This window comes from Tasmannia lanceolata, unplaced genomic scaffold, assembly GCF_043159265.1.
Source record: "Tasmannia lanceolata isolate RefF3 unplaced genomic scaffold, GAP_Taslan_0.1 ptg000018l, whole genome shotgun sequence".
Classification (NCBI taxonomy): Eukaryota; Viridiplantae; Streptophyta; class Magnoliopsida; order Canellales; family Winteraceae; genus Tasmannia; species Tasmannia lanceolata.
The window spans coordinates 61,955,040-62,099,218 of NW_027518695.1; the positions used below are offsets into that span (position 1 = coordinate 61,955,040).

At 38.1% G+C, this 144,179-nt stretch overlaps 2 protein-coding genes, 3 long non-coding RNA genes and 2 pseudogenes across 27 annotated transcripts in view; 5 read left to right on the forward strand and 2 right to left on the reverse strand.

Annotated features, from left to right (window-relative positions):
• The first annotated feature begins 2,148 nt into the window (after window positions 1–2,148).
• On the forward strand, window positions 2,149–82,087 carry LOC143849576 (uncharacterized). 2 transcript variants are annotated; one of them, XR_013235722.1, is made up of 7 exons: window positions 2,149–3,409; window positions 6,324–6,720; window positions 6,880–7,013; window positions 7,099–7,151; window positions 7,267–7,329; window positions 8,075–8,321; window positions 81,721–82,087. It is a non-coding gene; the product is annotated as an uncharacterized LOC143849576 (long non-coding RNA). The 2 variants fall into 2 exon arrangements; XR_013235721.1 differs by lacking the exon at window positions 81,721–82,087 and having other exon boundaries at window positions 8,075–9,164.
• Window positions 28,826–40,841, forward strand: LOC143849401 (uncharacterized). The gene is made up of 4 exons (XM_077358408.1): window positions 28,826–29,249; window positions 36,621–36,773; window positions 38,529–38,684; window positions 39,166–40,841. The coding sequence occupies exons 1-4, from the start codon at window positions 28,871–28,873 to the stop codon at window positions 40,839–40,841; spliced, it is 2,364 nt and encodes a 787-aa protein (XP_077214523.1). The 5' UTR covers window positions 28,826–28,870.
• LOC143849402 (putative LRR receptor-like serine/threonine-protein kinase At1g14390) lies at window positions 48,530–78,963 on the reverse strand (annotated as a pseudogene).
• Window positions 82,088–86,613: 4,526 nt separating the features above from the next.
• LOC143850580 (protein FAR1-RELATED SEQUENCE 5-like) lies at window positions 86,614–89,076 on the reverse strand. Its single transcript, XM_077359813.1, has one exon. It carries the CDS (start codon window positions 89,074–89,076, stop codon window positions 86,614–86,616), a length of 2,463 nt encoding a protein of 820 aa, XP_077215928.1.
• Window positions 89,077–95,211: 6,135 nt separating this feature from the next.
• Window positions 95,212–96,019, forward strand: LOC143850581 (thiohydroximate-O-sulfate sulfur/sulfate-lyase (nitrile-forming) NSP1 pseudogene; annotated as a pseudogene).
• Window positions 96,020–96,948: 929 nt separating this feature from the next.
• LOC143849656 (uncharacterized) lies at window positions 96,949–106,244 on the forward strand. 11 transcript variants are annotated; one of them, XR_013235749.1, is made up of 9 exons: window positions 96,949–97,127; window positions 101,254–101,299; window positions 101,476–101,636; window positions 101,867–101,896; window positions 102,056–102,189; window positions 102,277–102,329; window positions 102,445–102,507; window positions 103,238–103,482; window positions 104,187–104,765. It is a non-coding gene; the product is annotated as an uncharacterized LOC143849656 (long non-coding RNA). The 11 variants fall into 11 exon arrangements; XR_013235750.1 differs by having other exon boundaries at window positions 101,476–101,630; XR_013235746.1 differs by having other exon boundaries at window positions 101,220–101,299; window positions 101,476–101,896.
• A 34,008-nt stretch (window positions 106,245–140,252) lies between these two features.
• Window positions 140,253–144,179, forward strand: part of LOC143849746 (uncharacterized) — a 9,977-nt gene continuing 6,050 nt past the window's right edge. For 9 of the 12 annotated variants that reach the window (XR_013235794.1, XR_013235804.1, XR_013235803.1 and 6 more), the window contains exons 1-2: window positions 140,253–140,411; window positions 144,175–144,179. The exon at window positions 144,175–144,179 is cut by the window's right edge and continues 41 nt beyond it. This is a non-coding gene — a long non-coding RNA (uncharacterized LOC143849746). Of the gene's footprint in view, window positions 140,412–144,140 lie in introns of all 12 variants that reach the window. The other 3 variants (XR_013235797.1, XR_013235796.1, XR_013235795.1) reach the window with 3 other exon arrangements.

Sequence of the window (144,179 nt, forward strand, 5' to 3'; positions counted from 1 at the left end):
CACATGTTCAAATCAAGACTCCAAAAAACGAAACCCATATTGTAAAAAGTAAAACCTTTTTACATCCATCTGCTCTGGGTCACGACTAACCAAAAACGAGTCAGCACCTAGTTGCTCAATTGCTTAATTAGCTTTGCTAGGGGATGTGCTGTGGTAACCTTCATTCCAAAAGCCTTGGCAATCTTCAGGGCAACATGACCGAGTCCACCGAGTCCGACCACACCCAAATGCATACCCGACTCACTGAGTCCAAAACGTTTCATCGGGCTATAGACCGTGATCCCCGCACATAACAATGGTGCACCCGCGTCTAGGGGGAGGTTTTCGGGGAAATGAACCACATAGTGCTCATCTATAACAATAATATCAGAGTATTTCTTCCTCTTCTCTGTTTTAGGTTTTTTTCCCTTCTGGCTTTGATCTGGCTTATGTTTTGATGACTTTTTTTCTCTATTTTTGTTAGTTTAGGGGTTTTCCATCTTTTTTTGTCATGTGCCTTGCAGGTGCGTAAAGAGGTGATGGTGCATTTCATGAGTTTTTGACCATTCAGGTATTTGAAATGGAGACTTCCTTTTTTTCCGGCCTTTCTATTCCCTTTTTGTTTGAGATTATGACAATCGATGATGTGCAACGCATCATTTGATTCATTGTTTTTCTTTGTTTTTTGTTCCTGTGCAACGCTCAAGTCTGCAGCTAATTACTCATAAAGATATGAGGAATTATACGGTGCCCCACGGTGAAGGCAAGTGCAGGTGCTACGATAAAAGTACCACCCCTTCATATTTGATCCAACAGCAGACTTAATAAGTGGTCTGCTGTTGGATCAAATATCATTTAAACAGGTATCAAAATTGCTATTATGAAACATTGATAAGAAACATTGAGATATAATACTCTGAAAATACCCTTGTGAATAAACACAAATGAATGAAAATACGAAGGACAAAATAATTTTGGCTCTTAGGATATGGATCCAATTGACACAGTCATGTTCATTAACGTTCGGAACCTTCTGGTCCATCCAATCCCCCCTCCCCCCCCCCCCCCCCCCCCAAAAAAAAAAAAAAAAAAAAAAACATTTATCTCTGTGGAGATGATAAATGGAGAAATTATATGGTGTATGGCCGTGCATGCACCTGCAGCCCAAAAATAGTGGGGCCCACGTTATTTGGGTAGTCCAAACCATTCATTTGTGGTGCCCTGACATAGATAGGGCGTTCTCCATCGGATGATCCTAATCCTCTGATCCATGGGTGTCTTAGATTGTACTGTCGATTTTAAACCTCCGCAAATCAGAGGGTTAGGCTCATCTGATGGAGAAGATTTTCGGGGCACACCCTATCTATGTCAAAGCCCAACAAATGAATGCTTTGGACCACACAAATAATGTGGGGCCCACTGTATTTTTGGGCTGCACGTGCATGCACGACTCTCCACCGTGTAAATTCTGACATGTGAGATTTTATTTAGTATACAGTATGATATAGTGTTTTTGCGAAAAGCAATGTATGGCCCACTCCATAAGATGATCCAAAATGCCTATTTGTTGGGCTACAACGTAAATAGGTTGTGCCCCAAAAAAACATTTCCACAGGATGATCCTAACCCTCCTCTCTATAGAGGGACTGCACGTTATGGAACTTTTGTAGATCCAAGGGTACGTTAGGATCATCCTATGGAGATGATTTTTTGTGCACAACCTATTTAGGTTTGGCCCGACAAATGGACGGTTTGGATCATTCTATGTAGTGGGCCGTATAGTACCTTTTGTGAAAATACTAAAATATACGGCCACACCACCATATAAAAACTTAAAATAAAGGCCCCCGCCCCACGTCTGTGTGGTTTCGGATACATTCAACTTAACCCTAATGTTGAAACACTACCAATACTAATGAAGACCCCATACACCCCTCTAAACCTCATACCCGAATCCAAACACTATCAAAAACACAGTGGGCCCACATTGTTTGGATGATCTAACACAAATTGAAACCACAGGCGGGTGTACTTGTAACTTTTTAAACATTAGGGGTTAAGTTGAATGTGTCAGAAACCACAGGCGTTTAAGTGTAAAAAGGGGGTCGTATTCATCATCAATCAATAAACTTTAGGGTTAGGGTTGAGGATATTTATACGTGGAGACTCAAGCTTATCTCTTATACCTTCCGCTCTACCGTAAACACCAGAGTCTCGCTTCCTTTGGGGCTTTGATGATAAGCTCGAAATCCTGTCCAGCAGATCATCCACACTGAATCAATGTGAAAGATTGGACTCAAAGTCTGAAATCAAACCAGCAAGAAGAAGCGGGTAAACAATTTCTTCTTGTCTCCCTTTTTACTTCCAACCCAGTTTTGTTTTTACATGAAATTGCACATAGGATGAATACTATTTGGGGGAGTTTACAGATTGACTCCTTAATATATTATTCAAATGGTTATGGGTGGGAAGATGACAGAGAGGAGAAAAGAATAGACTTGTTGTTGTTATTGTATGAATCTGTAGTGTGGAGAGGTATTTGTGTGATTCTCATGGTTGGTATAAGGGTCTATGGAAAGATTCACTTGCTCAGCTTGTTTACAACGATAAGAGGGTGGAGGGGCGTAATTGATTAGAAAATTTTGTAGTCTCGATGGAGTAGATATACTTTGAGAAGCATGGACCCCAAAGAGAATTTTACTTGTTTTGGATGATGTTTGGAAGGTCTAATAAGGTTTTTTGAAGACTTGGATAATTTGACCATTGAACAGATAAATGAGAACATTTGAGGCACTGGTGCTGCCCAGCATGCCAAGCTGGGTTTTGCCTCTTACATAGATATGCAGTATGTGATGACACATGCAAAGACAAAAAAGCGCCCACAGGGCTAAGCACCAAGTATTTGCCGAACTTTTGGATGAGGAACTACAACAGAGGGGGGTTTCTGTAATCCCAGCCTTTGCCACTTATAGAGGTATGCAGTCTCTGATGACACATGCGAAGACAAAGAGCGCCCACAGGATTAAGCACCAATATTTTCCAAACTTTTGGATGAGGAACTACAACAGAGGGGGGGTTTCTGTAATCTCAGCCTTGACTATTTGGTATAAGAGCTCCCACTCAATGGATGCGGCTGCAGCAGGGGATCTTCACCCAAACGACTACACAAGACTTTACCTGATTCTTGGTAGGAGCCGAAACACAGTTTATCGGAGGAATTCTCCAATCGGAATACTTGGAGGCCTCTTATAAGAAGTGGGATTTACGGATCGTCGAATACGTTCCTGAAGACGTTCCCGAGGAAGAAGGGCCTTCACGGAAGAAGGCCAAGGCGAAGGCTGTGGCGGCTGAGGTTGTGTCCAACTCATTTTTCACTGGGATAAGGCCAAGAAACTTTGGGCCGACGTCGGCACTAGGGGCATCCTCACCGGTAGGTACATTGATCTCCATGTCCTTCAAAATTTTGATTTAAAGGCCAAATTTGATGCCCTTCATTGGACACCCATCCTTCACCTCAATGAACCTGTTTACCCTCGATTGGTGCGTCTCTTCTATGCCAATCTCACAATTTTCCCTTCCTTCTTCAAAATCAAATCTAAGATCAAGAAAACTGTCATCAAACTCAACTATCACACTTTTGGCACACTTCTTGGGATTAGCCATGAGGGCCTCTTACAGTATTTTTGGCCGGAAGATGAGACACATTCACTTGATGATCTTGATCATGACACTGTCTATGGTCAGATAACATGGCGCTACCACCCTAATATGCCCCTACAATCTGCCGACCTCATTCCGGTTGCGCGCATGCTCCATAACTTCATGTACCACATCTTCATACCTCGTGCTGGGATGCGTGAAGCCCTAAGACCCTTAGAGGCATATGTTATCTACAACATCCTAGAGGGCCGCCAGCTTTGTCTGCCTTATATCATGTTTCGCTACATGTCGTAAAATGATATTTTATCAATTATAAAATTCATTTATCATCACTTGCCTACAAATGTTTGTTGTGGAGGTCTTTCTTTCAACATTCTCAAGGCAAATCAAGTATATCAATTTTAAAATGAAGCTATCATTTGATTTTTTTGAATACGAGGTTCTTTCCCATTCATCCGTGGTAAACATCGACTTGAAGCCCACCTTCCGATCTCTTAAACTCTTTAGTATGAGGAAGCATGTCGCAAATCGTGTCTCTATGCTTACGCATAAGATGTAAAACATAATTGTATTGTTCATCCTTGCCTTTGCTATAATGGCTACAAATTTTATGTGGATGTATTTCTTTCAACAATCTCAAGGCAAATCAAGGTGTAAGATAATTTGGTGTGGAAGTATTTATTTCAACATTCTAAATAATTTGATGTATTTCTTTCAACATTTGCTAGCGAATCAATGTATAAGATAATTTGATGCGTATGTATTTCTTTCAACATTCTCCTCAAGGCAAATCAAGATATTAGATAATTTGATGTGGATATATTTCTTTCAACATTCTCAAGGCAAATCAAGGTATAAGATAATTCGAGATGGATGTATTTCTTTCGACATTCTTAAGGCAATTCAAGGTATAGGATTAATGACCCGATGTAGCTCAATCAATTCTAAGAATAAATATTTTAGAATTCCTTAGTTATTGTTGTGGACTTGTGGCCGCATAATAAGGCCTCATTTTTAAGGCCTTTTACATATCTAATTGATTACACACATTGTTATTGATAGTCGAAGGAAAACCCAAGTCTCTGTGATCTCTTTCTAAAATTGAGTTACCTATGGGTGTTGGATTTGAGTGATGTACCTGATTCCATTGGAAATAAAAAATATGAGTGGTAACTTGACTTCTCTTGGTCCCTATGGCAAAATCACTGACCAACCTTTATTGCTAGAAATTTGTTGAATCACAACAGATACTAGTAAACTATTCAATATGTGACCCATGAATGGATATTGGATATGCATGCCAAAAAAATTTGGGAGGTTATCCAAAGTTGGGGATGTGACAAATGCAAAGGAAAGCAAGCCAACCTGAAGAAAAAAAAACAGACCTTCATGAGTTAGACCTTTTTCTAGGAATTCCTTGACCATTAGATTCCCATTAAGTTACAATCTATGGCCCCTTTTAAAGTATTTAAACCAATCTATTCGCAATATGCCAATATTAATTAGATTGCAAGCCTGGACATTTTTCAAATTAAATATGGGAAAATATGGGAGAAAATCTTATTAATCCAATCTATATATATACAAAGATAAAGGGCTGTTTCACTGTTCACGGTAACGTGTCATCCCTTCCCTTCCTCCCTCAAGTCTACAAGGCACAAAAATTCCAACTTGGCGTTGCTATTTACATGAGTGGAATTTCATAATTCCCCGTAAATTACTACTGCCTATACGGCTTTTCATTTTCCACCTCTCCGTTACAGATTTTAGATTCTGTTAATATTAATGTTTCCATAAATCTCTCTCTCTCTCTCTCTCTCTCTCTATATATATATATATATATATATATATTTTTTTTTTTTTTTTTAATTTTTTTTATTTATTTATTTATATGTATATAGTTTCAATTTATTTGTGTCCGTTTACATAGACGTTCTGCCTTTTTCCGTTACACTTTGAAACTGACTTTTCCTATTCCATCTCGCCACTACATCTCAGTTGTATGTATTGGTTTCCATTTACAGAGACGTTCTGCCTTCTACAGTTATACTTTGAAACCGGCTTTTCCATACATTCTATATGTTTTCCTTCTTCTTCCATCCATTTGACGAAGGGATTTGCTAGCTTCCATCGCAGAAGGCACTTTGCAGATGGTCTGTTGCATCTGACAGCGGCCACATCATGAATGAAGACAAAACCTGCTGAAAAGTGAGCTGGCTGTCAGATGCAACAGGGGCTATATGCGACATGCCTTTTGCGATGGACACTAGCAAATCCCTTCGATTAAACAATATTTTTAGGTAAAACAATTTTCCCTCTATATATTCATTCCTCTGTGTACAGAGCATGCATGCTCTTCTGATTTCATTTTCGAGGATTATCCTTTATCATTCCATTTCTCTCATTAATCTAAAGGATTTAGATTTTTTTTGCGGAAAGCTATGGGTGTTTTGCAGGACTTTCATTGGATGTCAAGTTTTTCTTCCTTACGTGTCTTCTCAGGTTCGTTTATTCTTCATACGCTTTTTGCAACACTTTGTTTTTTTCATTCATCCTCTTTCCCAACCATCTTCTTGGCATTTCCCTTGAAAAAAGTAGAACAAATAACAATTTTTTATCCATGTTTTAATTTGCATGTGTCTGACAGTATATATATATATAAGGCCCTGCTGTTTGGATTGCAGGAATTTTCCAATGAGAAAAATAGCTCCAAACTGCTAAATTTACCTACCCCATTGTTAAAGGGTTCTACTTTCTGATCGAGGTAATATCGAAGGGATTTTTGAATCATCTGCGCAATGACCTCTCACATCTTCCTCAATAAACGCAGCCTGGCAAAGTAATGGTAACAGTGACAGAGATTTATGAAGTTCCTTTTATCTTTGTTCAAATTTTAGGACATTTGGTGTATAGATTTAGTTTCAAACTTAAAATGGGTATAGAAAGGGTTCATTTGCTTTCATGATACTGGTTTTTTTTTTTTTTGGTGTGTGTGTGTGTGTGTGTGCGCGTGCGTGCGTCTGGATTTTCTCCACAGAATTTCTGATACAGGAGGTACAGAATGGATGTTCTGCACAGGAGGTAAAGAAAGTGTTCTTTTGAATTTATTCTGATGATTACTCGATTGTTATGTTAAAGTTTCAAACTGGGTGTGGTTGCTGTTGTTTGTTTTTTTCTATTTTTATTGTGGGTTTTCTTAGCTAGTGATTTGATAATTTAGTATTGCTTCTTTATTAACAGATTCTGCATTGCTGATGGAGAAAGGAAATTTGAGGATCATGGTTGGGTACGCCTTGGGAGAGACAATGATGCAAGGCACAGATATTTGGCAATGGATTTTGAAAGATTTGGGGCTTAGTCCTGTGTAGTAGAAGGTTTTGGTCTTTTTGAGGTTTTTTTTTTTCTCTTTTTTTTGTTATGCAGTTGTTTTTTTCATAGAGGTTTAAAAATTTGATGCAGTTGTTGACCAGCATTTTTGGCTCTCTGCCTTTTGAGCCTTTGTTATAATCATGGTAATGTTTGGTTTTACACAGATTTCCTCAATCTTTATTTGATTTCTCATCAAGAAAGCCATATTCCAGGTAATAATTTTTTTCTCATCCTCAAATCTAATTTTTGTTCTTCAAGGTTATTCTCCACTTCAAGATCACCTGCATCTTGCTCCATCTCATCATGAACACCATACTCTTGGTAATATATAATTTCTTTTTATCTTCCTCTGCTGCGTAACACCATATTCCTAATAATATATAATGGGAAATGTTATCAGCACTACTGTATTTTGATGAGGGCACTCCTCACTTTATTAAAAGTACAGTATGGCCCGCACCATAGGATGATCCAAACCGTCCATTAGATGGGCCACAGCCTAAATAGGTTGTGCCCCAAAAATTATTTCCATAGGTTGATCCTAACCGTCCGATCTATAGAGGGTATAGAGGGTTTGAATCAACCCTCTAACATTCAGATCGGAGGGGTAGGATCAACCTATGGTAATGATTTTTGGGGCACAACCTATTTAGGCTGTGGCCCATCTAATGGACGGTTTGGATCATCTTATGGTGCGGGCCATACCATACTTTTAATAAAGTGAGGAGTGCCCTTGTCAAAATACAGTAGTGCTGATAACATTTCCCTATATAATTTCTTTTTTGGAGCTTGAAAAGCAGTCAAGCAGTGGTTTGTGAAGATTATTCGGAAGATTTTGGTGAGTGTGCGGAGGAAAAGAAATTTGTTCAAATATGATTCCCACCAAGTGGATAACTGAAGCTTGCATATTGAAGAATTTCCATACCAGCAATCATATTTATCACCAAGTGGATAACTTTTATTTTCTTTTGGCATGTTTCTTTACCTTTTTTAAAACATTGAAATATATTAGTTATTAATTATGTAATTTGCTTATTCCATGGTTTTATGATTTTATTCTATGCAGGTATCAAAACAATCAAGGATTGGTGCAGGGTTTTATGCTTTTTTTTTTTTTTTTTTTTTTTGACTTTCATTGATCATGAAAAATGTCCAAAACAAGGGGACAAGATTTCTCCGACGCGGGATATGTCATGAGTCCCGTCGATTACATCGCATAGAAAAAGAAAGGAAGCAAAGTACATAATCATCCCACTCCAACCACCGTGTTATCATGCAGAAGGTGCCCGTCCGCCATTCGTTCTCTGCAACAGGTATGGATTTTCTGTGAAACCCATCAGGGATTAGTATTTATTTGGTAATTAGATGGGTCATCTGCATTTTCTGTGGTCAGTTTAGGGATTTGGGAGTTTTCAGTTTTGGAGTACATATTGGTCTGGTAATACTAATAATGTTACACCTCTCTTCATAATAGATCATGTGAAAAAAACACAAAAAATACCATGTTTCCTGCTATTACGTATGAAAAGACGTTCTTAGTTTCTGTTGGATGCAATCTGATGCTAGAAATTTCAATGACCTCCAACGTGCATTTAAACTTCAATTATGAACACAGTTGCAAAACACTTAAAAGCACTAACAGATTTGTAGACCAAGTGAGAATATTCCACGGCTCAGCCTTACTGTTGCATTACAATCTTTGCTGTGGTTGCTGTGTTTTCTTTCTTCTTCTTTTAAATCTACAGAGTAGCCCTGTAAAGGATGGGTTATTGTAGCTTGAAAGGTATGGGGAAAAACCTTTGATATTCCACATAGAGTAGCCCCTGCAAAGGATGGGTTGTGGTAGCTTGAAAGGTATGGGGAAAAACATTTGATATTCCACATATGTTTCACTTGCACAGAAACTGCTCGATGAAATGTTTTTAAGAAAAGAAAGAATTTTTTACCTACCTTTTGTGCAATGTTAGTCTTTTACATCCGAGCAGAGATTTGCTCTTGCTGGCCTTTCCTTTTTTCATGACAATTCCTTTCAGGTTTATCCAAAAAACTTTCTCTTTTTCACATTTATATAGTATAGATAGTCATGGAATTCTATAGGGATATGTTATGTTTCATTTAATTGTAGGCATCATTTTCCTAAGCTTTGTAATAATCTACTATGGCAACATTGTTTATATTGGGTTTTTAAGGTTTTTGATTTGTTGAATCTAGGATTGCCTAAGATCGTTTGTTCGCATGGTACAACTTGATATATCTCACTTACCTGCTTCCATCAAAGACAATATCACCAGCCAGGTTGTTTCTATCTCTATCTAGAAGCTATTCATTTGACCTTATTTTTGTGCTTCCTTCTCATTTCCTGTTGTTGCATATAAATGGAAAAAAATTTCAATATTACTTCATTTTCTTTGTTTCAGTATGTGCAGGCAGTTCTTTGCCTTTTTATTTGTTTTGGAATTTTGATTGTTGATATGGAAATGAAGCTTTTCACTTTACTGAGATTTTATGTAGAACCCATGTCAGGAAAAGTGATGAAATGCGTTTGTAAACTATGGTCTCTAGGTTTTGAATGTGAATACTTGTTTTATCTCAATTTGTAGACCGTCAAATACACTTATTAAGACACACAATAGACTTCTAATCAAACCCAATCTTAACAAAAAATTGTTTCACATCCTTGGTTAAATCAAATCTATAACTATAATCCTGCAACCAGTCAAAGTTAAACACAGGACACTATCAGTTTAACTGATTTTGGAACTGTTTTAAAACAACACAAAATCAGCATATCACAATGATCCAATTGGGAGAAAACATTTAAACAACATGTAATCAGTTTCACATTTTCGGTCTTTGAACTGTTTTTTTATTTAATCTCGGTATATTAGGGCCGCTAAAAATGTCTCATTCAAGAAGGTGAGTTGAGGTGAGCTCAATTTGGGTGATTCATGGCAGTTTCTATAACGCATCCACCCTTGGAAGAAGATATGCCAAAGTCCTATAAAGCAACTACAACCAGAATAGATGACTTTAAAATGGTAATAGACACTGAGAAGTGAACAACAAAATGAAAAAAAAATAGGAATGGAAGAAAAGCAGAGGAAGTGAGAACCTATTACTGTAAGAAAGAGAGCTGAAAATGATAAACGTCAGGGTGGATCAAAGAGAAAATAGAGATTAGAAAGGAGATAAAAGCAAGAGGAAGCTCAAGAAATTGGAGCTCACCTTCTTCTGTATAAGCTTCTTCCGCCAGTAATAGTTTCCAAAACATGACAAAAAATGGAATTAATTGAGAATACTGCAAATAAAAGCATGCAAATGATTAATCAAAGAGAATCAAAATGTGTGGGTCCATAAAGTAGGAGGTAGGTCAAGAAATTGGAGCTCACCTTCAACACCACATTATTTTGAATGTGAATACTTTTTTTATCTCAATTTGTAGACCGTCAAATACACTTATTAAGACACACATTAGACTTCTAATCAAACCCAATCTTAACCATAAATTGTTTCACATCCTTGGTTAAATCAAATCTATAAATATAATCCTACAACCGGTCAAAGTTAAACATTGGACACTATCAGTTTAACTGATTTTGGAACTGTTTTAAAACAACACAAAGTCAGCATGTCACAATTATCCCAATTTGCGAGAAAACATTTAAAGAACATGTAATCAGTTTCACATTTTCGGTCTTTGAACTGTTTTTTTATTATTTAATCTCGGTATATTAGGGCCGCTAAATATGTCTCACTCAAGAAGGTGAGTTGAGGTGAGCTCTAATTTGTGGAGCTTCCGCTTATTTTATATCTTTTCTAATTTTTATTTTCTTTGATCCACCATTTGCATGCTTTTATTTGTATCATTCTCAATTAATTTCTTTTTTGGGCAGGTTTTGAAAACTGTTATAGGTGGAAGAAGCTTATACAGAAGGTTCGAAACTTTCATGATTCTTTGCACTTTTCTGCCTTTTGGAACTGTAGCTGAGAAGATCTGATGTTACATTTCAATGTCAAGAACTACTCGATGCTTCGCATTTGGTGGAAGTAGAAACATAGTATTGCTTGATCCCGAGATTGACCCACGGTTAGTTTTATCAACATGTTCTCAAGAATGTGGTAAGCTGTATTTTTTTTTGGAATGTTTTTTTCTTCTTTGTTAGTCTGTTTTTATCCTCTTGCTTCAGTTTTTGAATTTTGATTGCATATGTATACTGCCGAATTCTGGGAATGTTGTGCGCTTTTAATTTTTTATAGCAATTTTTTTCACATTCAACAGTTTCTTGCAAAAGGAGCTCTCTCTATTTGTCTGACTTTTGTCTTTATTTTCCTGTATTGGGAAAGGAATTGGTCTTTAGTTTGATTATAACAGTTGGACATGTTTCGTGTGTAGAATTTCTTGGTTGTCTCACTAGACAAATCCAAAACATTCTTCCTCGATTTAACATTTGTTATCCCATGAAATGAGGATGTTTTTATAGACAGCATCATAACATGAATTGTATAATCTTAGTTGATACCCATTTTTAAGATGGGGATTTTTATTAGGTTTCGCATTTCCACCCATGTAAAAACATTAAACAATCTTCTTTGAATTAGATTTTTTTACTCTTTTAGAGTCGAATTATAACGACTGAAAGAAAAATAAGGACCTGGAATCTCTCCCTGTTTTCACATCTCTTCATTGAAAAGTTACATCTTCCTTAATTTTGTATCTCTTGGTATCGTCAACACATGAAAAATTACAGCTTTCTTACATTCATATCTCTTTGTATGTCTCTTTGTACGCCTCACTACTGTCTACTAGAGTTCTAACCGTTCGAATTTCTGTAGCATCTACTAAATGTTTTACAGTGGTTACTCTGTCCACTTTTTATACAATGTTGTAGCCTCATGCCGAATTTGTTGAGATGCAGCTGGTATGGGTGGCCCCCCTCCTTCCTATACCAACTACTAAATGATTTCTTATATTTGAGATGTGCCCCCCTCCTTTTTCTGTAGCAACTACTAAATGATTTCTTATAATCTGATATTTAGCAACTACAAATTATTTCTTATAATTTGTTGAGATGTGTCAAACCAGTACATTCTCCACCGGCATCAACCACTCACTCCGTGCATCGCACGGGTTTCTTACTAGTATATATATATATATATATATATATATATATATATATATATATATATATATATATATATATATAGAGAGAGAGAGAGAGAGAGAGAGAGAGAGAGAGAGAGAGAGAGAGAGAGAGAATATATATATATATATATATATATATATATATATATATAGAGAGAGAGAGAGAGAGAGAGAGAGAGAGAGAGAGAGAGAGAGAGAGAGAGAGAGGAAAGTGTTGGTGAGCTTAAGCGCCCAATCACATTGGGGCCTACTTTGTTAGGATGATCCAAAGCATTCATTTGAAAGGCCCTTACATAGATGGGGTGTGTACCAAAAATCAGCTCCATAGGATCATCCTAACCCATCCATTTGTGGAGGTCAAAATGGACAAACATTATTTATCCACAAATCTGCCCATTTTTGTCCTCCACAAATGAATGGGTTAGGATGATCCTATCGAGCTGATTTTTGGTACACACCCTATCTATGATAGGGCCTTGCAAATGAATGGTTTGGATCACCACAGAAAATGTGGGACCCATGTGATTGGGGCGCTTAAGCTCAGCTCACCAACACTTTCCTCATATATATATATATATATATATATATATAAGAGAGAGAGAGAGAGAGAGAGAGAGAGAGAGAGAGAGAGAGAGAGAGAGAGAGAGGTGTTCCTGCGCAGCTGCTCATATAGCTTATTTGAGCAGCTGCTTCAGAAACTCATGTGGCCCCACATTTTTTGGGTGATCCAAAGCATTCATTTGGAAGGCACTTCCATGGATAGGGTGTGTACCAAAAATCAGCCCTTTAGGATCATCCTATCCCTGCCATTTGTGGAGGGAAAAAATTATCAGAAACAGTGTCTGTCCATTTTCCCCTCCACCTTTGATTGGGTTAGGATGATCCTATAGGGCTGATTTTTGCTAGACACCCTATCCATGGAAGGGCCTTTCAAATGAATGCTTTGGATCACCCCAAATATGTGGGCCACATGAGTTTTTAGAGCAGCTGTTCAGATAGCTTATCTGAGCATGGATTTTTAAAACAAGGGTGGGCCCACATTTTTGGGGTGATCATAAGCATTCATTTGGAAGGCCCCATCATGGATGGCGTGTGTACCAAAAATCAGCTCCATTGGGTCATCTCAACCCTTTCATTTGTGGAGGGAAAAATTGGGCAAATTTGTGGACGAACAGTATCTGTCCATTTTTCCCTCCTCAAATGGACATGTTAAGATGATCAAATTGAGCTGATTTTTGGTACACACACCATCTATGATGGGACCTTCCAAATGAATGCTTAAGATCACCCCCAAAATGTGGGCCCACCCTTGTTTTAAAAATCCATCCTCAGATAAGCTATCTGAGCAGCTTCTCACAAACCATTTCCTATATATATATATATATATATATATATATATATATACTAGTAAGAAACCCCGTGCGATGCACGGGTGAAAAAACAAAAGCCCTAAAAACTTACACTTAAATAGCTTGATTGCATGATAAAAAATACCGTAAGAGGTAAATAGAACCGAAAGAGAGATCCAAAGAAGCGGCAAGCCTGTTGGGAAATGAAATTAAAATGTAGCTGGCAATGTTTCATAACTAATATAAACAACCTAACAATAAGGTATTCACCTTTCTAATATGACTTCTCTCAACAGCCTATTGATATGACAGATGTGAGGAAAATAGAAAGACCAAGCATGAAAAGAACCTCAACCACAATATAGTACTATCAATTGAAGAGGTGGATATAAAGGAGGTGGATTTTGATATGGCCATTCCTAGCACAACCAAACTGATAAACAATTTGGATAGTTGAATACGTGGGCCCCACCTTGACAAACGAAAGACCCCCACTCAAAATAACAAAGGACAATTTACTATCCTTCTTTTCATTACAATGACGAATCCAAATCTAAACCCGTAAAGTGGTATTAGAACATCACAAAAACTTTGAATTCTACATGGACACAGTAATGAACCTCAATTCTACAGCCTGTGCGATGCACGGGCAAAAAAAGAAAGTTTGGCTTAAAATTGTTTTAAAGGCAGAAATATGCATTCGTTAAAAATATTAAGTTTGGAGATGCAGGTTTTGCCTCAAAACATATGAAAAAAGAGTAATAGCTCTTATAAATTATCTATTTAAAAATGGACATGAAAATGGAGGAGGAAAGAATAACAAATTCATTTTCTTGGAAAGAGGAAGGAATAACAAATTCAGTTTCGTAAACATAAACAGAATGAAAATCGAGCAAAATCCCAACTTCTAAGCCAACAAATCAAAGACAGACTATCAACAGAAAGTTCAAGTGGTGAACATTGTCTCCTGTACTTAAGTGATGAAATAAGATGAAACCTCAATTTCCCACTCTACTCCACCCAAGCAACTGTCATTCTTTGCAAGTAGACCTCTCCAACTGCAACTCAAACCTGCAAGCTCAACAACAAAATTATTCATGTGGGACCTATGAAAAAGCAACTACGGAAGGATTAGAAGATTTCGGTTCTTTATCAAAAAGCAGAAATGCAACTACGGAAGCATTAGAAGATTTTATTTCTTTATCAAAAAGCAGAAATTTTGAATAAGTAACTCCTATGATCCAAATTTCAAAATACATACCATTTAGGACAAGTGTGACAATGAGCAAAAGGAGATGCTGTTTTGCTGATAATGATCCATACAGTTGGTTATTCAAGCACAATAAAGAGATCATTAACCTTGGTATGGTGGGTTGAACAGATGAGACACCACAAACACCCCTTGTTCGGTCAAAGCTGTACCCACTTGGAGGGTAAAGCCAGCTCCTAAAGAATGGCCAGCAACACATACATTGGAGGTTCCTAATCTATCAACCGCCAAATTTAGTGCCTTGAAAGCTACATTATATCTGACAGATTTGTAAACCCTACTTGGTAAAATGCAACTACGGAAGGATTAGAAGATTCCGGTTCTTTATCAAAAAGCAGAAATGCAACTACGGAAGCATTAGAAGATTTTATTTCTTTATCAAAAAGCAGAAATTTTGAATAAGTGACTCCTATGATCCATGTTGGATATAGTTGGATATATGTAATAAGCCTGAGGGCATAGATGTAATTATGCTTCTCCATTATTAATAAATATATTAGTATGTGTATGCATATTTATATGTTTGTGTCTTGATGTATGCCCGTATGTTTGCTCATACATTTATGAGTGCATGTATGCAGAATTTTAGAAAGGGATTTTTACTTATTTATGAGTGCATGTATGCAGAATTTTAGAAAGGGATTTTTACCTATAAGTATTTCATTTATAAAATATACTCTGCTTAGCCATTCTAACATATTATTTAGCCAAAAAATAATTTTTAGAAAAAAAATATTTCTACTAAGTATTTATTTATGTTGCATGCATTAGACATTGAACTTGTTTTCTTCAACATGAACTTTTGAGTAACGCTAAAAAGACAATGTTTTAGTCTGAAGAGTTTGTTGTTATATTCCTCTGATGTTTTGAATAATTTTTATTCAAAAAAATTGTGTACATATGGGCCATGTGTCCAACAGAAAAATAATCGGAGACCAACATCGATCAAAGCCTTGACCCCTAATTATTATGGCTCAAAGCAGTCCGCCAGACGAAATTTGGTCGGCGGCTGGACTCCACCTAGCATTGAACACATCTAATGGACATACTACTAATTAACCTTAACATTTAGTTGAAAATGTAACCCTCTATCTTTTTCTACTTTACCATTTCAACTTTTATTGGTAAGAAACTAGTGAGGGCATTTCAAGTTATTTTTTTGGAAAATGACTGAAAACCCTCTACATAAAAACATATCTAAGAGTCTGCCCAAAATTTTCTTGATTACCAATAGCATAGTATTGTGTCCTAAATAGTTTTTAATTTTTTGTCTCTACCAATTTCAACCTTAATTATATTAGGGAAAACTACTAAAAACTGACTACATCACAACATATCTATAAGAATCTCCACGTAATTTTCTTAATTACCAATAGCTTAATCTGCCCATTTTATCCTTATATTACCTAATTAGATAATGTTTACTTTTCCTAAGAAGGGACAAATTCTTAAATATCTCTCCCTATCATTAATCATTTGGAATATATATATATATATATATATATATATATATATATATATATCTCCCTCTAAAAAAAAGATAAAAATGCAACGGGAAGGAAGAAACACCGCAAAGAGTCGTCTTTCTCCTCCTCAAAGAGTCATCTTTGTCCGTTGTTTCAGAACAAAGGCTCCTTTGAAAAAAGTGGCTCTCCAAAGGGGGGAATTGCTTTGTAAAAATAAAAGATAGGTAACCGGAAACATAAGTCCCTTTGACCTTTTGAGTTAAAGGATTGCTAAGGGGGGTGAATTTATTGTGAAGCGGGGTGAATTATTAGTGCCCTTTCACTTTCGTCTGTATTTTCCAAACAAAATCCTGTCTTGGAAGTGTTTTCAAGTCCTTTATGAGATGACCTAATTATTGCTAGTCCCACGCAACATGAAAATCAAATCCATAAGATAGATCAACTTTCGATCACTTATGATCGAAAAAATTTCTTTATGGAAGTTGGAGCAGGCAGTTGTTTATGGAGATTTTGGTTCTAGAAAAAATTCTTAAGAAGATGAGGACGAGGACGATGACCTATGATGAAGAGAGGGCTTCTTTCAATGACCCAACCGATAAAGAGATGTCGGGAGATCTTCTCCGGAAGCAATGGAAACTATTTAAGCTAAGGACCCAAGATTGCCCTTGGAAACTTTATAGCCTCTATGGGACAGACACGGTCAAAGACACCCACTTGCTGTTGCATAAACATCCTTTCTTCAAACTAATCTTGAACGAAGAAAGAGTGGTGAGGAGGCAGAACTGGGAAGCTAACAAGGTGGTGGGCATCCAGCTGGTGGGGGAAATGATTGCTAGCAGAAAAATTCCTGGATTCTTGGATCGGGTTCCGGAGGATCTCCTCATTGAAATGCCGGATTTCCAAATCCAGCACATCCTGGAGGAGTTGGAGAAGTGCTCGGCATAGGTGAGCGGTCTAAAGATGAGTTGCTGCTGGAATTTTCTGAAAGTAGGGTGGTTTCCATAGCGTTAGGGACATTGTCAGAATCTTAGGTCTTTTTGGTAACATAAGTACACTTGCGGAGGTTTAGAGGTAGTCTTTGGGTATTCGAGGTCATACTTTAGGATACCTTTTGTTCTGTATTTGGGACTCCTGGTCGCAACCCTTGTAAAGATGTTTGAAAGATTGAAATAAATTGTCATTTTTCAAACAAAAATAAACTTTCGGTCACCAGATAGATCAACAATATTGATCACGTGGGAGCAAAAAAATCTATAGTTAGGAAAGATTCATCTTTTAGCGAGATAATAAATGCACCTTGTCACGCCTCGACCCCACTTTGTAAATATTGTTCGATTCTGGGTCTTCTACCCTCGTCGGTTTTATTTTCCAATAGCACTAACCGAGTCCAACACACTCCGTGGGGCCCGCCCCTTGGAGATGCTGAAAACACATCTACACATGGAGAAGGAGAATCCACATATATAGCCTAGGAACATTCTCTCGCTTTTCGATGTGGGATCTTACACACCTCATTGTTATACGAGGGACATACCTCCTTAGATCTCTGTTTTGAAAAAAAAAGGCGATGGTGGACATTGATCGAATGGAAAACAGCGGAGCATGGGCCCACTGTTTTGCACTCATGCATAGCATGGGCCCCCGAATTTTAGTCTAATATATGTTAGAATATATCAGATCCATTAAGATCTAACCGTAGGATTATTGGGTACTGATTAATTAATTATTTAGATTAAGAAACATAGTTGATTAGGAGTGCCTCGCCATAGTTCTTATCCTTATTACTTACCATATTCAAGAGAATTCAATTTATATGAGAATTCCTTCATCCTTCCAGGACAGAAAGTGCCTGCGTTATTGTGGAACAGAGTTAAATAACACTCGATCTTTAGAAATGTTTCCCCATTTTTGGATTGTGAATTGTAGAAAAAAAAATCTTAGGAGTAGTCACTACAACAATAAGCACATATTTAGTTATATCTCTAAGTATATTTGCTACGTTTTCATCTTAAATTTCCATTATTACATTAGGAAACTGAGTTTCCTTCTAATTTCAATTCCTTGGGCAAGATCCATATACTAGTTTAGATTTTTTTTCCCTTACCTTGTTCCTCATCCTTTGAATTCTAGAGTTGGATATTGTTGACACCCCATTTTGACCGGACCCTAATTCCCCAAAATCGAATAAGTTCCCGAAACCCGAACCCCATAAATCGAGCCAAGTCGTACCCCAACCCAGGTCTTGGGTTCAAGTTGAGCGTAACAAAGGGGGGTGAATTATCTAGCCCTAGTGTACCTATATCAATCTCATGTGCCAAAAAAATCTAAATTCTACCCCTCCTTCCTACCTGAGCCACTCCTTCGTAGGGAAAAAAGTGGTTATAAATACACTAAAGTTGGGTTGTCTAGGGAGGAAAATGGGGGTGGAATTTATCACTTCCCTTAAAATGGATCGAATTAGGGCTTCGAAAGGGCGGTTCCATTTTCGTTGAAAATCGAGGAGAGAGGGGTTCTCTGATCTGCAGAGGGAGAAATTGAGGGAGAGGAGAAGACTGAGAGATTTGTAGAGAAAATCTCGAAGAGAGATCAAAGGAGAAAGAAGAGAGAAGAAGATAGAGAGATCTAAGACAAATTAGTGAGGGAAAGAGATACGGGTCTTTGATCTTTTTTTTTTTTTTTAAAAGAGTAGATCTGAAAAAAAGAAAAGCTGAAGGAGAGTTTCTAATAGCAGAGAGAGATATCTCTAATTCATTAGTGCAAGTGCTTTACAGGTATTTCTCTTACTTGTATTGTTTGGGAGTCATTGAACATTCAGATATATGGCATTTTCTTAAGGTTTTCTGAAACTTGACTTTTATGTTTGAGAGAAAGGAAACCATTGCATCTGTCATCAGTTTTTTTTTTTAATCTATATGATTGATGCATTTCATTTTAAAAAAAAAATTCGCTTTGGATTCTATTTTGCATGTTATAAATCATTTGTGAACTAGAGCAATTCCTTTCTGATCTTATGACATAATGGTGAATCCGGCTCAGTTTCAAATCTTTATATTGTGTCCAGTGGTGTGTTTAGTATATTTGTGATACATGGAAAAGACTCGATGAGTAGATCTGCTTTAGATTGCGTGATGTTTAGGTGTTCAGAATGCAGGACCATGTTGATGTCTCGGTTTTATTTCACATATATTCTTTTTTCTGTTAATAGGTTATAAATAGCTAATGATTTTTCTTTTGATAGAATTGGCGGATAGTGCCATTTTATTTTGTGATCATTTGAAGAGCCAAATGAGAATTTCATTTCATCATGATTTCTTGAGGTCTTTGCTGTAGATTTCCTTTATAGCTGATTATAGTGTTTTGACTTTTCGCTTGATTCTCCTTATGATTGTGGATGTTATGATAAGGGGTGTAGAATGAGAGTCATATTTAAGATTAGAGTTTAAGAACTCTAGTTTCAGCTATCTTATTAGAGATTAAACCAACAACATTTTTTTTTGTTATTTCATAAATGTGATAGAACCAGGTATTTTGACTTACAATTTTTCTTATTAAGTTCTTCCAGAATATACTAGAAGACAAAGCTTTGAACTTATGATTTTGTTTGAATTAAGGTACTGGAATGTATTGTTGTTTTTGTGATGTTTCAAATAAAAATTACCAAGATGGATATCTGAAAATGATAAGCTCTCTTTATTTCTATGGTAATTTTCCTAGTTTCAGTTGAATATTGTAATACAAAATCCTTTATTTCATAATCTTTCACACATCCTATGGATATAAGATAAATGTTGATTAGTTGAGAATTTTCATGATTACTTTATGTTACCTTGTTTTTTACATGAGTTACTTTGATATGAAGGTATTCAATGCACGTATTTCTTCCTAAAAAAAAGGGTAGCATTTTCATGATATGTGATGAGTGAATAATATTCTTAATTCAATAGGTTATACAGTTTTGTGTCTTATTAGTTCATCAAGGCTTGAAGTAAGGTTCAAATAAAACTAACTAAAAGTTCATGGTATACATATTGGGTCATATTCCTTTGTGATATATAGGCGAGTTCCAGGGTATTTGACGACTATTAAAGCATTGAGTTTTTTTATTTCATTCAAGCTGTTAATATGTTTTGGGAACTGGCTTTCAATTGAGAATTGGTTGAGACCTCTTCCTCTGCTTCCTTGAGTGAATGGGCTAAAATTGATCTGTTGTTTGTATTCCTTTTTGTTAATTCAATAGTTAACCACCGTAACCTTGGTCTTTGTAAAGCTGTCAAGATGAATAAAGAAGGTGTAAAATTTGTGTGCCTTGTTGATCCGTTTAACATACTACTTGTGGTGGCACAAAGTTTACAAGCTTCAATTGGTTGGAAACAGCTATAGTTTTGATAAATACATGAAGTTGGCTTGTTCTTAAATGGATATATACTTTATTACAGCAACTTTATCACAGAATTTGCATGCTAACTCACCGACTTTAAGTTTGCACTAGGTGAAATGCCTAAAACATTAGCCATAATTAAGAGAGACATTTATAGAAATATTGGCTTGTGTTCTTGACTCCATATGTGTAGAGGACTACTTTAATGGAATTTAGGTTGCTTGAATGACAAATTCTTCAATTGGATAGATGGATAGATGATTTGGGAGGGTATATCTGACCTAATATATTCAATTTGTTCCATGATTGTTGTGAATTAAAATTATATGTGATTTCCTTTCTATTAACTTGTTCCAATTTAATCATCCATGGCATGTCATGATAATATGTTCATATTGTCTGTGTAAAGTATTACCCTTCTTCATTCTATAGAAATGAATGGTTTAGACCATTGATTTTATTATTTCTTATCTGCATTCTCTTTTGCAAACAGATTCTGTTCAATTAGAGTTAGTTCCATTTCATTTTTTTTTAAACTAGTTATCATTTGTCATTTAAGGTAGATGATGTTTACATTTTTTTTGAAATCTGTATAAATATTTAAACTTTAGGGGTCTGAGGAAAATGTGTCTATTTGATGATTATTGGTCAGTTGTACATTTCATTGAAATCATGTGTTTACTTTTCTTTAGGAACTTGAGGTATGTTTTGGGTGTTCCATGTATTTCATTTTCAGGAGGTTTTTCAAAAGAATATAAAGGCATGTGTATACTCATTGGATTGGATAACAGGTGGTAGTTATCAAAATAGAGCAATATTTACTCTAACTTTCATAATGATGTTATTATATCTTAGGCAATCATATGTAATCTGTTCATCTTTTCCAAGGTAATTGTATCCTTTCTCGAATTCTTAGTTGTCCTATGAAGTCTACTTTGGTTTAGGATTTATCCAAGATATCTGTTAGTCTTTCCAATTGGTTTAGGGAAATGAAAGAGTCATCTAGAGCCCCCTATAGAAGACATGCTTTGTCTCTATAGTAAGTTACTCTTTAGGAGACAAGCCCTGTTTCATTAGAAAAGTACCCTCATTTAGGAGACTCTCCAAGTCTCATAACTTGCACCCCTAACTAAGTTAAAGACTAGCTTAGTCTTTTAGTTGCCATATCCTATTTATCATTGCAAGGGCAATGATAGGGATACTTGGAGCCCATCTCTGTGTCTAGGAGACTTGCTTAGTCTCACTAGCACCCTTCTTTGTCTCCTCTTCTCCTAGGAGACTTGCTTTAGTCTATTTAGCACTCCCTTTAGAGCTTATAGAGTAGGAGTCAGCCCCATAGAATAGGAGTCTACCCTCTAGTTAGGAGTTAGTTCTTCAGTAGGATTTAGTCCTACTATCGTACAGAGTTAGGATTTTGTCCTACTTTTATAGAGTCATAGGATTCTGTTCTATTGTCATAGAGTCGTAAGATTCTGTCATACCCTTGCAAAGTTTAGGAGCCCGTCCTACCCTTGCAGACTTTAGGAGTCTGTCCTACCTTGACAGACTTTAGGAGTCTGTCCTACCCTTATAAAGTATAGGAGTCTGTCCTAACCTTTTAAACATGATTCAAACATGAATTCCCAAGATCTAGAGCTTAGCCTCAATATCCAACTCTGGAATTCGAAGGATGAGGAACAATGTAAGCGAAAAAAAAATCTAATTTAGTATATGTATCTTGCCCAAGGAATTGAAATTAGAAGGAAACTCAGTTTCCTAATGTAATAATGGAAATTTACTATGAAAACACGGCAAATATACTTAGAGAACTAAATATGAGCTTATTGTTGTAGTGACAACTCCTAAGATTTTTTTTTCTACAATTCACAATCCAAAAATGGGGAAACATTTCTAAAGATCAAGTGTTATTTAACTCTGTTCCAGAAGAACGCAGGCACTTTCTATCCTGGAAGGATGAAGGAATGCTCTTATACATTGAATATGACTGTCTTCTGACCGAGGTGAGATTTAATGTTAGTCTAATTTATAACTCGTTTAATCTTCATAGTTTCTTTACATAATTATTTTGGGAAATTATATTTTCACCGCCTTTTTGTCCTTAGCCACTCTTTCTAGTGTATTTAGGACTACTTTTTTAAACACTAGAAGGGGGAGTGGCCCAACGACAAAAAGGGGGTGAAAATATCACTACCCTTAAAAAATATGGGATGGGGGTTGCTAGCAAGACGGGATCCGTGCTAAAAAAAGCACAAGATCCTCTATCGTTACACGTGCTCAAGAGACAAAAAGAGAGAGCGTGTATCCCCACAAATCCAAAAGAAAAAGGGTAAAAATATCCAAATCCTTTGGTTATTCTCATCCCTTATTTATTTTTGGCACAAGATCCCGTTTTGAAGTGTTTTCCAAGAGTGATTGAGATTGTCATGTGGAGTGTGTTGCATGCCATAGAGAGATTATCTTGACTGTCTTGGTTATCAGATCCCACACGGACAACCTTGAATTGTTTGTTGGATGGACAAGTAAAATACATTTCTAACATACATGCAACTTTATCTATTTCTTTAAATAATTCAAAAATGCTAATTAGTGGAACTATTTTCTATGAGGGTCTGTTTGGTTGCCTGGCATGGACTTGGAGAGTACTGGAATAAGTAGTCAACATGGAGGAGACAAGCGTTGGATTTGCCTGGAATTACCTCGAAGAATAGTCGTTGAAAGTTTTCGGTTGTGCAACATAGGCTCGGAGAGTAGGGGAATAAGGACGGGGTGTCATTACCAATGCATAGAGAGAGAGACAGAGAGAAAGCACGGCTCTCAAGAAATTTAAAGCGAAATTCCACCTTTTTTGGGTGTGTTTGATTGCACAAAGCCAGGATAGTTTAGGGGTTTTACTTTGCATTTGGGTGCCACATCAGCAAAATCTCTTGTTTGGTTGCCATTGTAGCATCGAAATCTCTAGATACTACAAGACAAGATTCATAGGTCATTATTGCATGTCTAGTGACATGACATCCATGTCCCACCCTTATACCTTCCGAGCCATGTCTGGTGACATGGCATCCATCTCCCCTCCTTATAACTTCCAAACCAAATTTCTCAAAAAGGTGGATTTTGGCTCGGAGAAGAACGCCTTTTCTCTTTCTCTCCTTCTCTCTTGCTCTCTCTTTCCTTTTTATACTAGTAATGACACCCCTCCCACTACTCTACAAGGTTGGCAACCAAGCACCACTTATCACTATTCTAGAAGGTAAATTCTAGGTAAATCAAAATTTTGTCTCCTCCCTATTGAGTAGTTATTGTTGGAGAAAATATGTCGGTGGTGATGGTGGGAAATAAAAAAGAAAGAGATGCTTCAAAGCGCGTTGTCGCTTTCCTGAAGATAATATTCGCTCCCACTAGTTAGTGTGCAAGGGGTATCACGAATTTGCCTCCAACATACAATGAAGCCTGGTGTTATCTGTATCTAATGTTTATTGACGCTTTGTACTAAGCGAAAACAAACTCTAAATCACCTTTGGATAAACAAGTATTTGAGACACCGGTTACTGTTTCTGCAGAAAACAGTACACTAGAATGGATTTGTGAAAAGAAAGCAAAGAACAAAGCTGATAAACTTTCAAGAGAGTAATTTTGGCTATGGATTTACTCGAACTCAAGTCCCACAAGTGTAATTTTTGTATTTTATTTCAAAGGTTGTTATCTACTCTTTTAATAGAGTATTTGGCAACCTTTATGTTTGATTTGCACCCCTACAAGGGCACCTTTTAAAAGCATGTTGAAATTTGGGCATTAGATTGCGCCAATCCACGATTCTACAGTCCAGAGCAATCTTGGAGTGATTATTGGTTTGTGTAAAACCTCCGTCCTCCCCTCTAACTGCTAGATCAATGATCCACGGTGCGGATTGCACCCTTTGGCTTTTGATCGTTGGGACGCGATGGGACATAATCCAACAGTCCTCATCACACCTTATCACCCACTAGCCGTTACACCATGATCTGAAGCTTTGGATAGCACCCGCTCAAGCACTAGCCGTTGGAGTGTGTTGGACCAAAAGATCGACCACCCATATGATTAAAACCATGGCCCAACCCGACCGAGTGGGACCTTGATCGATCCAACGGTTCATTCGGCCACCTACGCGACCGATCCATGGTCAATCCAACCGATCAAATGGTCTTTATTAGACGGCTCATATCAAATCTGGTAAATTTTAAACTCTTCAGTCACTCCTTGCGATGATGCGAAGTGCGCCAAAAGAGCGCCACTAGTAGCCTACAGACCACGCCGCGCGTGCGGATGGTGCGTTGCACCGTGTCGTGGGTCCACCTGTTGTTCAACAAAACAATAGAGAGAAGTGGATAACACTATATACACCCTTTTCCAACTCTTTAAACATCCAATGTGGGCCTATCCCCCCAAAGTGGTTTTAACCTCTTTTCCAAAGCACCCCCACTTGTACAAACCAAATGCACTTTTATATATAAAACCTTTTCAAAACACTTTTACTTTGAAAATACACTTACAGTTATACCACTAACCTGAAGCCAAGAGCCACATCTACAAGCAAAATTCTTGTATGTTACAATGCACAAGACTGTCATATCAACATACATGCAATAATTACCCAGGCGACATGTTAGGGAGTCTCCAAGGAGTTCAATGCTATATTGCAACCAAGAATGAAGAATTTTGCTGACATGACACCCAGATGCCAAGCAAAATCCCTAAGCCTCCCCTGCTTTTGTGCAACCAAACTCACTCTGAATGTAAGGATGTGGAGATCGAGGGGTGCCATTCTTCCCTCGAGGGTCCCACAGACTGGAGTGATTGAGACCTAGTAATGAGTGATTGAGATGGTCATATGGAGTATATGGCACGGCATAGACATTTGGTGGGGTGTTCTTTTCATGAGAGAAATATAATGGAAGAGAAATTATATGGTGCCCGACCGTCAAGTAGCGTCAAGGTGGTACTTGAAAAGTACCACCCTTGATCTTTGATCCAACAGCAGCCTCTTAAAAAGTGGGCTGCTGTTGGATCAAAGAGCAAGGGCGGTACATTTTTTATGTTGCTTGACGGTCGGGCAACATATAAAAACTCATAATGGAAAATGAGAAAAAGAAAGTAGATGAGAGAGAGAGAGAGCAACCCATGCTCATTGAAATTGAGAAAAGTAATAAGAATAAAAAGTCGAACCGACCCCACTCCTCCCTAACTCCAATCGCTAAATGGCCTAAAAAATTAAATTGAAACCGACCCCACTCCTCCCTAACTCTAATTGCTAAACTGCCTAAAAAATCAAATTGGAAGGTAAACAAAATAATTATACTCTCTTGATCATACCCAAAATATCTCTTGGATTTTAGATACCGTGGAGACTACTTTGAGTCATGTGGGCCTGTTTTCAATGAATGTGATGAGAGACTTCCTAACGAGTGATTGAGATGGTCATGTAGCGTATATAACACGACATCGACTATTAAATTTTAATTGTTTAAATCTCTATCAACAAGACTGCTTTTTCACTAGAAGACCCTATTAAATTTTAATTTGTTTAAATCTCTATCAACAAGACTGCTTTTTCACTAGAAGACCCTATTAAATTTTAATTATTTAAATATGATGTCTGTGCTTAGATATGAGTATTTTTCAAAAAAAGTCGGTCCCGCTTTGTTCAAAGATCCAAACCCTTCATATGGATTACCATAACATAAATATGTTGTACCTCAATAATCCTAACCCCGGATCAACAGAACGACGACATTAGAGAAAATGATACAGATCAGAGGGTTAGGATCAACCTAAGGGGATGAATTTTCGGGCACAGCCTACTTACATTAAGGTGACCCAAACGAATTATTTAAATCTGGAGGAATGATAGATGCAAGGACGCCCTTGCATGAAGAGCTGGAAAGGTCCCTTGATTTGACCCAAATCATTAAGTAGAACATAATTTACTTTTTTCAACCGATTTGGACGGTAATAAAAAATGATGTGATGCAATCAAGGGCCCTTTTTCCAGCTCTTTATGCAAGGCCGCCCTTGCATCTATCATTCCTCATAAATCTGTAGACAAACTTCGGCTCAACTATTTGTTTTTAAAAAATAAATAAAAGATAAATAAGGCATAACTACTCCGAAGCATTATATAAAAAGTCATTCCAATCTGACAATGTTAGGTCATGTGATATGAGTGTTGCCATCTTTTCCTTACATGTGTGCATAATCCACACATAAATATTGTCCATGAGTTATCAACCTAGCATTCTGCATTAAGATATTGAACAATCCAATGGACGGCCTGAGTTTGAATGATCCGAGGGAAAACCCAATTAATTTGGATCCGCTTTGAAACAGATTGCCAGTTTTGAGCCAAGGGCGAATGGAAGAAATTTTGGGTGTGAATTTATCCATTGGTAGGGCGAATGTAGTTTTTTTTACCAAAAGTGTCTTTGATCTGGTTCTCATTTTGTAGTATATACACCTGCATCTTCTTTAAATAAATAGAAAATAAATAAATAAAGGGTGACAATAGGGGTGGCAACGGGGCGGGTCGGGGCCGGATGTTGGGGTCCCCTTCCCCTTCCCCTCTGCGGGGAATTTTCCCCCTCCCCTTCCCCTTCCCCTCTGCGGGGATGGTGGGGAATCCCCCTCCCCTCCCCCGCGGGGAATATCTAATCCCCTTCCCCTCCCCGCATCCTTCGGGGACAAAATCCCCGCCCCGTCCCCTCTTTGGAACCCAACCAAACCAGCAAACAGAGTTTCTTTCTTCTACGTCCATTACAGACAATATTGTGATGAATGCTATGATTCTATTCATGTGATCAACAAACAGATGGACAAAATCAGAAATGCATGGATGAGACAACAAACATAAATAACAACAGGACCTCATCTTTCAGCAATTTTCTGCATAAATTATGGAATGATAAATAGGAAATGAGCACCAGGATCACCTTCATTAACAGGCAGCCAATGTGCAAAAAGTAACTATTTCACTAGTCACAATGAACTTTAAAAGTCCATAAGTGGGCGCTCACACACGCAAAATAATGTTCATTAGTTCATTCTGTATAGCATGTTAACCCCTAGATGAGCATGAGAAATGAGAATGGAGAAGAGAACAAAATCAACAAATGACTTATTTCTTTAACTGCAATACAGTCTAGTGCTGACATGAAACAAATTTCTAGTAGCTAAATTTTTCTTGTTGAAAATTAAAACCTGCAATCCAACTCTAAAATTCTGTTGGCACTACGATTTTTTGATAATTGCATACACTCAGCGTCTCAGGCTCTCAGCTTGTCTTCATTATTTCAACATCTGTGAAAAGGTTATTATAGTTCCCAAAATGCTCTCAGAAGCTAATTAAAAGGAAAAGACAAGCTAAGTTTATGTTTGGGGGAATCTTGTAGCCGATCCACAGAGTTTCTAGTAGTTTTCCTTAAAAAAAACCACTTAAAAATTTACAAAAAAATGGCATTGATTAGCGGGGCATAGCGGGGCGGGGCGGGGCGGGGAGGGGCGGAGCGGGGACAACTCCATCCCCTTCCCCTTCCCCTCCCCGCACCGGGGAATTTTTATATTCCCCTTCCCCTTCCCCTTCCCCTTCCCCTTTCAAATCGGGGAATCCCCTCCCCAAACGGGGCGGGGCGGGGCGGATCCCCGCTTTTTCGGGTGAAATTGCCAGCCCTAGGTGACAACGAAAGTAGGAAATGGAATCTCACGTGTTCACACCAAGAGTGCAAGTCATGATCGAGCAATCAAGACCATCGTTTTTTCTTTGTGGGATCCACCTATTCATCATATTCAGTAGTTTAATTCAGGAAAAAACGAAAAAACTAGGCTTGTGGGCCCCCCTGCTACTCTTTTCGCAATTTTCCACGGACATGGAAAAAGCAAGAGGTTTCGTAGTTTCTTTGACAACGAGGTCCGGTAGTTGGGCCCACTCAGGGATCCGCCTGCCGGCCACCACGCGTGACAAATTCGTGGAATGGAAGTATTCTCTTGTCTCTCCCATGTTAGACAGATAGAAAAAGAGACGACCTTTCCTGTCACTATTACTACGCGTTTTTCCCTTATTTGTGAGCTCAGCTTCTACTCTAGACATTTGGACGGTCCAGATTTATGAACGGTGAGGTGGCGAAGACCGAAAAGACTTTGGATCCACCTTCCACCTTCCACCTTTCCTTCTCTACATATAGAGTGAAACTACAACTGAGCTTTTAGTTTGGAGATAAACTTGCTAAAAATATGAGGGGTTTACACACGTATAGTATTGTTGGGGTGCTGTGGTTTGTGAGTGTGTGTTGCTGCTTTTACAGGGGCCAATCATGTTTGGAGGAAGAGAGAAAAGCTCTCTTACAATTGAAAGACTCCATCAACGACTATCCAAATAATGCTACTTATTCTGTCTTGGAAGATTGGGTTGGAGAGGATTGCTGTCAATGGGATCGTGATCGGATATCATGCTCTACTTCTTCATCTCGCGTGATAGGAATCAACCTTGAATATGAAAGGGATCCTTCGTTTGGAGTGTGGTATCCTAATGCTACTCTGTTTGCCCAATTCAAAGAATTGGAGTCACTATATTTGATTTCTAATAAGATCGGTGGATGGGTTATGCCAGAAGGTAATACTTGTTTCCTCCAATTTTATAAAATCCTTCCTCAAATTGCATAAAAACCCTCAATCACTTTTCTTAGGCAATTCAAAGATATTGATGGATGCTTAGCAAATCAGGTTTTTCTTTTGGTTCAACAAAGACCTAAAATGGATTCACCGTCTATATATTTTTTCTGGAATTCTCCAAAAGTAAAAAAGAACAAAAACAACAATGGACAAATGGTAATTTGAAAACAGTGGTATCCCACAATTTAAAACATACTAAAATATGTTTTAGTATTATTATAAAAGGAGAGGAAATATAGTCATCAACACCTCACTCTCTCATCGTCTTTTCCTTTTGCTGGGTTCATTCAAATGAAAAACTTAAAGACGTTGAATCTTTGGGGAAATATGCTAAAACAAAGCAGCCAATCCTTGTCAGGTATAGAGTCTAGATCGAATCTTACAAACAGTCGATAGAATCATATTCTAACGACATGCCTTAGATAGTAATTGAATCACGTTTATGATCTGCATGAAACATCTTCTATTCTTTTCTTCTTTGTTTCTCATTTGTAAAAAGCTTGTTTTCACTATAATTTGCTCATTTCTTGCATGATTATGTGGTTTGAAAAACCTACTATATTTGAATCCTAGCTACAACAATTTTGAAGCACTTCCACCGTGTCTGCTAACCAAGCTCTCTGCATTGCAAGCATTGTTCTTCTATACGAATAACTTGAAAGGAGACTTACCTGTTATTTTGCATTTTGCCATTTTATTTCTGTGTTTGTTGAAGTAGTGTGAAAAAATCAAATAGTAGATTTTTTTCATTTAGAATTAGTGATGTGGAACAGGTGAGTAGGAAATGGGTCTTAAGCTGAAAAACTTTGATCTCTATAGACTGAGGTGTTTTAGGTAAAAAATCAAGTTTAATTTTTAGAGAAACAACACACTCTATCTTGGAACATTGTAATGAATGAGGATTTATTAATAACAACTCAGAACCGATCGGCCGAAAAGAAACACTTCAAACAGAACATTAACTTCAACTCATTAAAGAACATGTTTCTATTTTTCTTGGCCCACTGACCGCTTAGGGAAATGATCGGATCTGATCACTATGGATGCAGAACTGATTTAGTAGGTGGAAGTTAAAGGAGATTCCTTAATTTCTCTTCACACTTGTCATCTGAGCATAGAGATGACATGAGATGGGAAGACCCTTGCAGATTCAAAGTTGACATGAAAGATAAATTTTACAAGCGCGGGACTGATTACATTCAAAGAAATTTAAGATAAAGGAGATGAAATGGAGCACCTTACCTTTGAAAACTGCCAAAAATGAAACTCCTCTCCTTTATTTATAGAGGAAGAGAAGTTTACTAGAAGCTGCTGCCATCTTATGACAGCTCAAGCCAGTTGGCTTGCTGAGGTGGCATGCCACATGGCTTCTTATAAGGCTCCCAATCATGTGGTCCCTTCTTGCCCAAAGCCCCCCTTTCTCGCCTTCTCTAAGCTCCCAATTGAGTGACACATGGTGTGTTCTTGTGCTTTCACTTTTAACAATCAGTCCTCCCAACCGATTACGCCCTACCATCCTTTCTACCCGATATTGCCTCTCATATGACAACATTGAAAATCTACATTTAACCCCCTGTATGCATAAAGGAAAGTAAAAATACGACTACTCTATGCTAAAAAGAAACCCGCGCTCCTCGAACTCTCCACCTTCAAAAGAGCATTCCCTAAAGCTCACGTCTTTCTCCAGGCAGACTTGACACAGGTTCTAGGATGCCCTTCGCCCGGGGCCGATCTGTGTCAACACCTTGCCTCGTTGTCAATGGTGTATCGCACCACCTGGCTACTTCTGATAGTGCCTTGTCTTTATCTCCATCTTGAATTTCAAGTAAGTTTTATGTCCCAAGGCTATCCTCACGAATCAAATGTTTTTGCCATAATGTTCTATCATGATCCAGAAAAGGATCGTGCATGAAAAGCTCTATTAAGTCAAAATGGTCCCTTGTCATCTCAAGATCCAGGCCGTCCACTGCCCACACCCCTGGGCACAATATGGTCGTCCTCTGCAAATGCCATCCATTCTCCATCATCCTCTATGAAGTGTTCCTTGTATCTATGACGTCAGACTAACAATCCTCCCAAATCTCAACTTGTGTACCACTATCCTCACAAATCTCACTTTGTGTGTCAAACTCCCCTGTCTCCACACAAGAATCCATCATCAACCTGCTCATTGTATACCCATCAATTGATGTAAATCGCCACGTTTAGATCAAATTGTCATACTAGTTCCCAAAGATTAGCGGAAAACTCTGAAGATCTGATCTTCAAGACTTGGTCTAAATGCAAAGCTTTCAACAACAATGATGAAGTTCGATCTACTCACTCTTCATAATGAGTTTTAGAATTATGGTCAGGCTGAGGCTTCGCTATCACTATATTCTTTGTGAAATTAATGCTCACGAATGTATACTACTGCTCAGATTGAAGATTCTTCTAACCAAGGACTTTTGATTCTTTGGGATTCAGTTGTGTTTCAGTGATGGAAGATGCAAAGCAATCTCAGATTTGCAAGCTCCAGGTTGAAACAAACTCCTCCAATGATTGCTCCTTAGTAAACTCAATTTGGCCAGATCCACTCACTTGTTGTTTGACAATAGCTAGCTGGATTGGAGTTCAGCGAGGTTTCCTTCACTCTCTGAACTGGTTCGAGTTTATTGTGAAGAGGAGAAGTAGATCCAAAGAAGATATTAAGAAGTATCAAATTGGTAACTGAATACCTTCAGCTCTGAGTTCTCCTGTTCTAGGAAACTCTGATCTAGCACTTGAACCCAAGTATTGGAGGGCAAAATACAAATCAGAGAGAAGGAGCAATAGGACCTAGAACTTGTAGAATTCCAGAGTGGAGAGCCGGAACTTGTAGATCCGGAATGCCTTTCTATTCAGGTGGACTGAAGCTTAGCTTCAGAAAGCTATCGCCTCAAGCCAGGATACGACAAGCAGGTGGCAGCTCAAACTCCACATAGTTGATTTTCATGATAACATAGCACGTTGTCTGTTCTCCTTCCAGCTCAAAATGGATCAAAGGTTCATCAATACCAATTCTCAAATACCTGTTTGGATCGAACAACCAAAAAGCATAGAATTTTCTCAAAAACAGAGTGTCGGGGGTACTATGTTTCTGTGTTCTTCTAGAATATAAGAAACGAGAGTACTATGTTTATGTGTTCTTCTAGAATATAAGAAACAAAAGTTGAATCCTTTAAGATCAAGTGGATTTGTTGTTTTGTAGAGATGTAAGAAGATAATAAGTATAGGATCCATAATACTTGTTGTTAACAGTTAGCACTCTGTATTCCATTAAGACGAATGATCAGTTTTCCCAAAGGCGAATTATCTGCCATGAAGTAGTGTAAAAACACAGTGGTTTTATTGCCTCCTAGATGACTCCTTTCCCCATTTCAATTCTGTTCAAGGAAGGCTTTCGAAATTGCATGAAAAACATGAATAGATTCCTTCATTTTCTATTTTGATCTATTACATCTTTATGAGGAAAGATCTTAGAGATGAAGTCCAGCAATGAAAGCAGAGATGACCGAATGGATTGCACGTCCAGAACAAAGCGAAAAAAGAACACTTATGGAATCGAACAACGAGGCTCTCCTCCAATTGCTAAATCTCTAAAACTCTAAGTCTAATGAAAACAAAGAGAATTCCTCAAGTATCCTAATAAGCTGCAGTTCGTGTGACGGGGATGGTTTTCCTGGTATGATCCAAGGAAAAAAAACAATGGAGACAGAGCAATGTGTGATGCTCTGTTTTTTTATTCTATGAATAAATTCAATGGAAAACTATAAAACTCTCAATGGAGGAAATATGATCGACCAAAGAAGAAGGACTTTGTCACTCCTTGATGTGCTTGTCATGAGGCTTTCCATTTGAGTTGCTTGTGGCGTAATCTCATATTGACCTGAACTTAATCCACAATACTAACAAGCGAATCATTAGATTATAAATTTCAATCAATTTGGGTTTGGGATCAATCAAAACAGGGGTGATCGTTGAACCATTGGGCTTACAAAATTTCCGCAAATTTGGAGGACTTTTCGACAATTTCTGTGGAAATTTTGGTGGACATCTTTAAAATTTCGATGGGAATATTTAAAATCTGGGTGGAAATCTTGTAAATAAGCATGAAAATGAAATTTTGGAATTTCAATGAAACCGTGTAAAACAAATGACTCATTGTGAATTTTGTTTCGGTCTTGGCCGAATTCCGAAACTTCGGCTGAAATTTAAAACCATGCCACCAGTATGATGTCTTGGAAAGCAGCCCTCACTTCCGCTTTGTTAGATTCCTTGATACCAAAAGGCCCAGGGAAGGCTCGCTTAGTATCACCAGTCTTGTCTCTAATAAGGCCTCCGATGCCAGTCAAAACTGGGTTGCCAAAGCTAGAACCATCGAAATTTAGCTTCAAACAACCGGGGTGTGAGTGACATTTTTAGCATTTTTCATAGAAGTGATATAGAAATTTGTGTTAGTATCTAAGTCAAATAAAAAATGTGGAAAATTGATCGTACCTCTTGCCATGATGATCATATTGACATTGCTTTATGATATGTGCTAATATTGAAAATGCTCCTATCTTCGGGTATTGTTGATCAATGGAATGATTTTGCAATATAGCCAAGTTATGATGCTCAGATCAATAGAATCTCTGGCCTTACCTTTGGTATATCAAAGAAAAATTATAATAAAATCCTAAGATCTGAATATCTCTTGCTCCCATCAATCAAAAACCCATATTAATAAAAGAGATTAGGGTTAACCCTCCTAGTGAAACACACCTTCCTTCTTAAAGTTGAACTTCTAATAGATTTAATCTTTAATTTATCTAAAATCCATTTTAGCAAAAATCCTAAACACGGATTAATAAAAAATCTAAGTGGCAATGTCGGCTACCCTATTAGATCTCACGAGAGATTATTCCAGCATTCTCCCAACGGTCCATATTGACACTGCTATGTTCTGGGTAAAAAAAGACCGGGCTTTGGACACTTTAAATTTCTGAAGTATGGGCATACATCATTTCCTTTAACAAATAATCTCTTTAGTCTAGTCTTTTAGGGAAAATATACATTCATGTAAAAAGAACTAAATATATAGATCATGGCAGCAAATACCCAAATAATGAGCATTACATTCCATATATCACGGAAATAATGATTTCCTTTTATGAGTACTTAATGTGGTGCACTCTTTATGATAAGACTAACTAATATCCATTCCATTCCAACTTTATGTTGTGCTCGTGGTTAATCTTCCTTTGACTATATCCAAATGTATAAACTTTACCTATGATACGAATCATCAAATTTAGTTTCAACATTAAAGTTAAAAGTGTCTCGTAATCACGATCAAACACTAAGGCCCTGTTTGTTTTAGATTTTGAGAATTGATTGTGAGTTCAAAACTGATTGCTGGACTAAAAGTTAAATGTAATTTTGAGTCCAATAATCAGTTTGGGACTCACAAACGATTCTTAAAATCCAAAACAAACAGGGCCTAAATGAACTAATCAATCCCATATGCTCTACATGCCCCTTATGTGATATGTATGGAAGCCTTTCTTTGTCGCTTGGTATGCGGCTATCATCACAATGTATATGTGCTTCACAGTAGGGGTGGACATGGTTCCGGTTCGAACCGAGGAACCGAACCGAACCGAACCGGCACATTTGGTTTGGTTCGGTTCGGTTTGGTTCCATTTCTATATGGTTCGGTTCCGGTTCAGAAATCCGGGAACCGGTGCAAATTCGGTTCGGTTCTGGGTTTGGGATCCCGGAACCGAGAACCGAATTGATTTAATGTGATTTTTGCTTTGGATATTAGGGACTGTTTGCTTTGAATATTAGGGCCTTATTATTTCCCAAATTTGTAGTTCATGGCTTCATGCATTGCCAAAAATTTTGCATGATTATCCCACTTGTTTGTACTTCTTCATACTTCATATAAGTTTTGCATTGCCCAAATTTGCGCCTGTTACTGTTACTGTTAGTACTTGTAATTCATATATAAACAGGGCCATTGGTGAAGGTTGGGTAAACCCAGAACCGAACCGATTATATATGGTTCTGGTTCGGTTTGGTTCCACACATATGGTTCGGTTCTGGTTCCAATTTCAGGGAACCGATTATATATTGTTCGGTCATGGGTTTAGCCCAAAACCAAACCAAACTGGACCATGTCCACCCCTACTTAATACCCAAATGATGATCCCTAACGTTCTCCCTAACAATATGATACTTTAAGTAATTATGCTTATTGTCATTGTCACTCTTCTTTCTCCTTAGAGAAGAAACCTACTGTAGCATTATCCCAATAAATAACATGTAACCTAGAGATATGAGTGCACGACTCCAAGCCTCGTGATAAAATTCTGCAACCATAGTGCCTGTATCGCAGTCTTGTAGCATGGAACAAACTCTGCCTCAATACTAGAAGAAAATATCTGACACTAATACTTCATGTTTTGTATGAGATGAGATTTCCCTCCTTCCACATAAGTAGGAGGACATCCCTAAGGTAGACTTCATATAATCGAGGTATTGTATTAATAAGAGAAAATTAGCAGGTTAGCCTTTTGTGACTGATCCTTAAACAGAACATCGCTCAAACAAAACCTCAAATGAGTCTTACGATCAAGCCTAGCGTCAACATCATGTCATACATAGGGACAAGGGTGTGGAATCAAGATCATTGATCTGGTGAAACATGATGAGGAAAACACATATGGTTCTAGTCCCGTTCCTAATGGACATCCCATTCACCCAATTAACTGCTATAAATAATCAAAGCTGTAGCTTCTGATAGAGAAAACCTTAACGAAGCCTAATACTCAAGTGCTAGGATCATTCAATCAAGGTTGGGCAAACAATAATGTGCTAGGTTTATGTTCGCCAGTTAGTTAACGAAATAGATCACGTCCACAGGGCACAAGTGGAGGGCCCAGGATGTGAGCCCAGGAAGTTATATGTCTTCAAGGATGCGAAGAATTGATAATGACTATTTATCTCGCAGACTATGAAAATATAATAAAACAAAGTTAACCTTTTTTTTTTTTTGGAAACCTTAAAACGAGGGTTGGTTAAAGAACCTAGTATCATGTCTCTTGCCAAAAGTAACAAATCATCGCAGGGAAGTTGGTGGTCATGAGAGTCACACCTTTGATTGATTTAATCCAAAAGAAAACAAGGCATGAGAATCACTTTTTTAGCTTTTTTCTTTTAAGAAATCTGATTTTTTTTCCTTTGCATTGAAAGGAATTTGTTTTTTGGTAATAAATTAAATGAGGTCTTCATCATTTTCTTGTAGGTTTATGCAGCTTGAAGAGACTCAAGGCTCTAGATCTCAGCGATAACCAACTTGATGATCGAAGTTTTCCATCATGTCTAGGAAACCTTTCGTCCCTGAAAGTTTTAGCTTTATCAAATAATAATCTTAGAAATCCACTTGGCATCTCAACAGGTATGGAGTGGCAATAGTATTTTTCTCATCCGAAATGATGATGGTTAAAGTAGTTTTTCTCTTCACTTTCACTTATCTCATAATTTCAATGATAAGATGATGCATATAATACGCTTTTGGTATAGGCCTTAGGGTATCTGGGGATCTTCAGTAGCTGCACCCTTTTTCAATTTTCGAAAGGCAAGGCACAAACTTGTTTTGACAATAGAGCAAATTAACTCATCTTGTCCACATGGATGGGGAGATCAGATAATGACTGTCGTTGGCGAAATTAACAAATAAACTAATATCATGTCTCATGGCGAAATTAACAAATTTTCCTTCCTTCAATTTTTAAAATAACAAAAATACTCATTAGATCAATTGCCTATTCGGTTTGAGCAAGAACAACATATTTTTGTTGTTAGGTGGGATCCATTGTTTGGTTATCCGAGCCATTCAATTCATGCTCATATGCTGGTGGATCAATGCCATCCAAAAAAGATTTGTTTTTCTTGGACAAATTAGGCCAAAAAAAAAAAAGGGAATAAAAGGGGAAGAAAGGGAAAGTGGGTCCATTGGTGTGGCGATCAGAGGAGAATCTAAGATATAGGTCAAAATCCATTATGCCAGAGAAAGATCTTGGGTTCGATAGAGATCCAAGAACAAAATGAACCCCAAGGAATCCGAGATGAATCGCGGAGATCCTCTCAAACGACATTATTCCAAATCAACAGAACTTAAATCTTACTTGGATCACGATTTCCGGACTCCAAGATGGCCTTTCCACTTTCTCCCACACCAACACGCTACTTTAGGGCTGTTGCACAATTAGATTAGATTAAACTCTAGAAAAACCACCTAAAAGTTGCATTTATTGGTGTTTAATAGGAAGCCCTAACCTAGGTTTTGCAAACAGACAAAAACACCCACTTTGCGAGAAATGTTTTTCTGCAATCCAAACAGGGCTGAAACAAATCTCATATGTTTTTCTGCAATCCAAACAGGGCTTAAACAAATCTCATAGGATGAATACTAGGCCAAGATCAGATACATTGCACATAGGCACAAGGGTGTGCGTAACCAAGGCCCTTGATATGGCAAACTATCATGAGGCAACGCATATGGCCCTAGCACCACACCCAACGGCCATCCCATCAGTAAGGGCCCATTTGGATACCCAGAAGATTTTGATTTGGATTTCTCACATTTGTAGCCCTTTTTGTGTAGTGATTTGGATCCGGATCAAATCCTTGAATTTCCAAATCAGCTACTGACAGTGAAAAAAATCAGATTTCCAAATATGCTGTGGTAATAAGTAATTGGAAATCCACAAATCTGTCTCCCTCAACATGAGCTGCCGGATCTATTCATTTTGTATTCAAAACTCAATTCCAAATCCAATTACACAATATCAACTATCCAAACGGGCCCTAAGATTATTTGTTGAATACAAATATGAAAGCTTTAGCGGCTTTTGGTGTGAGGCCTACTAAATCAAGGCTTAGGATCATCTTATCAAGATTGGGAAAATGATAAAGAGCCACTTTTGTGGCTGTCTTCTAAATCAACAGAATTGATCATCTCCACATGGCAAAAGTTTGCCCAGAAAGTGATCAATAGGGAAAAAAAATTCTAAGGGTGATTTTTTTTAGCATTTTTCATATAAGTCATATAAAACTTTGAGATTTCTCCCTTGCATTGAGAGCAATTTATTGTTTAGTAATAAATGAAATGGGTTTTGGGTTTTTACGTCTTGTTCGTTTTTTCTTGTAGGTTTATGTGGCTTGAAGAGACTCACGTATCTAGGTCTCAGAGATAACAATCTTCACGATCAAAGTCTTCCATCATGTCTAGGCAACCTCTCCTCCATGGAAAATTTGGATTTATCAGAGAATAATCTGACATTCACATCTGGCGCCATTTCAACAGGTACGGGGTAGTAGCATTTCCTCACCCAAAATGATGATGTGTGAAGTATTTTTTGACAGGATTTTGTTATTTTTACTACCCGCTTTAAGAAAAGTAAACTATAGATTTAATAAAGAAAATGGGAAATGATATTCCCACCCCATCTTTTAAGATCTTTGGATCTCACAAGTCAAGTCACAACACAGAGACAACCAATGGAGGAAGTTGGTGGTCTTGAGGGTCCCACCTTTGATTGATCTTATCCTTACATTTGATAGGCCTTACATTGAGTCAAGGTGTGAGAATATTATTTCCCAAAATACGACTATTTACATTTACACTAATAAATTGGAAAAAAAAGAAAAATAAAATTTTATTAGAAACTTGTTTTTTAGCGAAGAATTTTATCTTGCCTCATAATCATACAATGGGGCTTCCTCGTTATCATTTTGCAACATCAATCTAATTTTGTCACCATTTTCTCTCTGTCTTATTCTTACAGGGATTTGCAAACTAAGGAACTTAAGTTACTTGAATCTCAAGAGCAATTCAATTGAGGGCATTTATCCATGTATGGAAGGCATGCATAACGTGCGATGGCTTTATCTCTCCGACAATCGCGTTACAGGGAAGATTCCTTCATTCATTTTCAACAACCTAACGAAGATAGAGTCTATTGATCTTTCAAATAATCAGTTCATGGGTGTGTTCTCATTTTCTAGTTTTGCCAACCTCTCGCAACTTTCAGATGTTGACCTTTCAAACAATGTCCAATTAGAAGTCGAAACCCAATACCCATATTGGGTTCCAACTTTTCAACTCCAGCGGTTGTCCTTAGAAAATTGCAACCTCAACAAACATAGCACTCGTAGCATTCCTAGCTTTCTTTCTAGCCAGGTTAAGTTATCTGAATTAAATTTGGGTCATAACTCTCTTAAAGGGATCATCCCATCTTGGCTATTGTACAATATGTCAAGTGATTCCTTGTCGTTGACGGGTAACTTGTTCGAAGGCTCAATTCCTCAGTCTACCCACAACACTATATCATTTCTCATTGTTCTAGATATCTCTGAGAATAATCTAAGCGGGTCACTTCCTACAAACATCGGCACACTCTTCCCTCAATTGAATTACTTCAACCTATCCAAAAATATTTTGCAAGGTAAGATCCCCTCATCCATGGGTGAAATAGAACTCTTATCTATATTGGACCTATCTTCCAACAACTTTTCAGGAGAAATGCCACATCAACTCACCAAAAATTGCACTCAGCTGGTTTACCTCAATATATCAAGTAATAGATTGCAAGGAGACATTCTCCCAGTTGATGCTAACTTGATACAATTGCAATATTTATTTGCCAGCCACAATAACTTCACTGGAAAAATTCCATCTGGCCTGTTAAATAGCCCTTACTTGATGATTCTTGATATGCGAAAAAATACCCTATCCGACACTATTCCTAGTTGGTTATTCTCCCTCTCAAAATTGGTATCAATTCTTTTAGGGAATAATTTATTTCGAGGAAACATTCCAATACAACTGTGTCAACTAAGTAACCTCCATACCTTGGATCTCTCCAACAATTCTTTTTCTGGAAATATACCTTCTTGTCTCAACAACATAAGTTCATGGAAGAAAACAGAGCAAATCCAAATTTCTGATGTTTTCTTACGTCGTACATTCTTTCATCTTAGGCCTTCAACTTCTTTCACCACAAAGGGTGTAACTTACTTTTACGAGGGCATTCCTTTTAGCTTGATGACTGGAATTGATTTGTCCATGAATCAGTTGGACGGTGATATTCCATTCCAAATAGGAGACTTGGGAGAGCTTCTCTCATTAAATTTTTCCAACAACCGGCTAACTGGCCATCTTCCACGATCCTTTCAAAACCTAAAAAGCTTGGAGAGTTTGGATCTTTCTCACAACAAGTTAGTTGGAAGAATCCCTTATGAATTATCTCAACTGGATTCACTTGGCGTTTTCTTCATCGCCTACAACAACCTATCAGGTAAGATCCCTTATGAGAAACACCTTACCACATTTGGTAACGATAGCTACGAGGGAAATCCAAATCTTTGTGGACCACCACTAGAAAGAAATTGCTCCTTGGAATCCCTTCACAACCTCCTAGAGATGAGGGAAAAAATTCTAGGGTTCTTGAAAATCCTATGATTTTCTACTCATTCGTGGCAATGTCATATGCATTGGGATTTTGGGGAGTCATCGGCTTTCTCATCCTCAACAAAAATTGGAGGCATAAATACTTTAGAGCTATGGATGCATATATTGACTGGTCAATCGAGAAGCTCTCAGAATTCCGCAGTTACTTGAAAAATTGTTGTTTCAAATAATGGTACAATTTTTCTTTAGCTGTAATGCAAAATGATTGTTGGAACTAATAATAAGCTTTATCTTGAGTTTTAAGTTAATAATTTGATATTTTTGCAATGAATGGCTTATGACCACAAAGATCAAACCGCCTACCCAAAACGATGGTGTTGATCACTCCATATCAACAATTATATGGTTGGGATGGCACAAAAAATATAACTGCTTGAACTTTTAATAAATTATTGTTAGATAATCATCACCTGCATTGTGAGGATGTCCCAGATTGTGTTGGTTGTTCCTAGCAATCTCTTTAGACTATAACATTATCTTAGAGTGATAGCTGAGATATCTTCACTATATATATAGACATTTTACTAAGTAATTACTCAAAGTTTCTGAATTTCTGGATGAATGGTAGTTTAAAAACTATTGACCTATTAGGCGTGTCTCACAGTTCAAAAGACCATTTTGTCATCTTCTTCTCATATTATTTTTCCTATTTTTTCATCTCCTGCAATGTGTTTGTTGCACCACCGACTACCAATGAAACCCGGAAGTGGAAGAAGAGGAGGAAATAGTAATGTGTAGCCAATGGGTGCATATATCTAGTCCTAGACAATAAACAATTGACATTTAGTTTTTTTTTTTTTAAGTAGAAATTTTGAAAAAATAAAATTTGATACTTTCTTTCCATAGGGCTTTATAAACCTTGTAAAAATTTCTTTTGATAGAGCTCAATTTCCTCATATTAAAAGTTTCCAAGTACGAAGAAAATATCACTGTGTAATATAGGGCTTTATAAACATTGTTCTCGTCATGTTCCACAAATTGCCACATCCAATGTGGATGTTGTGTGTCAGATATATCGACTGATTATATATGGCACATCATACACACTAAAGAGAGATAATATATGGTGAAAACAAGGCCACATGTATGATCTATCATCACACTCAAAAGTAGCTTCATATCACATAATACATATATATAACAAACAATATGGAATACCTTGCTCAAAAAATTCTACTATATAGTTAATCCATATAACACAAACTCGTCAAGATATATATCATTTACCTTAGTCATTGGAATATAGAAAAGGGAGATGATAAATTCGCACACCCTATAGGATGATTCGCACCCATTTAAGGTGCATTTACGTCAAAAAGTGTCAAAAAGCATAAACAAGCATCAGCCTTTAACGCTTTTTTAGGTCAATTCACGTTAAAGGGTTTGAATAATCCTACAGGGGGTGCGAATTTATCATCACCCCATAGTAAATCCATAAAATATGCCAAAATGGTTGAGGGCAAACTGTTAACTATCTATAGCCATCAGAATATAGTATATCCACAACTGCACAAGATAACCTAGAGGTCTGTAGTTCAATCCCAGCTTACCTACCAAAAAAAGGAAAGTAATAAGCTTTGCTCTCTTGTGAAAACTTTCTAAAACTTACAGAAGACTTCAAGCTCTTGCTAGCAGACTTGGAATCCTTTAGGCCCTATTTAGATGACAAGAATTTTGAGGAAAAGTTTGGAAAGGAAAAATATTTCAAAGATTTCGTACTTGTTTTACACATGAAAAAGCTAATTGGAACCACCACTATTCAAATTTTTTTAAGAGGAACTTACAATTTATAATAATATCCTTCCAAATTAACCATAATCATATCATTTCCATCTAAATTGTGGAAAAACAAAAATTTTCCAAGAAAGTTTTTTCCATCTGAAATATTTTTCTTACAACTCAAACAAGGCCTTAAGGTAGACCTGAAAAGGAATCTTAATGACTAGCTTAATACATTCCAAAGGAGGACTTCAAGGCACCTAAAAAATACAACACTTGCTTAAGACTGGCATAAGTCTGCTAACTAATGTTGATTGTTGAAGGGTCAGAAATGCTACACTCTCTAACACCAGACAGTATTACTGAAAGGATATTCCAAATCAAACCATATGAAACGAAGAATCATGATCATGGAGAGCTCAAGATTAATATCGAACGAGCTGGAATTGGTGGAATTCTTCAACATGGCGAAAGAATGATTCTTGGTTTATTCTCCATTGAAGTCATGAAGAACAATTTTTTGGACTAGAGCTCTCATCCATTCTCATGGGAGTGAAAATGGTGCAAAAATGGGGAACCCCAAATCTATAAATTAGAGCCGATTAATTATTTGCAGTAGATGTAATTACGGGGAAAATCCAAGCCCCCATGGAAAATATCCCAATGATAACCCACATTCGAAAAATCCTCAAAACTTTCAGAGCCTGGTGCATAACTCACATGTCGACGGAAGCAAACTTGGCCGCAGACTTCCTCTCAAAATGAGGTTGCCCATGCAAGGGAGAAGATATCCCTCTTCTTCTCATCCCTCCAATGCTCAAGGAAATAATCCAGTCAGATAGGGAAAGAAAATTGTACTCTTGTTTGTAATTTGTTCTCTAGTTTCATCTGTTCTTCTTGTATTCTTTCCTTCTATTCAATGCACTGGTAGGGGTTCCGCCAAACCCACACTCATAAAAAAAATCTAGTTACAATTCATTGGGGCTATCCATACCTTATCCAGTATCGTTTTCTTAGTGTGGAGATCCACACCTAAGCCATACTTTCATTGTAGTTATCCACACTAGCATATATGATAGCCATCCTCACTAGCTTAGCTTTTCTCCCTGAATCCATCCGCACTTTATAAAATACTCAGTGTAGGTGTCCACACTATCGTAAATTTTTGATGTGATTATCCATACTAATAACATTTTAAGTATAACTATTCACTATAGTACATATTTTCAGTATGATTATTCACATTTATGGGGTTTTCTTTTTTAAATGTAGTTTTCTACAACTATAGTAAAAGTTTTACTGCCTATAAGGTCCTACTTGTGATTGAAAATGAGCATGGGCTTTAGGATTATACTAATAAACGGCGGAAATGAAGTAATTGATCGCAAGAAAGTAATGTAAAAATCAAATGGTAAAGAAGTGACTTATCGACTGAGTTGAGGCATGAATATGAATCTGCTATATTGCCCTCATAAACGACTAATCGATGGTACATATGGGATCTCCAATGTATGCCTCCAGGATACAACAACTCAACTCCAGGATTGTGGATTCACACAACCTGGACGCCTTGGGAAAATGATTATGTTTGCCATGATAAAAAAAAATAGAACAGAAAAGGGACCAAACTTTACAGGGGAAGAAGGGAGAGAACAAATATATTCTAAAATAACTTTTACGTATTCTCGATCGAATATTTTAAAAAGTTAAAGAGACGTGATTAATGAAAAGTTATGTTGAAAACTGTTTTGAAATGTTTTCATAACGATAGCTTATGCTAAACTAACCTGACCCGGCCCGGCCCGGCTTAGAAAACTCGCTACTCAAGCCCCGGAATGATATTCCAAATCAAAGTAATTGAAAACACGCTACCCAAGCCCCGAAAAACACGCTACCCTTGGAGATGATGTGCCCCCTTCTGCATTGGGTTGATCGGCGTTCGGCTCCCAAGATACAACAATCCATTGGGTCTCTTCCGGAATCGATCTATGGGGACGCGGGTAGAACTCACGCTTTAAAGCTAGCCGTTAAGGGGAGAGTGCCCATTCCCTTATAAAGTCCATCCACATCTATTACACTTCCGATTTGGGATCTTTGGTTTCACGTGGATCCCCCAACAATCTCCCCCTCCATGTGGAGACAACGTGGGAACTACGAGATCTTCCCCGAGAGATATTTTACCATTCTCGGAGGCATACCGGGGTTACTGAGATCTTCCCTGAGGGATTTTTCATCCTCAGAGGCACACCAGAGTTACCACGGCCTGGCATTGATACCACTAGTTGTTTGACATGGTATTGGATGCAAGGGTCCCGAGTTCAAACCTCCTTGATAACAAAAATCCATATACAATGGCCAAATCCAAAAGAGAGGACACATGTGCCACATGTAGGCCAACCCTAAAAGAGGGGCCACAAGTGAGGGGGTGTTAAAGTATAAAAGAATAAATAATGCCTTCTCCAGCCGCTTAAGCTTTTGAAGCAACTGGTTGTTTGACACGATCCCTCGAACTTGTCACCCGTGTTACGAAAGATGATAAAAGATGTAATAAAAAATAAGTCAATGGAGTTTCTGAAGAAGAAAACAGATAGCTTTTATAGAGATGAAGAGACCTCACCAGAAAGTGGTCCTTCTCCCATTTTGAGATTATCGAAACAAAGATTTTGTAGGGAAGAATAAACATGAAACATCTCCACCCCTCCTAAAAGCCCTCTTAACATTTCCACTTTCCCTCATTTATAGGTTTTAATGTCTCCCACCGTTTCAACCCATAAAAAGTACATAGTAAATAAAATCTTTTGATTTCTTTAAACATTGAGAAACATTAAAACCAAAATGTCACAGAAATCTAGCATGTAAACGAAGCAGAAGTGGGTCTTGATAAATGTCTTTTAAAAAGGAGAATAAATGGGAAATGATAAATGCACCCATTTTCATCCCTTGGGACACCTGGCTAGAGTGTATCTATGACTGCAAAGGGGCTGATGTACTTCACATTTAAGGAATGAAGTGACCTGATTGCCACGTACAATGCAGCCGGGTGTCCCAAGCGATGGAAAGGGGCGCATTTATCATTTCCCGAATAAAAGTGTCTTTCATTTTAGCATTTTCCATTTCCATTAAGGCCATGTTTGGATTGCAAGAAGTTTTTGGAAAAGTATGGAAGGGAAAAATATTTCAAAAAATTCCAAACTTTTTTACACAAACCAACCCTATTCAATTTTTACTTAGGGACCCTCAATTTCTAATAGTATCCCTCTAAATTAACCAAACAGGGTCATAGAATGCAACATTGCCTCATGTCGGATGGGGATGAAAATGGTGGATTGGAAATGACCTTTCGTGTCCTTATATGGGAAGTGATATATCCGCCCCCTTTTCTTCCTCGGGCACCCCTCTAGTGTATTTATGACTACTCTTTTCAACAGGGGTGGCCAGTGAAGAAAAAGGGGCTAGATATCATTTCCCTTCAAAAAGAGAATGTGGAATGCACAATTGCTAATTAGTGGGACCACCACCACGAATGTAAGGTGGGAAACTTGGTAGGTAGTGTGATTTAGATGGTCTTCTGAAGTGTATAACACGGCATAGATATGGATAATTGAAATGGAGATTAAGATACCTTTCATTGAAATTGTTGGTAATCTTTTGGAGTATATACGGGAAATGATACTTTTTCCATTCTTTTCTAATATTTTCACCCATTTTCGTTTATCTTTTCCTAAAAAGATGGCATTTCCAAACTTTGTTTGATTTTTAAAGGAAACAAAAGGAAGGAAAAAAAATGCAAGAAAACCGAGAGTAGAGTAATTGTATTGTCAATATGTTTCATTTGGGCACACCTCATTGTGTGACAATGGGGCATGCCCCACTAGGACATAGTGGGTGTCAACTTAGGTTGATCTAAATCGCCCATTTCATGTTGTGACAAATTGTAACAGTGGATGAACAAAGTGACTCTTTAGAACAAAGAATCATAATAGGAGAGAGAGAGAAGTAGGCAAGGCATAACGAAGCTTTCTCTTATAGATTCTTTTTCTCCACTTATGAAGGTGGCTACACAGAAATAAGTCCCATGAAAATTGTTGGGGTTGTTGGGGTTCCACGCAAAAGCAAAATAGTCCCACATTGGTTAAGTAAGATGGATGGTGATGGATTATAAGGGAATGGGCACCCTCCTTCTAACAGCTAGCTTTTAGCGGCGAGTTCTACCAGGTTAAATTCCCTACAGATGGTTTGCTTCCGAGGGCAGGAATGTCCCTCGGAGAAGATCTCGGAAACCCCGGTTTGCCTCCGAGGGCGGGAATGTCCCTCGGGGAAGATCTCGGAAACCCCGGTGTAGTATCTTGTGGTTCCCAAGTTGCCACCACGTGGAGGGGCGAGATTGTCCACCTTGCTTCCGCGTGGAGGGGGAGATTGTTGAGGTTCCACGCAAAAACAAAATAGTCCCACATCGGTTAAGTAAGATGGATGGGGATGGGTTATAAGGGAATGGGCACCCTTCTTCTAACAACTAGCTTTTAGGGGCGAGTTCTACCCGGTTAAATTCCCTACAAAAATAATGCATACGCCAAGAACAAGGTCTACACCCCGAATTCCGGACAAGTATGCCCTTACATATAGGAAAAGAGCAGAGTTAAAGGGGAGAAAGTTATCTTAAAATTGAGACCGCAAGCCTTCTTTTTTTTTGTTAATAGAAAATAAAAAGGATATGAAGGCACCACGTCAAATGAAAAGTACCCTTTCATTTTAAAACAATACTTTTTTTCACAACCTAAAGTGTCTTCTAGTTGGAAACATCATTTCACACAGAGGAATGTCTCTTTCAAATTTCTCATTGAAAAATCTCATTTTTCTATTTTACAAAATAAAATATTTTAAAAATATCCAACATTTCAAAGGCACACCAATCATGCATTATATCTTGATAATATGTGTTTATGTCTTTGACCCCTTGATCATGAGATGAATATCACAAGATATTGTGTTTTATTTTGGATTTAAAACCACTCTCTCCATCTCTTGTGTCTTGATTTGGCTAAAACCTTTGAGAGATTGGATTATGCTCAGCTTGTATTATATTGTGAGAGATTTCTTCTTCATTCTTCATCGTGCAATCAGCCCCTAAAATGAGGCAAAGCAAGATCTTTCTCTTCTTCATTCATTTTCATTGTAAAGGTGGAAGGGCACCAATATTAAACCCCTTGAAGCTTCAAGCTTGTATGGGCTCGCATACGGCCTACTATGGAGGATAGCAATAGTAGATTTCCTCAAGGAGCAAAACTTGAGAAGAGTGGAGTATGCCATGGTTTGAAGGCCGAACTACTATAAATTATTGGTGTACATTTCTCTTTCCCTTATCTTCTTTTCTTCTCTTAGTTATGCTTATCGTGTTTATATTTTCATTCTACTTGGCTAACCACTCAACTAAAGATTAATAAGCAAAAGGGTTAGGATTAAAGATCAAAGTTTAAAGAGCTTAAAATTTTAATAGCCAACCAATTCCCACCCCCCTGTTTCGTGGTTGCCCTACTTGGGATTCACATTGATTTAAGCATAAGGCTTTGGATAGATCTAAAGGCCACATCAAAACTAAGTTCTTCAAGGAGAGTATTCAACGTTCAGAAAATGTGCATCATCTGCACCTTCAATTTGATCATCATGGCAGAGGTAACGATCTATTTCCGCTTAAGGTTGATTAATTTTCTAACAAATATCATCAGTAGGCTAAATAAAAATGTATAATTTAAGAAAAAAGTATAAAATAAAAAATATCATTAAATTATCATGTTATTTTCACAATGAATTGTAAAAATGAAAATATCTTGATATTTCTTAAATCTCAAGATTATTTCGGGATTTTCTCGTTTTATAAGACATCTTATCCCCCCTGCTCATTTAACATTTCCTCCCTTCATTATCAATCACTGTCATAAAAAATAGAAAGAACCATAGGAGAATAGGATGGTTAGAAATAAACAAACAAGTACCATGATCCGAATTTTTGAAATACCACCAAGTGATAAAAATAAATACAAAATGAAGGATACATTAATCTCTATGAATGTGTAGCGAGGTTCTCGCTGTTCGCCCATCCATCTTGAACTTGAGCTGAATACTGCAAGTTCCAGAGAACATCTTCTATCGATGGACGCTGACCAATATCTTCAGATAGACAGTTTATGGTGATCTCAATTGCAGTTTTTAAGGACTCATAGGCAAAAGTACCTCTAATGGAAGGATCAGTTTCCCCCCTCAGTTTTTTCGGGCCTTCTGCTAGGCCTCTCTTAGCTGTGAACCACAAAAAAACATACATAAACTTTTTAAAAAATTACTAAAATTTCAACATACTATTATGAACTAAAAATCTATTCATGATTCAATCTTGATGTCTAATGGCGTGTCCCAACTCGCAATCATGGGTTCAAAATTTCCTAATACAAGGAATTCATTTCGTTAACATACTACCAAAACCTTCTTTCTCCAGTTACTAAAGGAGTTTTTTTTTTTTTTTTGAATAATCCAAACACTTGGATATTTTCTGAAGAGATTTCCATGTTTTTAAAAAACTAGAAATATGTTTTAGAAATAGCTGATTAATAGCTTAGAAATAGTTTAAAAAAAGCATTTCAATTTCTCTCTCTAAATGCATTAATAGTAAAATGGAAGAATGGGTTGTTTACCTTAAGTTTCAAGACATCCAATTCTGTGAGAGATGTGATGGGATTTCCTGTAATAATTTCTAGTAGAATAACTCCCAGCTGATAAACATCTTCTTTATCACCATGTCAAGTACTGCAGTTAAAGAAAGTAAAAACCAATTCGTACTGAATTCACCGTAACATGCTTGGTGGTCATCACTATATACACTCCCACATGTAAGAAATATAAACGCTTTTTGGGCTGACGATGATCAAACTACACCTAATTTTGATTTGGATTTTATATAAGACATGCTCTAGCTATTATATCAAAAAAGGTGGTTGCTTACCTGTTCAGATCGCCAAGTTCTGCTCCATTGAAAGGGCTTTCAGAACCGACCTACATTATTAAAGATGAAAATTAGCTGAAATTGAGACCTTTTGGTTCAAACAAAAAAAAAAGATCAATTAAATTAGGGGTGTATTAAGTAAATGTGGATACTTCATATTAACAAAAAATAAAAACTGAACTATTCACTCTAAGTGGAGCTGACCTTAGTGATCTTATTGATAAATGGTCTTGGAAGCTTATAATCACTAATTTTGGCTGTGAGATTTCATCCAACAAAATATTCTTTATAGGGCAAATGATGAAAAAAATGCAATGTTTATTGGAAATTCTGAAAAAAGGGTAGTAATTTGTAAATTATAAAAAAAAGGTGTGAGGTGAGAGAAAAAATGTATACAGACAAAATTACCCTTAGTTTAGGTTTTTACCTTTTATACTGTTTAAAAAAAGGGTGTGAGGTGAGACGAAAATCTCCCTCCCTCCCTCTCTCTCTTGTCCTCACCCCATTGAACAAATTCTCCATCCAGGAACCATCGCATTGCAGATATCCCCTAGTATATAACCTCTTTTGTAAAATAAAGTTTCAGGAAACTCACTCTCACCAATTAATGACTCCCTAGCTACAGCTGATGGAAAACAAACAAATTTCTTTACAAGAAAAAACATTATGCGGGAGAATTTCTTCCTTTCGACTCCCTATTTGCTTTCTCTTGCCATAGAAACAGCACCTCTGCAACATCTTTAAAATACAAGGTGACAGAATCCCTTTCTCTTGACTAGGTTTGTTCCCTTCTTTTATCTCATAATGTTCCAATCATTGAATGGATTGTGGCCGCATATGGGTATCTTATATTCCTTGTAACATTCAGATTGTATCTAGGTTACCTATTGGTGTTTTTGTGGAGTTTATTTGAGATTGTGACCACTTCTTCACTATTTTTGGGTTGTAATGTTTTGAAGTTGAATATGTATGCTTGGGAACTTGATTTCGGACAATAGAAGATCTAGTGTCAATCTTTTTTAGTCTTTTTTTTCTGCTTTGCAATGCTTTTATTTGCTATCAATATCAGTTTCTTGAACTTCAATGGACATGGACAATTACATGTTCTACTTTGATAAAGAAAAGAAATGTATGTTTTTAGCAGCATGCTCTGTTTTTCTGTGCTCTTGTTCTTTAAAACCTTGCCATATTATGCCATACATACATGACTGACTCATAGAGTGATGCAGATGAATTCATGCATGAATTTCATTCAAATAAACCCATAAAAATATCCATTAACCACATAATTCATGGTCTTGAAATTTTATTTTTCTAAAAAAATGCTACAAGCAGGTTGACATATGTCAGTCATAGCACTGTCAAAGCATCCCACAGATAAGGGAAGCAATGACTCCAGTAGATACAAATACAATCCAAGAAAAGCGCATAACCACAACCAACATAACTTTCCAAATGTGAAGGATATCATGCTGAAAATACAAACCAAACAATAAGAAAGCCAAATAATGCTAGCATATTAAGTGAACATTGATTAAGTTTAAGTTTTAAATATAAAAGGTACAACAATGCAAAAGGCATTCCAAGTTCCGACTGCTGGTTAGTTGTTAAATGTTATTATATGAGTAGCTTTCTTTAATTTCATCACACAGACCAATAAAAAGGACTAACATATTTGGAAGAACTTTTTCAATCTATACAACATTCTCATTCGTAACAGTTAAGATATAGAGCATAAATCTGTAGTACGAGTGGAAATCACCGTAAATTCATGTCAGATACCAATAAAAAAGAAACGAAACAGTTAGGAAGAACATTTTTTCAATCTATATAACACTCATTCCTAACAGATAAAGGTATAAAGCATAAATCAGTAATAAAAGCTGGAATCATCGTAAATTCATGTCAGTTAACCCTCATGCCACATCGTTCACTCAATTAAGGTGAGCATCTTAATTTGGTACACATTAATTTTACAGAAATAAATCCTGAGTACAAAACAAATGATACAGTACGAAGATGATAACTTACAAGCTAACCAAAAACTTTAGTTTGGTAATTGAAGGTGAGAATGTTCCTGAAAAACCATTTGATGCCAAACTCCTGCAAATATCAGTCACAAACTAAAAGTACTGCAAAAGATACACAGATTGAGACCACAGAAAAAAAAGGGCAAATGATGAAAAAAATGCAAAGTTTATTTGAAATTGTGAATAGAGGGTAGTAATTTGAAAATTAGAAAAAACGTGTAGTGAGGTGAGAGAAGATGGGATGTAGGACAAATATACCCCTCTTCCTCTTTTTTCCCTCCACTATTTCCCCTATCCCTATACGTTCTCACCTACCGTCTTCTCCCTCAACCCATCTGTAACGTGGAAAACTCCATGGGAGGGTTTTTTCTTCGTCAAGGCATTTGTAACGTGCAAAACTCCATGAGAGGGTTTTGAAGGTTGCCATTTACCTACCACCTTCTTCTTCCTCAAGGCTTGATGGAAGGTTTTTGAAGCTTGCCATTGCCATTGAAGTTTTGGAAAAAAACTCCATTGCCAACGTTTCCAAGCTCCATTGCCAATGTTTCCAAGCTCCAGTAGCATTTTAGTGTTGAAAAAGAAACTCCATTTGGAACGTGATAAAGGTCCATTGCCATTGTACTTTTCGAAAGAAGGCCATTGCCAACGTGATATAGCTCCAATGGCGCCATTGTAGTTTGGGAAAAAAATCCTCATTGCTTATTTGGGTGGTCAACATAGCTTCGGTTAGGTTTAACATCTTCTGTTAATGTTTTCATGTTTTTTGTGGTTAGGTTTTTTCACCCTATTTATGAGACTCTTTGTTTGGTTGGAATGTTTATCTTGACCTCTCTCTATCTCTCTCTATGCATACAATCATGTTTGGTTACAATGTAGAATGTAGTGGTTCCGGGGTATAAAATGTGGTTCGAAAGGGGTTCCGGAGTAGAAAAGCCCAATTGTTTTGTGTTGAAAAAAACAGAGATATTACCGAAGTTGTTGTAGGTTGTATAATTGTTGTCATTCTTTTCTTGGGTTTTAAAAGAAAGTCAGAACCACCATTTTCTCTGTTGGAAAAAGACCATTACTTGTTTCTACCCAATTTGGTTCGTACTGGTTCTGGGGTAGAAAATGTCGCTTCGTACTGGTTCCGGCGTATAAAATGTGGTTCCCAAGTGGTTCCGAGGTATAAAATTTGGTTTCGTACTAGGTTCAAGGGTAAAAAATGTGGTTCCCTAGTGGTTCTGGGGTATGAAATGTGGTTCCCTAGTGGTTCCAGCATATAAAATGTGGTCCCGAAGTGGTTCCAGGGTTGAAAATGTGGTTCCCTAGTGGTTTGAGGGTATAAAATGTCGTTCCCTAGTGGTTACGAGGTATAAAATGTGGTTCCGTAATGGTTCTAGAGTATAACATGTGGTTCCCTAGTGGTTCCGGGGTATAAAATGTGGTTACCTAATGGTTCCGGGGTATAAAATGTGGTTACCTAGTGGTTCAGAGGTGTAAAATGTGGTTCCGTAGTGCTTCAGGGGTATAAAATATGGTTTCGTAGTGTTTCCGGGGTATGAAATGTGGTTCCGTACTGGTTCCGGTGAATAAAATGTGGTTCCCAAGTGGTTCCGGAGTATAAAATGTTGTTCTATACTAGGTTCAGAGGTATAAAATGTGGTTCCGTGGTGGTTCTAGGGTATGAAATGTGGTTCCCTACTGGGTCTGGCGTATAAAATGTGGTTCCCAAGTTGATCTCGGGAATAAAATGTGGTTCCGAGGCATAAAATGTGGTTCCGTAGTGGTTGTGGGGTATAAAATGTGGTTCCGTAGAGGTTACGTGGTATAAAATGTGGTTCCATAGTGGTTGTGGGGTATAAAATGTGGTAACGTACTGGTTCCGGGGTAAAAAATTTGGTTCCCTAGTGGTTCCGGGGTAGAAAATGTGGTTCCGTAGTGGTTCCGAGGTATAAAATGTGGTTCCGTAGTGGTTCCGGGTAGAAAATGTGGTTCCGTAGTGGTTCCGAGGTGTAAAATGTGATTCCGTAGAGGTTACGTGGTATAAAATGTGGTTCCGTAGAGGTTACGTGGTATAAAATGTGGTTCCGTAGTGGTTCCGGGGTATAAAATGTGGTTCTCTAGTGCTTCCGGGGTAGGAAATGTGGTTCCGAGGTATAAAATGTGGTTCCATAGTGGTTACGTGGTATAAAATGTGGTTCCATAGTGGTTGTGGGGTATAAAATGTGGTTCCGTAGTGGTTCCGGAGTATAAAATGTGGTTCCTTAGTGCTTTCGGGGTAGGAAATGTGGTTCCGTAGTGGTTATGAGGTATAAAATGTGGTTCCGTAGTGGTTATGTGGTATAAAATGTGGTTCCGTAGTGGTTCCGGGGTATAAAATGTGGTTCCGTAGTGGTTCCGAGGTATAAAATGTGGTTCCGTAGAGGTTACGTGGTATAAAATGTGGTTCCATAGTGGTTGTGGGGTATAAAATGTGGTTCCATAGTAGTTCCGGGGTAGAAAATATGGTTCCGTAGTGGTTCCGAGGTATAAAATGTGGTTCCGTAGAGGTTACGTGGTATAAAATGTGGTTCCATAGTGGTTGTGGGGTATAAAATGTGGTTCCGTAGTGGTTCCGGGGTAAAAAAGTGGTTCTGTAGTGGTTCCGAGGTATAAAATGTGGTTCCGTAGAGGTTACGTGGTATAAAATGTGGTTCCATAGTGGTTGTGGGGTATAAAATGTGGTTCCGGGGTATAAAATGTGGTTCCCTAGTGGTTCCGGGGTAGAAAATGTGGTTCCGTAGTGGTTCTGAGGTATAAATTGTGGTTCCATAGTTGTTGTGGGATATAAAATGTGGTTCCATAGTGGTTGTGGGGTATAAAATCAGGTTCCGTAGTGGTTCCGGGGTATAAAATGTGGTTCCGTAGTGGTTACGGGGTATAAAATATGGTTCCTTAGTGCTTCCGGGGTAGGAAATGTGGTTCCGTAGTGGTTCCGAGGTATAAAATGTGGTTCCGTAGTGGTTACGTGGTATAAAATGTGGTTCCATTGTGGTTGTGGGGTATAAAATGTGGTTCCGTAGTGGTTCCGGGGTATAAAATGTGGTTCCCTAGTGCTTCCGGGGTAGGAAATGTGGTTCCGTAGTGGTTCTGAGGTATAAAATGTGGTTCCGTAGTGGTTATGTGGTATAAAATGTGGTTCCGTAGTGGTTCCGGGGTATAAATTGTGGTTCCGTAGTGGTTCCGGGGTATAAAATGTGATTCCGGGGTAGAAAATGTGGTTCCGTAGTGGTTCCGAGGTATAAAATGTGGTTCCGTAGAGGTTACGTGGTATAAAATGTGGTTCCATAGTGGTTGTGGGGTATATAATGTGGTTCCGTAGTGGTTCCGGGGTAGAAAATGTGGTTCCGTAGTGGTTCCGAGGTATAAAATGTGGTTCCGTAGAGGTTACGTGGTATAAAATGTGGTTCATTAGTGGTTGTGGGGTATAAAATGTGGTTTTGTAGTGGTTCCGGGGTAGAAAATGTGGTTCTGTAGTTGTTCCGAGGTATAAAATGTGGTTCTGTAGAGGTTACGTGGTATAAAATGTGGTTCCATAGTGGTTGTGGGGTATAAAATGTGGTTCCGTAGAGGTTACGTGGTATAAAATGTGGTTCCATAGTGGTTGTGGGGTATAAAATGTGGTTCCGTAGTGGTTCCGGGGTAGAAAATGTGGTTCCGTAGTGGTTCCACGGTATAAAATGTGGTTCCATAGAGGTTACGTGGTATAAAATGTGGTTCCATAGTGGTTCTGGGGTAGAAAATGTGGTTCCGTAGTGGTTCCGGGGTAGAAAATGTGGTTCTATAGTGGTTCCGAGGTATAAAATATGGTTCCGTAGAGGTTACGTGGTATAAAATGTGGTTCCATAGTGGTTGTGGGGTATAAAATGTGGTTCCGTAGTGGTTCCGGGGTAGAAAATGTGGTTCCGTAGTGGTTCCGAGGTATAAAATGTGGTTCCGTAGTGGTTATGTGGTATAAAATGTGGTTCCGTAGTGGTTCCGAGGTATAAAATGTGGTTCCGTAGTGGGTCCGGGGTATAAAATGTGGTTCCGTAGTGGTTCCGGGGTAGAAAATGTGTTTCCGTAGTGGTTCCGAGGTATAAAATGTGGTTCCGTAGAGGTTACGTGGTATAAAATGTGGTTCCGTAGAGGTTACGTGGTATAAAATGTGGTTCCGTAGTGGTTCCGGGGTAGAAAATGTGGTTCCGTAGTGGTTCCGAGGTATAAAATGTGGTTCCGTAGAGGTTACGTGGTATAAAATGTGGTTCGATAGTGGTTGTGGGGTATAAAATGTGGTTCCGTAGTGGTTCCGGGGTAGAAAATGTGGTTCCGTAGTGGTTCCGAGGTATAAAATGTGGTTCCGTAGAGGTTACGTGGTATAAAATGTGGTTCCATAGTGGTTGTGGGGTATAAAATGTGGTTCCGGGGTAGAAAATGTGGTTCTGTAGTGGTTCCGAGGTATAAAATGTGGTTCCGTAGTGGTTACGTGGTATAAAATGTGGTTCCATAGTGGTTGTGGGGTATAAAATGTGGTTCCGTAGTGGTTCTGGGGTATAAAATGTGGTTCCGTAGTGGTTCCGAGTTATAAAATGTGGTTCCGTAGTGGTTCTGGGGTATAAAATGTGGTTCCGTAGTGGTTCCGAGTTATAAAATGTGGTTCCGTAGTGGTTCCAAGGTATAAAATGTGGTTCCGTAGTGCTTACGTGGTATAAAATGTGGTTCCCTAGAGGTTCCGGGGTAGAAAATGTGGTTCCGTAGTGGTTGTGGGGTATAATATGTGGTTCCGTAGTGGTTTGGAGGTATAGAATGTGAATCCGTAATGGTTCCCGAGGTATAAAATGTTGTTCCGAGGTATAAAATGTGGATCCGCTGTGGTTCGAAGGAATAAAAGTGTGCTTCGAAGAGTGTAACTTATTGTTCCAATTGTGGTTGTATCATTGTAAATGGTTGTTCATATATTACTTTGTATTCTAATTTTATGAGGGTTTAATATTGGTTCTTATCCTAATAAGGTTTGCGAAAATGGTAGAAAGAATGGCTTCTTTTATGTTACACATTGATGGGTACTTGAAAGATAAAGTATCATTTGAGTATATTGGCGGGACGAAGATGTCTTTAATTGTGAATCGGAATATAAAATTTGCAGAATTTGAGTCTCTAGTTCACCAAAAAATCCATACCACAGCAACCGGTATCTCACAATCTATACAATGTCGATATGTCGTGGATCCATATCAAATCGTGTTGTACGACATTCGAAATGACGATGACCTAGCTATGGTGATGATGCTTTTTGAGAATAGCCTCTTCAATTGTATGAGCATGTACATAACCAAAGAGTACAGAGTAGGAGGAATTAGTTCTGCACCGATCCCCATCCGGAGGTAAAATATTCAGTAAGGTGGAAATTTTCATTCTTTGAACTCTCATTCCATTACACTATTAGGTGATGTGAAATTTGTCATTGCTCAGGAATATGAGGGATCGAATTCAACATTATGAAGATCCTATTTTATATGGAAATATTTGTGAACCTTCTTCTCGTCCTCTTGAACCGCCATTGAACCTCATAAATAAATCCATCCGTGCAGCGTCAGCAACACCTAATTGAAATGACGTTGGTGCTCCGAAGAACATACAAATATTGGGCAGAAACCGAGAAGATACCAATATTCCTCGGAATCCGAAAAGATATTCAGTGGACTTGAACGAAGACTATGAGGACCCTATTTTTAATATGACAGAGGAAAATACATGGAAACATATGAGCACTGCCATGTAATCTTGTAATTACTAATTACATTTACTTCACCAGTTCTATGTTTCTCTCATACAATATTCATTCTAACGTACTCCCTACTGTGCAGGCACGATGCAGAGTTCAGCAGGGATTTCCATAGTGATATGCATCTTAGTGATGGCATTGAATGCGAGGATGGTAACAGTATAAAGGGTGATGATTCATTTGGTGATGATGACTTCGTTGAGGACAGTGTGCGCGAAGGTGACTTTGGTAAGGAAGATAAGTGCGAAGCTGTACGCCCCCTCGTTGTCTACAGAACGTTGTGGGCGACCCGTTGTGTAATACATATAGAAGGGAGCGGTTGGAAGTAGATGAGATGGTTGTAGATGAATTAAATGAGGGACGCATAGGACTTGAGGAGATGAAGGTGGGGGGAATCTTCCCGAATTTGAAAGTATTTAAGAACAAAGTGAAAGAGTACGCAATTGAACGGAAGTTTGTATTCGTCCCAGTAGATTCAAAGCCTACAAAGTATGCTGTTAGATGCAAGGATAAAAGTTGCCCCTTCAGAATTAGTGGGAGAATTTCTTTGGATCATGTTGTGGTAAAAAAGTTTGTGCCAGAGCATACATGCTCAGGTATTATGAGGGGTAATGACCATCCCCTTGTCACAGCAGCTGTCTTGGGTTATTTTCCTGCCCAGGAGACGTGAGGCCTACTTTGATAAGAGCATACATCAAGGATAAGTGGGGTATAACCATAAGCTATGTGAAGGCTTTCAATGCGAAGGTCCTTATACACGAAAAAATGTGTGGAAATGCCGAAGCGTCTTACCGCATCCTTCCTGCATATGCTGAAGAGATGGAGAGATGCAATCCTGGCGCCATTATGTGTGTATATCGAAGTCGTCAGCTATGGACGGGTGGAGATAATATATTTTGTCGTTTATTTTGGTCATTCGGCCCTAGCATTCGCGCCTTCAGTCGAACAATTAGACCACTGATACTAATTGATGGGACACATTTGCGAGGCAAGTATAAAGGAATTTTATTAGCTGCCACTGCAGTAGATGGTGACGGTGGATTATTTCCGTTAGCATATGCAGTGGTTGAGAATGAGATGTATGAGAGCTGGCTAAGGTTTCTTCGTTTACTCCGCCAAAGGGTGATACCAGCAAGAAAAAATAACAACGAATTCACTATTTCCTCTGATAGGATGAAGGGTTTGCCTAGAGCTATAGACGAAGCATTGCCGGGATCATACCATAGCTATTGTATTCGTCACCTCAATGCCAATTTCCTGAAGACCTTTAAGAGCCAAATACTTTGCAAACTTTTTTCGAGAGCCGCATATGCTTTAAGGGAGAGAGACTATAAGGAGACGATAGAATGTATTAAAGCGAAGAACGCAAAAGCAGAGAAATGGATATCTGAGATTCCTAAAGAAAAGTGGGCTAATGTATACTTTAAAGGGTCTAGGTGGAATATGTTGACAACTAATGCAGCGGAGTCCTTCAACAACGTATTAAAGAGCGCACGGGAGTTACCCATCGCGGCTCTAGTCGATCACACTAGATGGAAAGTACAAGAGTACTTCCACCTTCGCCGCAAGGCTGCTTTTGACTGGAAAACGCATTTGACCCATAATGCAGAAAAATGGTTAGCCAGATCATGTCTGTATGGCAGTAAGTTCACACCCCGGCCGTGTAGTTGGAATGAATATGAAGTGATATCGTCAACTAATACGGATCGTGTGGACTTAGAGCAGAGAACGTGTACGTGTGGTCTGTTCCAAATTATGGGATTGCCATGTGGGCATGCCATAGCAGCCATGGGAGTCAACAAGCTGGACAAATATAGGTACTGCCAGGATTGATTTTTGGCTTCAACTTATCGGACTACATATGACGACGTGATTCACCCTACTTTAGATCGCACACAATGGCCGGAGCCATCCCATGTTTTAGAAGTAGTGTTGCCACCACGAGTAAGAAGATAGCCTGGACGACCCTAAAAAGTACGAATGGAAAGAGGGCTACAATTTGGACAACATCACAACTGCAAATCATGTGGGGAACCTGGACACAACAAAAGAACGTGCAAAAATCCCCCCTTGCAAATCTTCAGTTAAATATGACGCCCATCGGTCCATCCGCACCTACAGAAAATACGTATGTTCCATTATTACTCACTTGATATGATTTCTCTATCAAACCCATCATTTTATTGATTGTTGCATGTTTTTCTTGTAGGTCCGGTGTCTCATTTGCACCTCCTTTCTTTGCTTAGGGATGGAGTTGTTGGTTTGTTTGTACAAAGTGTCATTGATTTTGGGACTCTTCATACTGCACATAAATATTTACTCACACAGAATTTGTATAAATTAAACGTTATTATAGACTTATAGTATTACATTGGTTGTACAGCTGACCGTGACTGTTGTAAAACTTATCATTAATGTATCATTGGTGTTGGCAATATCATTGGTTTTTACTCACTACCGAAAAGTCAGTCGGCCCACATTGTTTGGATCATCTAAATCGTTCATTTGATACGCCGTCACATATATTGGGTGTGCTCAAATAATCAGGTCCATCGAATCGAGGTAATCCTTCCATCTGTGGACGAACCAAGTGTACATACGATTACTCGAAAGTCTGAACCTAGCGTTGGACTTCCCAATGACGAGAGCGGAAGCGCAATATCACTTCTTTCCCGTCCGAAGTCCGGAAGTTGGTTCGGAATTCCGACTCGGATTGCCGAATCAACGTCCGGACTTCCGACTGAACTCCGGTATAGTTGCGAAGCTACTGGACTTCCTTCGGACAACCGAATATTGGTTCGGAAATCCGCCTCGGAAATCCGAACCCAAATACGGACTTCCGATGGAACTCCAGTAGAGTTGGGAAGCTACTGGACATCATTCGGAAGTCCGGAAGTTGGTCCGGAATTCCGACTGGATTTCCGACTCGGAATTCCGATCCAGTACTCGGATTTTCGAAGGAAGTCCAGTACATTGGCAACTCTACTGGAGTCCCGTCGGAAGTCCGGAAGTTGGTTCGGATTTCCGACTCAGAATTCCGAACCAATACTCGGATTTCCGACGGAAGTCCAGTAGGTTCGCAACTCTACTAGAGTTCCGTCGGAAGTCCGGAAGTAGGTTCGAATTTTCGACTCGGAATTCCAATCCCATACTCGGATTTCCGAATTATGTCCAGTAGGTTGGCAACTCTACTGGAGTTCCGTCGGAAGTCCAGAAGTAGGTTCGGATTTCCGACTCGGAATTCCGATCCAATACTCGGATTTCCGAATGATGTCCAGTAGGTTGGAACTCTACTGGACATCATTCGGAAGTCCGGAAGTTGGTTCGGAATTTCGACTCGGAATTCCGATCCAATACTCGGATTTTCGAAGGAAGTCCAGTAGAGTTGCCAACTCTACTGGACATCATTCGGAAGTCCGCCCCTTCAATCGGAATTCCGAACCAACTTCCGGACTTCCGACGGAACTCCAATAGAGTGGCAACTCTACTGGAGTTCCGTCGGAAGTCCGGAAATTGGTTCGGATTTCCGACTCGGAAGTCCGAAGTTCAATCGGAAGTCCGAAGGAAGTCCAGTACAACATCATATATGGTGTAGGACCGGGTTCATGTACGTTACTACACGAGGATCTACCAATTCAATGGGCTTGATCACATGTATACATCATTTGTGGCGCAAGATCATTCAGATTATATATTAATGATGATCATTTGGGTGGTGAACTCGTAATGTTAAGAACTTGATGTTTAAAGCACATATCTTTTGTGTCGGATGGAGAAAAGAGTGGAATTGTGGAACATGTCAGTTTACCGGTCCCCACTACATTTTTCATCTTTACCCCAGTAGAAAGAGCTTTTTCCCGATCCTGGTCACTCAGAAGCTTTTTTGTTTTTGTTGTTTTTTAAATTTTTTTTATGAGTAAGCTGGGGTTAGGCAGGACCCCGACCAGATATATTTATAGAAACCAAAGATATACATGAAGGAAGAAAACAACCCCCTTACATAAAAGGGGGGAACAAAAAGAGGCAAGAAGCCCAAACAACAACATCCAAACACAGGACAGAACCTGCAAAAACAGCCCAAAACGAAAAAACAAAGCTCGAAGCCCCAACAAGCATGAGAGCAACAAACAACCAGAGAGGCAGATCACCAGGCAAGGAGCAAGCCACAGCTACAGCCCTCTCAGGTCTTGAATGATCTCACCTGAGGATGTTTTAAGCTTAATAGAATCCGGGAAGTCCGGACGGCTGAGATTTTTCTTCCTCCCCAGGAGTGATTTCTTTGCGTTTGGTAGGGGCAGAATAGCTTGGAGATGAAGGGGTGGATTTCTGATCATTGAAAAGATTTTCCCAAGGGAGACTTGCAGGTGGCAATAGATCAATCATCATCCAGAAGGTTGCTATTGAAGGACCAGATGTTGAAGCCATTCCTCATCCACGACTTCTTCAAGTTGCCACAAACGCTGAAGAGAGCCAGGATTTGGAACAAGCCTTACCTGCAAACAAGCACAATTATCATAATGAATAACTAGAACATTTTGGTGTTTCCCAATTGTGTGCAAAATATCCACTCACCCTAGCAGGTTGATTTCCGCCACCTACTTCAGGAACGAGGAGAGCAAGTATCGGATCACCCGCCAAGCAATTGAACTCTAATGCATATACAACCAACAACAATGACTCCCAGGTAAGAATGTGAACAACTTATAGGGATACTTTCCCATAGACCCCATTCAACATTTCTGAAAGTAGGGAAGCTCGCATAGCCGTAATATCTTTCTGGGTGAAATCGAGGCTAGCGTCACGGGTAATGTATTCCATCTCTTTCAAAACGAACAGCCCACAGTCGTGGCTGCAAAACATGAAGCAAAACCGAGAAGAAGAATTAATCATTTACGGAGGTATCGTAAACTGAAGTAATTGCACATAACATACCTGTTACCTTGTAGGGGCCGATCGACCACTACATCAATGGGGAATGCACTTATATCAATGTCTTTGACCATTCTGAACCATTTAATAAGGTAATCGACCTACAAATCAAGAATTCCGTACGTTAGAGCAGTAACAAAAAATTAATTAATAATTGCCATACGAATCAAGTAAAGAGTAGTACTCACAAGGGGTTGCACCTTCCTAGAATCCGTGTGACTGTAAAGAGAATCGTAAAGAAGGAAGGTACGATGCCCCATATCCAACACGAGAAGTACCCAATGAACCATATCAATGTTAATTGGAATGAGTACTTTTCGTATCTCTTGAAGAGGGGTGTTCTCTACACGAGTTACGAATCTGGAACATGCATCGGGACGTTCACATCTTTCGTCAAGAATAACTTGCTGCAATCAAAAAAAGAAATGTTAGAATTGCCCGCAGCTTCAGAAACAAAAACCATTACTTATAAGTTAATTTAATCTCACAGGTAGATGGGTAGCAAGGCAAATGCATGATCCCCTTTTTTTTGTTCGCCAACATTCGTCCCGCAAGTTCAAGTAATCCGTATATACATTAACAATCTACAGAACAGACCATAGGTCAACGAGAAGGAATTTAAGAAGATATGTGTACCAACGCATTATTCTCATGGTTGAAGACATGCGTGAGAAGCATCCCGAATGGTAGACTAGCCAAGGCCTTCGTCCTCGTGTCCTCCATGAACCTAAGGAGGATATAGCCAAGGTGAAGGGGCGTGCCGCAAAGAAGTCGGTGCATAATAAAAGCCTCAAAAGGCCGGACCATGTCAGCATTGCCTCCGCGAGGCGTGATATTGCTCGTCAGAATCTTGTGTAGGACTTTGCACATAGGGGTCAGGGAATTGTAGGATACGTTGGTTGACCCGTCAGTAGGTGGGCCTTCGCAACCAAGCTCCCCATAGGCGGCGACCGGATCATCTATACAGGCACTAATGTCATTCATGGTTCCGGGCCAAAAGTAGATTTCGTCGCCTGTGGTGGGAAGAGAGACAACTTCACAAAACTTTTGAACTGTCATATGGATGGTTTTGTTGTTTACTCTGGATTGGAAGACCTTCAAATCTCTGTCGAATCTGTAATTGGCATAGAATTGCTTGACGAGAGTCGGGTACGAGTCACAGTGAATTTCGAGAAAATTGACCCATCGAAAGGCCAGAAATAAGGGTTTCACATTATAAACTTCGACATCTTTAAAAATGACTTTCCTACCTCAGAGTATGCCCTTCCTTTCTATACGACCGAGGGACCCAACCTCTACATCTGCATCCTCATTGCCCATATCCTCATCAGAGGCAGGAGGACTAGGGGAGGGCTCACGGATAGCCTTCCCACGCCGTTTGCGGGTGGAAGACCCTGCATCTACATTCACATTCTTCTTTCTTTGCTTCGCGCGCTGCATGACTATAGGGGTTTTGGGTTAGGTAGTTAGTGGGGTTCACAAAGTAAAAGGGGAGCCGCTTCCGGTCCTTATCTGCACAAAGCAGGAGAATAACTTGGAGGGGAAGATACTTTAAGTAGGAGATAGTTGAAAAGTTGAAATTAAAGATACTTCAAAGAAAACCATGTTTCAGAAAGTTTGTACAAACACACTATTTAGAGACTTCGAACCACTTGAAACCAATGTTAGGATAGAGGAACTACGGAACCACATATTAGAAAGTTCACAAATATGATTAGTGGAACCACATATTAGAAAGTTCAAACCACAATAACTGGATAGAGGAAGTACGGAACCACAAATTACACAGTTTGAACCAGTAATACTGGATACAGGGTCCATGGAATACTGGTTCCAACTTTGGCAGAATAAGTGGTTTCATGGATGTAACTTCCATGGAATAACGGTTCTAACTTTCAAACCCCTAATTGAAACCCTTCAAACAAATTCAAAACAATGCAACCATTGAAAAGCATTGAAAACCATGGAAACCCCAAATGAAACCCTTGAAACCATTGAAAACCTATATGCAACCATTTAAACCCTAAATGAAACCAGGCAAACCATTGAAACCATAAATGCGAGCCTAAACCATTGAAACCCTTTCAAACCAAAAATTAAACTATTGAAACCCTTTCGAACTAAAATTGGTTCTAACTATATACAAAAAGAGAAACCAGATGAACCTATTGAAAAATGCTGAAATAGAGGATCCTTGTTACGTGCAGAATCTGTACCAGTTATTTAGTTATTTTCCTTTATGTTAATTTTCCCGTAGGGTCACTCCCATCTATGTAATGGAGTTGGTTTTGAGTGATTATGGTGTCAGTTATGGAGAGTAAGTTAAATTTTGGTCCCATCCCATGTTTGGTTGCCTTTTAGCACTAGGTTTTTTTTAATCCCACTCTTGTAATGATTACTTCTGGGGTGAAATTTTTAATCCCACTTTTGTAATGATTGAAATGTCATCCCATCCCAAGATAACCCCAGGAACAAAAATAAACTCAGGAACCAGAAATAAGCTTGAGAAGATTTTTTTTCTACCCAACAGTGCAACCAACCAAACAAAGGTTTTTTTTTTCCCACCATATCTCCCAGGGTATTTTTTTCTCCCACATAACCAAACATGGGATTTTTATTTTACCGGGATACTTCTACGAGTTTTTTTTTCCCAACTATCTCCCAGGGTATTTTTTTCTCCCACATAACTCCCAGGAACAAAAAAAACCTGGCAACCATACAGAGCATAAAGAGTTCTTATTTTGGTGTTACATTTCTTGTTTTTGGTGGAGTTAAGACAGAAGCCTGTGGTTTGGCCATTTCCCACTTTTAACCTCGTGGTTTGGAAGTTACCAACGACACCACCAGGTATGTGGCATGCAACAAAAGCGAAGAATCCTAAGATCATCTCCTGCTGACTTACCAATTCTCCTATCAACTGTGGATGCACGTTATCAAGAGTTTTGGCATAGCTAGGGTATCTCAAGGATCAATCAAGAAAGTCATTCTTAATTGGAGTATAGGCCCTTTCGGCGAAGCTGGTTGAATCACATGGAAGAATGTCCCATTTGTTTTGATATGTCAACTTTGGAAATAAGGAACAACTGAATAGTGAAGGAGCACGAGAGAGAAATAGGAAGAATACTGCTAGATATCAAGATTGTTATACTATAGGAAAGAGGGAACAAGCTCAAAGCCACAAACACGGTGAGTGATATTCTAAGGGGTCGGACAACGATTATCATGGAGAAGAGTGGAAAACCTAAAACCTCGCTAAAGTGGTACACCCCACCCCTTGGATCAATCAAATTCAATTTTGACAGAAGCTACAAAGGAAGCCCGGGCTAGGTAAGGATTGGGGTAATCTTCCGTAACTACGATGGGTAAACAATCCCATGCCATTAAAAAAATATCTTTAAAAATCTTATCTTTTTCTGTACCACTGGGCATATGTGATGCAAATGAAGTAGAAGCCCATGCCTTAATTCTTCTTTTTTTTTGAATGTTGAAGCTTTCATTAAAAGGAAGAAGACCAAGATGGTCGAAACTCCAAAGATTACAAGGACAGAAAAACAAGAGAAGCCCGTGCCTTACTATGGGGGCTGAAATGGTATTCAAATGCTAGACTAGAGCCACTGATCATCGAAGGGGACTCCTCTAACGCCATCGCTTAGGCTGGTAGTAAATCGTCAGGACCTTGGAAGCAAGATGACGTAATAGCAGAGATTAGATATTTGTGCTTATTCTAGCACTTCCTAAATCTCATCTTACATGTCCAGCATTTCCATAGGTTTTCATGATTTTACAGGATTTCCAGCAAAATTCCGAACCGAAACATTTCTGTTTCTCTCACAACTGAAACCGTATTCAAAACTGAAGTTTAAAACCTTGGTTGAGCCTCGTTTAGGCCTATAAAATGATATGAAGGGAGACCAATTGTCATCGCAGGACAATCCTCCCCTACCAAATCTCGTTGACGTCCTTTTCTTTCCTTCAGCATACCACCTCCTTCAACGATTCCTCCATCAATTCTTCCGATGAGGAGCTCGATCCTCCCATCGAGTCTTCGACCGACTGGGACACTCCAAGCGCCCATTCCTTCTTGCCCATATTGCTCTTTCCATCATAGGGCCTTCAACTAATTGTAAGGTTGAGACTCTCCCATCCTTGCCATTCTTCGTATGTACAATGGGGAACATGTATGGGAACCACTCGCCCATGGTACTTACCACTACAAGGTGAGGTATGGGAACTACCTACCTTTGCTGCACATGAGAACTCCATTCCTTGTATCACCTGGTAGTCGTACAAGGGCATTGTCGTGAGGTTGATGGAACTCTACGAACTTTACTTCCACACCTTTTCCACCCTAGGGTGGGCCTCCAAGTTTACGACCTTCACGGGTGTAAAGTCATTCGCAAATTGTAGGCCTAACGGCATAGCATCCTCCAACACGAAGTTGCGAGTTATGCATATGTACACTGAAGCCTCGTGGTCTTCCCGTTAATGAGCACGTCCAAATATCATGATTTCCACAAAAACCCTAATATTTTAGGGCTTTTTTTGTTTTTATCAATGTTCTCTTTCTTAAAATGTGGGTTTAATGTAGCCATGGGGTGGGGTTTCATTATCTGTGGTGGAGGTGACGGCGGTGGCCGGAGATGGCGAAGGTGGCGGTGGCAAATGGCGTAACCCTAATCCCTCTGCAAATGGCTTCAAACCAGTGATAAGGGTATTTCTGTCCTCAATATATTAACCATGTTTAGTTTTACTCATTCCGTCAAGTTAAACTAACGGACCGTCAACAGCGGGGGTCTACTAAAAAATGTCATAAAGTTGAGGGGGTGTCATTGCTAACTTCCAAACCACGGGGTTAAAAGTGGAAAATGGCCAAACCACAAGGGGTGTATCTGTATTTTTCCCTTTTTAAAAAAAAATACATTAACTACATGAAAGTTTCATTATAGATGTTGAAGAACAAAAGGGACAACAAATATTCATCACAATGCCAATTAGAACTTCAAATCATCAAGTTTGTTCGAGGCTAGCATTACCTTAACCAACAAAAAGAAATTCAAGAACAGGAGGGAATCTTAAAAGGGAAAAAATACAGGCAAAGTTGCTCCATGATTAGCAGGTTGTTCTGTAACTCGGTATGGATCAGTTTTTCAAAATGCCGATGGGGTGAAAATGCAGCGAAAGTGAATCCTAGTCGACTTGGTTGATGCGGCTGAGTACTTGGTTGATGAGACTGAGTAATCGGTTGACTCCCCCACATAAATCAGGAGAATCAGAGGAGCTTTGATGGACTTTGTAGGACAAAACGCGGACTCGGCCAAGAACACAGCCAAGTTAAAAAGAGTTGACTTGGGTGAGTCCATGATGATGTGGGGGAGTTTTGAAACTATGGCATGGATTAAACATTTAATGGAATTGAAGGGGGTAATACAGAACAAGTTTGAGAGGGGGTAATATAGAACAACTTTGAGATGGTTCTTGTCTACTTCAGTTTCCATTTGCTAGAGTGCTAAATTGTTGCATAGGTTGTCATAAGTTTGAGATGGAAAATATTCCTTTTTTTCTTATATTTACTTGAAGCGTAAGCTAATCTTGGAACTGATATTAAGTGAAGACATCTCTCTCAAGAAAGTTTTGGTAAATGCTTCTAAAAGTAAGTAGGTCTGGGAAAGTTGTATTGACTTATAAATCCCTACAATTAAATATTGGGTTTTCATGATTTAACATTTTAAAAATAACATTTCCAATATGAAACTCTAAAAGCAAAATTTTTTTTGCATGTATGTGCTTCTGTAGAGAACCTTAAACCATCCCAAGTTACAGAATATCAGATAGCAACTGGGTATAAATAATAGAAAAACCAGAACCCATTGATTTAACATATCTGTGTATTTGCATGTAGGTGCTTTGTAGATAACTAGTGTTGAGTTCATTTACCAAAAGAGAAGGAACATACAAGGACACAGATTCAAAATGCAATTGCTTCTCAAAAATACTCCCAAATCGTTAGCGAAGGAAAAATGGCGGAAGATTCGCAATGCCCCTTGGGATTTAAATCTCCTATGATTTTTCTACTCATTATTCCCATTTTAAGCCCTCAACGAAACCCTTTCAAACACAAAATCAAAGCCCAACGAAACCCTTTGATATAAACCCTATATCAAAACCCATCAAAATCCAAAAATTTCAAAATCCATACAAATGAAACCCCTTGCAAAGCATTTCAAAGGCTTCAAAACTACATACTCATGCAAATCCCTCTCACAAACTACCAAAGAGGTACTTAAAACAGCTTCAGATACGTGAGATCCAACCCATCACGAAAAAAACCCAAATTTAAGAAAACCCTACATCAAATGTTTAAAAATTACCTTTGAATAGTGGACGAAGCAGATTTCCGGCGAGAAGGGATGTTTTCCGGCGAGTAGGTGGTGCGTCACCGAGATTCACGCGGACGTACGACGATGACAACGGTCATTTCTCCACCGGCGGTGAGAGTTCTCGTCGGAGAAGAGAAAGGTAAAAAAAACCGTGTGAAAAGTAAAAAACAAAAGTATAAACAGTGTAAAAGGTAAAAACCTAAACTAAGGGTATTTTTGTCTTTATACATTTTTCTCTCACCTCACACCCTTTTTTAATAATTTACAAATTACTACACTTTTTTCATAATTTCGAATAAACATTGCATTTTTCTCATCATTTACCCTTCTTTATATTAAAATTATTTCTTAAAATACCTCCTCTCGCAATTCCGGTAGCAGCAGCTAATCTTTGTGACCATTTTAGCATCTCTTGCTTTCGCCGTTCTGCCAAATAAATTATAAAAATTGAAATCTTATGATATTTCAGATATTAATGGCTGAAAAGCAATAGGATAATGGTTATTCCCCTTACCAGTAAGATGACTCCTCAGTGTCCCATTTGAAACGTATTCGAAGATAAGAAAGATGGTATCAGTGGCATTAGGGGATTCCTCATAAGTGACAAAGCAGTGTCCAAGAATGCTGACCAAATGGCGATGTCTGAGCTTTGAAATTACTTCCATTTGCTGTTTTAATATTTTAAGAGCATGCCTTTGCTTTAGTTTCAGACACCTCACCACGACCACTGATCCGTCACTGAGCCAGCCTTTGTACAGCTAAAATTGCAAAAGAAGCCAAGATGATGTGAAATTATTCAGATGTCAACATTGAAAGTGAAGCAGTCTGTGTCTAGTAGAGATGATGTTTGAACCATATTAATTTACAAAATTCTATCAAATTCTTGGAGATATGACGATGGAATCATCACCCAAAGTCAGAAAAGAATAATAACTTCCAGTTTTTCAAATATTGTATATTGGTCCAGTAAGATACACCATATTCAGGAAAGGTTACTGCAACATATGAAAATGGGAATGTTATCCCTATTTCTGGGACATTAAATAGAACAGTCCAAATCTTTTGTCTTTTTCATTTATTTTAATTCGTGATATGGCATCTGAAATCCTCCTACGAGATGCCCATGTCTGAAACTCTAATGACATAGACATTACAAGAAAACTGTAATTTACTATCCTCTTGAGTTACTTTAGTTCATGTAGCTCCCAAATTTGGCTTACGTAGGTAGAAAAATCACTTGGTATGTTTTATGAATTAGGTTAAAAATATAACTAGTGATTGAAATATAACTAGTGATTGAAAGACACCATTTAGAGAGAGATATGGTAGCGCTTAAAATCTTATCATTGCTCAAGAAGTCAACCCAAAGCAAAAGTGGGTTGAATCAGGCAGTCAATGATTTACCCCGCGAGTTGATTGCATTGGGTGGATCAACGAGTTTTACTGACTCAGTAGATCTGAAATCAAGTTGATTTGTGCGAGTCAATGATTGACCAAGTGAAGTTTCAAACATAGAAAAAGTAAATCCAATCAACTACTTGTGGAAATATAAAACAGAGCATTGATGCATTCTGAAGGATCCAACTTTTCACTACATTAAATTATAAAAGTGTGGAAACTCAAAATGAACTGACAATAACAAATCCTACAAGTGAAAACAAACATTTTTCGATAGAGTTGAACACTATTACCGACTGAATTAAGCCTATAATGTATGCAAATAACCTATATTACTTTGAGATCTTTACCATGAGCGCGTGTGATTACTTGTTCAAATTTTGAGAAAATAAAAAATTCGAAAACCAGCTTAGTTATGTGGAATCCGTCAGACAGATTTTAACTGTAAACACCCAAAAACATTTCTTCTTTGTTCTTGATCCATTCATAACTTGGGAGTTAGGCTGCCAAGGGAATTGAGAACTGATAAGGAGGATAACTTTATATAAAATTCATTACCTGTGGACCCCGATCCGAGAGGACGGGTGCTGAGGACATGAGATCCTCTACAATCCTCAAAGATCTCCACATGTGAAGGAGAGCTCTACCAAGAAACTCTCAAAATAAGTGTCACTCTCATAGCCTAGCACGGGTGGTGATAAATGAGATACCTCTTGATCCAAGGATAAATCCTCAAACCAAGAAGTACCTAAAACAAACTCAGAGTCGCCATCCATGGATAGGCCATGGAACCCAAAACAAAGCATATGTGCAATAGATAACCAGAAATATATATATATATATATATATATATATATATATATATGCTCGTGCCTGGTTACGAATGGAGAAGATCCGAAGAGCACCCCCAATTCGTCCGAGTGCAAGCACTTGGTCTCTTATGCCATTTTTTATTAACTCCAAAGAATTTTGGGCAAAATCATGTGAAATGGGAACGAAATATCCCCGAGAAAACGTCTACCTAATCATGCATGTCCCGGGGATTAAATAATAAGCACACTCGAGATGAACGAAAGAAGTGTCACCTAATCACAGCTAGGTTATGAGTGACATACCTAATGGATGTCTAAGTTCTGGTGGACAAACACATGCATGCTACAGCTAAAGGTATAAGGTCTGCATAGGAAAATAAGAAAGCACAACAAAACATGCAATATAACTTAATACCACACAAGACGCAACACAACAAATCCTAAACTCTAAACGATTTCGCCCGATTCTTTGGATGGTCTGGTATTCATCCAAAGCTGCCTACGTATCCCTGCTTCCACGAGAATCAAAGCAACGTAGTTCTTCGCACCTATTCTAAGCTATGATGTCTAAGACATCTAGACCTCTATCCTAGACTCGACCTGAAAGACCGGACTAGTTATTAAAGCTTCTTGTGCAATTATTTAAATTCCAGTGGATTGTGGATTTTAGGACACCCTATATGTCCTAACTAAACGCAAGTTAGCCCTAAGCTAATGCAGGTGATTCCTACAACCTATGTGTAACTAGGCTGTGTGTCTTAAGGAAAACAATGGGATCTCTAACGCATCCTAGACCTAGCCATCAGTCGGCGATGTGAATCGCCAACTGACCGGACGGAGACGCGGCAAACTCCTAACTCTAACACAAACACACAACACATCAAAAGACAAACTCCTAACTCTAAAACTCTTTATCTAGGACAAACTCCTAACTCTAGAGGAAGATCTTGTTGAAAACAAGGTTTTAAAAGATTTTTGTGCTTTTCAAAGAATTCAAATGATTTATTTACAAAGTTTGGCTGGACTTGGGATAAAGATCTCAAGCTGCACTACGTACCCGTGGAAGAGGATCAAGCCAACGTAGTTCGAAAATCGAACTCTCGTAACTACCATTAAAATTTAACACTCCAAATGATTTAAGGCTTTTGATGTTTTCAAATGTTTTTTATTTTCAAATGCTTCTAATGTTTTTTCCAAATATTTTTGTTGTTTTAAATTTCTAATGTTTTGGGGTTTTAAAATGTTGAATTGTTTTTGGGTTTCAAATTTCTAATGTTTTTTTTATTTTAAATGATTTCAATGTTCTTGTGATTTTAAGATTTCAAATGTTCTGGATTTTAAAATTTCAAATGCTTTCACCCTTTTGGTCAAAGGCCAAAGGGAACACACAATGCAACACCCTAGATAAAACCCTTAGGGTAAAGGGGAAACCCCGAACCAACAAATTAGTATCCCAAAACAAGATGTAACAATCCACGAACAAGTAAACAAGTGCCCCAAGAACAAAGAAAACAATCTAAAATCCTAAGTTAGCAAAGCTCTAATAAGACTGTGCTAGTCTCTAATAAAGAAAAATGACAACAACTCTAAAGGAGAAACCCCTAGCTACCAACACTAAAGAAGAGAGTACAAATGAGTCAAAGACTCTCTAATAACACTATCAAAACAAGGGCAAATAAGTCAAAAACTCACTCTAGAAAAAGGGGAGACTCTAACATGAGGCTGGGTAAGCCTCCTAAAGAGGAAACTCTCTAAATGAGACAAGGCTTGTCTCCAAATAGGGGTTCTATAAACGAGGCAAGGCATGCCTCCTAGATACAAAGGTGAGCTCCAAGTACCCCTATCATCACCAGGGCAACTAAAAAGACTAAGTTAGTCTTCTACTTATGAGGGTGTTCCACAAATGAGGCTAGACAAGCCTCCTAAAAGGATGAACTCTATAAATGAGACAAAGCCTGTCTCCTATGGGCGGACTCCTCTAATGCTAAATCCAAGGTATACTCCCTAAGAGATAAACTCTAAACAATGAGGCTTCTCTTCAAAAGAGAACTGTCTCATGAGACAAGGTATGTCTCCCAATAGGGCTCTAGATGACTCTTTCCTTGCCCTTGCAATGAATGGGCTACTTATGGGTTAAGGGCACCTAAAAGACTACGAACACTCTACCTAAAGATAATACAATAAACAAGCTATAGATAATACACACCTTCCCAACAATGATTTCTTAATGAAATACCCTAGTACAAATAGGAAACTAATTTTAGAAAAGATCACAACTATAGATAATACACACCTTCCCTTCTGTATCAAATGACCAATACCCACTACCCTAAAGTCCATGTAGAGAAATAAGTGACAAATTACACACACATAGTCAAAGTGGAGTTTTGAACTGGGCTCTTGCAGAAAAGGTATACCCAGGTTCATGCTTTAATTTAACTACAGGTCATAATATTTAGTGAACGAAGGTTGGACTCCTAAACGGGGCAGGGGCTACCCTGTGCCATAAAAAAAAAAAAAAGGGTCCACTGCAACTTCATCATAAAACAAATCAGCCACAACCAAACTGAAGCATTCAAAGTGTATAACAATCTTGTACAAAACTTCTCCAATTGGACCATATAAAAGTAAGATCTACAGTTTTGACATCCACAACAAGAAGCCAAACTCGTATTTATTGAAAAATCATGAACCTCAATAAATTCAAAACAGGAAATAACCTAAACTAAAACTTCTAAAAAAGTATACCCTGCCATATAACAAAGAAACAATTACAGAATTAAGACATGAGGAAGTTGTTCCCACATTACCATTCAAAAAATAAAAAAATAAAAAAAGTTCTCACATTGCAAACATGTAATAACCACACAGCAAGAGGGAGGTTTAGCAATTAGAACCTATCCACTCGAACGAATATTATAGGCATCCAGAAATTCAAAGTTTTAAATTTAAAAACAAAAAGAAGAAAATAATAAAAATAACCGTGCACATGCAAATAAAATGCAAAGTGAAGCATGCAGTTCGAGGTGAACCCTACAATGTACAGTTAAGTTTTAACCATCCATAATACAGTTAGATGAAAATGACAAATGATAATCAAGTCATAGATGAAAAAGCGGCCTCCATAAACAGTAGAATCATAGTCAAACGCTCTAAGCATGCTGTTCACAAGAAATAGAATAAATACAAGGACCTTGAGACTTGTCCTCTCCGATTCTAAGATGAAAATAGCCAAAATAACCTTACTAGGACGGTAAGAATATTAAAATGAAGCGCGGAGCTTAACGCTAATTGAAGTTATACCTTAACCATCCAGAACAGACCTACATATAAAACCATAACTGCAAATCAATCCATAAAAGAAAATTCTACAAATGACATCCAAAATAAGAAAGAGTCACATTGAGCCCCTCAAGGCATGCCATATACAAGAACAGAATAAATAAGTAGAAATGTCTGGGGACATGCTCCATCAAAATTTAACATAAGGATTCCAAACTGAAAATTCGCATGTAACATGTGCTTTGTTATGGCACATTGCATCCGCTGAATTCTAAGAGTAAAACATCTTGGCGCCCATATACAAGATACTACTTTATCTTTATCATTATCCAAAGTCCAAACAGAAAATTCTCATAAAGCAAATGACTACATAGATGAAACTGATTATTCAAAATGCATAAAGAATGAGAACCATGGGAATCAATTCCAAAACAGGAGACTCAAAGCTTTTCCTTTTTGCGGGATAACGGCATATATTATTAAAAAGAGTAGCAAGAAACAGGAGGCTCAATGCGCCACCTGGCGTGATAAGTTTGTATTGTGACAGTAAAATGCAAATCAAAATACCAAGTAATGCATGTGTAAAAACAAACGCGTGCCGGGCCGGGGTCCGAGGTCCGGGTTTGGGTTTGGATTTAAATGAAAAGGTTATTTAATTTTCAAAAAAAAAACCAAGTAATGCCCAAACAGATTCCATGAGCACTTGGCACTAAAAATGGAATAACAGGATAACAATGATAAGCAAAGTAAACTCCGGAGTCATAAAGAATATATACGAGAAAACTAATATAATGCATAAACCCCAATACATACCCGGTAGAGAGAAAAAATGAAGATCCCTCTTTCTTTGCCCCAAATCACGCAACTCACGAAATCCAGAATTTCATCAATGCTGATCGCTTTCTATTCTATCCAATGCCAGCAGGCCTAAATAAATTGCTCTGGTCCAAAGCCTCCTCTTCTTCTTCTCTCCACTTTTCAAAATTACTGACCAGAGGAACAGATCTGAACTAGGAAGTTTCGGTCTCAGAAAATGGGTGAAACCCAAGTAGAAGAGAATCTTAAATCTAGGGATTAGAACTATGTTTGAGTGAATTGCAATGGAGAGGGTGCTTTGAAACAAATTAAACAAGAGCTTGAGGAAGGAGCTAAGGGTGATGGTGGAGATAAAAATCAAAAAGGGTTTCCTGGATTGTTGGGCTGATGGAAGATGATGGTGGTGGAGAATTTGATGTGGGTTTCTAAGTGGCGGTGGATATTGAAATGAGGTGGTTGCTATGGGGTCAAATTTTAGGCTAGGGTTACTGAAATGGATTAGAGATGGTGATGAAAAACAGAGAAATGGGAGGTTGAATAGGGGAAGAAGGTGAGGCTATGGTGGCCCGTCGGATGCGGTGGAGCCCAAGCTCCTTTCATCTCTGATGGGGTACGGTGATGATGGTGGAGGATCGGCCAGCGGTGGAGGATGGGATGGCCGGATTTTCAGCGGGAAATGAGGCCAGAGAAGGAGGTCTTGGGGAAATGAGAAGAGGGGGTGCCAGCTGTGATGGTGATGGGTTTTGATGGGGATAAAAAAATGAAATTGGAATAGGATCTGGGTGGTGGTGGTAAAGAGGGAGAGATACGAATTGCAGAGAAGGTGTTGGCCGGAATCTATGGCCGTTGCCGGAGTAAATGGGTTTAGATATAGATATAGGATTTTAGAGGTCAATGGAGGAGAGGTTTTGAGATGTGGCTGAGAGATGGTGATGGTGGAGGTGGGTTGCAGAGATAGTGATGGTGGAGATAAGGGAAGAAGAAGAATAATAAGAAGATGGTTGTAGTGGGGGTGGAAATGATAGATCCGGCTGGAAATGATGCCGGAGAAGAAGGCTGAAATCCCTCTCTCACTCTCTCTAGCTCTCTGTTTCTCTCCCTCTCCTCTGAGATTTTTCAATCTCCTCTCCCCTTTAAAACCCTGATTCAGATGGGTTTTTATGAAAGGGAAAATGATATATTCAGACCCCCCCTCCCTACTTAGATAGCCACCTATAGTGTATTTTGTACATTTTCTAACCTACAGGGGGTCCAACTAAAAAACAAGGCTCCTTTCTATGATCCTAGCCCTTCAAATTGCCTTTATGAATAAAGTGTTGAGATCAAAAGCCTCTAAACCTCCTAGGAAGCTTCATAATATTCTTTTCTAACTAATCCTAGCCTTAAACCTCATTAACTTATTATTAGGCCTAATTGGAACTTGAAAAGGAAGAAATGAATCTTTTCTGCCCTGCTCCCGGATAATGCACCCTCTAATTAAGCTACACATTAATCTGCACACCCAAATATCTTCCTGGACAGCCCGCTGCAGTAAATTTGAACTGGCTTTTCAGGTTCCAGCACACCCCCTTTTCTGGCTAAATCACCACTCTTATTCCTACACTACACTACACTAGAAACTTCGCTCGGTTGCTAGGCAAACTCTAACGGTTTCAAACGAAAATTTAAAGGGACCTACCTGGGATCCTAACCTATCCTAAGGTACAAATTGGGACTCTAAAACGCTGATTTAGCAGGATTTCTAATCTAACGATGCTACTAGGGTTCGGTCAAAATGGGGTGCCTACACTACCTTACCACTTAATAGACTGAAATTTGAGGAGATTTTTGTGTTGAACCCATGAACAAAATATTTAGTATTCAAAAGAGTTTGACACAACAGGCATAGTCCAAAAAACAACAGTTAAATTGTTCTTGGCAAAGCACTAAAAGATAGCCATTTGATCAAGGAGATAGGATGTTTAAATTATGGTGGCAACAGGGCAAATAAACAGGACTTATTGAGGTCTACCAGATGTTAAAAATCTATCATCTATTTTCTGTAATCAGTTTCGTTTCAATGCTCACAGGCACATACATTGGAAACATTCACTTTTATGTCATGGTTAGAGCCACAACTTGGGTAGTCCATTCAGGTCTAGATAGAAGGAAAATACAACATCATTCCCTTATCCTTTCTTTAGAGTGTATTAACATTTTGTATCTGATCTACCTATTTTGTCGCCTTTATTAATCTATGTAGTGGCTAGGGTGACACAGTCAACATTATACTGAAACATTTTATTACATGATCATTTGTCCCCAAGCATTTCGAACAAATATATAAGATTATTATTAAGAGTAGTAGGTGATATTTTCCATCCGAAATAGATTCACTCTCATACCTGACCCTGAGATCCTTTCCCCATTAAATTCGAAGGCTCGAAGTTTTTTGTTGCTTCTTCGAGTTCCTCCAGAGTAAGAGCATGATATGGTAGGAGCCCAAGTGCTCCTAGCCTCATTGCCTGAGACATATGCCCTGTCAAAGATAAAATTGGCTTCACATATTTTAATCATTCCTATCAAAGAAACATTGAGTGCTCCATGCAAGAATCCTTTTACAAAAGTCTATATACACTACCAAGCAGAAACATTACAAAAGAAATTCAGAAAGATTAGGCCCTTAAACCATAGACGCAAGTCTGGAAAACTTGGATACATTTCTACTGAAATTTTCAAGGATGGTAAAGTGAAAGAAATATCATTCATGGTCATTCTATAGACAGATAGCAATGAATAATGGTGGAAGAGAAAGAACAGCTTACTAGATTCAGTACCCAGTCTTGGGGATATCCGAACTATCCGAACTGACGTTTTTCCTACGACAGATTTCTGAGATCTAGAGTTTCTTTCATTCTTTTTCCCCAATCTCCTAACTATCATGCATGTTAACATCATACATGCTACCAAGGATCCCACAATTCCCCCAACAATTCCAAGTAAGAGGCCTAACTTGGTTTTCGATGGCAAAATGAGTTTGAATGTTGATACTTTGAATCCCCAGACGACAAACAATTCCATGAATACAACACAATTCGGTCTGAAGAATTAGAACGGGCGCAGGGAGGCAAACCTCCAATCAAAAGATTATGAGAGAGATCCACAAAATTGAGTCCATTTCTACAAGATGTATTCATTGGAAGAGCTCCACTCAATTTATTACCAGCCAAAGGTAAAGAGAACAAAAGAGATGGGATTGGCCCCACAAGTTGATTGAAAGAGATATCTAATCTTTGGAGCTGATCAAAGGACTGAAGTTCAGAATTAACACTTGAGTGGAAAGAATTGTTTCTCAATACTAGACTGACAAGCTTATTCCCCAATGAGGGAAACTCTGGTCCGAGGATATTGCAACCCAAGTCCAATTCTTCAAGAACAGTTAAGCTACTAAGATCAGGAACATTTCCATTGAACAAATTATCATGAAAAATAAGACTCTGAATGCTGGTCAAAGAATAAATTTGCAATGGGATTTTCCCATAAATAAAATTTGAACTTATATTCAGTACTTGAAGAGACGAAAATCGATTGATTTTTTCAGGTAAAGGCCCCCACAAACCCAATGACACAAGTGACAGCACCTTCAAGCTTGACAACTTAGAAAGAGTGGTGAAAAGAGAATCAATCAAAAAATTCGAAGATAGAGTTTGAGAAGAGATGGAAAAGACCTTACTGGGATAAGGGGATCCGTTGTTTCCAATGACAGTTAATTCGGTTACTCGGTTTCCCGAGCAGACGATTTTAAGAGACTGAGAAGGAGGAATGTAACAGAAATTAGTCCACCTGTTCCAGCCATTGAGAACAGATGGGTACTCCAAAATGCATTGAAATCGGAACAAGGCCATGGTTTCAGAGGGAAACAATTGAGCAAAAGAGAACGGAAGAACAAAGAAAATGAGAATTCTAAGGAAGGTAAAACCATGAGGTTTTTCCATGGTTGAGAAGAAAAGATTGGTAAATGTAGAAAGAACACAGATAAAAATATTTACATTCTAATGCGGCGATTTAGACTCCTAATTTATACATAACTATTACTATCTGTAAATAATCCTAATGCAAATAGAACTAATAAACAAAAAGGAAAATAAGAAATCTAAAGAAAACAACAAACAATGTCCTACATCACATAAATGAAATTCAGCAATATAAGAAAGAAGCAAATAAACAAGAACCCCAAATTTTCTATTACTGGAAACTAAAAGACTAGAAATTAGTCACAGAATTGAGTCTAAATCTCAGTCCTTTCCATTTATGGAAATTAATTGTGGAGGGACTAAAACTCAAGATAGCAAACAAAGCTGAAATTTGGTGCAAAATGGTGTAAAATCTACAGACTAAGAAAAACTATGAAATATTTTCCCATTTAACTTAAAATTTTGATCTGAAAGTGAAGATCAATGCAAAATGGTTTTTGGTGTGGAGTGAGCATGAGTTTCACTGTTCTTTCCCAGATGGAGAAATCATTTACTAGAAGATGAAAATTCTTACAATGGGTTGTGAATTTTAAGTACTTATAAGTTATAACAAAAAAAAAAACCCAGAAAGATGAGCAAACCCAGATGTATCATTTGTTAGAGAAATAGAAAGAGGAAAGAGAAAAAAAAAGAAGTCCAAACATTTCACCAATTAAATTTAAAATTTTGAAGTGGGTGTTAAGAAAATAAGTTGAGAAGAGAATTGCTCAGTGAAAGGAACAGAAGAGTAGAGTAGTGCAGAGCAGAGAAAGGAAGAGCAGAGCTTTAAAAAGAGGGGCAAATGATAGGCTAAAAATCTGTAAGAAAGTGGACGTGTAGGCGGCAAGATGCAAAATGGTGGGGCCCACCCTATCAAAGCAAGATGCAAAATGGTAGGCCCCACCTTGTACATGAATATGAATTTGGGTGGTCGGACCCACACAACAAATAAATGTTGTAAGATGGTGGGCCTGACTCTATGTATGGATTTGGGTGGAGATAGTGAGCATTGGTATACATGGTGGGCCCCACCCTATTCATGTGTTTGAGGGAAATTGGTAGGACCCACCGTATCAAAACATGGTGAAAAATCTGATATGGCTGAAAAATCTTTACCTCCCTTAGGCAATGTTTGGATTCAAGAAAAATATTTCTGACTGAAATTTTTTCGGTGAAAATGTTTCCTTTCCTCCATTTAGAGAGGAATAATATGATTATGGTTAATTTATAATTTTATAGGGATATCATCATAAATTGGAGGTCCCTCTAGATAAAACTTGAATAGGGTTGATTCAAATTATCTTTTTTAGTGTGTGAAGAAGTAGGAAATTTTAGACATTTTTTTCCCTCTTTTGAACAGGGAGACTTTGACATTGTCGTTTGGAAGGAACCATTTTTTTCCCTCTTAAGAAGACCTTATTGTGGATATTGTGTTAATTGAAAAAGGACACGGGGTCGAATCGATTCCTCATATGAGAGCAAATTGTTCAAACTCAGGTTGTTCAATATCTTAATGGAGAATGCTAGGTGGATAACCCATGGACAATATTTATGTGTGGATTATGCACACATGTAAGCGGGAGAAGTAGATCCAGAGATGATTATTGAGGCACAACATATTTATGTTATGATAATCCATATGAAGGGTTTGAATCTTTGAACAAAGCGGGACCGACTTTTTTTGAAAAATACTCATATCTAAGCACAGACATCATATTTAAAATTTAGAACTATGGTTTCATAATAAATTTCCTATTTGTTGAGTTATACAAGTTTTTCTCCAAACTAAAAGCTCGGTTGTAGTTTCACTCTAAGCTTTAACATAGATATATCTAGAGAGGGAAAGGTGGAAGGTGGATCCAGAGTCTTCCCCAGTCTTGGCCACCTCACCATTCATAAATCTGGACCGTCCAAAATGTCTAAAGTAGAAGCTCAGCTCACAAATAAGGAAAAAACGCGTAGTAATAGCGACATCTCATAAAGAGTGAGACCCACAAGTGTGACAAGAAAGGTCGTCTCTTTTTCTATCCGTGGTAGGTCACACACTCATTATCATTTTGTGTAACGTTTATTTATTTATTTTCTATTTATTTAAAGAAGATGCAAGAAAGATTTCGGTTGGGAAAATGTTTTGATAATTTCACTAACTCACATTGTCTTGTACTATTCAACCAGCTGTCAATGGCTATCACAATTTCAAAAAAATGCTATAGAAGCAAATTATGAAAGAAAAGACAAGGTAACTTATTGCAAATATCAAAACCCAGTAGTGCCAAAATCAATAGTCTTCTTATAAACTGCATATTTAAAACTGGTGGGACTGATATCTCCACGACGATGTTTTGATAATGAGGACAACCCACCTGGTTTTACAATTTTTTAACGAGCTGTACTTTTTTATTTATATGGGATATGAGTATTTTTGTCATTTTCTTCATTAGTATTGTTAGAGAAATGCAACAGGCCGATACCATCCAATCATCTTGGAAGAGTCCCATTCTACTTTCTCATGAGTTTGATTAAGGCTATTTTATCTAATTTGATTGAGGCTACACTCAGATAATTCTCAAAAATAATTTTCCATGAGGATCAAATCTTTCAATTTTTGTTAAGTCATTTTCACACGTTAATGTTGTTTTCATCGAAAATATATAAAATTACAAGTCATATATGGCTACTAGCTCAATTGTGCAATTAGGTACTAACTAAATTTCTTGATTTTATTTGGATGAAATGCAGCTGCATTCTTTTGTGGACTGTTTTAAGGTTTCTATACGGGCGCCATCGCGGAGGGTGAAGCTGAGGGTTTTAGATCATCTCCATTTTGGGCCTTGACTCTGCCACCGGTCATTGAATTTTTATTTGGATGAAATGCAGGTCACTTGCATGCTGTTATGCTTTTGTTGGACAAGATATATTTCTCAACATTTACCAAATTTGATTGGATGAATTTTTATAGAGTGAGCATACACAGATTAAAACCTACATTACACAATGACAGACTGTTGACAACATGATTTGAAATACACTAGCACCTACCTCAGATGCAATAAGCTTACTCTAAAGTGCCAAACCATCCAATGGAGGAATATAACGCTCCATCCAATGAAGGTATAAAACTCTCAGCCCAGGGTTTAGGTTTTAATTTATAAGAACAATCATTCTTTTTTCAATATTTTAGGACCTACCTGCATTTCTATATGTGTAATTGCGGTGTGATGTAATCGGTAATCCATCTGAATTGTTGCATTACCTTCTATGTTTACATCTCACTTCAGAGATGGAATGGGCTCCATGTATGAAGGTTTTTGCTTTCCTCATTCTTTTTTGGATTCCTGCTATGTATACTCATTTTCTTTTCCAAATTTATGGGTGAAATTTTTGCTCTTAAGCCAACATTAATTTTCATTCTGTCACTTCGATATCTACAGTTACTTCCAACCCCACTAGTTGTCTATATAAATGCCTGCCATCAATATATTCTCAGAATACCCACATTGATGACAAGGTTAGTTTAGCAACAATTCAGACCATCTCTTTTTGGAAATCCCCCATCCATTAGCTTACAGATCTGTCACTCAGTTAAAGTACTTAAAACCTTTTACTCTAAAAATACTCCTTGTTTTATATTTATTCTCAAATGCCTCTTTTGGTCTTGCGTAGACTGACACATATCCTTCTCAGTAATTATAGTGATGAAGGATCATATGAGAGGTATGGCTGCATTGGATATGTAGCCTTCTACTACTTCATACGGAGATGATTTTTGGGACATGATCCATTTATGTTTGTACCCAACAAATGAGGCTTAGATCAATGAATAACTTGGGCCTCATATTTTTCTTTAAAAATACACATGTACATGACTAGGTGTAAGAGGTTGTGGTGGTAGAAAGTTACTAGGAAGACACCCCACATTGTTTTGGTGATCCAAACCATTCATTTGATTGGCCCTCACATAGATAGGGTGTGCCCAAAAAATCAGCTCCATAAGATCATCCCAACCCTACGATTTGTGGAGGCAAAAATGGACGTGTAAAAACCTTCACAAATCTGTCCATTTTTGCCTCCACAGTTTGAAGGGTTGGGATCATCCAATAGAGCTGATTTTTTTAGCACACCCTATCAATGTGAGGGCCTATCAAATGAATGGTTCGGATCACTCAAACAATGTGGGGCCCACTGTATTTTAAGCCGTCGATGTAGCTAAGTTAGCTACACGTATGTGTAGCTTCACTTGACTCTCCTATATATATATATATATATATATATATATATATATATATATATATATATATATATATATATATATAATACAGTGGGCCCCACATTGCTTGGGTGATCCGAACCATTCATTTGATGGGCCTTCACAGAGATAGGGTGTGCACAAAAAATCAGCTTCCTAGGATCACCCCAACCTTACGATTTGTGGAGGCAAAAATGGACGTGTAAAAACCTTCACAAATCTGTCCATTTTTGTTTCCACAGTTTAAAGGGTTGAGATCATCCAATGGAGCTGATTTTTTGGGCACACCCTATCAATGTGAGGTCCTATCAAATGAATGGTTTGGATCACCCAAATAATGTAGGCCCACTGTATTTTAAGCCGTCGGTGTAGCTAAGTTAGCTACACATATGTGTAGCTTCACTTAACTCATATATATATATATATATATATATATATAGAGGAAAAGGAGTGTGCGGTTGAGCGCATGGAGGCTTCGTGCGGTTGAAGAGAGAGGGCGATTCCTATTGGTTGTGGTAGTGGGCCCAGCCTAGAAAAAGCCAAGACAAAACGTGCGTTATCGAGGGTGCGTCACGCACGCTACCCTCGACAGAAAATCCCTTTCTCTTTCTCAAGACACAACAGAGGCAAGGAGAAGGGTTTCTCCACCAAAATCTCCGTTCATCTCCGCCGGCCCTCTGCAAAACGACGCTCCAGCCCTCTGCAAAACGACGCTCCCCTCCGGCCCTCTGCAAAGCCGCCTCCTCAGGTTAGTTTCTTCTAACTTTTCTCTTTTTTTCTCTTTTTTTTGCTGAAAATCAGAAGGAAATCATGTATGGAGAGGGTTTGGTATTTTTTTTCCGCATTGTAAGAGGGTTTCTTCTGGTTTTGAGTAGTGTTCTATCTGCATTTTTTTTCTCAGTTGAAGAGGGTTTTGAGGAGGGTTTCATTACTCTGAACGAAAAAAGAGGGTTTCTGCACGAAGCTTTCGGCCTCTTCCACCATCCGCCAACATCCACGATCCGACGAAAAATCTCCACCACTAAAATTTCTCTGTAAAGAAGAGGGTTCCACAGCAGCCGCCAACTTCCGCGATCAAACAGAGAAGATGGCCTCTATTTTCTTGTCATAATCTTAAACAAACAGGTAAATGAAAAAAAAATCTGTAACCAACCCAGCTTTCATGGATTGGTGATGGTTTCTGTAGGCTTTAGATGGAAAGGCCTCAACATGCCCTTTTTGTACTTCACACGATTTGGCAAACATAGGCAATTTAAGGGTCCCAACTAGGGTCCCCTCTTCTGTTTGATGAAATGCCTCTGTTATCAGACAAGGTTTTTGAATTGTCTATTAAAAAAAAAAGCTTTCTGGCGTGTAGTTTGGGGGGAAATGCTTCTGCATTTTGGCTTAGTAGGCTGTTTGATGTAATTGGAGTTATGCAACTAGGGTCCCAACTAGGCTCCCCTCTTCTGTTTGATGTAATTGGAGTTATGCAATTTATGGCTTAGTAGGCTGTTTCCAGAGAAAAAAATTGATTATTAGGAGCAGTCCTTTTTCTTTCTTTTTCCTGTTATGGATTTTAATTTTATGGGGTTTGTAAGGTTCTGTGTTTGAGAACTAATATGACATTGTTGAGCTTGTGTTTCAGAATGGCTCCCTAATGATTATATGCCCTTTTAGATCTATATGATTCGACTGAGAGTTGGCTTCTAACCCCGTTCCAATTGCCATGTATCATTTTTACCAACATCACATGAGCAGTAAAATGCCGATAACCAAGATGGAAATGAGTAAGATTTAGAGAGTTAGACACTTGCTTTGTAGATGAAGGTGCCATTTCTCTCCGCCCATTGTCACTATTTTTAGAAGCTGAAGAAAAAAAGAACATAAGCCGGGGTTTTTTGTTTTTGCAGACCCACTATCGATCATTTAAAAAAAAATCATTTGGAAGGTGCCATTTCTCACTGCCCATTGTCACTAACTTGGTGTTTTTTGTTTTTGCAGACCCACTATCGATCCTTCATTTGGTGCGATCAATACCGGTTGTACTTGCTTTTGCTGCCTGTTAGGCTTCATTCTGATTAAGGCAGCTGTGATTCTTTGGTTTTTGAAGCTGTAATATCGGATGGTAGGCATTGCTAGGATGTTATTTTGCATCTTGACATCACTATGTAGTATTTGCGATGTGTGGTATTTTAGAAACAAACTATTTTAATTGTTATTGGCTATAGAAGACGGGGATATGTAATGTTCTTTTGATAGAACTTGTGCTGCCTTTTCAATTTTTATTGTCAATATGCTATGTACCAAGTAATTATGAGCGTGGCCTTGCTCTCAGATCATTGACACTGAATGCATAGTCTATATGATGTTTAGAATTTGCAAGTAGCAGTGTCATATGAGATCTTTATGTTTAGATTTTATAGAGCTCTCTTTAGTAATTTTCACGGACTCCCATTCTGGCTATTTTCTGCACTCTGAAACATTGTAATGAATCTCAATTGTTTCTAATTACACTGCCATATCCTTTTAACTTTAACTAAAACTGAAATAGAGGGAAATAATACTGGCACACGTCGTTTTATAAATGGTTGGCAGTTGTTGAGAGACAGCTACAGATGGTTTTAAATACAGTGAAGTGAGATTATTATCAAAATAAGGGAGCAGATATCATTCCTAGAATCAAATTTTCACGTTTGGATGCCGAGAAGATTTTTATTTGGACTTCTCACTTTTGCAGCCCTTTTTGCAATGTAATTTGATTCGGATCAAATTCTTGGATTTCTAATTCAGCAGCTGAAAGTGAAAAAAAAAATAGATTTCTAAGTGTGCTGTGGAAATAAGAAATTGGAAATTCACAGATCTGGGAGTTTCCTTCACCCTCTTTGCTCCTCAACCTCTCCCCTCCACTAGGAACTACCCCCTTCCCTCTCTGTCTCCCTCTACATGAGCTGCCAGATCTATTCATTTTGTATTCAAAACTCAATTCCAAATCCAAATACAAAATGGGAGGTATCCAAACGGGCCCTTAGTGTAAAATTGTCATCATAAATACACTAGAGGAGACTGTCCCCCATTGGCAATTCTCGTATTTTGATGTCCCCCATTAGCAATTTTTCCATGAAATAAAACACGTTTTTTGTAGAATGTTTTTTAAGAAATCATGGCCACCAGCTAAAAGTACAAAAAACGCTTTAATTAGGCCGGCCTACATGACTTAAGACATGATATAAAGGATAAACTACCATCCTGTTGAGCCCCTCCATGGATTGAAATTGCCTGTAATGATACTCGTTAGATGATCCCAGCCATCCGATTATGATTACTTGAATGTGAATAAGCATATCCATTTGTAGAAAATAAACCAAGATGACATTAATCTCTGCATTCCCGCAGCCCCGAGTAAATCAATAAGAAAAAAAACGGAGCATAATAAATTGACCAGAGCAATAATAACGTTTCCAAACCTTAGTCCTCTTTTGACAGCTTGTTCTGTAATGTCCATATCCCCCACATTTTGAGCACTGGCGTTGCTGTTTTTGTGCTTGACTGGCCTCTATGCCAGATACATGACGCTTTGCACGCTTTGGCCTGCCCTTCGTCCTTACAACTTCAGGGTCACGAATTGTAAACCCAAGTATTTGACTGGAATCAAAGTTTGACAGAGGTATTTGACTGGGACCAATGTTTGACTGAGGTATTTCACTAGAACCAATGTTTGACTGCACTTGGCTACCAACTGCACTCTGCGGATAGACAATCTCCTTCTCCTTATTTTCAACTTCTACAGCAAGCTCTGTACAAAAATCAGTCATCTTCTTGAAGAGGATCTCGTCATTACCAACTTTTTCAATCAGTTGCTGCCATGTTGACATTAGACACCACCTCTTCAGTCCATTCACGCCACTAGTATCTCCTTGGGTTACAGATGTTGTGCCCCCAGCTCGATGCCTTGCATCAATTGACCACCTCTTTAATAAATAGCGTTTGGGGATAGTAGGTACTTGCTTTCTATCCATAATGTGAAGGATATGTCTGCATAATATTCCTTCCCTCTCAAACTTAGCACATTGACATGTCGCAGTTACATCGTTGGAACTGTCAAACAGAACCCTAAGGTATTTCTTCTTGTCATCTGTCCTGATTCCTACATTGTATTCCACAACATTGTCGTTCTTTCCAAACTTGTCTTTCCATAAGGCAAAATTACCCATCATCTCATCTTGGAATATGGTGAACATCTTCTTTGTATAGAATTTCCCAGCCTTTCGTTCCAATGGGCTGGCTGTGTTCATTTTGGCAACTGTATTGTTAGACTTAAAATCTTCTTCCAATTCGGCTTTACGCCGCTCAACCAGTGCCTTGTCGTATTGACCCAAGAATTCAACTAAGGAGGTGTTCTGGTTAACATAACCATCAAAGAAGGAATTTATGCTTTCACTCCGTTGACTAGATGTCATTCCTGCTGTGAATGTGCCTCTCCAATAGGCGGGAACCCAATGCTCGCGGATATCCCACATTTTTCCTAACCAATGACTTTCACCAATGTCATATTTATCAGCCAGAGATTTCCATTCTGTCTCAGAATCCTCTATTTCCCTCCTGTAAAACCAGTGATTGTAATCCTTGTAGAAATCAGTGTCGACATCTCTCATGTCCGCAACATGCTCAAGGAGATGCTTCTTTATGTGCCACGAACAAAATCGATGCCTGGTATGTGGAAATACTTTTCGAATTGCATTTCGCATAGCCCCGTCCATATCAGTTATTATAGCACCTGGAGCTTTACGAAACATACACGTGAGCCACTGCTCAAATAACCAGGTGAAAGTCTCCTCTGTCTCGTCGGCAAGAAGTGCACATCCAAAAAGAGTCGACTGCCTGTGATGGTTAACCCCAGTGAACGGTGCAAACGGCATTTTAAACCTATTCGTTTTATAAGTCACATCAAATACGATCACATCACTAAACGTAAGGTATGCTTCTCTCGCCCTGGAATCAGCCCAGAACATCGAACGCAAAGTCCCATTCGCGTCTAACTCCAACTCAAAATAGAAGTTCGGGTCTTCAGACTTTCTCTTTTGGAAATGGTTAGCCACTATCACCGCTTCTTTACCCATATTGTTCTCCCTAACTGCTCTCAAATGGGCAATAACTTGATTTGTTGAGACCACGGGAGCATTGGAAGTAGAGTTAATGGCATTCTTTATCTGAGCAGGCTTGAAATTGCTTCCACTGAGTTGTTCAATCAAATTCTTACAGCCTTTGTTTTTACGGAACTGACTATGTGAACGATGCATTTGCGTTTTAAGTGGTGAAGTAAGGTCATGAGAATGGATGTCGTCAAATGTTGTAACTTTCCACTCTTTATCTCTCAATTTGATGATCATCCTTGCTTTACAATTCATTCTGGCAAGGCGACGCTCCCTCAAGTCCTTAACATCATCCATCTTCTCCTTATCCTTTTTCTCTCCCTCTTTATTACATACAAACGTTCTCGATATCACCGTCTTTGTTAAATTTGATATGGTAGTACTAGATTTTCGTAGTCCAAAACCAGTAGCATATGCATACGCATTGTAGAACTCATATGCAGCTTCCCAAGTTTGAAAAACCTGGTCCTCAAACGGCATATTCACAATACTATCCTCACCAACAACCTTGTTGGGAGTAGTAACTGTATGACTACAACCCTCATCTCCGTCTATACCATCAGTAGCCTCCCATTGTAGATCATCATAATTGAGATTCACCCCATCATTAATGTCAATTATATTCCCATCCCATACTAAATTATCATCGTTGAGATTAAACCCATTGTCACACTCAATTAAACCATTTGCATGTACTTCGTCAATAGATGGGTCCATTTTTTATACCTAAAAATGCAACATACACATGGCTCATCAGCATAATAAGAAATGGTAACATATTACAGATATTTTCTACTGTGTGTCTTAAAGTAGAGTAGGGTTGCAGGGGTACACTGAAAGTAGGGTTGCAGGGGTACGTTCAGGTGTAGGTTTGCAGCAAAATTGAAAAAAACTGCACTATTGAGGATTTTTGCAGCAAAAAAAAGAAGACGAATTTAAAGAAAGAAGAAAAGAGAAACAAAGAACAAGACCCTAATTTTTCCAAGAACAAAAAATTAGGGTTTCCTTCTTAAACTAATAACAGAAACCCTAATTTTTTTTGCAAAACCCAAAAATTTCGTCCCACGGATCGTGGAAGTTGGTGGATGGTGGAAGATGCCGAAAGCTTCGTGTAGAAACCATAAATTTTGGAACAAAACCCAAAATTTCAGCACCTTTCATGCCGATCTAAACCCTAAATCTGCATCATTCATGATTTTTTGGCAAAAAAAATTGAGAAAAAGAGAAATAAGTGGGTTTTGCACTAACCTTTGACTCTCCGTGGAGATTTTTCGTCCCACGGATAGTGGATCTTGGCGGATGGTGGAAGAGGCCGAATGCTTCGTGCAGAAAACCTAAATTTTTGAACAAAACCCAAAATTTCAGCACCAAATCAGCATCATTCATGATCTTTGGGCAAAAAAAAATGAGAAAAACAGAAATAACTGAAGAACGCACTAACCTTTGTCGAGCTTTTTCGTCCAGTTGATCGTGGAAGTTGGCGGCTGCTGTGGAACCCTCTTCTTTACAGAGAAATTTTAGTGGTGGAGATTTTTCGTCGGATCGTGGATGTTGGCGGATGGTGGAAGAGGCCGAAAGCTTCGTGCAGAAACCCTCTTTTTTCGTTCAGAGTAATGAAACCCTCCTCAAAACCCTCTTCAACTGAGAAAAAAAATGCAGATGGAACACTACTCAAAACCAGAAGAAACCCTCTTACAATGCGGAAAAAAAAATACCAAACCCTCTCCATACATGATTTCCTTCTGATTTTCAGCAAAAAAAAGAGAAAAAAAGAGAAAAGTTAGAAGAAACTAACCTTAGGAGGCGGCTTTGCAGAGGGCCGGAGGGGAGCGTCGTTTTGCAGAGGGCTGGAGCATCGTTTTGCAGAGGGCTGGAGCGTCGTTTTGCAGAGGGCCGGCGGAGATGAACGGAGATTTGGGTGGAGAAACCCTTCTCCTTGCCTCTGTTGTGTCTTGAGAAAGAGAAAGGGATTTTCTGTCGAGGGTAGCGTGCGTGACGCACCCTCGATAACGCACGTTTTGTCTTGGCTTTTTCCAGGCTGGGCCCACTACCACAACCAATAGGAATCGCCCTCTCTCTTCAACCGCACGAAGCCTCCATGCGCTCAACCGCACAATCATTTTCCTCATATATATATATATATATATATATATATATATATATATATATATAGAGGAAAGTGAAGCTACACCACCGGTGTAGCTAACTTAGCTACACCGCCGGCTTAAAATACAATGGGCCCACATTGTTTTGGTGATCCAAAGAATTCATTTGATTGGCCCTCACATAGATAGGGTGTCCACCAAAAATCAGCTCCATAGGATCATCCCAACCCTTCAAACTGTGGAGGCAAAAATGGACAAATTTGTGAAGGTTTTTACACGTCCATTTTTGCCTCCACAAATCGTAGGGTTGGGATGATCCTATGGAGCTGATTTTTGGTGGACACTCTATCTATGTGAGGGCCAATCAAATGAATTCTTTGGATCACCAAAACAATGTGGGCCCATTGTATTTTAAGCCACCGGTGTAGCTTCACTTTCCTCATATATATATATATATATATATATATATATATATATATATATAGAGAGAGAGAGAGAGAGAGAGAAAAGTGTAGCTACACATACGTGTAGCAAATTTAGCTACAACGAGGCTTAAAATACAATGGGCCCCACATTGTTTGGGTGATGCAAAGGATTCATTTGATGGGCCCTTACATAGATAGGGTGTGCCCAAAAAATCAGCTCCATAGGATCATCCCAACCCTACGATTTGTGGAGGCAAAAATGGACGTGTAAAAACCTTCACAAATATGTCCATTTTTGCCTCCACAGTTTGAAGGGTTGAGATCATCCAATGGAGCTGATTTTTTGGGCACACCATATCAATGTGAGGTCCTATCAAATGAATGGTTTGGATCACCCAAATAATGTGGGCCCACTGTATTTTAAGCCGTCGGTGTAGCTAAGTTAGCTACACGTATGTGTAGCTTCACTTAACTCATATATATATATATATATATATATATATATATATATATATATATATAGAGAGAGAGAGAGAGAGAGAGAGAGAGAGAAAACGGTTCCTACACACGTGTAGATAAGTTATCTACACACTAGCTTAAAATACAGTGGAGGCCCACATTGTTTGGGTGATCCAAACCATTCATTTTTAAGGCCCTCACATAGATAGGGTGTCCACAAAAAATCAGATCCATAGGATCATCCTAACCATTCGAACTGTGGAGGCAAAAATTGAACTAATTTGTGAAGGTTTAAAGACATCCATTTTACCTCCACAAATTGTAGGGTCGGGATGATCCTATGGATCTGATTTTTTGTAGACACCCTATCTATGTGAGGGCGTTTAAAATGGATGGCTTGGATCACCCAAACAATGTGGCCCCCCACTGTATTTTAAACTAGTGTGTAGAGAACTCTCTACACATGTGTAGGAACCGTTCTCTCATATATATATGAAGAATTGATGCAATTTAGAAGCAAAGGAAGGGCTCCAAAGTAATTTTTTGTATGTATATCTGGGTGGGCCTGTTGACATTTTCTGTTGGTTTGATTATGTTTATCATTCTTACGGGAATCATGACCTGCCAAAAAAAATCAAGAATAGGCTAAAGCAAACCAATTATAACCTCCAAATAAAACAAAAATCAAAACAAACACCATAAAAGCGAGGTTATGTTGAGAAATCTCACAAATTCAGGGCGAAGAAAAACCTATGGAGAAGAATTAGATTGTTCTTACATCGCTCAAGATCCAAGGGTTTGATGCTGTAAAATGGGTTTCTTATGTTTTTCTTTGGCACCTGCCCACTGAAAATTTCATAGTATAGTGTAGCTTTCATAGTATAATCTGCATTTTCATACCATGTTATCTCTTTGCCAAACAATTATTTGGCTATCATGAAATTAACCTCAAAACATATGAAAAGCTCGAAGAATTTAAAGCGGAGGAGAAAACAAAGCATACAATGGCTCTCGATGACCATAGCTTGCACCACACCTCTGCAGTAGTGAGAATAGTCATGCATGCCCAACACCCCGTCTTCATTGCTCACAAATGATTAGCAAACGCACCTCTTTCGCTCTTTCCTTCTTAGCTCTATGCCCATGTGAATAGTCTTGCTTTTCACTCAGTTAATTTTTTTTTGTAAATCATAGCCATTAGAAATTCCCCAACGCATAGACAATAGGATTGGCACTCTTCTTCACATTCTCCTCTTCTTCGCAGGACAATTAAAAAAAGAGCTTGCATTAGTACAAAGAAGAGAGAGGGGAACATCGGGCTAATAAAATCATACCATAGAAGGGTCCTCGACCATGCAAAGTGCCACATAAGCATTTGAAGCTGAGTTGGAGGAAGAGGGGACTGTCCACATCAGCGATGAACAGTGAACCTCCCTTCCTCCTTATGATATATAGATTAGATTCATTTTCTCTGATAATAAATACAGTTTCAATTAAAGAGGAAACCTTGATACTTCATTTTTCAATTAAATAGGAAATGTTGTCATATCATCTTCCTATCCTACCAACCATGCAAGGAATAATGGGAATTTGCCAGAGAAATGTCTCCCATTTATGGCTTTATGCCATTATTATTGCCTTCAAATTTTCTTCTCATCCCAGCATCTCGCTCTCATTCTTCATATCTCTGCAAAGGTTTTAATTCCTGTGGAACTTTGAAATGTTGCGCTTTCATCCCATTTGTCCCCCCGCCATTTATTCTTAAAGAAAACCTCTGGTGTTCCTTAATGTTCGATTCATTTCATATCGCATACAAATATTTTATATAAAGGATTCCTTTCCAAAGCTCCTCTCGCAGCCTCATTGCAAAGGCATTCAATTCCAGACATTTTAAAGAGGTAGAGCATATGGATCAGTTTCTGCTTTGAAACCAGTGCCGGAGGCCATCACTTTAGGCTAGATTGGGTCAGATTTCAGTGTGATGGCTCCCTCTCCAGGACAGACACAGGGAAGAGCGGCAACCATGAGACAGAGGGTTTACGAAAAGAGGGTGGAAGATAATGAGACTTAGGTCACAGCTTGCACGAATCTCTTCTTCATGAAAGAGAGAGGAACTCGAGGATCTACGTTTCTTCTTGGGCAGGGAGCTGCCGAGGCTCTCATATGTTTTTCTATCTATAAATTGTAGCCTAAGTATTTCCTCGGGCACACAAGCCTTTTGCTTCTACTGTTTTTTCGAAATGCTAATCTTTTATTATAAGATGAAGGACATGACCACGGCATTCATTGAAACAAAACAGAAACACCTTTTGCTTCTACTATTAGTTCGTTTTTTTTAGCGATGGCACTCTCTCTCTCTCTCTCTCTCTCTAGGCAACTTGATTTGTTGAGATTCTTTGTTTTTTGGACATGTTGAAATAGTCCTATGTTCTTATGAAAGAGATGAGGTCTATGTTTGGACTACGTGTATCACAACTCACTTATGTGCTTGTCTTTCTGTGCTTATTTTCATAATTCTATATGTAAGTTTTGTCACTTAATATGCTTTGCCGAATGATGTAGTTCGGATGCCAACTCACCCATCAGAGCTTTTGTTAGTTTTGAATTCACAATGGTTGCTCAAAATCCAAAACAAGAGTTTAATTGGGTTCAAGAATCAGTTTTGAATTCACAATGGTTTCTCAAAATCCAAAACAAGCAGGGCTTAGGGGCCTTTTGGATCTAGGAAAAAATTATGGAAAATGATTTTTCATGGAACAAAATATTTGAAAAAACCATTCCAAGGAGAAATGCAATTTTCCAAGAAAATACAGAAATTAGGGGATGTTTGGCTACCAAGAAATTTTTTAATGATAACCGGCGCCTCCAAGTGATGAGAGAGGGGTTGGGTGGGTGAAATGGCTAAAAATCAGAAACAAGCATCTCCAAGGGGTGAGACGGGGCTGAAAATCAGGAAACAACAAACTCTACTCAAAATTCGATCAATTGTTTCCTGATTTTTTGTGACTTCTCATCGTGAGAGACACTAGTTTCCTGTTTTTTGTTACTTAATTTTTAGCCACTTCATGCTCATATCCACCTGGAGACACCAATTTATCATGAAAAAAAGTTTATGGCAGCCAAACATGCCCTAAGTGATTCATTTCTAGATAGATAATCACATGTTCAAATCAAGACTCCAAAAAACGAAACCCATATTTTAAAAAGTAAAACCTTTTTACATCCATCTGCTCTGGGCCACGACTAACCAAAAATGAGTCAGCACCTAGTTGCTCAATTGCTTAATTAGCTTTGCTAGGGGATGTGCTGTGGTAACCTTCATTCCAAAAGCCTTGGCAATCTTCACGGCAACATGACCGAGTCCGACCACACCCAAATGCATACCCGACTCACTGAGTCCAAAACGTTTCATCGGGCTATAGACCGTGATCCCCGCACACAACAATGGTGCACGCGCGTCTAGGGGGAGGTTTTCAGGGAAATGAACCACATAGTGCTCATCTATAACAATAATATAAGAGTATTTCTTCGTCTTCTCTGTTTTAGGTTTTTTTTCCCTTCTGGCTTTGATCTGGCTTATGTTTTGATGACTTTTTTTTCTCTATTTTTGTTAGTTTAGGGGTTTTCCATCTTTTTTTGTCATGTGCCTTGCAGGTGCGTAAAGAGGTGATGGTGCATTTCATGAGTTTTTGACCATTCAGGTATTTGAAATGGAGACTTCCTTTTTTTTCCGGCCTTTCTATTCCCTTTTTGTTTGAGATTATGACAATCGATGATGTGCAACGCATCATTTGATTCATTGTTTTTCTTTGTTTTTTGTTCCCGTGCAACGCTCAAGTCTGCAACTAGTTACTCATAAAGATATGAGGAATTATACGGTGCCCCCGACGGTGAAGGCAAGTGCAGGTGCTACGATAAAAGTACCACCCCTTCATATTTGATCCAACAGCAGACTTAATAAGTGGTCTGCTGTTGGATCAAATATCATTTAAACAGGTATCAAAATTGCTATTATGAAACATTCATAAGAAATGTTTCACAAAAAAACAGGAGGGTTAAGATTATCAGATCATGGTGGCAGTCTCCCTAGAACAATTTCAATAATAATTTTCCACATGTGATGAATAAATTTGAGATGTTCTCTCTTTTACTACTCAATTTTTTTTCTGTATTGATCAGTTGGAGCAGAAAGGCAGTGGACCAGGAGCAAGAAGCTCCCACGCCATAGCCATGGTAGGCAACAAGGCTTACGTTTTTGGTGGCGAGTTCAAGCCACGTGTACCCGTTGACAATAAGCTCCACGTGTTCGACCTCGAAGATCTGACGTGGTCTATCGCTGATGCCACTGGGGATGTGCCACCGCCACGTGTCGGGGTGACAATGGCCGCCGTGGGAGAGACCATCTACGTCTTTGGGGGTAGGGATGCTGACCACACAGAGCTCAACGAACTCTACTCTTTCGATACACGTACGAACAAGTGGGTCCTACTTTCCTCGGGAGAAGAGGGCCCACAAAATCGCAGCTACCACTCAACGGTCGCCGATGATCAACGCGTGTACATCTTTGGTGGATGTGGGGTCGCCGGACGCCTGAACGATCTCTGGGCGTTTGATGTTAGTGATTGCAAGTGGGTCCAATTCCCGGGGCCCGGGGAGAGCTGCAAAGGTTGAGAAATGAGCCTAATGAGTGTTGATATAGAGAGGTATTCTAAACTGAAGGGCAGCCAACCGCCCTTTTCAGCCTAATGAGTGTTGATATAATATGCAGAAAATACCCTTGTGAATAAACACAAATGAATGAAAATACGAAGGGCAAAATAATTTTGGCACTTAGGATATGGATCCAATTGACTCGGTCATGTTCATTAACGTTCGGAACCTTTTGGTCCATCCAACCCCCCCCCCCCCCCCCCAAACATTTATCTTTGTAGATATGATAAATGGAGAAGTGGACGGTTTTGATCATTCTATGCAGTGGGCCGTATAGTACCTTTTGAGAAAATACTAGAATATACGGCCACACCACCGTATAAAAACTTAAAATAAAGGCCCCCGCCCCACGTCTGTGTTTTTACTACGGAGACTCTTCTTTGCTATTTTTAGATTAAATTATAAAGGGAAAAATACACTTAGACCCCCTGTGGTTTTCTGATACATTCAACTTAACCCCTAATGTTGAAACACTATCAATGGTAAGGAAGACCCCGTACACCTCTCCAAACCCCATACCCGAATCCAAACACTACCAAAAACACAGTGGGCCCACATTGTTTGGATGATCTAAAGCGTTCGTTCATTTGATGGGCCCTAATATAAATAGGGTGTGCTAAAAAAATCAGCTCCATAGGATCATCATAACCCTTCAATCTGTGGATGACCGTCCACTGAGGGGGTCTATCTAACACAAATTGAAACCACATGAGGTCGACTTGTAACTTTTTAAACATTAGGGGTTAAGTTGAATGTGTCAGAAACCACAGGTGATCTAAGTGTATTTATCCCTGGATTAAATTATAAAACAACTAAAAAGGGGCGTCCCAGGTAAAAAGGGGGTCGTATTCATCATCAATCAATAAACTTTAGGGTTAGGGTTGAGGATATTTATACGTGGAGACTCAAGCTTATCTCTTATACCTTCCGCTCTACCGTAAACACCAGATTCTCGCTTCCTTTGGGGCTTTGATGATAAGCTCGAAATCCTGTCCAGCAGATCATCCACACTGAATCAATGTGAAAGATTGGACTCAAAGTCTGAAATCAAACCAGCAAGAAGAAGCGGGTGAACAATTTCTTCTTGTCTCCCTTTTTACTTCCAACCCAGTTTTGTTTTTACATGAAATTGCACATAGGATGAATACTATTTGGGGGAGTTTACAGATTGACTCCTTAATATATTATTCAAATGGTTATGGGTGGGAAGATGACAGAGAGGAGAAAAGAATAGACTTGTTGTTGTTATTGTATGAATCTGTAGTGTGGAGAGGTATTTGTGTGATTCTCATGGTTGGTATAAGGGTCTATGGAAAGATTCACTTGCTCAGCTTGTTTACAACGATAAGAGGGTGGAGGGGCGTAATTGATTAGAAAATTTTGTAGTCTCGATGGAGTAGATATACTTTGAGAAGCATGGACCCCAAAGAGAATTTTACTTGTTTTGGATGATGTTTGGAAGGTCTAATAAGGTTTTTTGAAGACTTGGATAATTTGACCATTGAACAGATAAATGAGAACATTTGAGGCAGTGGTGCTGCCCAGCATGCCAAGCTGGGTTTTGCCTCTTACATAGATATGCAGCCTGTGATGACACATGCAAAGACAAAAACGCGCCCACAGGGCTAAGCACCAAGTATTTGCCGAACTTTTGGATGAGGAACTACAACAGAGGGGGGTTTCTGTAATCCCAGCCTTTGCCACTTATAGAGGTATGCAGTCTCTGATGACACATGCGAAGACAAAGAGCGCCCACAGGATTAAGCACCAATATTTTCCAAACTTTTGGATGAGGAACTACAACAGAGAGGGGGTTTCTGTAATCTCAGCCTTGACTATTTGGTATAAGAGCTCCCAATTGCTCAATGGATGCGGCTGCAGCAGGGGATCTTCACCCAAACAACTACACAAGACTTTACCTGATTCTTGGTAGGAGCCGACACACAGTTTATCGGAGGAATTCTCCAATCGGAATACTTGGAGGCCTCTTATAAGAAGTGGGATTTACGGATCGTCGAATACGTTCCTGAAGACGTTCCCGAGGAAGAAGGGCCTTCACGGAAGAAGGCGAAGGCCAAGGCTATGGCGGCTGAGGTTGTGTCCAACTCATTTTTCACTGGGATAAGGCCAAGAAACTCTGGGACGACGTCGGTACTAGGGGCATCCTCACCGGTAGGTACATTGATCTCCCTGTCCTTCAAAATTTTGATTTAAAGGCCAAATTTGATGCCCTTCATTGGACACCCATCCTTCACCTCAATGAACCCGTTTACCCTCGATTGGTGCGTCTCTTCTATGCCAATCTCACCATTTTCCCTTCCTTCTTCAAAATTGAATCTAAGATCAAGAAAACTGTCATCAAACTCAACTATCACACTTTTGCCACACTTCTTGAGATTAGCCATGAGGGCCTCTTACACTATTTTTGGCCGGAAGATGGGACACATTCACTTGATGATCTTGATCATGACACTGTCTATGGTCGGATAACATGGCGCTACCACCCTAATATGCCCGTACAATCTGCCGACCTCATTCCGGTTGCACGCATGCTCCATAACTTCATGTACCACATCTTCATACCTCGTGCTGGGATGCGTGAAGCCCTAAGACCCTTAGAGGCATATATTATCTACAGCATTCTAGAGGGCCGCCAGCTTTGTCTGCCTTATATCATGTTTCGCTACATGTGGTAAAATGATATTTTATCAATTATAAAATTCATTTATCATCATTTGCCTACAAATGTTTGTTGTGGAGGTCTTTCTTTCAACATTCTCAAAGCAAATCAAGTATATCAATTTTAAAATGAAGCTATCATTTGATTTTTTTGAATACGAGGTTCTTTCCCATTCATCCGTGGTAAACATCGACTTGAAGCCCAACTTCCGATCTCTTGAACTCTTTAGTATGAGGAAGCATGTCGCAAATCGTGTCTGTATGCTTACGCATAAAATGTAAAACATAATTGTATTGTTCATCCTTGCCTTTGCTATAATGTCTACGAATTTGATGTGGATGTTTTTCTTTCAACAATCTCAAGGCAAATCAAGGTGTAAGATAATTTGGTGTGGATGTATTAATTTCAACATTCTAAATAATTTGATGTATTTCTTTCAACATTTGCTAGGCGAATCAATGTATAAGATAATTTGATGCGTATGTATTTCTTTCAACATTCTCCTCAAGGTGAATCAAGATATTAGATAATTTGATGTCGATGTATTTCTTTCGACATTCTCAAGGCAAATCAAGGTATAAGATAATTCGAGATGGATGTATTTCTTTCAACATGCTTAAGGCAATTCAAGGTATAGGATTAATGACCCGATGTAGCTCAATCAATTCTAAGAAATAAATATTTTAGAATTCCTTAGTTATTGTTGTGGCAGCATAATAAGGCCTCATTTTTAAGGCCTTTTACGTATCTAATTGATTACACACATTGTTATTGATAGTCGAAGGAAAACCCAAGTCTCTGTGATCTCTTTCTAAAATTGAGTTACCTATGGGTGTTGGATTTGAGTGATGTACCTGATTCCATTGGAAATAAAAAACATGTGTGGTAACTTGACTTCTCTTGGTCCCTATGGCAAAATCACTGACCAACCTTTATTGCTAGAAATTTGTTGAATCACAACAGATACTAGTAAACTATTCAATATGTGACCCATGAATGGATATTGGATATGTATGCCAATAAAATTTGGGAGGTTATCCAAAGTTGGGGATGTGACAAATGCAAAGGAAAGCAAGCCGACCTGAAGAAAAGAAAACAGACCTTCATGAGTTAGACCTTTCTCTAGGAATTCCCTGACCATTAGATTCCCATTAAGTTACAATCTATGGCCCCTTTTAAAGTATTTAAACCAATCTATTCGCAATGTGCCAATATTAATTAGATTGCAAGCCTGGACATTTTTCAAATTAAATATGGGAAAATATGGGAGAAAATCTTATTAATCCAATCTATATATACAAAGATAAAGGGCTGTTTCACTGTTCACGGTAACGTGGCATCCCTTCCCTGCCTCCCTCAAGTCTACATGGCACAAAAATTCCAACTTGGCGTTACTACTGCCTATACGGCTTTTCATTTTCCACCTCTCCGTTACAGATTTTAGATTCTGTTAATATTAATGTTTCCATAAATCTCTCTCTCTCTCTCTCTCTCTCTCTCTCTCTCTCTCTCTCTCTCTCTCTCTCTGTATATATATATATATATATATATATATATATATATGAAGAAAGTGTTGGTGAGCTTAAGCCCCCCAATCACATGGGTCCCACATTTTCTGTGGTGATCCAAACCATTCATTTGCAAGGCCCTATCATAAATAGGGTGTGTACCAAAAATCAGCTCCATAGGATCATCCTAACCCCTCCATTTGTGGAGGACAAAAATGGGCCGATTTGTGGACAAATAATGTCTGTCCATTTTGACCTCCACAAATGGAGGGGTTAGGATGATCCTATGGAGCTGATTTTTGGTACACACCCCATCTATGTAAGGGCCTTTCAAATGAATGCTTTGGATCATCCTAACAAAGTAGGCCCCAATGTGATTGGGCGCTTAAGCTCACCATAAGTTTGGTGAGCTTAAGCTCACCAACACTTTCCTCATATATATATATATATATAGATTCAATTTATTTGTTTCCGTTTACATAGACGTTCTGCCTTTTTCCGTTACACTTTGAAACTGACTTTTCCTATTCCATCTCGCCACTACATGTCAGTTGTATGTATTTGTTTCCATTTACAGAGACGTTCTGCCTTCTACAGTTATACTTTGAAACCGGCTTTTCCATACATTCTATATGTTTTCCTTCTTCTTCCATCCATTCGACGAAGGGATTTGCTAGCTTCCATCGCAGAAGGCACTTTGCAGATGGTCTGTTGCATCTGACAGCGGCCACATCATAAATGAAGACAAAACCTGCTGAAAAGTGAGCTGGCTGTCAGATGCAACAGGCTATATGCGACATGCCTTCTGCGATGGATGCTAGCAAATCCCTTCGATTAAATAATATTTTTAGGTAAAACAATTTTCCCTCTATATATTCATTCCTCTGTGTACAGAGCATGCATGCTCTCCTGATTTCATTTTCGAGGATTATCCTTTATCATTCCATTTCTCTCATTAATCTAAAGGATTTAGATTTTTTTTGCGGAAAGCTATGGGTGTTTTGCAGGACTTTCATTGGATGTCAAGTTTTTCTTCCTTACGTGTCTTCTCAGGTTCGTTTATTCTTCATACGCTTTTTGCAACACTTTGTTTTTTTCATTCATCCTCTTTCCCAACCATCTTCTTGGCATTTCCCTTGAAAAAAGTAGAACAAATAACAATTTTTTATCCATGTTTTAATTTGCATGTGTCTGACAGTATATACAAGGCACTGCTGTTTGGATTGCAGGAATTTTCCAATGAGAATAATAGCTCCAAACTGCTAAATTTACCTACCCCATTGTTAAAGGGTTCTACTTTCTGATCGAGGTAATATCGAAGGGATTTTTGAATCATCTGCGCAATGACCTCTCACATCTTCCTCAATAAACGCAGCCTGGCAAAGTAATGGTAACAGGGACAGATATTTATGAAGTTCCTTTTATCTTTGTTCAAATTTTAGGACATTTGGTGTATAGATTTAGTTTCAAACTTAAAATGGGTATAGAAAGGGTTCATTTGCTTTCATGATGCTCGTTACTTGAGTTTTTTTTTTGTTTTTGTTTTTGGTTTTGTTTTGGTGTGTGTGTGTGTGCGCGCGTGCCTGCGTCTGGATTTTCTCCACATAATTTCTGATACAGGAGGTACAGAATGGATGTTCTGCACAGGAGGTAAAGAAAGTGTTCTTTTGAATTTATTCTGATGATTACTCGATTGTTATGTTAAAGTTTCAAACTGGGTGTGGTTGCTGTTGTTTTTTTTTTTCTATTTTTATTGTGGGTTTTCTTAGCTAGTGATTTGATAATTTAGTATTGCTTCTTTATTAACAGATTCTGCATTGCTGATGGAGAAAGGAAATTTGAGGATCATGGTTGGGTACGCCTTGGGAGAGACAATGATGCAAGGCACAGATATTTGGCAATCGATTTTGAAAGATTTGGGGCTTAGTCCTGTGTAGTAGAAGGTTTTGGTCTTTTTGAGGTTTTTTTTTTTTTCTCTTTCTTTTGTTATGCAGTTGTTTTTTTCATGGAGGTTTAAAATTTTGATGCAGTTGTTGACCAGCATTTTTGGCTCTCTGCCTTTTGAGCCTTTGTTATAATCATGGTAATGTTTGGTTTTACACAGATTTCCTCAATCTTTATTTGATTTCTCATCAAGAAAGCCATATTCCAGGTAATAATTTTTTTCTCATCCTCAAATCTAATTTTTGTTCTTCAAGGTTATTCTCCACTTCAAGATCACCTGCATCTTGCTCCATCTCATCATGAACACCATACTCTTGGTAATATATAATTTCTTTTTATCTTCCTCTGCTGCGTAACACCATATTCCTGATAATATATAATGGGAAATGTTATCAGCACTACTGTATTTTGATGAGGGCACTCCTCACTTTATTAAAAGTACAGTATGGCACCATAGGATGATCCAAACCGTCCATTAGATGGGCCACAGCCTAAATAGGTTGTGCCCCAAAAATTATTTCCATAGGTTGATCCTAACCGTCCGATCTATAGAGGGTTCGAATCAACCCTCTAACATTCAGATCGGAGGGGTAGGATCAACCTATGGTAATGATTTTTGGGGCACAACCTATTTAGGCTGTGGCCCATCTAATGGACGGTTTGGATCATCTTATGGTGCGGGCCATACCATGCTTTTAATAAAGTGAGGAGTGCCCTTGTCAAAATACAGTAGTGCTGATAACATTTCCTATATAATTTCTTTTTTGGAGCTTGAAAAGCAGTCGAGCAGTGGTTTGTGAAGATTATTCGGAAGATTTTGGTGAGTGTGCGGAGCAAAAGAAATTTGTTCAAATATGATTCCCACCAAGTGGATAACTGAAGCTTGCATATTGAAGAATTTCATCCCAGCAATCATATTTATCACCAAGTGGAAAACTTTTATTTTCTTTTGGCATGTTTCTTTACCTTTTTTAAAACATTGAAATATATTAGTTATTAATTATGTAATTTGCTTATTCCATGGTTTTATGATTTTATTCTATGCAGGTATCAAAACAATCAAGGATTGGTGCAGGGTTTTATGCATTTTTATTTTTTTTAATTTTGACTTTCATTGATCATGAAAAATGTCCAAAACAAGGGGACAAGATTTCTCCGACGCGGGATATGTCATGAGTCCCGTCGATTACATCGCATAGAAAAAGAAAGGAAGCAAAGTACATAATCATCCCACTCCAACCACCGTGTTATCATGCAGAAGGTGCCCGTCCGCCATTCGTTCTCTGCAACAGGTATGGATTTTCTGTGAAACCCATCAGGGATTAGTATTTATTTGGTAATTAGATGGGTCATCTGCATTTTCTGTGGTCAGTTTAGGGATTTGGGAGTTTTCAGTTTTGGAGTACATATTGGTCTGGTAATACTAATAATGTTACACCTCTCTTCATAATAGATCATGTGAAAAAAACACAAAAAATACCATGTTTCCTGCTATTACATATGAAAAGATGTTCTTAGTTTCTGTTGCATGCAATCTGATGCTAGAAATTTCAATGACCTCCAACGTGCATTTAAACTTCAATTATGAACACAGTTGCAAAACACTTAAAAGCACTAACACATTTGTAGACCAAGTGAGAATATTCCACGGCTCAGCCTTACTGTTGCATTACAATCTTTGCTTTGAGTCTTCATTAGTATTGTTAGAGAAATGCAACAGGCCGATACCATCCAATCATCTTGGAGGAGTCCCATTCTACTTTCTCATGAGTTTGATTAAGGCTATTTTATCTAATTTGATTGAGGCTACACTCAGATAATTCTCAAAAATAATTTTCCATGAGGATCAAATCTTTCAATTTTTGTAAAGTCATTTTCACACGTTAATGTTGTTTTCATCGAAAATATCTAAAATGACAAGTCATATATGGCTACTAGCTCAATTGTGCAATTAGGTACTAACTAAATTTCTTGATTTTATTTGGATGAAATGCAGCTGCATTCTTTTGTGGACTGTTTTAGGTTTCTATATGGGCACCATCGCGGAGGGTGAAGCTGAGGGTTTTAGATCATCTCCATTTTGGGCCTTGACTGTGCCACCGGTCATTGAATTTTTATTTGGATGAAATGCAGGTCACTTGCATGCTGTATGCTTTTGTTGGGCAAGATATATTTCTCAACATTTACCAAATTTGATTGGATGAATTTTTATAGAGTGAGCATACACAGATTAAAACCTACATTACACAATGACAGACTGTTGACAACATGATTTGAAATACACTAGCACCTACCTCAGATGCAATAAGCTTACTCTAAAGTGCCAAACCATCCAATGGAGGAATATAACGCTCCATCCAATGAAGGTATCAAATGCTCAGCCCAGGGTTTAGGTTTTAATTTATAAGAACAATCATTCTTTTTTCAATATTTTAGGACCTACCTGCATTTCTATATGTGTAATTGCGGTCTGATATAATCGGTAATCCATCTGAATTGTTACATTACCTTCTATGTTTACATCTCACTTCAGATATGTAATGGGCTCCATGTATGAAGGTTTTTGCTTTCCTCATTCTTTTTTGGATTCCTGCTATGTATACTCATTTTCTTTTCCAAATTTATGGGTGAAATTTTTGCTCTTAAGCCAACATTAATTTTCTTTCTGTCACTTTGATATCTACAGTTACTTCCAACCCCACTAGTTGTCTATATAAATGCCTGCCATCAATATATTCTCAGAATACCCACATTGATGACAAGGTTAGTTTAGCAACAATTCAGACCATCTCTTTTTGGAAATCCCCTATCCATTAGCTTACAGATCTGTCACTCAGTTAAAGTACTTAAAACCTTTTATTCTAAAAATACTCGTTTTATATTTATTCTCAAATGCCTCCTTTGGTCTTGCCTAGACTGGCACATATCCTTGTCAGTAATTATAGTGATGAAGGATCATATGAGAGGTATGGCTGCATTGGATATGTAGCCTTCTACTACTTCATATGGAGATGATTTTTGGGACATGATCCATTTATGTTTGTACCCAACCAATGAGGCTTAGATCAATGAATAACTTGGGCCTCATATTTTTCTTTAAAAATACACATGTACATGACTAGGTGTAAGAGGTTGTGGTGGTAGAAAGTTACTAGGAAGACACTTCCATGTGAGGGATCTGCTTGGTAGCATTCCTTATACTAAGGACCTTTCTTTTAAGAAATGACAAAGACTATAATTTGATGTACTATCATTATTAGGAGGCAAGGGAGCATACCCAACCCGCATCAACCCAGGAGTTGAATTATAACGAAGATCAAGCATCAAAGTTGTCTCCAACTCCTAGGGAGAAAATCGGTGAATTCATAAAAAGACAATGGACTCTATTTAAGAAAGAAGCTCGTAGGAGAAGGGAAGTCTTTTTTAGCTTATCTGGGACTTATAACGTGAAAGAATCCCATAAGCCAATGCATAAACACCCGTTCTTTGTCAAGTTCATGATGGACGAAAGAAGAGAAAGGTGGCAGGATTGGGAAGCTGAGAAAGAGAGAGGAATTCGGAAGCTGGAAGAAAAAATCTTAAGAGAAATGACTTTGGAGAGTAGGACTTTAAATGAAGCAAACCAAGTTTCGGACGAAACTTTGTCTTCAGAAGAAACTTTTTTGGGCGAAATCAAATCACTTCTTATGGAGTTGGAGAAATGCTCCGGCTAAGGGTGTTTCTCTTTGACGGTTTCTGATGGTCTTTTTGGTCTTTTGATCGGATAGATGGATAAGGAATTTCTGGGTGTATTAGCCTTTGGTCTTACGATCTTCTGATGTTTTGTTAATTTTGATGCCAACAAGATTATCGGGTTTTGGCTTGTAAAAAGGACTGACAATATAGAGAGATGTTTTTGGGGTCCCAAAGTAAAGTAGGCCAATGACATGGTGGAAGAAAAAAGGAAAATGTGATTGTAATTGAAGTTGTTTTGTTAGGTTTCCCTTCCCTGGCTCAGGGTATACCCAATCCAGGTTTATTGATATCTTGTAATGCAGTACGGTACTCCTGGTCCCTAATGCTTTCCTAATATCAATGAAATTTGTCATCTTTAAAATAAATAAATAAAACCATGACTCTTTGGATTAGGTTGGTTTTTCAGGTTGAAAAACTCAACCCAATCTTAAATTGGGTCGAGTTTAAAGGGGAAAAAAGATGGAACTCTAGGTCCTAAGATAGTTATTCTATTGTTTAACTTTGAAGCAAGATGAATGCTACATGATAAATAATCAAACATCTTTAAAAAAAATTAAGTTTCAGTCAGCTGTCAAAAATAAATGTTATATACTTTTTTTAAAGTGTGAAGACTGGGTTTAACTTGGAGCACAGATTTAAGAAAACAAAAAAAAAAACTTTTGCATTCTAAATTAAAGATTGAATAAGGAAAAGAAGCAAAAAAACATGCTACGAGTTTTAAAATAAGTGATTTTATACGATGTAAGCCCTTATAGTCCCGTATAATCGTCCATGTGATGGATCACAGCGTAAATAGGTTGGGCCCCAAAAATCATTTACATACGATGATCCTAGCCCTCCAATCTATAGCGGTTTCTATAATATGCAGTTATCCTATAGATTGGAGGGGTTGGGATCATCCTATAGTGCGATCCGTACTATACTTTTTGAAAAATATGGGGCTGTAAGGGCTTACACAATATAAAAACTCTTAAAATAAAGTCCGATGGTCAATAATGCAAACACTTGAAAGCCTATCAAGGATGTTAATAAATTTGCCCCTTAAGGCCCTGCTCGTTTAGGATTATTACAACCGATTATGTGCGCGTAACCGATTGTATAATCGGTTGTGCCTAAAATTGTGTTCAGTTTGTGAAATGATAATCACTTATTATACATAATCCGATTGTGCGATTGTAACCGATTGTAGCCGATTGCACGCGTTTTGGGAGGCGGGGTTTTCCCAAATTCCAAACCTGTTTCCAATATTGCCCTTATATGTTTTTCAAAAAGACAAGATTATCCCCGATCTAAATATACCTTTTGTGAAAAAAAAGCCTAACTCCACCTCTCTTTCTCTCGGAAAATCCATGGCGAAACCCTAGCCGGCGAAACCCTAACTCCACCTCTCTGTCTCTCCACAGACCCTAGAGAGACAATCCTCTTTTTCACTACCAGACGAAGAACAAGAAGAAAAAACCCTAATCTTTTCAGGTATTTTTGAAACCCTAATCTCCTCTTAAACCCTAAATTTTTCGTTCTAGATCATTAATTCTTCGTTTTTTTTTGTGAATTTTCCTACTCTAGAACAAAATAATATTTTCTCGATTCATAATCGTTTGTTGAACTCATAGGGGGGAGTGCTACGATTTCAAGAGCATATTCTGATTTCATTTTCATAATCTTTGTTTTCTGTCTTTACTTGTGAACGAATCTACCATTTCGGTGGTGTTTTTTTAGTTATTGCTTAAAAATCTGCTATTAGTGTAGGAAATTCATGCTGAAATTGGTTTCAAAGTAGTCTTTTTCTCCATTTTTCTATAAAAAACTCAAGCATTGTTTTTAAATGCTTTTGAAGTTAAATACGATTCGTTTCAAATAATGTTGTAAGATCTGGGAGTTTAGACAAATGCAGTTTGCAGATTTGGTTGTGGATCTCTGAAGTTCAGTTTAGTGGAAGATCTGGGAGTAAAATTCCCCTTCCCATCTGTATTTCTGTATTATATGTTATTTATTGTGTATAGTGGATCCGTCAAGATCAAATAGCAAAAACGATCTGGTCTTGATGAATAAAAATGGGCCATGACTGTGTGGACATCATGTGGAATATGTGCTTTGTCATCTGGGCCATTGATCTAATGGACCATGACATTGGCCATTGATCTAATTGACATTAGCGGATTGGGAATTCATGTCATTTTCCCTCGAAAAAAGGCAAAAAAAAACAGTGAATAGTGAATACCGTGCTGTCTAAAACTAACAATCAATAGAATATAGGAGGAGACGTAAATATAAGCCTTTATTTACTAGGAGTCTAGGACCAAGTGGGGGTGAGTAAGAGGAGCTAAGCCAATTTGGGGTAACCAACTTTTGAGGGAAATTCTATTCAGAGTGGTTTACCCTTGAAGTGATTTCCCATGTTCTAATGTATAGGGTTAACTAAGGCTCAGTGTCCTAATAGCCAAATATTAGAGGGTAAACCTATAAACCTTTTCAACCATCCATATATTACCAAAGATATTAGAGGGCTAGGGTTATTTTTGTGAGGACAGGAGGTTTTTCTATCACAACCTATTCAGGATAAACACCACTAAATGAAGGGAAGTGATATTTACGTCCCTTTTGATCACTAGGGACACCCAACGCCAGTGTACATGGCAATCAAACCCTTTGGATTCTTCTGATGTCAAGTACATTAGCCCCCATTTAGTCATTGATACACTAGTGCTGGGTGTCCCCTAGTAATAATCAAAAGGGGCTTAAATATCACCCCCTTATAACGTGATTTGACATAAAGTCTTTTCACGTTAAATCAGGTTATAAGGGGAGTGTGCACGTAATGCAGATGGGTGAAAATATCATCTCAAATAAGTGTGGCTGCACTGCGTGGTCCATTTCGTAGTAGTACTTACGACCAGAATGATTTTTTATCAAAATAGAAAAACGAGAACAAATTTATAAAAAGGAGAATAATCCTAAAAAATGGTCTATGAAAATGGCCAAAATGCCTTTAATACACCATATCAATACAAATCAGGACAGCCTCCTAACTCTAAAACACTCCAAATATCTAGGACAGACTCCTAACTCTAGGAGAAGATCTTTTTGAAAAGGTTTTGAATAATTTTGGTATTTTTGGAAGATTTGAAATGCTTATTTTTTTTAAAGGTTTGGCTAGACCTGGGATGTGGATCCCAAGCTGCACTACGTACCCCATGAAAAGGGATCAAGCCAACGTAGTTCGGAACAGAATTTCCTAACTACTACTAAAGACTCAAGACTTTCGAGATTTTTGATTTTTAGATTTTTTTTGAATTTTCAAGTGTTTTTGACTCAAGAAGACAAATTCCTATCATCATAAGGGTAGGATAGACTCCTGATATCCCGCAAAGGTTGGACAGCATCCTATGCTTTGCGGGGGAATTTGACAGAATCACGACCTTGCAAGAGTTAGACAGCATCCTATGCCTTGCAAGAGTGGATAAAAAAAATCACATGACTTGACGAGATGTTGGACTGAATCCTAACCCCTAAGATGATAAGACTGACTCTTGAAAGAAGGACTGACTCTCTAGCTAAGGATAGACTCCAATGCTAATGGAAAAGTCTTTCTAAACTGGTAACTATATGAGAGGGTACTATCTAGACAAAACATGTCTTCTTAAAGAAGAAGAGAGAAGAAGGGTGCTAGTGAGACTGTGCAAGTCTCCTAAACACAGAGATGGGCTCCAAGTAACCTTATCATTGCCCTTGCAATGATAGGGAAAACTATCATCTAAGGGTATCTAAAAGACTGGGTTAGTGTGCTAAGACAACCGTATCAAAACTGTTTCGATTAACATGGGCAGTTAACTACAAAATTGGGTCAGTCTCAAGTAAAGAACCCAACGTTATGAAATGGTCTTCTAAACAAGACAGTCATCTTAAGTTTTGATGATTCCTCTATCGAAACTTCATATGCTCACAGTTTAAAGCTAAAATAAAGAGAGCTCAATATCAAACATCACATAGGCCAGTTCACACATTTGTATGTACAACAACAAATAACACCTAAAACTTTACAAATGAAAGAACTGTAATAGTATTTCCTATATTCATGACTACAAGGTCCAAAGTAGAACAACTCATAATTTCATAGCTTTATGAATCAACTAGAGAAGCAACAGAGATGAAATTAAATGAGAGTGACCAGATATCCATCATGAGCTATGTGAAATTACTCTTGTTAACGTCTCATCTACAACAAGCCATCAAGTAAAAACAACTTTTACTACTAAATGATGTAGATAGCTTTCTCAGTGGGGGTTCTTTTATGACTAACAAGATTACTAATAGAGGTAATGACTTATAAGCACTCTTGGTTAGCAAGCGAGGGAGCTTACAAATCATGCCCATGCTTCATGTTCTGTGCGTATGCCAGACTACCAAATATGAGACTGTGAGAATAACACACAATTCAGCACATGATTATGATTACTGAACCTTGAGATTTCCTTTTCTTTAAACTAACTTCCTAAAGTTTTTTATATCATAACCACCTTCTATAATTACTCAAACTTGTGATTCCCAAACAAATATTAAATCAGTGAAACACCTGGGCATGTCAACATCTATATTATCACCTTGATGACATAGAACATGTATTTTCTATCCAAATGTTTACTACACACTCTATTTCAAAGCCAACCTTTCACAAGAGAGCAGCCATATAGACCACCCTCTAGTGGAGTTCACCTTGTTGATTAAATTCATGTTATATGTCTGCTCTCATATACAAAGAGCTATCTAAGAAATGCCTTTCCAAGTAAAAGAAATCTGACAGATATCTATGGAACCCCAACGACTCTTTTTAAGGAAGTAAAAACATTTAACCGAAACCATAGATAAAAAAAAAAAACTTGCATTCATAGCCAAGGGAAAGCATAAATGAATTCAGAGAAGTAACTTACCTTTGCTAGATGCCAATTTTTGAGCTGAAATTCTGAGTCAAATTCAAACCTTGTTGAAGCAAGTAAAGGTCAGAGATGGACATCTGTTTCCACTAAGATTCTCTGAGCTTGGAATTGAGCCTGCTTGTAGAGGAGATGACCTTACTCTATTTATATTCTACTCCAAACAGATCCATGCAATGCTACTGCTGAATTAAGTGTTCATTTATTTGCTAATTGAATCTTGAATTGCAGAGATGAGCATTAAGTTTTGAAATGGACAGATTCTGACGAGATTTCTGCCAGAGAAGATGACCTGCGTCTTCCTTTTGCTCGGCTATTTCCCTCCTACTCTTTCTTCTAATTTTTAACTCATTTTATCTTCCCTTCTCATTTTTACAGATCAAAAACCCTAACTGCTTTGCGACCATGATATTTTTGCAAGAACGTACATAATGAAATCTGAGGGCGACAGAGAGACATAGAAACCCTGATTTACAGAGAGGGTGAATATTGATTCAAAAGAGTAGAGTTAGGGTGAAAAATGAAGGCTGTGATGGAAAATTGGTGGTGATGATTTCTGACCGATCGGAGAGTGAAATTATGCCGGAAAAGATGAATTTTGACCGGAGGAGGAGGTAGAAATGGGTTTCAAGATCTGAAATATGAGTTTAATGGTCTGAAATGAAGGAGATATTGATAATGATAACTGATGGAATAGATGTAGAGGAGAAGAGATGATCGGCCGGATCTCATGGAGGTCCGCCGGGATCTTGCCGGAGAAGACAAAGGTAGGGTTTGGATTTAAGGTTTAACATATAGATCTAGGGTTCTAAGCTGCGAATCTATGGTTTTGATGAAGGTAGGATTGAAGAGGAGGCAAAGGAGATTGGACGGATGGAGTTTGGCAGGATTCCGATCGGATCTGGTAGGGAAGATGACCAGAGAAAATGGGCTTTGGCCGTGGATCTCTCGGAAAATGACGTTAGTGATGAAGATTATGCAGAGAAGTGGTGGCTACAATGGAAGCAAGTGAACGGAAGTAATGGAGATTGCAATGGCATGAAGATGCCGGAGAAGATGAGGACTTGCCGGCGGGAAGTTAATCCCCAAACCCCTTTTCTCCTCTCCCTCGATCCCTTTTTCTCAGATCTGTTTTTGCGAAAATCCCCCAGAGTCTAAAATGAGAAGATAAATCGATATTTATAGGCATTTTCGGGTGATTATAATGGCACTACCATTTTTTATTGGCGCGCGGTTGTGCGATTTTTGATGAGCGCGCCTGTGGACCCCGATCCGAGAGAGGCGGTGAGGGACGTGCCCCCACGCTAAGTGTCTCAGGATCATCCACGTGAATGGAGAGCTCTACCAAGGAACTCTTGAAAGAAGTGCCTCTCACAGCATGAGTGGCGATATAAGGTGAGATACCTCTCGATTCGGGGACTAGCCCAGATTCGAGGCGTACCTTAAATAAAGAAGAGTCGTCATCCAAGGAAATGGGCCAAGGATCCCATACTATGCTCTGTTGCAACGGATAACCAGAGATATAAAATAAGGTTCGTGCCTGGTTACAAATTCGGAAGGTCTAAAGAGCACCTCATCCGCCCAAGTGCAAACACCTGGTCTCTTATGCCATTTATTATTGATTTTTAAGAGTTTTGGGCGAAAGTCATATGAAATGGGAACTAATATCTCCGAGAAGACGTCTACCTAATCATGCATGCCTCGGAGATGATTAATGAACACACTTAAAAAGAAATAAAATAAGTGTCACCTAAAAGTAGCTAGGTTATGAATGTCATACCTAATTGGTGTCTAAGTTCTGGTATGCAAACACATGCATGCTACAGCTAAAGGTATAGGATATGTACACGAAAGTAAGAAAACACAGCAAAACATACAACACAAATCAATTCTATACACGACTTGACAAAATGAGTCCTAACTCTAATGCGACCTGACTCGGACCAAGATGGCCGTCCATCCCAGCTGCTCTACGTATCCCGGCCTCGGGAAGAATTGGAGTCAACGTAGTTCGATGCCCTATTCTAAACTACTATGCCTAACCATCTAGAACCGCTATCCTAGACTCGATCCACTAGACTCGACTGATTTTTAAAGCTTTTTTGTACAGTTGCTTAAGTTCATGTGAATTGTAATTTTTAGGACTCTCTATATGCCCTAACTAATGCAAGTTGATTAGCCTTAAGCTAATGCAGGTGGGCCCTATATCCTATGTGTAACTAGGCAGTGCATCCTAAAGAAAACCATGGGCTGGCTATATGCTTCTTAGTCTAGCCATCGGTTCGACTGAATGTCTAACCGATCAACTTGAGGCCTCTTAACTCTAGGGACACTCACACGACAGGACACACCATATCAACAAATCAGGACAGACTCCTAACTCTAAAACACCCTAAATGTCTAGGACAGACTCCTAACTCTAAGGGAAGATCTTTTTGAAAAGGTTTTGAAGAATTTTTGTATTTTTGGAAAGTTTGAAATGTTTATTTTTAAAGGTTTGGCTGGACTTGGGATGTAGATCCCAAGCTGCACTACGTACCCTGTTGAAAGGGATCAAGCCAACGTAGTTCGGAATAAAATTCCCTAACTACCCTGAAAGACTCAAGATTTTTGAGATTTTTGGATTTTAAGATGTTTTTTGAATTTTCAGTTTTTTTTGAAATATTTTTGAATTTTTAAGTGTTTTTGAAATGTTTTTTGAATTTTTAAGTGTTTTTGAAATGTTTTTTTTGAATTTTTAAGTGTTTTTTTTATGTTTTTGTTGTTTTTGACACCAGAGAACAGAATCTTATCATCATAAGAGTAAGATAGACTCCTGATATCCCGCAAAGGTCGGACAGCATCCTATGCTTTGCGGGGGAAAATGACAGAAACACGACTCTGCAAGGGTTGGACAGCATCCTATACCTTGCAGGAGCGGATAGAAAAAAAAAAAAACATAATATGATGAGAGGTTGGAAAGAAATCTAACCCTTATGATGATAAGACAGACTCCTGAAAGATTGACTCCTAGTGCACAACCCTAATAAGGAAATGCAAATGAGACTAGGCTAGTCTCCTAAAAGAAAAATAAGATAAAAGAGGGTGTTAGTAAGAATGGGTAAGTCTCCTAAAAGAAGAAACGAGATTCCAAGTATCCTTATCATTGCTTCTGCAATGATGAAAGGATTAGGACAATTACCAGACCAAGTTGGTCTTCAACTAAAAAGGGAATTTCTAATAATGAGGCTAAGCAAGCCTCCTACGTGCGACTCAATAATGAGACAAAGCCTGTCTCTTAAAGAGAATGTGACTTTGCTTACCTGAGACATAACTTGTCTCCCTAAATTGGGACTTTAGATGACAATGTTTAAGGGTTTCCAAAAGACTGGGCAAGTCTTAAAAACAAACAAGGGGAGTGCTAATTGGACTAAGCGAGTCCCCTAAGGATGGGCTTGGGCTAACGCCTTCATTGCCCTCTTCCCTTATTCTAAAGGACAGCAAGCAATGATCCACAATGGACAGCATATTTGTAAAAAAAAATCAATGGGCAAGCTATATATTTGTAAAAAACAACCGAGGGCAGCATTTATGTGCAAGAATAAATATCAAGTAATAATCCACAATGGACGGCAACAGTGTGTTAGTGAAAAGAGTTAATGAACAACAGTTATGTGCATGAAATGAACCCCAACTATTGTTCCAACAAGGCAGAAATGTGCATTAAAATGAGTCAAACCAATGTTCAACACAAAGTAGATATATGTATCAAATGGGCTAAACTAATATTCAACACAGGGTAGATATGTACAATGAAATGAACTAAACCAATGTTCAAGCAGAGTAGATATATGTATCGAATAGGCCAAACCAATGTTCCAACTGGGCAGATGTGTGCATAAAATATGCTAAACTAGCGCCAACACAGGGAGAAACGTGCAGAAAATGAGCTGATCCAGTGACAAAATATTGCAGAAATGTGCTAACCCAGTGACACAATAGTGCAGAAAATGAGCTGATCCAGTGCCAACATATTGCAGAAATGTGAGCTGATCTAGTGACAAAATATTGCAGAAATGTGCTAACCCAGTGACACAATAGTGCAGAAAATGAGCTGACACAGTGACACCAATAGAGCAAAAATGTGCAGAAAACTATAGGGACAACAACTGTGTGCTCGTGAAACAAACCAGTGGGCAGCAGCTTATACAAAATAGTGAGCAAATACAAAATGCCAAAATAACTTTGATATTTTCAAGAACAATGTAGCATCAATATAAAAAAAATCATTATATTCTCACAAGAAATTCACAAGAAAATCTGCTGAAATAGAAAAACAGATTTGATTCATGTAATTTAAATTAAAATCATAGTCGGGATCTTGAGATGAAATGTAGCCTATCAGAGAATAAATTCTCCTAGTATCACCCTTTTTTTTTTTTTTTTTTTTCAGTATACAAAATATGATGCAATTTTCTCAACAGTAGGGACACAATTTCTGAGACATTCTTACCTCTATATTATATAAAGGTATGTTTCTTATCAAAAAATAAAAATAAAGGATTCCAACAGTTCTCATAAGTGAGTTAATAGAATAGCAAAAATGAATTCAAACAAGACATTAGCTCTAAATCTTAACAAGCTCCAAGTCTTAACAGGCTAATATATATACCAATCCAACCACTAAAACATATACCTGAATCCACTTAAAACAAATCATATGCGGAGATCCCTTTAGAATCTAAAAAAGAACTTCGTAAACAACTACAATCATTGATTCTATTCATATCTACTGATTCAAGTTTTAAAAAATGGAAATATACCTTATCTACTCATCACACAATTACTTTGAACTGTATAAGAATTAAATTCATAAGCTATAACAATCCTTTATCTCTAACAAAATTTTAATAGGGATATTCCAAAAGATATAAGAAGACCATATGCAACAGCAAACATTTCCATAAGAACATTCAAGAAATTTGAAGAAAAATCAAGTTCATATTAATTGTATTTGCAAATGTTATATTAATCTTAATCATTTTTAACATTTTCATCTTTACAAAATGATCCTTGATTCACTCATTCAATACTAAGCAAGGAATTCAGTATGACTCACAGTTTTCATGAATATGTATACAAGATAAAATATTTATAGTTTATAAATTCTCAAAGCTAATCAAAGTAATCTACAACTATATATATATGACTCATGCCAGAGCAAAATGAGAAAACTACACATATCATAGCAAGATGAAGGTTACACATGTAAAAAAAATAAAAATTATTAGGACTGTTAGTAAAAAAAATTGATGGCTGTTAATGTCGAGACAGATAACTATAAAAGAAAAAGAGGCCATAAGTGAGCTGCTAATATCAAAGATATGGTTATTTTAATCAAACATATTTGGATATGCTTCTATATAAGCTCTAATGAAAACGATAATCTCTTGTTCAAAATCATCTTATTATTTTACTCTAAACAGTAAACATGTCATTTTAGACACTAAAATATTTAACACATTTTAATCTAGTAAAATTCATTCATCATTCTTTTTTTTTTACAAATACCGTACCTTTACTGTAATTTTGTCTATTGTAGCTTGACTACTTATCTAGTAATGAACATATCTTATTGTGAACCAATATCATGAATTCGAGTAAATTTTTACTATTTAATATACTATCATTATCATTTATTTCGGATACAATGCATACTCCAAGATCCTAAATAAATAAAAATAGCAGACCTTAGGACAACATCTCACCATATTACATCAGTGAACATGATATCATGAATGAAATTTTAATAAAGCTCCTTAAAAATTTTAAACAAAATTATGGCTTCTAAATTAATTACATCATTCATCTCACAGAAAGAACAATAAGATTTAAAAACTATCATTTGTCCCAAATAAAGAGAGAAGAAATCTAGATAAATTTCACATATCTTAGGTCTAATAGGTGAACAGACTTAAAATCATCCAGAATTTTTGACAAATTTACATGTATTTGTAAATAGTAAATGAAATCTTAAAATGATCATGTCAAAATTTTATCCTAAGCTAAATACATCATATTCGATTAATATTTGAAACAAAACACCTTGAATATGATCATATAGCTTACTGGTTTGAGAAGTATATGAAGAATACCTGAAAATTTGTCACCTCTGCACTATTTTCTTAATTCTTCTTCTTTGTTGAAAATATTATGCAGATCCGAACTCCTATTTTCTTCTTAATGACAACAAATGGTAAGATCTGAGTTTTGGATCTGCTGAAATTAGCAAATTCTTCTCTTATTTCCTTCTGAAAATGATGAACTTGAAATTTGCCTCGCCTAAAGTCAGAATCTGGTATAGATTTCGATTAAACCTAACTAAGAATAACCGGATCTAAGATTTATGCAAATCTAGGGTTTTAGGAGAAGATGAAAATAAAAATCTGAGCTCAAACGAAAATAGAAAAGGAAAAAATCCGAGAGGAGAAGAAAAATCGATCGGAATGTTAGCCGGAATCTCAAGGATCTGGTCGGAGAAGATGACCGGAGAACACAGAGATCTATATTTTTTATAGATCTGAGGTTTTGAGGAACAGATCCGGAGTTTTGAGGAAATATTTAAGGAAAAACAATGAGGAAAGAATTGGAGAGATCTCCTTGACCGGAACTCTACCAGAGCTAGGCCGGAGTTAGGGTCGGAGTTCCGTTAGTTTTACTGGAGAAGAAGATCAGAGAAATAAAAAATGGCAAGATCTAAGGAGGATAAGAGATAATGGATGAAGGATAACTGGATTTTGATCGCAGATTGGCCGGAGAATGGTTGGAAAAGCTTGATCAGAGAAGGAGAACTTGATCAGAAGAAAAAGGGTTTTCGCTCTCTCCCGTTGATTTTTTCAGATCTAGAAAAATCAGATCCCATGTAAACGAATTTTTTTTTCATTTATATACATAATATGGGATGCTGATATTGGCACTCAAAAAATGATGGGCGCACGATTTTTTGATGAGCGTGCGACAACTTGATGATCGTGCGGTTTCGTTTGTCTTTTTCGGATTCAGATAAACACCATTCAGGATAAATGCACCCCCCTTCTTCGAACTTGCACTACGACTTTTCTCGACCTGTTCGCTAGGCAAATGCGCTCGGATTTCGACGAAATTTTATGGGGAGCTAGATGGGACCCTAACCTAGCTTAGGGTGAAGTTTGGGACCCTAGAGCATTAGTTTGATAGGGTTTTGTTCAAACATGGGAGTTTTAAGGTACGGTCAAAATGGGGTGTCTACAGATGCCCCTCTTTGGCAGAGCGTGCTTGTCACGCGAATGTCAAAGCTGAACAGACAACACATTTTGACTGGCCCAATAAAGAAGCAGATCAAATTTTGATTTTGATTTTTGAAAATGATATTCACAAAGATAACACGGTGAAATAGCCTTTCACCGGACTCTGACTCTGCAAACGCTGGTGAGATAGCCTCTCTCCAACTCGTAACTCAACAATTGATATATGGGCGAGATAGCCTCTCTTGTAAAACATTAAATGATAGATTTGATTGTAAATGCTCTTGAAATTTGGAAAAAAAATGGATTTGAATGCCGTGTAGAAACGGACTTGAATGCCGCGCGGAAACGGACTTAGAATACCATGTGAAAATGGACTTAGAATGCCATGTGAAAATGGACTTGAATTGCCATGTGAAAATGGACTTGGAATGCCGTGTGAAAACGGACTTGAATGCCATGTGAAACTGGACTTAAATGACTTGAATGCCGTGTGAAAACGGACTTAGAATGCCATGTGAAAATGGACTTGGAATGCCATGTGGAAACGGACTTGAATGCCGTGTGGAAATGGACTTGAATGATTTGAATGCCGTGTAAAAATGGACTTTGAATGCCGTATGAAAACAGACTTAAAATGCCATGTGAAAATGGACTTAGAATGCCATGTGAAAATGGACTTGGAATGCCACGTGAAAATGGACTTGGAATGCCGTGTGAAAACGGACTTGAATGCCATGTGAAAATGGACTTAAATGACTTGAATGCCGTGTGAAAACGGACTTAGAATGCCATGTGAAAATGGACTTGGAATGCCGTGTGGAAACGGACTTGAATGATTTGAATGCCGTGTGAAAACGGACTTAGAATACCATGTGAAAATGGACTTAGAATGCCATGAAAGGCGAAGTGAGGATGGATGCTGTAGAAAGCAAAAGTTGAATGATTAAAGAAACCGAATTGGATTCAAGATCAGAAAAAGATTTTGACTGACTTAAATGAGGGATTGATTGATCATCCCTTGCCGAGAGAAATAAAGAGTTTGCGTTCTCTGTTGAGAACAAAACTTGAAAGACTTGAAAGGATTTTGAGTAAACCCTCCTCAATTTTCAAAATATAACCGTAAATTAAAGATTATTTTGAAAACTGTTTTGAAGAAAACTAATTTTCACAAGCATTGACTTTGCTGAAAAGTAATTTAACTGAGAAGCCGGATTCAAAGAATGCTCAAACTCCTCTTGTCTTTATTTGTTTGAGAATAGCTATCTCAATTGTCATTACTGGTTTGATATCCTTTATGACCTGAATGTTCGGGTCATAAAAGATGCCCCTAGTATGATTTTACTTCCATGACAGATTCATAAGAGAGCAAAACACAGGGAAATGGTCAAAAATTTTCATTTCATTGGATATCTGAGGTTACAAAGCTTTCAGGTTTACAACAGACTGTATCTGCCTGACAACCGCCTTTCAATTCTGATGATCTCTGCCATTTCATATGGGCTTGAAAGCCTGCCATATGGACTTGAGGATCTACCATCTTTTGAACTTCGTTCTGCTGTGTATTACCTTTGAGAAGACACAGCTTTATCATTCTTTCTTTTTTTTTATCACCCCAGCCTTGGGAGGAATACTAACCACACAGGACTCTGGAGTTTGACCTTGACTCGACATAGAAAAAGACTTGGACAACCAGCAAATGAGGACTTCGACGGGCACAATGACTTAAACTCTAAGAGAGACTGAATCTGCTTCTTAATCTGATAAGTTTTTTTTTTTTGGTACAGTCTACTACTCTTAGAATCTTTCGAAAACCGTATTTAAAGGTGTTTTATTCTTTTTTCGGTATTTCCATCATGGTTATTATTCCCTTGGATTGCTTAGTCTTAACCCCCTAGCTTAGAGAGTGTCAGAAGAATTTCTGCTGGCGCTTACTCAGACTTTGGAGTAGTGCCGCCGAAGAAATGAAAGTCTTGCTGGCTTTCAGAGGTTTTGTCTTTTATGAAGTCACTGCCATGACCAAATCGCCTTTTCAGGTTTTCGATTTGGCAGACCGCGTGCCTTAATTTTTGCCTGGACTGTCTGCTCTTGCAGATTTTCCATCCAGCAGGTTCAGCACCCTAATTTTTGCCTAAGCCGCCCTTTCGGGTTTTCAGCTTAGCGGGTGAAATGACCCTAACTTTTGCCTAGACCACCCTTACGTGTTTTCAGTCTAGCGGGTCTAAGACTCCCTCATTTTTTTTCTTTCTGTTTTTCTACAAACCTGGGCCTAAGTACACCAGAAGGACTTTTAGGTAGGTTTGGGTTCAAACAGGTTACACATTGGTAAATTTTCATGTATTTGACCGAATCTGGCCCTCCAGACTGCCTACGTATCCCCAAAGAAATGGAAATCAGGTCTGCGTAGTTCGCCCATTTGGGTTTCAAGGATGCTTTGTTTTGTTTCTTTCTTTTGTTGAAGATTTGAAGGAATTGACCGAACCTGAATTAATCAGGCTACCTATGTACCCTGTAGAGAGGGATCAAGTCATGACGTAGTTCAGGTTATTATCTTTTATGACGCAAGTCATAAAAGATGCCCCTGGTTTGAGTTTATCAAAGAATGAAGGATTTTTTTTATTTAGGCCCAAAGTGTTTGCAAATGGTTTTTGACTTTGAGGTTGTTGGCTTTTGAGCTCTGATCGATCATGTACCGTTGTCGGCAATGTGTGGTATCTTATGGTCCAATATTCAACCATAACAAAAATAAGATTAAGTGTGATTTAATAATTATAACGGCCAATAAAAATTCAAACTTGTAAATTTATTTTAGAGTCAATATTTTTTAATTAATTGGGCTATTTTTCCCAACTCAAATAATTTATTTTAGAGAAAATTTACAAGATTTCATCTGATATGGCTGAAAAATCTTTACCTCCCTTAGGCAATGTTTGGATTCAAGAAAAATATTTCTGACTGAAATTTTTTCGGTGAAAATGTTTCCTTTCCTCCATTTAGAGAGGAATAATATGATTATGGTTAATTTATAGGGATATCATCATAAATTGGAGGTCCCTCTAGATAAAACTTGAATAGGGTTGATTCAAATTATCTTTTTTAGTGTGTGAAGAAGTAGGAAATTTTAGACATTTTTTTCCCTCTTTTGAACAGGGAGACTTTGACATTGTCGTTTGGAAGGAACCATTTTTTTCCCTCTTAAGAAGACCTTATTGTAGATATTTTGTTAATTGAAAAAGGACACGGGGTCGAATCGATTCCTCATATGAGAGCAAATTGTTCAAACTCAGGTTGTTCAATATCTTAATGGAGAATGCTAGGTTGATAACCCATGGACAATATTTATGTGTGGATTATGCACACATGTAAGCGGGAGAAGTAGATCCAGATATGATTATTGAGGCACAACATATTTATGTTATGATAATCCATATGAAGGGTTTGAATCTTTGAACAAAGCGGGACCGACTTTTTTTGAAAAATACTCATATCTAAGCACAGACATCATATTTAAAATTTAGAACTATGGTTTCTTAATAAATTTCCTATTTGTTGAGTTATACAAGTTTTTCTCCAAACTAAAAGCTCGGTTGTAGTTTCACTCTAAGCTTTAACATAGATATATATGTAGAGAAGGAAAGGTGGAAGGTGGATCCAGAGTCTTCCCCAGTCTTGGCCACCTCACCATTCATAAATCTGGACCGTCCAAAATGTCTAAAGTAGAAGCTCAGCTCACAAATAAGGAAAAAACGAGTAGTAATAGCGACATCTCATAAAGAGTGAGACCCACAAGTGTGACAAGAAAGGTCGTCTCTTTTTCTATCCGTGGTAGGTCACACACTCATTATCATTTTGTGTAACGTTTATTTATTTATTTTCTATTTATTTAAAGAAGATGCAAGAAAGATTTCGGTTGGGAAAATGTTTTGATAATTTCACTAACTCACATTGTCTTGTACTATTCAACCAGCTGTCAATGGCTATCACAATTTCAAAAAAATGCTATAGAAGCAAATTATGAAAGAAAAGACAAGGTAACTTATTGCAAATATCAAAACCCAGTAGTGCCAAAATCAATAGTCTTCTTATAAACTGCATATTTAAAACTGGTGGGACTGATATCTCCACGACGATGTTTTGATAATGAGGACAACCCACCTGGTTTTACAATTTTTTAACGAGCTGTACTTTTTTATTTATATGGGATATGAGTATTTTTGTCATTTTCTTCATTAGTATTGTTAGAGAAATGCAACAGGCCGATACCATCCAATCATCTTGGAAGAGTCCCATTCTACTTTCTCATGAGTTTGATTAAGGCTATTTTATCTAATTTGATTGAGGCTACACTCAGATAATTCTCAAAAATAATTTTCCATGAGGATCAAATCTTTCAATTTTTGTTAAGTCATTTTCACACGTTAATGTTGTTTTCATCGAAAATATATAAAATTACAAGTCATATATGGCTACTAGCTCAATTGTGCAATTAGGTACTAACTAAATTTCTTGATTTTATTTGGATGAAATGCAGCTGCATTCTTTTGTGGACTGTTTTAAGGTTTCTATACGGGCGCCATCGCGGAGGGTGAAGCTGAGGGTTTTAGATCATCTCCATTTTGGGCCTTGACTCTGCCACCGGTCATTGAATTTTTATTTGGATGAAATGCAGGTCACTTGCATGCTGTTATGCTTTTGTTGGACAAGATATATTTCTCAACATTTACCAAATTTGATTGGATGAATTTTTATAGAGTGAGCATACACAGATTAAAACCTACATTACACAATGACAGACTGTTGACAACATGATTTGAAATACACTAGCACCTACCTCAGATGCAATAAGCTTACTCTAAAGTGCCAAACCATCCAATGGAGGAATATAACGCTCCATCCAATGAAGGTATAAAACTCTCAGCCCAGGGTTTAGGTTTTAATTTATAAGAACAATCATTCTTTTTTCAATATTTTAGGACCTACCTGCATTTCTCTATGTGTAATTGCGGTGTGATATAATCGGTAATCCATCCGAATTGTTACATTACCTTCTATGTTTACATCTCACTTCCGATATGTAATGGGCTCCATGTATGAAGGTTTTTTGCTTTCCTCATTCTTTTTTGGGTTCCTGCTATGTATACTCATTTTCTTTTCCAAATTTATGGGTGAAGTTTTTGCTCTTTTTTATTTTTTTTTTCATTTTTTTGAATTTTTTGCTCTTAAGCCAACATTAATTTTCATTCTGTCACTTTGATATCTACAGTTACTTCCAACCCCACTAGTTGTCTACATCTCACTTCAGCAATGCCTGCCATCAATATATTCTCAGAATACCCCAAGGTTGCCAGAGCAGGAATCGAAAGCAGGAATCAAAACAGGAATCGAAAGCTCCTGAGATGGTCGGAAGCGGGAATCGTGAAGTCACAGGCGAATCACAGGAGAATTGCCGGGGAGTCGCCGGGAAGTCACAGGGGAGTCGCTGGGGAGTTGGGCATCGCTAGGGAATCTCAGGGGAATCGCCGCGAAATCGTATTTCATATAACATTAAACCGCGGTTCCCAAAAGTAGGAATCGGGTTTCCGGAGAATCATAAACCGCGATTCTCAAAAGTGGGAATCGGGTTTCCGGCGAATCCGAACCGGGATTCCTAGTTTTTGGGGATTCGAGAGGATTCCTGTTTCGGATTCGAGAACCTAGGAATCAAGAAACCCCACTCCCAGGGAAGATTCCTGCGTCCTTGGAATACCTACATTGATGACAAGGTTAGTTTAGCAACAATTCAGACCATCTCTTTTTGGAAATCCCCTATCCATTAGCTTACAGATCTGTCGCTCAGTTACAGTACTTAAAACCTTTTATTCTAAAAATACTCCTTGTTTTATATTTATTCTCAAATGCCTCCTTTGGTCTTGCCTAGACTGGCACATATCCTTGTCAGTAATTATAGTGATGAAGGATCATATGAGAGTTATGGCTGCATTGGATATGTAGCCTTCTACTAGTTCATATGGAGATGATTTTTGGGACATGATCGATTTATGTTTGTACCCAAAAAATGAATGGCTTAGATCAATGAATAACTTGGGCTGCATATTTTTCTTTAAAAATACACATGTACATGACTAGGTGTAAGAGGTTGTGGTGGTAGAAAGTTACTAGGAAGACACTTCCATGTGAGGGACCTGCTTGGTAGCACTCCTTATACTGAGGACCTTTCTTTTAACAAATGAAAAAGACTATAAATTGGTGTACAATCATTATTAGGAGGCAAGGGAGCATACCCAACCCGCATCAACCCAGGAGTTGAATTATAATGAAGATCAAGCATTAAAGTTCTCTCCAACTCCTAGGGAGAAAATCGGTGAATTCCTAAAAAGACAATGTACTCTATTTAAGAAAGAAGCTCGTAGGAGAAGGGAAGTCTTTTTTAGCTTATCTTGGACTTATAACGTGAAAGAATCCCATAAGCCAATGCATAAACACCCATTCTTTGTCAAGTTCATGATGGGCAAAAGAAGAGAAAGGCGGCAGGATTGGGAAGCGAAGAAAGAGGAAGGAATTCAGAAGCTGGAAGAAAAAATCTTAAGAGAAATGACTTTGGAGAGTAGGACTTTAAATGAAGCAAACCAAGTTTCGGATGAAACTTTGTCTTCGGAAGAAACTTTTTTGGGTGAAATCAAATCACTTCTTATGGAGTTGGAGAAATGCTCCGGAAAAGGGTGTTTCTCTTTGACGGTTTCTGATTTTTTTTTGGTATGTTGATCGGATATATGGATAAGGAGTTTCTGGGTGTATTAGCCTTTGGTCTTACGATCTTATGATGTTTTGTTAATTTTGATGCCAACAAGATTAATGGGTTTTTGGCTTGTAAAAAGGACTGACAATATAGAGAGATGTTTTTGGGGTCCCAAAGTAAAATAGGCCAATGACATGGTGGAAGAAAAAAGGAAAATGTGATTGTAATTGAAGTTGTTTTGTTAGGTTTCCCTTCCCTAACTCTGGGTATACCCGGTCCAGGTTTATTGATATCTTGTAATGTAGTATGGTACTTCTGGTCCCTAATGCTTTCCAATTATCAATGAAATATGTCATCTTTCAAAAACAAAAAGAAACCACGACTCTTTGGATTAGGTTGGTTTTTCAGGTTGAAAAACTCAACTCTATCTTAAATTGGGTCGGGTTTAAAGGGGAAAAAAGATGGAACTCTAGGTCTTGAATTGTTTAACTTTGAAGCAAGATGAATGCTACACGATAAATAATCAAACATCTTTAAAAAAATTAAGTTTCAGTCAGCTGTCAAAAATAAATGTTATATACTTTTTTTAAAGTGTGAAGACTGGGTTTAACTTGGAGCACAGATTTAAGAAAACAAAAAAAAAAAACTTTTGCATTCTAAATTAAAGATTGAATATGGAAAAGAAGCAAAAAAACATGCTACGAGTTTTAAAATAAGAGATTTTATACGGTGTAAACCCTTATAGTCCCGTATTTTTTAAAAAGTACTATATGGACAACATCATATGATGAACCAAATCGTCCATGTGATGGATCACAGCGTAAATAGGATGGGCCCAAAAAATCATTTACATAGTATGATCCTAGCCCTCCAATCTATAGCGGTTTCTGTAATATGCAGTTATCCTATAGATTGGAGGGGTTGAGATCATCCTATAGTGCGATCCGTACTATACTTTTTGAAAAATATGGGGCTGTAAGGGCTTACACAATATAAAAACTCTTAAAATAAAGTCAGATGGTCAATAATGCAAACACTTGAAAGCCTATCAAGGATGTTAATAAATTTGCCCCTTAAGGCCCTGCTCGTTTAGGATTATTAGAACCGATTATGTGCGCATAACCGATTGTATAATCGGTTTTGCCTAAAACTGTGTTCGGTTTGTGATTGTAGCCGATTGCACGCGTTTTGGGAGGCGGGGTTTTCCCAAATTCCAAACCTGTTTCCAATATTGCCCTTATATGTTTTTCAAAAAGACAAGATTATCCACGATCTAAATATACCTTTTGTGAAAAAAAAAGCCTAACTCCACCTCTCTTTCTCTCGGAAAATCCATGGCGAAACCCTAGCCGGCGAAACCCTAACTCCACCTCTCTGTCTCTCCACAGACCCTAGAGAGACAATCCTCTTTTTCACTACCAGACGAAGAACAAGAAGAAAAAACCCTAATCTTTTCAGGTATATTCTCGTTTTTGAAACCTGAATCTCCTCTCAAACCCTAAATTTTTCGTTCTAGATCATTAATCCTTCGTTTTTTTTTTTTGTGAATTTTCCTACTCTAGAACAAAATAATATTTTCTCGATTCATAATCGTTTGTTGAACTCATAAGGGGAGTGCTACGATTTCAAGAGCATATTCTGGTTTCATTTTCATAATCTTTGTTTTCTGTCTTTACTTGTGAACGAATCTACCATTTCGGTGGTGTTTTTTTAGTTATTGCTTAAAAATCTGCTATTAGTGTAGGAAATTCATGCTGAAATTGGTTTCAAAGTAGTCTTTTTCTCCATTTTTCTGTAAAAAACTCAAGCATTGTTTTTAAATGCTTTTGAAGTTAAATATGATTCTTTTCAAATAATGTTGTAAGATCTGGGAGTTTAGACAAATGCAGTTTGCAGATTTGGTTGTGGATCTCTGAAGTTCAGTTTAGTGGAAGATCTGGGAGTAAAATTCCCCTTCCCATCTGTATTTCTGTATTATATGTTATTTATTGTGTATAGTGGATCCGTCAAGATCAAATAGCAAAAACGATCTGGTCTTGATGAATAAAAATTGGCCATGACTGTGTGGACATCATGTGGAATATGTTCTTTGTCATCTGGGCCATTGATCTAATGGATCATGACATTGGCCATTGATCTAATTGACATTAGCGGATTGGGAATTCATGTCATTTTCCCTAGAAAAAAGGCAAAAAAGAACAGTGAATAGTGAATACCGTGCTGTCTAAAACTAACAATCAATAGACTATAGGAGGAGACGTAAATATAAGCCTTTATTTACTAGGAGTCTAGGACCAAGTGGGGGTGAGTAAGAGGAGCTAAGCCAATTTGGGGTAACCAACTTTTGAGGGAAATTCTATTCAGAGTGGTTTACCGTTGAAGTGATTTCCTATGTTCTAATGTATAGGGTTAACTAAGGCTCAATGTCCTAATAGCCAAATATTAGAGGGTAAACCTATAAACCTTTTCAACCATCCATACCAAAGATATTAGAGGGCTAGGGTTATTTTTGTGAGGAGAGGAGGTTTTTCTATCACAACCTATTCAGGATAAACACCACTAAATGAAGGGAAGTGATATTTACGTCCCTTCTGATCACCAGGGACACCCAACGCCAGTGTACGGTGGCAATCAAACCCTTTGGATTCTTCTGATGTCAAGTACATTAGCCCCCATTTAGTCATTGATACACTAGTGCTGGGTGTCCCCTAGTAATAATCAAAAGGGGCTTAAATATCACCCCCTTATAACGTGATTTGACATAAAGTCTTTTCAAGTTAAATCAGGTTATAAGGGGAGTGTGCACGTAATGCAGATGGATGAAAATATCATCTCCCTATCAAAATAAGTGTGGCTGCACTGCGTGGTCCATTTCGTAGTAGTACTTACGACCAGAATGATTTTTTTATCAAAATAGAAAAACGAGAAAAAATTTATAAAAAGGAGAATAATCCTAAAAAATGGTCTATGAAAATGGCCAAAATGCCTTTAATACACCATATCAATACAAATCATGACAGCCTCCTAACTCTAAAACACCCCAAATATCTACGACAGACTCCTAACTCTAGGGGAATATCTTTTTGAAAAGGTTTTGAATAATTTTTGTATTTTTTGAAGATTTGAAATGCTTTTTTTTTTAAAGGTTTGGCTGGACCTGGGATGTGGATCCCAAGCTGCACTACGTACCCCGTGGAAAGGGATCAAGCCAACGTAGTTCGGAACAGAATTTCCTAACTACTAGTAAAGACTCAAGACTTTCGAGATTTTTGATTTTTAGATTTTTTTGAATTTTCAAGTGTTTTTGACTCAAGAGGACAAATTCCTATCATCATAAGGGTAGGACAGACTCCTGATATCCCGCAAAGGTTGGACAGCATCCTATGCTTTGCGGGGGAATTTGACAGAATCACAACTCTGCAAGGGTTGGACAACATCCTTTGCCTTGCAAGAGTGGATAAAAAAAATCACATGACTTGACGAGAGGTTGGACTGAATCCTAACCCCTAAGATGATAAGACTGACTTTTGAAAGAAAGACTGACTCTCTAGCTAAGGATAGACTCCAATGCTAATGGAAAAGTCTTTCTAAACTGGTAACTATATGAGAGGGTACTATCTAGACAAAACATGTCTTCTTAAAGAAGAAGAGAGAAGAAGGGGCTAGTGAGACTGTGCAAGTCTCCTAAACACAGAGATGGGCTCCAAGTAACCTTATCATTGCAAGGGAAAACTACCATCTAAGGGTATCTAAAAGACTGGGTTAGTCTGCTAAGACAACCGTATCAAAACTGTTTCGATTAATATGGGCTGTTAACTACAAAATTGGGTTAGTCTCAAGTAAAGAACCCAAAGTTATGAAATGGTCTTCTAAACAAGACAGTCATCTTAAGTTTTGATTATTCCTCTATCGAAACTTCATATGCTCACAGTTTAAAGCTAAAATAAAGAGAGCTCAATATCAAACATCACATAGGCCAGTTCACACATTTGTATGTACAACAACAAATAACACCTAAAACTTTACAAATGAAAGAACTGTAATAGTATTTCCTATATTCATGACTACAAGGTCCAAAGTAGAACAACTCATAATTTCATAGCTTTATGAATCAACTAGAGAAGCAACAAAGATGAAATTAAATGAGAGTGACCAGATATCCATCATGAGCTATGTGAAATTACTCTTGTTAACGTCTCATCTACAACAAGCCATCAAGTAAAAAAAACTTTTACTACCAAATGATGTAGATAGCTTTCTCAGTGGGGGTTCTTTTATGACTAACAAGATTACTAATAGAGGTAATGACTTATAAGCACTCTTGGTTAGCAAGCGAGGGAGCTTACAAGTCATGCCCATGCTTCATGTTCTCTGCGTATCCCAGACTACCAAATATGAGACTGTGAGAATAACACACAATTCAGCACATGATTATGATTACTGAACCTTGAGATTTCCTTTTCTTTAAACTAACTTCCTAAAGTTTTTTATATCATAACCACCTTCTATAATTACTCAAACTTGTGATTCCCAAACAAATAATAAATCAGTGAAACACCTGGGCATGGCAACATCTATATTATCACCCTGATGACATAGAACATGTATTTTCTATCCAAATGTTTACTACACACTCTATTTCAAAGCCAACCTTTCACAAGAGAGAGCAGCCATATAGACCACCCTCTAGTGGAGTTCACCTTGTTGATTAAATTCATGTTATATGTCTGCTCTCATATGCAAAGAGTTATCTAAGAAATGCCTTTCCAAGTAAAAGAAATCTGACAGATATAGATGGAACCCCAACGACTCTTTTTAAGGAAGTAAAAACATTTAACCAAAACCATAGATAAAAAAAAAAAAAAAAACTTGCATTCATAGCCAAGGGAAAGCATAAATGAATTCAGAGAAGTAACTTACCTTTGCTAGATGCCAATTTTTGAGCTGAAATTCTGAGTCAAATTCAAACCTTGTTGAAGCAAGTAAAGGTCAGAGATGGACATCTGTTTCCACTAAGATTCTCTGAGCTTGGAATTGAGCCTGCTTGTAGAGGAGATGACCTTACTCTATTTATATTCTACTCCAAACAGGTCCATGCAATGCTACTACTGAATTACGTGATCGTTTCTTTGCTAATTGAATCTTGAATTGCAGAGATGAGCATTAAGTTTTGAAATGGACAAATTCTGACGAGATTTCTGCCAGAGAAGATGACCTGCGTCTTCCTTTTGCTCGGCTATTTCCCTCCTGCTCTTTCTTCTAATTTTTAACTCATTCTATCTTCCCTTCTCATTTTTACAGATAAAAAACCCTAACTGCTTTGCGACCATGATATTTTTGCAAGAACGTACATAATGAAATCTGAGGGCGAGAGAGAGACATAGAAACCCTGATTTACAGAGAGGGTGAATATTGATTCAAAAGAGTAGAGTTAGGGTGAAAAATGAAGGCTGTGATGGAAAATTGGTGGTGATGATTTCTGACCGATCGGAGAGTGAAATTATGCCGGAAAAGATGAATTTTGATCGGAGGAGGAGGTAGAAATGGGTTTCAAGATCTGAAATATGAGTTTAATGGTCTGAAATGAAAGAGATATTGATAATGATAACTGATGGAATAGATGTAGAGAAGAAGAGATGATCGGCCGGATCTCATGGAGGTCCGCCGGATTCCGGCGGGATCTTGCCGGAGAGGACAAAGGTAGGGTTTGGATTTAAGGTTTAACATATAGATCTAGGGTTCTAAGCTGCGAATCTATGGTTTTGATGAAGGTAGGATTGAAGAGGAGGCAAAGGAGATTGGACGGATGGAGTTTGGCAGGATTCCGATCGGATCTCGTAGGGAAGATGACCGGAGAAAATGGGTTTTGGCCGTGGATCTCTCGGAAAATGACGATAGTGATGAAGATTATGCAAAGAAGTGGTGGCTACAATGGAAGCAAGTGAACGGAAGTAATGGAGATTGCAATGGCATGAAGATGCCGGAGAAGATGAGGACTTGCCGGCGGGAAGTTATTCCCCAAACCCCTTTTCTCCTCTCCCTCGATCCCTTTTTCTCAGATCTGTTTTTGCGAAAATCCCCTGGAGTCTAAAATGAGAAGATAAATCGATATTTATAGGCATTTTCGGGTGATGATAATGGCACTACCATTTTTTATTGGCGCACGGTTGCGCGATTTTTGATGAGCGCGCCATGCTATAGTGTCCCTTTCGGATGAAAATCGCACCGTTCCAGGATAAATTCGCCCCCCTCTCAGGATAAACTCACCCCCTGTTCTGGTTTATACTACGGCATTCTCTCGGCTCGTTCGCTAGGCAAACGTGCTCGGATTTTGATGAAATTTTGCAGGGACCATGCTGGGACCCTAACCTACCTTGGGGTGAAATTTGGAGTTTTAAAACATTGGTTTGGTTAGGTTTTGCTCAAACATGAGAAGTTTAGGGTACGGTCAAAATGGGGTGTCTACAGCGCCACGTGGCACCCCTTCTCCACAAACGTAAAACTCTTTCATAACTTAATATATTTGGATTTTAGAAAAAATCTCACCACGTGGCACCACTTCTCCTCTAAGCTGTGGTGCTGCCACGTGACAGCCCCTCCTCTATCCTGCAATTTTAAAAAGAAGTCCATTACGCATTCAATTTTTATGGTCACATTTAATTTAGCAACTAATATTCCTCTATCCCGCAATTTTAAAAAGAAGTCCATTACTCATTCAATTTTTATGGTCACATTTAATGCATTCGATTTTTATGGTCACATTTAATTTAGCAACTAATATTCAATAAAATTTCAGTTTCCTTTTAACTCCAGGCCGAAATAGAATCGTTTGAAGCGTCCCTATTAATCGTGCCTGATGTCTCTAAGCATACTCAACCCATTATGCCGTTTGCTATTCTCTCGCATATCCCTCTTTCTCTTCCTCAACAACAACCAATCTCTTCATATGCCGTTTGCTATTCTCTCCCATATCCTTCTTTCCTTTTCTCAGCGACAACCAATCTTTTCATCTTCCTCTTTATTAGATTTATATTTTTTCTTCAGCCTCATCTTCCTCCTCACGATAGCCCCCTTCTCCTTCCGCCTCTTGCCCATTAGTTTTCCGTTGAAGCCATGGAAGGCTGATAAAGGTATTAGTTTCCTGTTGCAAATATTATTGAAGCCATGGAACCCATCTGCCAGATTTGCAATTACGAACTCCTGAAATTTCTACTTGGACACCCCATCACGATTTCATTCACATGTCCTTTCCAATTCCAACGTGGCAAATTTTTTTTTTTTTTTTTAAATCAAATAAATTTACGCCGAACCTATCTGTGGACGTTTCAACAGCCTCCCCTTCCCAAAAACGATTTATGCCGATTCTTTTTGGGTGTTGATAAATCCGCACCCCTTGTAGGATAATTCGCACGCCTGTAACAGAGGGTAAGTGGTAGACTTTTAACGCTTTTTAACGTCAATTCACATTCAAGGGGAGCAAATTATCCTACAAGGGTGCAAATTTATCATTGCCCTTCGTTTTAGCTTTTTTAATTCATAAAAAAGGACGTTTCCAGTCCGCCAAATTGGTTTCTATCCTAAATTCTCGCACAATCCCGATTTTTTCGGATTCCTTTAATAACTTGCGTCTCTCTCTTCCCATCTCTCCCCCTCTCCGTTTCTCTTTCTTTATCTTCTTCTCTTAGTATGATGATTGATTCTTCTTCTTATTTTTTTTCCATTTCTCTTTGACTGATGATCTTTTTTCTTGGTGATCTTCTTCTGTAATGCTCCTTTGCAGGTTTTTTTGCTGATTTTGGGTAAGCTATATGGCTCCTTTTTCTTTCAAAACACTACCTTTTGCTACTATGATTTATTTGTTTATTATTTGCTTATTTGTTTATTTTCTTATTTGCTGATGTATTGTTTTTGGGACAATTAATAGTCATAGAAACCACTTCTATTGGACCCCTTAAGGCCATGGGTTGTTATTGCTGTGTCTCTCTCTCTCTCCTCTCTCTCTCTCTCTCTCTCTCTCTCTCTCTCTCTCTCTCAGAACAGAACAGAACAAAGTTCTTGCAAGCAACAATAGTAGATGAGGGAACTTTGATTTCTTGGATGATTTCGAACCAAACGATTTATGCATTTTTAGTCATCAGATGCGTTTCTAATATTTATATTTGGCTTTCTTACTGATTTTAGTTTAAATATCTACTGCAGACCTGAGATTTCGGTTTTCAATTTGTGCCCAACCTATCTACATAAGTCCCCCAGAATTTGAAATTGTTCTCGATTATAGCTGGGTATTATGATATATTTAAAAATATGTGACAAGGGTTGCAGAAACCTCGAATCAACTTATATTTTTAAACAAATATTTTTCCTCATATTTTTAACAAACATTTCTGCCCTTGGCTATGTGCTTGATGTTGAGACATAGTAATAAGTTTTCTATGGTAAACTAAAAATCAATTGAAGGTGAATTTTCTGTAGTTGTTTGACATTATATCAATTGAAAGTATCCCTTTTTTGAATGGTAATTATGTCAGATACTTTTTAATGATAATTATGTCAATTTTTTTAAGAACATTACAATTATGTCATTTTATTTATTTCGCAGTATTTCTCATTTTCATTTTGTTTAAAAATTCAGAAGGGGCTTCTGTTGTATATGCTAGGTTCATGGATGTTGTCAATTTCTATCTGTTGGCAATTATATAAAGTTGCCCTTGCTGATTGCTTTTTCCATCATGGTTGTAAGTCCAAGTCTTCTTTTAAAAAATGTCAAGTTTTTGTTATTTCCTAAGAATGTGTGCAAAATAGTATATGGGATTGTTTGATTATTTTTATTCTTTTTTATTTTTGGGTTTGAGGTTCCATTTTATGTCCAAATAAAATGAGCTTTCATATTACATAGTGCTGATGTTTTCATTGTTGATGTGAGTTATGACCCCTTCCTACATAAAAAATAGTTTTCAGGTTCATGGTTCAATTATTTGGGTTGGTTCAAAATTTGTACTTTATGTTTTGTAGTTTACTAAATCCCTGAGTTCTCTACAATTAATTTTTGGTTACTGTATTAGCCTTTATGGTTGTTGTATATAGGTGTACCCTCACTCTTTTTTGAAGCTTCTGAAGTTTGAACTTCTTCGTTAATTCTTTGAGCTCCCTCCAGCTCACTAGGCAATTGTTCCAAGTTATCAGAGAGTAAATGTGTTCACTATATTATGTCATTATATGTTATTGTACCTGAGACTTGAGGGCTTTCAATGTGTAGATAGTCCATTGGCTTTTGAACCCCATCGAGATTTGCATTTGGTTCAAGCGTCTTGATGAACCATGAGTTGAATTTGGGCTTTAATTTCTTGTGAAGCGGGAGACTTTAAGCAAGGTTTGTTAAGCGATTATAAAAAATTGTCTATCCATAGTTGGAAAACTTGAAATTCATACTCAAATTGATCAGTGGGTTAGTTGTGTTCTTTTCTTTTACAGTATAAGAGATTATATCTACTATACTTTCAAGTAATTTAACAATAGAAATCTATCTAGAAGGCTACAGGAGCTGAACTTGAAGAGCCTCTAGGTCAGTTTCTCTAGGTTTTATTTACATCTTTTTGGGGTTTTAATTTGTTTTTTTGGGCTTCGCTTTTTCCATTTTAATTTAGTCATTCCTTTGTTATGAGTATCATTTTGCTTTTCCACGTGCCTTCTCATTTTCCCTCCCATTCCTCTCCCTCTCTCATTAATTGCCACAGGATGGAATTTTTGGCTGAGTTCTATGAATCTTCTCTGGGTTTGAGGTCAAAAAAACATATTGCAAAAAAGAGATTCCATTCGAATCACCTTTGGCTTCATCATAATTCGTTCATTGCTAAGGTCTTCTCTCTCTCTCTCTCTCTCTCTCTCCCCCCCCCCCCCCCCCCCCCCCCCAAATCCCATTCAGAGTGATAACTACTTGCTTTGGTGTATTTCCTTTTTATTGTTCAAATTAAAGATTGGATTTTATTTGATGGTAATATTGTGGATTTTATTTGATGGTAATTTTGGTGATTACAGGGTTTTGTGCTCTCAGCGATCACTAAGTTAGTTGGGTTTTTTATGCGTTTTATGAATGCATATTTTTAAGCGTTTTACATGTTTTTTATGCATATTTTTTCCTCACCCTGTGCATCGCATAGGTTTACAACTAGTAAATAAGTAAAACATAATCATGCACTCTGTGAGTGCGCCATGTGGCACTATAGCAAATCTTTTCATATTTCTCATGCTAGTGGGACCAACCGTGTGATGCACGGTTTGGAAGTTACAAAGAAAAGTTGAAAGGCCTACTATAATGGTATTCTTTGGTTTCGTATGCGTTAAAGGAATTATAGTTGTAAAAATATTACTAAACCTTTGAAAACTGGGGAGAAAATCTAAAATCTATGCATGGATTTCTACTGACAGGTCAATGCATAATTGCATCTGTCAAATCTTGAATCAGAACTCTAATGGCTAAAAAACTAGGAAAATATATATATATATATATATATATATATATATATATATATATGAAGAATTGATGCAATTTAGAAGCAAAGGAAGGGCTCCGAAGTAATTATATGTATGTATATCTGGGTGGGTCTGTTGACATTTTCTATTGGTTTGATTATGTTTATCATTCTTATGGGAATCATGACCTGCCAAAAAAAAAAATCAAGAATAGGTTAAAGCAAACCAATTATAACCTCCAAATAAAACAAAAATCAAAACAAACACCATAAAAGCGAGGTTATGTTGAGAAATCTCACAAATTCAGGGCGAAGAAAAACCTATGGAAAAGAATTAGATTGTTCTTACATCGCTCAACATCCAAGTGTTTGATGCTGTAAAATGGGTTTCTTATGTTTTTCTTTCATAGTATAGTGTAGCTTTCATAGTATAATCTGCATTTTCATACCATGTTATCTCTTTGCCAAACAATTATTTGGCTATCATGAAATTAACCTCAAAACATATGAAAAGCTCGAAGAATTTAAAGCGGAGGAGAAAACAAAGCATACAATGGCTCTCGATGACCAGAGCTTGCACCACACCTCTGCAGTAGTGAGAATAGTCATGCATGCCCAACACCCCGTCTTCATTGCTTACAAATGAATAGCAAACGTACCTCTTTCGCTCTTTCCTTCTTAGCTCTATGCCCATGTGAATAGTCTTGCTTTTCACTCAGTTCACTTTTTTTTGTAAATCATAGCCTTTAGAAATTCTCCAACGCATAGACAACAGGATTGGCACTCTTCTTCACACTCTCCTCTTCTTCGCAGGACAATTAAAAAAAGAGCTTGCATTAGTACAAAGAAGAGAGAGGGGAACATCGGGCTAATAAAATCATACAATAGAAGGGTCCTCGACCATGCAAAGTGCCACATAGGCATTTAAAGCTGAGTTGGAGGAAGAGGGGACTGTCCACATCAGCGATGAACAGTGAACCTCCCTTCCTCCTATGATATATAGATTAGATTTCTTTTCTCTGATAATAAATACAGTTTCAATTAAAGAGGAAACCTTGGTGCTTCATTTTTCAATTAAATAGGAAATGTTGCCATATCATCTTCCTATCCTACCAACCATGCAAGGAATAATGGGAATTTGCCAGAGAAATGTCTCCCATTTATGGCTTTATGCCATTATTATTGCCTTCAAATTTTCTTCTCATCTCATCATCTCGCTCTCATTCTTCATATCTCTGCAAATGTTTTAATTCTTGTGGAACTTCGAAATGTCGCGCTTTCATCCCATTTGTCCCCCCGCCATTTATTTCTAAAGAAATCCTTCGGTGTTCCTTAATGTTCGATTCATTTCATAACGCACACAAATATTTTTATATAAAGGATTCCTTTCCAAAGCTCCTCTCTCGGCGTCATTGTAAAGGCATTCAATTCGAGACAATTTAAAGAGGTGGAGCATATGGATCAGTTTCTGCTTTTAAACCAGTGCCGGAGGCCATTACTTTAGGCTAGATTGGGTCAGATTTCAGTGTGATGGCTCCCTCTCCAGGACAGACACAGGGAAGAGCGGCAACCATGAGACAGAGGGTTTACGAAAAGAGGGTGGAAGATAATGAGACTTAGGTCACAGCTTGCATGAATCTCTTCTTCATGAAAGAGAGAGGAACTCCAGGATGTACGTTTCTTCTTGGGCGGGGAGCTGCCGAGGCTCTCATATGTTTTTCTATCTATAAATTGTAGCCGAAGTATTTCCTCGGGCACACAAGCCTTTTGCTTCTACTGTTTTTTCGAAATGCTAATATTTTATTATAAGATGAAGGACATGACCACGGCAATCATTGAAACAAAACAGAAACTCCTTTTGCTTCTACTATTAGTTCGATTTTTTTAGCGATGGCACTCTCTCTCTCTCTCTCTCTCTATCTAGGCAACTTGATTTGTTGAGATTCTTTGTTTTTTCGACATGTTGAAATAGTCCTGTGTTCTTATGAAAGAGATGAGGTCTATGTTTGGACTATGTGTATCACAACTCACTTATGTGCTTTTCTTTCTGTGCTTATTTTCATAATTCTATATATAAATTTTGTCACTTAATATGCTTTGTGGAATGATGCAGTTGGGATGCCAACTCACCCATCAGAGCTTTTGTTAGTTTTGAATTCACAATGGTTTCTCAAAATCCAAAACAAGCGTTTAATTGAGTTCAAGAATCAGTTTTGAATTTACAATGGTTTCTCAAAATCCAAAACAACCAGGGCTTAGGGGCCTTTTGGATCTAGGAAAAAATTATGGAAAATGATTTTTCATGGAACAAAATATTTGAAAAAACCATTCCAAGGAGAAATGCAATTTTCCAAGAAAATACAGAAATTAGGGGGCATTTGGCTACCAAGAAATTTTTTTAATGATAAACCGGTGCCTCCAAGTGATGAGAGAGGGGTTGGGCAGGTGAAATGGCTAAAAATAAAAAACTAGCATCTCCAAGTGGTGAGACGGGGCTAAAAATCAGGAAACAACAAACTCTACTCAAAATTCGATCAATTGTTTCCTGATTTTTTGTCACTTCTCATCGTGAGATACACTAGTTTCCTGTTTTTTGTTTCTTAATTTTTAGCTACTTCATGCTCATATCCACCTGGAGACACCAATTTATCATGAAAAAAAGTTTATGGCAGCCAAACATGCCCTAAGTGATTCATTTCTAAATAGATAATCACATGTTCAAATCAAGACTCAAAAAAACGAAACCCATATTGTAAAAAGTAAAACCTTTTTACATCCATCTGCTCTGGGTCACGACTAACCAAAAACGAGTCAGCACCTACTTGCTCAATTACTTAATTAGCTTTGTTAGGGGATGTGTTGTGGTAACCTTCATTCCAAAAGCCTTGGCAATCTTCACGGCAACTTGACCGAGTCCGACCACACCCAAATGCATACCCGACTCACTGAGTCCAAAACGTTTCATCGGGCTATAGACCGTGATCCCCGCACATAACAATGGTGCACCCGCGTCTAGGGGGAGGTTTTCGGGGAAATGAACCACATAGTGCTCATCTATAACAATAATATCAGAGTATTTCTTCCTCTTCTCTGTTTTAGGTTTTTTTCCCTTCTGGCTTTGATCTGGCTTATGTTTTGATGACTTTTTTTCTCTATTTTTGTTAGTTTAGGGGTTTTCCATCTTTTTTTGTCATGTGCCTTGCAGGTGCGTAAAGAGGTGATGGTGCATTTCATGAGTTTTTGACCATTCAGGTATTTGAAATGGAGACTTCCTTTTTTTCCGGCCTTTCTATTCCCTTTTTGTTTGAGATTATGACAATCGATGATGTGCAACGCATCATTTGATTCATTGTTTTTCTTTGTTTTTTGTTCCTGTGCAACGCTCAAGTCTGCAACTAATTACTCATAAAGATATGAGGAATTATACGGTGCCCCACGGTGAAGGCAAGTGCAGGTGCTACGATAAAAGTACCACCCCTTCATATTTGATCCAACAGCAGACTTAATAAGTGGTCTGCTGTTGGATCAAATATCATTTAAACAGGTATCAAAATTGCTATTATGAAACATTGATAAGAAACATTGAGATATAATACTCTGAAAATACCCTTGTGAATAAACACAAATGAATGAAAATACGAAGGACAAAATAATTTTGGCTCTTAGGATATGGATCCAATTGACACAGTCATGTTCATTAACGTTCGGAACCTTCTGGTCCATCCAATCCCCCCTCCCCCCCCCAAAAAAAAAAAAACATTTATCTCTATGGAGATGATAAATGGAGAAATTATATGGTGTATGGCCGTGCATGCACCTGCAGCCCAAAAATAGTGGGGCCCACGTTATTTAGGTAGTCCAAACCATTCATTTGTGGTGCCCTGACATAGATAGGGCGTTCTCCATCGGATGATCCTAATCCTCTGATCCATGGGTGTCTTAGATTGTACTGTCGATTTTAAACCTCCGCAAATCAGAGGGTTAGGCTCATCTGATGGAGAAGATTTTCGGGGCACACCCTATCTATGTCAAAGCCCAACAAATGAATGCTTTGGACCACACAAATAATGGGGGCCCCACTGTATTTTTGGGCTGCACGTGCATCCACGACTCTCCACCGTGTAAATTCTGACATGTGAGATTTTATTTAGTATATAGTGTTTTTTCAAAAAGCAATGTATGGCCCACTCCATAAGATGATCCAAAATGCCTATTTGTTGGGCTACAACGTAAATAGGTTGTGCCCCAAAAAAACATTTCCACAGGATGATCCTAACCCTCCTCTCTATAGAGGGACTGCACGTTATGGAACTTTTGTAGATCCAAGGGTTAGGATCATCCTATGGAGATGATTTTTTGTGCACAACCTATTTAGGTTTGGCCCGACAAATGGACGGTTTGGATCATTCTATGTAGTGGGCCGTATAGTACCTTTTGTGAAAATACTAGAATATACGGCCACACCACCGTATAAAAACTTAAAATAAAGGCCCCCGCCCCACGTCTGTGTGGTTTCGGATACATTCAACTTAACCCCTAATGTTGAAACACTACCAATACCCGAATCCAAACACTACCAAAAACACAGTGGGCCCACATTGTTTGGATGATCCAAAGCGTTCATTTGATGGGCCTTGATATAAATAGGGTGTGGTAAAAAAATCAGCTCCATAGGATGATCATAACCCTTCAATCTGTGGACGGTCTATCTAACACAAATTGAAACCACAGGCGGGTGTACTTGTAACTTTTTAAACATTAGGGGTTAAGTTGAATGTGTCATACCACAGGCGTCTAAGTGTATTTTTCCCTGGGTTAAATTATAAAACAACTAAAAAGGGGCGTCCCTAGTAAAAAGGGGGTCGTATTCATCATCAATCAATAAACTTTAGGGTTAGGGTTGAGGATATTTATACGTGGAGACTCAAGCTTATCTCTTATACCTTCCGCTCTACCGTAAACACCAGAGTCTCGCTTCCTTTGGGGCTTTGATGATAAGCTCGAAATCCTGTCCAGCAGATCATCCACACTGAATCAATGTGAAAGATTGGACTCAAAGTCTGAAATCAAACCAGCAAGAAGAAGCGGGTGAACAATTTCTTCTTGTCTCCCTTTTTACTTCCAACCCAGTTTTGTTTTTACATGAAATTGCACATAGGATGAATACTATTTGGGGGAGTTTACAGATTGACTCCTTAATATATTATTCAAATGGTTATGGGTGGGAAGATGACAGAGAGGAGAAAAGAATAGACTTGTTGTTGTTATTGTATGAATCTGTAGTGTGGAGAGGTATTTGTGTGATTCTCATGGTTGGTATAAGGGTCTATGGAAAGATTCACTTGCTCAGCTTGTTTACAACGATAAGAGGGTGGAGGGGCGTAATTGATTAGAAAATTTTCTAGTCTCGATGGAGTAGATATACTTTGAGAAGCATGGACCCCAAAGAGAATTTTACTTGTTTTGGATGATGTTTGGAAGGTCTAATAAGGTTTTTTGAAGACTTGGATAATTTGACCATTGAACAGATAAATGAGAACATTTGAGGCAGTGGTGCTGCCCAGCATGCCAAGCTGGGTTTTGCCTCTTACATAGATATGCAGTCTGTGATGACACATGCAAAGACAAAAAAGCGCCCTCAGGGCTAAGCACCAAGTATTTGCCGAACTTTTGGATGAGGAACTACAACAGAGGGGGGTTTCTGTAATCCCAGCCTTTGCCACTTATAGAGGTATGCAGTCTCTGATGACACATGCGAAGACAAAGAGCACCCACAGGATTAAGCACCAATATTTTCCAAACTTTTGGATGAGGAACTACAACAGAGGGGGGGTTTCTTTAATCTCAGCCTTGACTATTTGGTATAAGAGCTCCCAATTGCTCAATGGATGTGGCTGCAGCAGGGGATCTTCACCCAAACGACTACACAAGACTTTACCTGATTCTTGGTAGGAGCCGAAACACAGTTTATCGGAGGAATTCTCCAATCGGAATACTTGGAGGCCTCTTATAAGAAGTGGGATTTACGGATCGTCGAATACGTTCCTGAAGACGTTCCCGAGGAAGAAGGGCCTTCACGGAAGAAGGCAAAGGCCAAGGCTGTGGCGGCTGAGGTTGTGTCCAACTCATTTTTCACTGGGATAAGGCCAAGAAACTTTGGGCCGACGTTGGCACTAGGGGCATCCTCACCGGTAGGTACATTGATCCCCATGTCCTTCAAAATTTTGATTTTAATGCCAAATTTGATGCCCTTCATTGGACACCCATCCTTCACCTCAACGAACCTGTTTATCCTCGATTGGTGCGTCTCTTCTATGCCAATCTCACAATTTTCCCTTCCTTCTTCAAAATCAAATCTAAGATAAAGAAAACTGTCATCAAACTCAACTATCACATTTTTGCCATACTTCTTGGGATTAGCCATGAGGGCCTCTTACAGTATTTTTGGCCGGAAGATGGGACACATTCACTTGATGATCTTGATCATGACACTGTCTATGGTCGGATAACACGGCGCTACCACCCTAATATGCCCCTACAATCTGCCGACCTCATTCCGGTTGCGCGCATGCTCCATAACTTCATGTACCACATCTTCATATCTCGTGCTGGGATGCGTGAAGCCCTAAGACCCTTAGAGGCATATGTTATCTACAACATCCTAGAGGGCCGCCAGCTTTGTCTGCCTTATATCATGTTTCGCTACATGTGGTAAAATGATATTTTATCAATTATAAAATTCATTTATCATCACTTGCCTACAAATGTTTGTTGTGGAGGTCTTTCTTTCAACATTCTCAAGGCAAATCAAGTATATCAATTTTAAAATGAAGCTATCATTTGATTTTTTTGAATACGAGGTTCTTTCCCATTCATCCGTGGTAAACATCGACTTGAAGCCCACCTTCCGATCTCTTAAACTCTTTAGTATGAGGAAGCATGTCGCAAAATCGTGTCTCTATGCTTACGCATAAGATGTAAAACATAATTGTATTGTTCATCCTTGCCTTTGCTATAATGTCTACGAATTTTATGTGGATGTATTTCTTTCAACAATCTCAAGGCAAATCAAGGTGTAAGATAATTTGGTGTGGAAGTATTTATTTCAACATTCTAAATAATTTGATGTATTTCTTTCAACATTTGCTAGCGAATCAATGTATAAGATAATTTGATGCGTATGTATTTCTTTCAACATTCTCCTCAAGGCAAATCAAGATATTAGATAATTTGATGTGGATATATTTCTTTCAACATTCTCAAGGCAAATCAAGGTATAAGATAATTCGAGATGGATGTATTTCTTTCAACATTCTTAAGGCAATTCAAGGTATAGGATTAATGACCCGATGTAGCTCAATCAATTCTAAGAAATAAATATTTTAGAATTCCTTAGTTATTGTTGTGGACTTGTGGCCGCATAATAAGGCCTCATTTTTAAGGCCTTTTACATATCTAATTGATTACACACATTGTTATTGATAGTCGAAGGAAAACCCAAGTCTCTGTGATCTCTTTCTAAAATTGAGTTACCTATGGGTGTTGGATTTGAGTGATGTACCTGATTCCATTGGAAATAAAAAACATGAGTGGTAACTTGACTTCTCTTGGTCCCTATGGCAAAATCACTGACCAACCTTTATTGCTAGAAATTTGTTGAATCACAACAGATACTAGTAAACTATTCAATATGTGACCCATGAATGGATATTGGATATGTATGCCAAAAAAATTTGGGAGGTTATCCAAAGTTGGGGATGTGACAAATGCAAAGGAAAGCAAGCCAACCTGAAGAAAAAAAAACAGACCTTCATGAGTTAGACCTTTTTCTAGGAATTCCTTGACCATTAGATTCCCATTAAGTTACAATCTATGGCCCCTTTTAAAGTATTTAAACCAATCTATTCGCAATATGCCAGTATTAATTAGATTGCAAGCCTGGACATTTTTCAAATTAAATATGGGAAAATATGGGAGAAAATCTTATTAATCCAATCTATATATACAAAGATAAAGGGCTGTTTCACTGTTCACGGTAACGTGGCATCCCTTCCCTTCCTCCCTCAAGTCTACAAGGCACAAAAATTCCAACTTGGCGTTGCTATTTACATGAGTGGAATTTCGTAATTCCCCGTAAATTACTACTGCCTATACGGCTTTTCATTTTCCACCTCTCCGTTACAGATTTTAGATTCTGTTAATATTAATGTTTCCATAAATCTCTCTCTCTGTCTCTCTCTCTCTCTCTCTCTCTATATATATATATATATATATATATATTTATTTATATGTATATAGTTTCAATTTATTTGTGTCCGTTTACATAGACGTTCTGCCTTTTTCCGTTACACTTTGAAACTGACTTCTCCTATTCCATCTCGCCACTACATCTCAGTTATATGTATTGGTTTCCATTTACAGAGACGTTCTGCCTTCTACAGTTATACTTTGAAACCGGCTTTTCCATACATTCTATATGTTTTCCTTCTTCTTCCATCCATTTGACGAAGGGATTTGCTAGCTTCCATCGCAGAAGGCACTTTGCAGATGGTCTGTTGCATCTGACAGCAGCCACATCATGAATGAAGACAAAACCTGCTGAAAAGTGAGCTGGCTGTCAGATGCAACAGGCTATATGCGACATGCCTTTTGCGATGGACACTAGCAAATCCCTTCGATTAAACAATATTTTTAGGTAAAACAATTTTCCCTCTATATATTCATTCCTCTGTGTACAGAGCATGCATGCTCTCCTGATTTCATTTTCGAGGATTATCCTTTATCATTCCATTTCTCTCATTAATCTAAAGGATTTAGATTTTTTTTGCGGAAAGCTATGGGTGTTTTGCAGGACTT

Bases quoted from the DNA above. Each gene is read 5' to 3' on its own strand.
- LOC143849401 (XM_077358408.1), top strand. From the start codon at position 28,871: ATGAGGGGTTTACACACGTATAGTATTGTTGGGGTGCTGTGGTTTGTG. The intron at 29,250-36,620 runs GTAATACTTGTT...ATTTTCTTGTAG, and splicing joins TGGATGGGTTATGCCAGAAG to GTTTATGCAGCTTGAAGAGA. The intron at 38,685-39,165 runs GTACGGGGTAGT...TTATTCTTACAG, and splicing joins ATCTGGCGCCATTTCAACAG to GGATTTGCAAACTAAGGAAC.
- LOC143850580 (XM_077359813.1), bottom strand. From the start codon at position 89,076: ATGGACCCATCTATTGACGAAGTACATGCAAATGGTTTAATTGAGTGT.